This window comes from Sturnira hondurensis, unplaced genomic scaffold (genome assembly GCF_014824575.4).
Source record: "Sturnira hondurensis isolate 20B ecotype Veracruz unplaced genomic scaffold, ASM1482457v3 Scaffold0021765, whole genome shotgun sequence".
NCBI lineage: Eukaryota > Metazoa > Chordata > Mammalia > Chiroptera > Phyllostomidae > Sturnira > Sturnira hondurensis.
Window position 1 is genome coordinate 2,080,148 of NW_028094396.1, and position 120,722 is coordinate 2,200,869.

The 120,722-nt window shown below is 39.7% G+C and overlaps 2 protein-coding genes, 1 non-coding gene and 1 pseudogene across 10 annotated transcripts; 2 read left to right on the forward strand and 2 right to left on the reverse strand.

Annotated features, from left to right (window-relative positions):
• Positions 1-501: 501 nt before the first annotated feature.
• Positions 502-28,690, reverse strand: FYTTD1 (forty-two-three domain containing 1). Its single transcript, XM_037033672.1, has 9 exons — positions 28,464-28,690; positions 23,640-23,768; positions 13,825-13,973; positions 9,651-9,763; positions 7,799-7,895; positions 7,332-7,393; positions 5,730-5,804; positions 4,557-4,683; positions 502-2,882 (listed from the first exon to the last, which is right to left on the reverse strand). Exons 1-9 carry the CDS (start codon positions 28,567-28,569, stop codon positions 2,784-2,786), a joined length of 957 nt encoding a protein of 318 aa, XP_036889567.1. The 5' UTR covers positions 28,570-28,690; the 3' UTR covers positions 502-2,783.
• A 183-nt stretch (positions 28,691-28,873) lies between these two features.
• Positions 28,874-100,536, forward strand: RUBCN (rubicon autophagy regulator). Of its 8 annotated transcripts, none has more exons than XM_037033659.1 (22): positions 28,874-29,145; positions 57,778-57,931; positions 70,673-70,759; positions 72,490-72,649; positions 73,508-73,614; positions 74,476-74,632; positions 75,249-75,782; positions 77,342-77,386; positions 79,453-79,548; positions 80,482-80,597; positions 82,440-82,650; positions 83,134-83,235; positions 85,740-85,814; positions 91,699-91,759; positions 92,911-93,043; positions 93,672-93,817; positions 94,407-94,471; positions 94,936-95,174; positions 95,687-95,748; positions 96,209-96,362; positions 97,450-97,543; positions 97,786-100,536. In XM_037033659.1, the coding sequence occupies exons 2-22, from the start codon at positions 57,893-57,895 to the stop codon at positions 97,962-97,964; spliced, it is 2,862 nt and encodes a 953-aa protein (XP_036889554.1). In that variant the 5' UTR covers positions 28,874-29,145; positions 57,778-57,892; the 3' UTR covers positions 97,965-100,536. The 8 variants fall into 8 exon arrangements, with proteins under 8 accessions (XP_036889554.1, XP_036889555.1, XP_036889547.1 ...); XM_037033660.1 differs by lacking the exon at positions 28,874-29,145 and adding an exon at positions 29,180-29,281; XM_037033652.1 differs by lacking the exon at positions 28,874-29,145 and adding an exon at positions 39,892-40,143.
• Positions 63,411-64,198, reverse strand: LOC118978287 (pre-mRNA-splicing factor SPF27-like; annotated as a pseudogene).
• LOC118978322 (U6 spliceosomal RNA) lies at positions 87,890-87,996 on the forward strand. The gene has a single exon (XR_005064690.1). It is a non-coding gene; the product is annotated as a U6 spliceosomal RNA (small nuclear RNA).
• Positions 100,537-120,722: the final 20,186 nt, after the last annotated feature.

Consider the following 120,722-nt stretch of genomic DNA (forward strand, 5'->3'; position numbering starts at 1 on the left):
GTAAAAAAGGGTCGAACTGGGTGATCTCTAAACACTCATCTATGCTAACATTCTGCGTTTTAAATAAATCTGATTTTCTATTTTATTTTACATAAAAACGTATTGATTTTAGAGAAAGTGTGTGTGCAGGAGAAAAAAAGAACATCTATTTGTTGTTCCACTTATTTACACATTCACTGGTTCCTTCTGATATATGCCCTGACCCGGATTGAACCCTGAACCCTGGCAACTCAGAACAATGCTCTCTACCCAAGTGAGCTACCCAGCCAGTGCCTTAAATTTTCTATTTTCACTTATCCTGGCTACTTCCTGTTGGGGCTATGAATGAAATGTTAAAATGCAGTTATCAGGATTCAATATCAGTTTTGATTTACCAATTTAATTGGTAGGTAGCTTTTCAATCTAAAGATTATAAAAAATATAATCACTACAACGTTTGTTATATAGAACAATCTAAAAACCACAACATAATCTTTACAGCTAAGAATAAATCAGTTAAGACCTGTAACATTTTATTTGTTAAAAATTAACAGCTTCAGAATATATCTAAATGTAACTTTTCCAAAAAACACCAGAAAGTACAGTGTAAAGCTTCTCCTCATTAAATATAAACTTTCATTTTGTGATGCACTGCATCAATGTTTTACATACACCTTGATGCAAAGGAAATTTTTAGTTACATCTTGTTTTCGAAAAAAAATTTTAAGAACTGAAAAAGGATGACTACAACCACATTCCTAGAAAGAAAATTTTCCTCCAACAAAGCATATTCTTATGTTTATATATAACACATTAGGACTGGAAATTTTTAATTTTGTTGTAACAAAAGCAAAATTTTGTATTAAAAAGAAATGAAATTACAGATGAAGAGCAAAAGTTTAATATACCAAAAACACTGTGTTGTTGCTTGATGCAATTAATGTTAATATTTGGGGCAATTTTAATGTTTTCAAAAATACATTAATAATAGTTCTGTATAATATTTAAAATAATAAGAAAATGAAAGCATCTTTATACCATATTTTCACAAACTGTTCTAAAGACAGCAAACTCATGCTCAGTTGTTTTTCCTCTGCTTTAAATAAACTACCAGTAATTCTAAACCAGTCTAAAATGTATTGGTCATGGATCGTATCTAAGCATTTGTACTTGCAAAAATGTTTTACAGTGAGGCCTTGGCCTAAGGAGAGATGAGTTTATTTTCAAATTGTATGACCAGCTTCCAATAATCCAACACCCATAGATTTACTGACAAAATACCAGATATTAAGGATCAGATTTAGTTCTTTGGTAGAAGCATGAAACTGTTTTTGATAGCTTTCTGTGGCTAGCATAAACCAAGTAACCATGGCAGAGAATAATGAAGTCTAGTATACAATGCAAGGCAGACAGGAGCCTTTTTTTTCTTTTTCTTAACAGAGAAATCAATGCTAATTATACTGCAGGGAAGCTAGCACCTACTTAGAGGACTTAACATTATAGCAAACCAAAAGGTTAAGCTTCAACATGGGTATTTTGCTGCATTTTGGCATTATACTGTAACTTATAGTATATAACCATCTGAGGACTCTTAGCACTAGCTTGGCACAACTGACAACTAACTCTTCCCATCCCTCCTGACTGTGGCAGGAAATAATCTTTTTCTCACCATAAACGCCTCAATTTTATACAAGTAGTCAGAGTGAAAGGTATAAAAAAGGTTACAACATAACCCTATTTTCGTTTCACATTTTTTTCTTTTTGACATATTCAAGTATATTTTTGTTTTTGGAGCTGTATACTGTTTAATTTAACAAGATTAAATGTCTATAAAGTTTAACTTTTCAAATAAGAAGAGTATAGGACTTTATGGCTATTAATTTTACTATCAAAATATCTAAGGGACTCAAACCATTTTAATAATTACAATTTTTCTAAATACACTTGAAGAATTCTTTGAGAACACTAGACTCAAGACCACACTAAATCCAAACAGTATTCCTATGACCAGGGTTTTAAAGTTTATCACCTCAGTAACCTGTCTTCGACCTGCTACTTCCCCTCATGCTTTCTTCATTTACTTACACAAATTGTCAGATTTTCATATTGGACTTTCTCCTCCAAGGTTCTATAAGATATTTTTGTAAACATGCATTTATGGCCTTCAAACAGCAACATTTTTAAACTGAGACTAATGCCTAGAGTCACATATCTTTTTAAAATTTCAACTTTAAAGATTTATAACTCTGGAGCATTAACCTAACACTATCTGAAAAATGAACCAAGTTTCAGATATTCCCATACATCTTAAAACCCAAAAGTGCAATTCTAATTTTTTAAACATCACTAGTGAAGAAAAGTCAACTGCACTTCTTACGTCAATACTATTAAAGGATGGCAACCAAGGGGCCACCTCATATTTCCGAAGACCAAGATTTACCGTGGCAAAATATAAAAATGGACAAAGGAGACGAGATCCTAAGTACCACCACCACAAAAATAATCAATTTCTGTCTTTCTGTCTTCTTTCTGCTGTATGAAGAACCAAAGAAGTAAAATAGCAAATTGTTCTATCTGGGTCAACCTAGAAATCTTTGAGAACAGAAAGGCATTTTTCCCTGTTATTTTTTTCAGGGCATTATTTATACATGTTAAAAAAAATCCAAAAATAAAAATAAGAGTATTTAGCCTTGTGAATATTTTGAAATAAGGTTTCTTGAATTTCTGTGATGAACCCTTCAAGCAATTCCACTTTTTTAACTTCACTTTGAGAGTCATCACTCAAAGTCCCTTTAACATGGGTTCTATCCCACAGTTACAAAGCGGCTTCCACCTTTGCTGAATGTGAGAGTGGCTCTTTGTTCCTTCAGGATCCCAAATCGCTCATTCAAAGTCATTCCTGTCTAAAGAAAGTAAAACAAAACAAAAATTAACAACTTGACTGTAAGCCTTATTTACTTTGGAACAATGGGATCATAACGGTAATTCATAGTAACAATAACTAGCATTTCCTGAAATTTATGTGTATGAACTCTAATTCTAACAAAAATCATTCAAAACAGGTAAAATTAGTGACACTTAGAGAAGTTAGTTCATTTGCCTACTTGTACAGCTCCAGAATTTAAACCAGGAAGTGTGACTCAGAATCTCCCCTCAGTACTATAATGCCTACATTATTCACTATATAAAGCACACATACTATAATGCCTACAAGTCATACACCCAAAGATTTCTCTATCTGAATTATTTTTGGTCTCTGCGAACATTGCCACCAACTCTAGTGATACCTCTGATACAAGTACAATTGGTTAGTACTGTGAATATTTTCAAATAACTTTTCCTGAATTTCTGAGTTCTTGAATTTCTGTGATGAATTCAAAATCAAATCAAATCAAAATCTAATTTTTGATGAACAGAAAGCACAACCAAATTATATTCATCATTTCTGAAAGGGAAGTAACAAGGACAAAATAAAGTAAAAGCAAAATTAATTTGGTCAAATTTCTGTCTATACTTTATATCTTCAATTCTGCAGATTTTTATGTCAATATATACAAACAAAGCATTTGACAAAATCTAATACCCACTCATGATAAAAATTCTCAAATTATGAATAGAAAGGAATTCCCTAAATCTGATAAAGAGAATCTACTACAAACCTACTGCTAACACCACACTCAATGATGAAACATTTAATACTTTCTCCTCAAGCCTGGGGACAAGGCAGGAATACATGCTCTCACCACTTCTATTCAGTATTGTACTGAAGGTCCTAGCCATTATAATACGGAAGAAAAAGAAAAGGTTTAAAGACTGGAAATGAATTTGGATGATGACATGATTGTCTACATAGAAAACCCTAAAGGAACCTACAAAATTATAAATAGTAAGTGAATTTTAGCAAGATCACAAAATCCTATGTTATCACAAAAATTATCAAAACCACAGTAAACTACACCACTTCATATGCATTTGGGTGGCTATAATCAAATGATATAAAATAACAAGTGTTGGTGAGGGTGTGGAGAAATTTAGAACCCTCATATATGCTTGTAACAAGATAAAATAGTGTAGTCACTTCTTTGGAAAACAGTCTGGCAGTTCCTCAAAAGGTTAAACATTGAGTTAAAGGCAATCTAGCAATTCCATTCTTATGTATTTACCAAGGAGAAATGAAAACATAAATTCATATAAAAACCTGTAAATGTTCTGAGGTGTATTATTCATAATAGCCAAAGAATGGAAACACAAATGTCTATCAACTGATAAATGAAATATGGCAAACCATATGATGGAACATTATTCAGTAATAGAAAAATGAAATATTGATACACTTTGGGGGGTGAACCTTGAAAATACTATTCTAAGTAAAAGAAGTCAGTCACAAAAGAGCACATATTATATGATCCCATTCATATGAAATGTCCAAAATAGGCAAATTTGTAGAGACAGAAAATAAATCGATCAGTAGATTCCTAGAGTTGAGGAGACTTAGGACACCCTATTCAATCATTTTGTTTTGTTAAGTAAAATATTCTTAGGGAATGGCCCAAAGAAATACAAGGGAAAAAATTTACCTGTTTCCCAACACTATTTATGTCAAATTGTAGAGGAACACCTTTAGGAACTTTCTTTACATCTGATTGCTCCCGTTTTGTCAAGAATGAAGGTACAGCAGTACGAGTTAATCGTGGTTTCTGAGTTCTATTAGAAAAAAATTAAAATGAATTTAGACCAGCTTAATAATCAAAAGAAGAAAAATAAATAATGTAGTACATAATGACATCCTGACTTATACACATATTCAAATGTGTTAGGGCAACTATTTTATTTGTGTTCTCAGAAAAAGGTACATGGTTCTTAATTGACTAATTTAGAGACTAAAATGTAATACCTCTTTAAGTAGATCTATAAACTTTTCAACAATTTTGAATGATTGCTCATTTCCAAGTCCTGATCATCTACTAAAATAAAACAACCTCTGAAGTCTCATTAAAGACCTGCTTACATTCTTTCCATTTCAATCATATTTTAATGGCTAGATAGAGCAAAAACTCCATAAACTTAGAAAGTTTACAATGCAATAAATATAATGGAATGGTTAACAAAATTAAGATTATCTAGATAAAAGAACACCCTATAAAGAGTTTTAAAGGAAGATAATTTTTTTTAAATGTTCAAAATATACTGGAAGAGGAGAAGGGAGCAAGTAGGTATAGTTTTCCCTTATTTATTATTACATAAAAATAGATTATGTATTATTTGTTATACATGCACCAAACTTTAAAATAAAAATATAAAATTGTTGCTGTGGCCACTTGGCTCAGTTGGTTGGAGCATTGTCCCATGCACCAAAAGGCTGTGGATTCAATCCCCAGGCAGAGCATGTACATAGGCTGCAGGTTTGATCCCTGGTGGGGACGTGTAGGAGAGGCAACCAATCGATGTTTCTTTCTCACAATGATTTTTTTTCTCTCTCTCTCAAATAATAAACATATCCTCAGGAGAGAATTAAAAGAGGTGAAATTGTTAAAAGTGGTAACTTTGGGGCTACAGAACCAGGAATCAAGGGAGCTTTTGCTTTTAACTTTATGCTGTATTATTTTCTATTTTGTACCTCAAGTATCACCTTTATCCTTGTCTCAGTTTATCCTAATTTGGACATCATACTCCAAGCAGAAGTCCAATACTTTTCTATTATCTTACATACTGAGAGATTGTAGTTTCTGTAAAGTAAAGAAAAGACTTACATTGGACACTGCACTGCTCCAGGGTTATCGATGGATACAGTCAAAATTCCTCCATTTGTGGTGGAAGTCCGCCATCTAGTTTCAGAAAACCAGAAACTGCTTTAGAATAAAGTTTATATATCCTATAGTGTATTAAACATAAAAAACATACATTTCAAAGCAGATACTACTTTTTCTTAGCTTTCCAGAAATACAGCATTTTGGGTGTAAGAAATCAATGCTTTAATGTATTAAATATTTTTCAGTATAACAAACATACACATTTAAAAAATCAAATATAAAAAGGCCTTTAAGGAAAGCATCAGTCCTTCACCCCACTATTTTCCCCTTCTTGGTCCCTAGAGGTAGTACTTTAACCTCTTCTATTTTTTTTTTTAAGATTTTATTTTATTTATTTATCTTTAGAGGGGAAGGAGAGAGGGAGAGAAACATTAATGTATGGTTGCCTTTCACAACCTCTTCTATTTTTATTGCTCACTGGTTACCTCCAGTTCACTAAACAAGATGCTTCTATAATATCTTACTATGATTATGACTTAGCTCCGCACACTATTCTTTAGTTTCCCTTCCTAACTCTAAATGTTTTGATGGCAGTATCACTATTTTTCTCTCATTAGAACTTCAAACATACTTATCTTTCAGTAGTATCGCTTGACACCATCCCCTCCCCATTTAGTATAAAAGAATAGTAGTATAGCTCTATTTCTTCCTTCCACCTTTTCTCTCACTTTTTATCAATTCTTTTATATTTATGTCAGTTAGAATTTGGTATTTATACTATATTATTACCAAATTAAGGATTTTGTGCTTTGTTCCATAGGTTGATTCTCAAAGTTCAAAACACAGCATTTATATTGCAATTATACAAATATTGTTCATGTAGAAGCAAATAGGCTATGATTATCATTTCTTCCTTATCATTTCCACCGTCATGAACCTGTGCAAAAGAATACTGCCAGCATCAAGTTCAAACAGTTCCCTTTCTGATTGCTTGAAATCATGTCCCAATTTAGTTGGCATCATATCTGGACCATGACCATGTTTTGCATGTTTTGTTTTCTAAAAAGTAGCCATAATTTTAAATAATTTAATCCAAAAACCTGACCATATTGCAGAATTAGAATGTCATAACTCATAGTTGGGAAGTGCAATTCTAACAGACAAAAAAATTCTTTTTTAAACTAAATAGGGGTAAGGGGATAAAATATGTGAAAAGGGAAAATACTCTAATGTTTTTAAGGGATTACAAATTTTCTAAAAGCTCTACTGGATTTTCTTCCATTTATTTGCTGAATAGATTCATTTGTATAGGAGCAATTACAGACAATAAAGGGCTATTTCATTAAAATGGGATAATTAGGCAATAAAAAAATTAAACATAGAGCAAAGTATTTGGTGCTAAAACTTTTACACTCCCACATAAAAATGTAAGTTTTGGGCGAGGGGCAGGGGAGCAAAAAAAGGATTAATTTATTTCAGGCTTAATGGTTAATTTACTTTGTGTCTCATTTAATTTCTTTTACATTAGGGCACAAAGTATTTTGGGTTGCTAATATTCTGGGAGTTTTGAAATGACATCTTGAAAAACAAATTGAAACTTACTGACGAGTTCTCTTTGCTACCACATCGTCTAGCAGTTGTTCTGTGTTCACCTGGGCCTGAACCTGCAGGGGAAAAACAAAAAGCAGTAGATCCCACAAAAAGCAGAGAATCTGAATTCCAAAGAGCAACCCTCCAAACTTTATAACCCAGTGTGACATGTGTATGAACACAGGAGGGGGCATGTGCCTATCCTGGCAACACCTCTTTGTTGGGGGTCTGCATCACAAGTAGTAAAAACAGGATGATTCCTAAATAACGTGTTAACATTTTATAAAATGTTGTTATTGAGGACAAAAAGAGTTTCGGGGGTGGGGGGAAGGAACTAATCTAATGTTATGTTCTCCATAACCAAACCCAACCCCAACCTCAACCATCAGCCATTCCTACCTAATGATTGAGGAACTAAAAATGGATGCTCAGGATGCTTTGTTCGGGTAAAAAGAAAACATTGCCAAGGGTTTTTGTACCTTTAGGCCTCTTCTGAAAAGAAAAGTTGCCTGACGAGTGTCTTTCTGGTGACTTAATTTACTTCCACTCCTGGTATAATTGGTTGGAATGTTATTTCTGGAAAAACAAAAACAAAACCACACATATGCATGAATAGTCTGAGCCATTTAACAACTTTCAAACATTGGAGAAAACAATACACAAGAATAATTAAATTCATAGGTTGATAATGTGAGGTCAGTAAACACAAAGATTCTGAATTATTTCCTTATTTACACAAAGCTATAGAGATTTGATTTACAAATATCTCCCTCTGTAGCATATTACACATAACAGTTGAGTTAATTTTGAACTAATTTATCTTGTAAATATTCAACTCTCTGATATTCAAACATAAAAGATCTCTTCTGAAGACCTTATAAAGCAGCATTTTTAAAGCAATATTTTTAATGCTATTTATTAAATTTGGTGGAAGATGTAAGTGAAGATTTGCAGGATTAGTACAAAGAAAATCATACCCAGGCACATCATAATCAAACTGGCTGGAAACCAAAAACAGAAAATCCTGAAAAATAATGTCTTTTCCAGTTTTCCTTTTCATCTGGGAACTTTCATATAGTAACATAAATCACAGAAAAACTTACATCTTCCAGAGCTTGCTCTTTCACACACAGAACAATGTACTACTCTCAATTACGTTTGAGTCGACCATTAGCAATTCCTTTCTAATTTCTACAGAAAGTTGGTAATATAGAAAATAAACTCTTATTGACCCGCTTATTTATTTTTATAAATAAATGCTTAAATATCGCCTAACATTACTACCTCTAACCTTACAGTGGTTCAAATGCAAAATCCCCCTAGCTGGCCCAATAAACATGGACTTTTAATGGGTCATATAATTGACAAGTTGTTATTTGAGAAGTTCCCCTTTTCCTCAAAGTACTATCAAATGACCTTCAGCCCTGACTGGTGTAGCTCAGTGGGCTGGGCATCAACCTGCAAACTGAAAGGCTGTGGGTTCAATTCCCAGTCAGGGCACATGCCTAGGTTGTGGGCCGGGTCCCCAGCTGAGGGCGTGCAAGAGGCAACCAACAGATGTTTCTCTCACACATCAATGTTTCTCTCCCTTTCTTCCCCTATCTCTAAAAGATAATAAAATCTTTAAAAAATAATTTTCAAAAGGGAAAGAGATAATATTTAAGTAAAACTGCAATTCCAGCCTTATATTTTTACAAAGACTTTATTTCAGGTTTTTTGTTTTAAATTATCATCTATAAAAGATGAATAAACAGTATTTGAAACTGAAATAAGGAAACTTCATAGCTTGTCAACTTCCTTTGTACCCACTTTATCCTTACAAAGAACAGAATACCATAACAATAAGTCACAATTTTTCAGGTTTTCTTATAAGCTTTCAAATTAATACAAAAATAACCTCAGCTTAAGAAGCATTAATACAGAATTCTTCCTAGTTTGCTTTTTCCACAAATAACCTACAATGTTCTATTAATAGCCCTTAAGACTGAATAACAAATTCAGCTTTCAGAATTCCCAATTTTGAACAATTCCAACTGAGGTTATGAAAACTGTCACCTTTTGCAATTATATTCTATATCTCAAGAGAGAAAAGCAGCAGAGTGATTTTTTACAGTTTGTAATTAGTTAAATTCATCAATAACAGTGGGTCTAAGAAATACGAAAAAATATAAATACTAATATGTTGGATGATCAGATAGACATCCCTAATACATGTCTTGAAAATGACCAGATAACTATAAGAATCACTGAAAATCCATTCCTTTGAATACTTAGGCAAGAAGTATATCTTTAATTACACAGGGCAACATTATCTTATATTTGAGTACTTACTTTCTATTTAACTGGTTAGGTCTCTTGAGAACTGCAACTGGTTTTCTCTGCATTTCATTTTGTCTCAGAAGGTTTGCCTTCCTTTTTAATGCTGGAAAATATCGTTCTATATTCTTTCAGAAGGCAAGAAATTATATTAATCAGATTGTTTTTTGCTATATACTTTATTACAATAAGCATTTCTGAGGTAAAATGGACTAGGACTGACCACTGCTTTAGATGTGCAGATTTCAGAAACAGAGAGGCTAAAATGACTTGAATATTTCCAGTCTAAGTGACTGAAAAGACAATCACATTATACTCAAAATACTTGCAATTAAAGGAGAATTTGGACCAAAAAAATGATTTTTTTCTATTTTAGCTCTGTTCAGTTTGAAGTGCTCTGGGACACGCATAGATGATGGATATATATAGGCCTGGAGCTCAAGCGAATGAAAGCCAGAGATGTAAATTAGGGAATCATTTATATAAACATGTTTTTTTACATCAAGTGAAGGGTAAGAGGGGCAAGTTCCAAAACAAATGTGTGAGAGAGAAAAAAGGTTTTAATAGCACAAAAAAACTGAGTACAAATGGTTACAGAGGAAAAAAAATCAAGAATATTTAATGCCACAGAAAATAAGCTCATGAAATGTCCACTTCTTCTCCCTCCACATATGTAAATTCAATCCGTCATTAAAGCCTAATTCAGGTTTCTCTATTTCCCACAAGGTCTTTTTCAAAAGTCCTTAACAACATGAGCCAAATCTTAATCTGAATTCCCTTATATTTTAAGCATATGTAAACTAACTTCATAAATATCACAGACTAAAAACTGCAAAAATTATGAAAGTCTTCATTGTCATGAACATTTGACAAAGAAATAAATATAAAAACAGGGATAAAGAATTATCAAGAGTATGAGAGAAATGCTATGAAATCATACTAATGGCCCATTTCAAGCTTTTCGTTTTGTCTTTAGTAACACCATCAAGAACCTTTTTATAGATAAATGTGAAAGCTCCTTCTATGATGTTGTCATGTTACTTTCCTTCAAAGCACCTGCCATATTATAATCATGTAGTTATTTGTGTGGTAATTTATTTAATGTTTATATGTGTTCTCCAGGAGAACAGGGATTTTCCTATTGAATTACTGCAGAATTCCTTGCATCTAGCACGTAGTGGGTGGGTACTCAGTCAACATCAGTTAAATGATAACTACATGGAAAAGAACTGTGGCAATCCATTAATATATAACAAATTTGTGTTCCATGGATTCGATGTTTATGTATGTGAATAAACATATACCTAGAAATAAGTTTGTGTGTATATGCATGTACACATATATAATTTTTTGAAAGGCAATAAACATTTATTTGTGATCCAAAAAAATAGCTTTTGGGAAGCACGGATTCAGGCCAAATTCACATAGTGTTCTTTCACAATAATTTTGATATACAAATATTATTCCTTGAGGAAAAGAAATTAAGATATTTAGTTTATTTTAATGTTAATTATATTAAGGTATTACTTAACATACAATAAAATTTTAGGTGTACAGTTTAATAAATCTGGATAATTACATATAATCATGTAACTATATCATAATAACCAAGACATGGAACAGGGTTCTCAGGCTAAAATGTTTCCTTGTGTTCCTCTGCTGTCAATTGCCGTCCCTCGCCAGACTCCTATCCAAGGCAATGACTGATCTATAACTATAGTTTATCCTTTTCTACAATTTCAAATACAGCAGGTCCTGGAATAAAGTCACTTTGTTCAATGTCATTTCGTTATAATGTTGATGAGATGCCATCAGAACCTAATCTTGTTTATACCAATTAGCCTACGGCTTAAAACTTAAGCCTTGCGCTTAAAGCTAAAGAATCCATCCTCAACGTTAAGTGAGGACTTACTGTAAATAGAATCATACAATACCTAGTCTCTGTGTCTGGACTTCTTTTGCTTAACACGATGTTGAGATATATCCTTGCTCTTTTGTGTATTAACATTTATTCCTTTTTTACTGCTGAAGAGAATTCGATAGTATGGACACAAGGTGCTTACTTTTAACTGTCTAAACAGACAGATGATTAAAACTACCTGTTAGTAGAAAACATATAAAGTGTGTGTGTATATATACACACACACAGCAACAATGACGTTTTTTTAACTTCACAGAAGTACTAAATGGTTTCGTATTACCACAAGCAAGTTAAAAGTTCTATAAAACATAACATAACTACAGTTTGGGGAAATTCTAAATCTAAAGGAAAAAAGCTTTGAATTGACACTAACAAAATCCCTGAATAACTTAAAACACAATTTTACTTCTTGGTAGATTATTTTAAGTTGACTTTCTCTAACCAAAAAGAAAATTCATTCTTAGAGACAACCATTCCCTTCTTAGCACAGCTATTTGTTCTATTTATATTAGTGGTATTTAATAGTAATGTAAATGAGTACATAATCTTTTCCACTTAGTTATTCACTTCATAGGTAAGAAAAACATACATTTCTATTGAAATAAAATCTATATAGTTTATAAACTATAAGGAAGAGATAAAATAACAAATCTAGTAAGAACTTTTTTAAAGTGTAAAATTTTGAAGTACACATAGCAATTCAAAGCCAATTAAGTTATTTAGGTGACTTATGTAAAGAATGAAAAGGGATGGACTGAGTTATTCATATGTAAATAGATATTTTTAAATTGCTAAAAAATAACCCGCTTCACAATTGCATTATTGCACCCTAATCAGGCTATTAATCTATATATATTCAAGTTGAGGAAAGGGTTTTTAAAGAAACAGCAAATTTCAAACCATATCTTTGCCAAAAAAATCATTCAAACTTTGAATATATGGATTTTGTAATCCAGAACACTGTTATTAGCATTCTATAATTTAACACTTTCAAATTTCACACAACTCAAAAGACTACCACATATAGTAACTTAAAAAGTTTTACTAGAGTAAGTAATTAATTAGCAGTTAAACCCAAACTCCCTTCCAGCACCCATATATCATGGTGGTTTTTTTTTCAATTTCAAGATCTGTGATAAAGTTTTAGAGGAAAGAGCATCTGCTGTTGGTGGCAGAACTGAAGTTAAGAGATCTAAGACAGTTGTGGTTCTTAACCAGAATACACACACTTAGATAATTTAAGTAATAAATGTTCTGAAATTTTTTACAAGTATGTATTATTTTTATAATCAGAGAAACCACAAAGATTAAAAATAGAAGAACAGAACATTAAATTTCTTGGTGGCTCAGACCTACTAAACAAGAAATAGAAGAAAAACCATATCTGAAACTATTTTAAGGAATGCTTTAGCTAACTCAAAAATGACTCACTGAGATGTAAGTAAAACCAGTTAAAATTTGAGAAGTGGCTAACTTATGGTAGGTAAATCGTTAAAAATATTAATGAGGGGAGTTTTCTACCCAAGAGAAATGAAATGTTCACAGAAACATTATTTATAATACCTAAAAAGTGAAAACAACTAAATTATCAACTAGTGAATGGATAAAAAGAACACAGTATATCCATATAATGGAAAATTATTCAGTAATAAAAAGGAATGAAATATCGTTACATGCTTCAACATGATGAACCTCAAAGAGAATTATGGCAAAATACCTGACCAAAAATTATTGTATGATTCCATTTATGTAAAACATGCAGAAAAGACAAATTTATAAAAAATGTACAAAAAGTAACTTAGTGATTTCCCAAGGTAGATGGTAAGATGTAACTGTGAATGAACATGAGATTTCTTTCTAGAGTGATAGAAATGTTCTAAAATTAGATTGTTGTGATGACTGTATAATGGTAAATTACTCAAAATTCACTGAATATATGCTTAAAACAAATAAATCTTGTAGTATAAAATTACACCTCAATAACCTGTTAAAAATCTCTCTCACACACACAACACACACACGTGTGCACGTGCACACAGAAAATCAGAAACCTGTAAAAAATTTTGTATTATTGAAGAATGTGGAAATTTAGGCACTACTCATGAATAACAATGCTTTTTTTAATCTCAATTAATTACATAATTATGTAAAAAAATGAAAGTACCATGTAAAAAATGAAAATAAATAAAATGCTCTCTCAAGGTCATTCACGAATTAGTACAAATACAGAAAAAGAGTATCTCACCCAAAATTAAGTCATCATCCTACCTTGTCACTTAGAGGTGGACGATTCATAGGACTCATCCCTTTTCGAATTCCAGTAGTTTTCCTAGCTGCAAGGCCTGTGATAACTCCATAAGGACGTCTCTTGCCAGGCATTATTCTTCCTCTACGACTCAGACTATTCTTACCAAAACCTGTAGGGGAAAAAAAAGAAGAAAAAATATCAGTCTAAGAATGCAACCGAGAGGCACACATGTCACAGGTATTTTATAGTATTATCTACATATATTTCTTATGAATTATATAAAATATCTCACTTTTAATGAGGCAGTAAGTTGCACTGGAAAGGGTTCTTTTGAAGTAATAAACTACAAAGGACTAGAGGATTCTCACATTGCACCTCTAGCTATCCCTCTCTCTCTGGCGTTACTTTCTTAACAGGACAGTCTCAACTTCCCCTGTGCAATGTTTTGGCCAATAACCACATGTGGCTATTGAGTACTTGAAAAACGACTAGTCTAAAATGAGATGTAACAAAAGAATGTACAATATTTCAAAAATAATTTTATATTATATGTTACAATGATATTTTGGACACATTGGATTAAACAAAATATATTATTAGTATACAGCTCACACTTTAATTTCTATTGATGGTGCTGATCTAGAGTGGAATCACTGTCTTTATCTCCCATTTACTTACTACACTGCAATCCAGCTTCTTTATTTTCAGTCCTACTACATTCAAACTGTTTTTGCTAAATCCCCCAATGAGTTCCAGTGGACATATTTTCTTTATTTGTAAATTAGGTTATATTAATTATGCTATTAGTTGCCCCAATTTCTCTCCTTTTCCCCCACCTCCACCCAGCACCTCTTACTCCCTCAGGCAATCCCCACAATGAAGATATTTTAATCTCTGTGGTGTGTGATATTACAACTTTGCTTTTCCATTATGTATCTTCTTTACTTTTTTCTAATTATGAAAAAATAAATAGGCTCACTACAGAACACTTAGAAACATAAACTTACGTTACCCATTATTCCACCACCTAGAGATAATCACTACTAACATTCTACGTCTTTCTAGTCTTTACTTGTATATTTTAGGGTTTTTTTTTAAAGATTTTATTTATTTATTTTATCTTTAGAGGGGAAGGAGAGAGGGAGAGAAACATCAATGTATGGTTGCCTTTCATGTGTCCCCTGCTGGGAGTTGGCCTGCAGGGAACTGGCCTGCAACCCAGGCATGTGCCCTGACTGGGAATTGAACCACAATCCTCTGGTTCGCAGGCCCGCGCTCAATCCACTGAGCTACGCCAGCCAGGGCCTAGGGTTAATGTTTTTAGTTTCAACTATTTTTAAGCAACTCCAAAGATTATCACATGAGGTAAATCATAATTTTGCAGTACTAAGTGCCTAGAAGGTAGACTGAATCAATCTTCCAGCACGACCACTTTGTGGTCTATGAGGAGGGAACCAAAAACTTGGTATTTATAAAAAACTGTGTAATTACTCTTGCATTTTTAAACTTCAGTCACCTTCAAAGTACTCTCCATTTGATGCAATACACCTATCAAGACTTTTTCCTCTGCTCAAACCTGCTTGAACTCATGGTTTTGATGCCCTTTAATGCTTCTGCCTTTTGTTTCACTTCTTCCATATCTGCAAAAACATTTCCCTTTGAGGACTTTTTTCATCTGGGTAATAAAACAAAATTACTTGGGGCACGATCGGGTGAACATGGAGGAGGGTGGGGTATTGGGGATCATTGCCCTCTTTGTTCAAAAACTAGTCAATACTGAGCAGGGTCTGGGCAGGTTGGCTGGTAAATTGCCCATCATGGGCAAAGGCAATGAAAGAGTCTTGACAGGGGGAAGGTAAGAATAGTATGGGAAATGGAGGGAAGTTGAGAAGCCAAAGAACTTATAAGTATGGTCCATGGACATGAACTAAGGTGGGGGAATGCTAGTGGAGGGGGGTTGCAGGGTGGAGGGGGATAAAGGGGAGAAAAAATGGGACAACTGTAACAGCATAATCAATTAAATATATATATATTTAAGAAGTCTTAAAAAAATTCACTGAAGCTGAATGCAGCTTCTTATAACACCAGCTGGTGTACACTGATACAAATGGGTTCTTAGAACACTCACCTAGCAGGGATAGCACGTATTACAAGGGGCCACCTTCCAAAAGGTAATTCCAGTATTTTTTGTGTTTCCCCCTGTATGTTAACACTATATTGTGACTATTATCTCAGGTATTTAATATTCTTTTATTACATCATTTTTTAATGTACATATACTTAATCCAACCAATTTCATACTAATCATTTCAGTTACTTCTAATGTTATACTATTAACATTGTAGTAACACTATAGATATTTTTATACACCTTCATGATTTCCTGAATATATACATTTCCAGAAGCTGAAATGCTATATCAAAGAGTGAAGTAATTCTTAAGGATTCTGATTTACATTATAAAACTCCCCTCCAGAATGACTATATTTATTTATATTCCAGGAACATAAAGGTACTACTTTTTCCATATCAGTGACTACTCAGAATATTATTCTTTTTAATCTTTATCATTTGGTATTTAAAATTTTATCTTATTTGGTAGTTTACTAGTGAGAATAAACATTTTCCATGTGTTTTTGGCTATCTGTATTCTTCTATTCACAAACTACCATGTTCATACATCAGTTTTCTAGGGTCAAGTTCTAATTTCCTTTGAGGCTTTGATAAAAGAATTCCATTAAATTTACAATTAATTTTTTAGGAATTTACTTCTTTACACTATTCAGGAACAAGGTATGTCTCTCCCTTTATTCAAGTCTTCTTTTGTCACTCAATTGGCTTGGTAAAGTTGTAAGCTTTCCTTTCCATAGGTCCTGCTCATTTCTTAAGATTATTATTAAGTATTTTTTTGTTGTCAATCACAAAAGATCACTTTTCTTATCATAATTTTCATACTGTCATGCCTGGGATTACAGAAAGCTATTGCAGTTTTAATTATTACCAGCCATCCCACTGAACTCACTTATTATATTACCCACAAGTAATACTGTCTTCTTCCTTCTAGTAATTATATTTCAAATTCTTATATTTCTTAATGCAACAGTCAGAAATTCCAGAGAGCCATGCTAAATAATCTTTTTGATACTGGGCATTTATAATTCTAATTTTGAGGAGAATATCTTTAGAATAGTATCCTGTATAATACTACAAAACCTCCAAGATAGTTAACAGGCCTTCCAACAGAAAAGTTTCATGATTGAACTATATTAAAAGTTTTCTTTACCACAGAATTTCTCAGGGCTAATGTGTATGAAGATTCTCTAAGATGGGCATAATAGAGGATGAGATCTGCCCAAAGTCCAGCCATTGTTAATACAATGAGAAAAGTTTGTATGACATTGATGTAACTTGGCAGCCAAGGTGAGTGGGCTGGAATGTGCATGCATGAACAATGATGACTTCATGGTGCTAGTCAGTGGGGGCAGTAGATGCTGTTGAGTGAGCATGTGTACTGTGTGGCTGTCCCGTTCAAAATGGCTTAGTGAGAAGAGCAAAAAACCTATACCAAATTTTGCATTAAGCTTGAACATTCCTCCATGGAAACTATTCAGATGATTCCGAAGGCTGCAGCTATGGGAAACTGGTGATTGGCAGCTTTATCATGATAATGTGCCTACTCATGAATTATGTCCCATGCAGAATTTTTTGGTGAAAAAATCAAATCACCCAGGTGACTCAGTACCCCTACAGGCCAGATTTGACAGCCTGTGACTTCTGGCTTTTCCCAAAACTAGAATCACCTCTGAATGGAAGAGATTTCAGACTGTTGATGAGATTCAGGAAAATATGATGCGGCGACTGGGAGAATTGTGTGAGGTCCCAAGGTGCCTACTTTGAAGGGAACTGAGCCATCATTGTCCTATGTACAGTATTTCTTGTATCTTCTTCAATAACTGTCCCTATTTTCCCTTAGTGTGTGGCTGGGTATTTTCTGGACAGACCTCACATGTCATTCCCAAACTTGCCTATTTTGAAACCAGAGTTCAGCAAGAAAGTTAGGAAAACTTATTATGTTATGATGGTTGAATTAGTTACCAATGTATGGCCTTTTAGCTCCCAATTCACTTTATATTGCCCTGCTTCAGTTATAGGAACACTTCTCTCACCAGCAGGCACCAGGTTAAGCTTCCTCAGTGGAGGGCTCAGGAGGTACATCCACACTTGTTCTTGTGGCATAGGACACCCAGCGGCACCCATTATGCCTCCCTCATAAGCTGAGATTATGGTGAAGCAAAAGAGGTGCCCAGGGCACAAAATTTGAGAGTGAGCGATGCCTTAAATTTTGAGCTCTAGGTATCTCTCTAGGTCTCATCCCAGGCATCCCTATACTCTGACCCTACTCACCTTCCAGTGAATTTAAGTTGTATCACCCCTACAGATGGCTTCCCAGTAAGGTCCATCAGCATGGCAGCTCAGCTGGTGGGGAGATCATTCAGATTTTTCCTTTCTTGGGTGCTCTGCCTCAGAACTAAAGGTACTGAACTTACTACTTTTATAATCAAAGAAAGAAGCAATGAAGTTATAATTTTTTTAAATTTTATTTATTTATTTTTAGAGAGGGGAAGGTGGGGGCGGCAAAGGGAGAGAAACATCAATGTGTTATTGTCTCTTGCGGCCCCCTACCGGGCACCTGCCCTGCAACCCAGTCATGTGCCCTGACTGGGAACTGAACCAGCAACCTTTTGGTTCGCAGGCCAGTGCTCAATCCACTGAGCTACACCAGATGGGGTGAAATTACAATTTAAAAAATCAAATTATTGCTGCTCTATATTTGGTCTTCTTCTGGAATTGCAACCAAAAAAAGGCTGAGCATGTTGGGGGAACATGTCTATTCAAATTAAATATACAATTCCTTGGTATTTTATTTGTATTACATGAAGGAGCATTATGCTGAATACTTTAACCTAAATGAGAACTTGATGAGGTTGATGCTAACAGCTCAATTTTGTAGGTGATCAAAGTAAGGCAAAGAACAGTGACTACCCAGAGGTTATAGTTAGAAAATAAAAGCAGAATTCTAGTTTGTGTGGCTCCAAAAACTGAAGACTTTTCCAAACTGCTATGTAAAAACTAAAGAATAAAAGGAAGAATATACTCAATGGTATAACTCCAAAGAGGAAAAAAAAAACAGAAAAAGTGGCCTCAAAGCTAGCTATTACAAAATTTGAATAGGTATGTAGACACGAAGTGACAAGTACAAAGACACGGGCAACTACCGCATATTGAGGGAAGAGGCAGTCTAGGGAAAAGGATAAGAAGTGAATGAATGTGGTGGGCTCACATAAGAGGGCTTTAGGTAGAGGTAAAAATTACACTTGACTAGGAATAAGGGGTCACAGATTCACGATCAGATTATATCAGTCTAGAAGCAATATCTGAGACTGAATAGAAGAGGGAGAAAGCTGTGAGACCCTTTCAGATGCTATTGCAGAACTCAAACATGACAATGATAAAGGACTGGAAGAAGAACAAAGAAATGCGAAAGTACTGTATTCCAAAAAAAAAAAAAAAGAATGAATTACTGGAGCACAGAGAAAGATTAAAGAGAGGAGGAACCCATTATTATATCAAAGTTTTAAACTCAGATGAGAAAGATTAATGAGAAAGTCTTATTAACAAGAATAAAACTGATTAAAAGGAGAATAGTATGGGACAGAATTCTGTTCCTGGTTACCTTCCATTTCTGACTGTTATGGTCATTGTTTCCACACTCATTAACCTTTCCACTACCTTTTCTTACTCACAGGTGGATTCTTCTCTTCCACCTTCTGGGAAGCCTAGATCATCCTTTGTCCCTTCCTCCCCCTTCTACCTTTGAATAAATTTTACCAGCCTTATCTCAGTTTTAGCAAAGGTACTGTTTTTCACTCTTTCATTTGTCATGTTTCATAAAGACCTATATACATATTGCCCCTATATACATATCTCTCCCTTCTTATACTCTGTAACTGCCTTATATTCTAAAAAGCACAATGAAGATGTACTAAAGACATAATCTAATGCAAGGGTTTTTTTTTTTTTTAGTTTTTATCCATTCAGCTCCTCTAGAAAGTTCTCTCCAGTCTTTCCAGAGTATATTCATTTTCATTACTGCAATTACTACCTCTATGAAGATCCTTTCACACTTTCAGCTCCACTACAGCAGCAGTTTAACACTAGCCATTTACAAGAACCACATATGGAGCTTTAAAAGAATCCCTAGGCCTTACTTCTGCAGATTCTGGTTCAGTAGAAATAGAGTGGAGCTAGAGCATTGGTCTAGTTTATAAAGCTTCACGGGTGCAAATAAGGTTGAAAACAACTAGAACTAGAATTTTTCATCTTTCCTTTGAATCCTTAGCCTAATCTCTTCATGAATTTCTTTCACACACATCCCTTGCCCCAATAATTTCTGGAGTTTCATCACTTACATGAAGATATGAGGGGTTTTCTGGGAAATGTCATTATCACAAAGAGTATGCAATTGTATTACTGACTTTTTTCTGAAGCAACATGAAAATATTCCTGTCTCTTGTAAAAAAAACAGCAATCTCAAACTTTTTGGTCTCAGGACCTCTTTATGTTCTTAAAAATTAGTGAAGACCTCAAAGAGTTTTTGTTTCTGTGGGTTCATATATACGGAGACCTATCATACTAGAAATGAACACTATGACATTTAAAAACTATTGTTTCATTAAAACAGTAACAAATCCATTACATGTGGAGCAAATAATTTATTTTTAATAAAAAATAACAACTGTTTCCCAAAATAATAAAAAATAATAGGGAGAGTGGCACTGTTTGCATTTTTTTAGTGTTTGGCTTAACAGAAGATAGCTAAATTCACAGACTGTTTCTGCACTCAATCTGTTTTAATTACCACACATCATGTAAACTCTGGAAAAGTCCACTGTACATTTATAAGACAGTAAGAGTGAAAACACAACGAATGGCTTAGCATTATTATAAAAATAGTTTTGACCTCTCAAGTCTTGGGGATTCCCTAGGGTCCCTGGATAACACTTTGAGAACTATGGCTACATAGTGTTCCACCACTGAAGGATATTTAGGTCACTGGTATCAGCCAGTACTTATTGAGTGACCGAAATTATATTTTGGGCACAATTAGGAAGCCTTTACTCACTTATTTGATCAGTCATCAAAAATAATTTATTGAGTATATGCCAAGGGCTCCCTGTTCTACTTGTGCTCTTACTTCAAGCTAATATCCTCACTGACATTATGTTGTGGAAATCCAAACTTTTACTAACCAATCAGGGCTTAAGACAATCCTATATCTTTCTATATATTCAGTGACAGCAGCAGCTGTTCTATTTTAGGCCCTGTCTCATACAAGTGGAGAACATACAAGCACAAGTTCAATCTTATAAGATTCTAAGCTGCCCCTAGATATCATTTATCACTAGACTCAGATCATAACCTACTGTTAAAAGGAAAACCTTTTCTGATCCTTTATGGATCAGATCCTATTTCATCTTATCCATTCAATCACCACTGATCTTGTTAGCACAAAAATCTCTACATAAAGTCCTATGTCAGAATTTCTCTTATGACATTTCACAAGTCAATATGTTCTACCTTATCTCAATTAGTAAAAATTCCTTGAAGTAAAAAGTCTGCACCTTTACATATCCTGAACACCTGGTTAGTTTGTATTTATCAGGTACTGTATTTTTCAGACCATAAGATGCACCTAGCTTTTAGAAGAAAATAGGAGAAAAATTTTTGAAGCAAAAAATGTGGTAAAATATTTAATAACATATATAACATTTCACAATGTAAAGCTACATTCAGATTATAAGATGCATCCCCATTTTCCTCCAATTTGGGGGGAAGTGTGTCTTATAGTGTGAAAAATATGGTATTTAACAAATGGTTAGCATAAATGACTGTATTTCTGGCTTCTATGAACTCTAAAATTATTTTAAAACAAGTTATATCTAAAATATGGTATACTATATATAATATTCATTTTAAAGTATTTAAAGTATTTAAACATAAATCACTGGAATTAAATATTCATTTGCTATAGCCAAATACCAGTCATGAAATTTACTCACTTGGGTTAAGCTGTTCAAGAAATTATTAGAGAAAAGTAAGTGTTTTCTTTCAGGTCTAATCTTAGCTATACACACTATTTATAAAAAAAATATATATTTTGAGAATATGTTCGCATGTTAGCTGTTAGTCATAGAACTAATTGTGTTTGACTCACTGGAGATTATTTGTTGTGTTTTTCAATGTATAAGATAAAAATCAATTCAGAAAATAGTTTATCAAACATTTTTCATATATGTAAAAAAGATGTAAAGTTTTAAAATTTTGAACAAGTTTTATTCTAAAATGCTGATATAACTGCTAAAAATGCTAATGAATCATATATAATTAAGTGTTCAGTTACTGCCTTAAATCCATTTTGGAACAAGATGGTTATAAGTAAATAAACTTCCTGATTACCAAAAATAACTGTATATGTAGAGTTCCAAGATCATTAGATTATATCTAAAGCATTCAATTCTGAGTGTCACCTTTGGAGGATTTAACAAATCCTAAAGGTCCCAGATAAAAGGATAAAGAGTCTAGAAGTCATTTTCTATGCAGAACAGTAGTCTGCATATACTTAAAAGATTTTCATATAGAAAAGGGAGTTTTTTCTTGTAACTGTAGGATTAACAGGCAGGCATGATTTAATTCAAGTCAAGAGAATTTTCTGGTAAACAGAGCTATCACCAATAATGAAAGAACTCTTAACAAGATGGTATGCTTTAACACTGAATGTATTTAAGCCGGAGTTACACAGTCATCCACATGAAACACTGTTAAAGGAACATATAAGAAGTCTTCATGATATGTAAAAATCCTTTATATATTATGTTCATAATTCATACAAGGTCTGTCTAGAAGGTATCCAGCCACCTAATATGAAAAATAGACATTTATTAGACAAGATACAAGAAACACTGTACCCAGGACAATGATGCCTCAGTCCCCTTCAAAGTAGATACCCTGGGACCTCACACAGTTCTCCTCACACAATCACCATCAGCTGCCCCATCATATTTTCCTGAATCCCATCAATGGTCTGAAATCACTTTTCTTTCAAAGGTGATTTTAGTTTTTGAAAATGCCAGAAGTCACAGGCTGTCAAATCTGGGCTGCAGAGGAACAGAGTCACCTAAGTGATTTGATGCTTAGCCAAAAAACTGCATGAGATGCATGAGTAAATATGTTGTCATGATGAATCTGCCAATCACCAGCTGCCCATAGCAGCCTTTGGAAGGAATCATCTGAATAGTTTCCATGGAGGAATGTTCATGCTTAATGCAAAATTTGGTGCAGATTTGTTGCTCTACTCACGCATTTTGAATATGACAGCCACACAGTACACACGCTCACTCAACAGTGTCTACTGCCCCCACTGGCTAGTACAGTGAAGTTGTCACTGTTCACGCTTGCACATTCCAGTACCCTCTCCTCAGCTGCCAGGTTATATCGATGTCACACAAACTGTACTCATTATACTAACAATGGCTGGACTTTTTCTGGGCAGACCTCATAATCTGCACATACTTCAGACTATTTCTCTACTGAGGCTTAGAAAAATTTAAGGCAACTTAAATTTTTACCAGATTTTAAGATTAAACAAAAACTTGACAGTAAATACAAATTCCAAATAAAGGTACTGATATATTTCCTCCATATTTTAAGTACATACCAAAAATAGTATACCATGAGCCCCAAAATAATAGCTCTTTAGCCTTACTTGCAAAACTTACCAGAATTTTGTTGGATTCCCCATCGTACTCTCATCCTGAATTGCCGGGTCCCACTTTGCTGGAGTCTTCTATTCAATCGTGGAAAATTCTGTTTCTTTCCTTCCTTTCGATTTAATTTGATGATATCATCTGTGACAAAGGAAATTCAATGATCATTTATTTTCATTTTAGCTTAATGACTCAATTATTTATTCTCATTTTTTAGTTGATAAATTTCCATGTCCCTAACTTTTCTACTTTGAAAGCACTACCATAAGAGGGTAATAATCAACCAATGCACTTGGACCACTAAAGAAAGGTTTTGTAGGAAATGTTATATCAAAAGTCCAAAGAAGAGACCTAAATTTCCGTTACCCATAATACGGTATTTCTTTCCCTGATTAATGTAAATAAGTAAAAGCCTATTCATAAAAAATTACTAATACTTCTTTCCATAATCACAGAAGTCTCCAGTTTTTAAAGATAACCAATTTCAATAAAACCACAATCAGAAAAATATCATCTCATTAAAAAATAAATTTATTTATTTCAATTCAGCATTTATTAAGTATATACCATGTGCAGTAAGTATATGTGGCAGACTATTCTATAATAGAAACGAAAGTAAAATATGATCCTCTCAGTAAGTTTAAAACTACTGATGGAAACAGACATGTAAACAACAAATAAAAATTAAATAAGTACCATTATAAAGATATAGTGCCAAGAGAAAATACATTTAGTTTCTGCTCTTCTAGCAAAGTAATTCAGGGTTAACTTGTTTTTCTTTTACACTGCTCTCTCTAAGCCTCATTAGTTCCCAAAATACTTTCAAAGTACCCCAAAGTAACTTACAAGGCTTACGTTGCTTTAATACCGTAACAGAACAATGTGAAGATTAGAAAACGAAATGATCTTCAGATTCCCATTTACATCTATTAAAAAGAGGTTACTAGGTACTGGGTGGGTAGCACAACTGGTTACAGTCTTGTGCTGGATATGCCAAGGTTGTGGGTTTGATCCCAAGTCAGGGTACACACAAGAAGCAACCAATACATACAAAAATAAGTGGAACAACAAATTGATGTTTCTCTGTCTTGCTTCTTTCCTCTCTCTTTCAAATCAGTAAAAAGAAAAAAAAAAGTAGGTTACCAAACAGGAAATAAAATTAGTAATATTTTAAAAACTATGCAGATGGTTAATAAACTTATCATGGTGATCACAAGGTAGTATATTAATGTTGAATCACCATGTTGAACACCTGAAACTAATACAATATTGTATGCCAACTATAGTTTAATAATTTTTAAAAGGTTACTAGAAGCCAGAAATATTTATAAAGAAATATCCAATTTCTCCATAGTCCCAATGCAAATATTAGTTCTGATGACTGAAAATAACACAAATAAACCAAAGAAATTGAACAACTTAAGAAAATTTCACAAAACTAATAATTAAACTGTGATTTTTCCCCCTAACTCTTCTAAATACAAATAATCTAACAATGATATCAGTAAATCTTACTACTCTACCTAACCCATTTGTAATCTTTAAGACTCTTAATCACATTTAAATAAACATATAGTCATATAAAATAATTAATTTCTCCCCAAAGTACTTTGTTACCTTCTGGAGATCAATCCTTCAACTACAAGAGTCATCAAAGTTAGACACTCAAAAACAGTTTTTAAAGAATAAAAATTAAAAGGTGTATAGAATATCAGATACGTGAACATGTTCAATTCTGAGCAGAAAGAAAGTGGTGAGAAGGACACTTTTTTTTGAACACTACTTTTCTTTAATAAGGTAAGGTGCTATTCTTCATCAGAAGTCTGAAATCTCAGAGCCTTGAGGGTACACACAAAAAAATGAATTTGGTCTGGGGACCATGAAAAAAGTGGAAGGACAGGGGACATAAGGGTATAATTTTGACTAAGCAGCTTAATCTTAAAATACAACATTAGAGAGTACAAACATAACAAAAAATTGAAAGTATAAAGCACATCAAATATAAAATTATATTTAAATATTTTAATATCTAAGTCCTCAAGGTAAATGAGCTACTATGACAGAGAGGACTCTTTCAATCTAAAAGAAGAGAACGGCTTTCTCCTACTCATGAAACAGATAGGGTAAGTATCAGAAGAAAAAAATCCATTATGATGAGCTACTTTTATAAAAAGAAGTTTCTTCCATAACACTAGGGGTATATATGGTACTAATAATAGTAACCGTAACAACTGAGTATTAACAAGCATTGCTCTGCATGTATTCATTTAATTCTTAAATCAACTCTATGAAGTAAGTATAATACTCATTTTCAAATTAAGAAAATAAGCTAAAAGGAGACCAGCTATTGGTAACCTTGGTAGATATTCTGTATGAATATTCATATAATCCTGGTAAAGAAACGATTTAAAAGCAAAAGAAAAATTAGATCCTAAAACTCCTGCAGACCTGATAAAATATTCACAAAACATAACAACTGTTTAAAATAGATATCTCTCCATCCTATCTCTGTAAAATTCTCACTAAAACAAAACAAAATTATACCTGACAAAATGCTCTTGGTAGTATACCTAACAGTATGTTCTTGGGGGAGAGAAAGAGGTCAAGTTCTGTTTTAGCTATCCACAGCACTTCATTTCTATCTTCAAAGATAATTATCCCTCAGTTTTTTCCACTTGAACATCCTAATCAAACAAAATACATACAAAAACCCTAGAAACTTAAGCTAATGTATAGGTCATGATAATACCTGCTTAACATTTCCTAAAATATTTATAGCCAAACCCAACCAAAATCCCTGTTCCACCACTTACTTGTTCTAGGACTCTGGACAAGTTACTTCATTTCTCTACACCTCATGTTTTGTAAAATGGAAATAACAATGGCTTATATAATGTGTGTGCGCGTGCGCGCAAGTATAAAGCTACTGTAGTGTGCTGAGTATAATGGCACTTATTTTTGAGGGAAAAATAAGTATACACATTATATATGGGTAGTACCTGAAATATCTTGTATCTGTTCTTACATTTTCTAATTATTTGCTACATAAAATTTCTTGTACCACAGTATGTTCGAAAATAAATGCTAAAATTGCTTTATAATACAAAAAAACAAGTATCTAAATGCAAATAAATAAATAAATGGATTAAAAAATTGAAACAAAAAATTTTTTCCTGATGTTTTGGCCAAAAACATGAATGTGAGTTACACCTGGGACTACACTATCTACAGCAGAATACAGTATTCTGCGTACCAGGTAATGTTCTAAGTAGTTTATCAAACAAGCCTTTTCGACTTGTTTGAAATTTACATCAACCCTCTAAAGCAGATAAGCCTATTATCATAATCAGCTTTTTACAGATGAAGCACGGAGAAGTAATTTGCCCACAATCACGTGGCTATTAAGTTGACAAAAGCAGGATTTGAACTGAGTTCTGTCCGGATTTCCACGCTTTTTATCATTAGGAGTACATACACCATAGGATCATTATGAGGATAAACTGAGTTTACACATAATGTGTATCCAGTGTCTGGAAGGTAGTAAGCACTCAATATTCATTATTATATTTTTTCTTGGCCTTAGCTCAAAATATTTCTCATTTATTTATGGTTCTGCAAGACAAGACTTGAGACCAAACATAGTATCTCTGATGACTGACTTAACTCATATAGTGAGCCCTGACTTGTGGCGATCATAGAAACCAAGAACTCTTGATTTTGACTAAAAACTCTGCAGATAAATCATAACAAAAGAAAAATACCGTCCTTGGAAAAAGTACACCTCTGTACCCACTAATCAGGTATTTTTCAAATATGCCCCAAAATGTAGTCCACAGAAAGAGCAAACCACACCTAATACTGTAACTCGAATCCCGACAAAAAGGGAATTCCTTTTCAACCAGCTAAGCCAAACAGAGACTCGCACCTCAGTAGTGCTAGGTCTCAATTTTTAATTAAACCCCGGATCCTCCTGCTTTTTACATAATCATCACCAAATCACCCCACCCCTTCTTATCCATGCTAAATCCCCACATTACCCGGCTTCGCATCTATCCATGTAAATCTATCCTTTGTTTTATTTTTTTTCCTTTTCTAATTAGCTAGGCCTGGATAAAGAAATACTCTTTTTTTCTGGTCACTGCCTAGTAGCGCACTATCTGGTGAAGTCCATTTTAACGATACTTTCTGACTAACGCTCCGAGGTCGATGCCCGGCTGCCGCCCCGACGGTGCGAGGTCTGACGCCCGTCAGTATCGCCAACTCTCGGAGGCGTCTCCACACTTCTGGTTCGGCCCCCGGCCTGGGCACAGAAAATGCCCAAAGAGCCCTTTTCTGGAAGGACTGATTTTACCCGAACCAGAGCCAGCCGGTCTCTCCGAGCACTCCTCAGAAAGGAAGCCTTAGTGGGACCATTCCCCTCACTCCCGGGATAACGCCCACAGGGAACACGCTGGAGGGGAAGCCAGAGGAATTTTCCTCACAAAGAGCCGGGGTTCACCCGCAAGTGGTAGCGCCCCTCTGGGGGAACAGAGGTTATGCACCCCTCGACCCTCCAAACCTTCGGGCCCGCAGCGCCACCCGTCCCAAAGGCCACCCCTCATACACAGCCCGGCCGAGGGGGCGCTCGACTCGCTCAGGCTCGACCCTAGCACTCCGCACCAGCTAGCGCTCCCCAAGTCCTCAGAGGCCCTCATTTGGTTCCGCCCACCCTCAAAACAACAACAAAAAACCTTGATTGACAACTGCAGCCAACCGCCCCTTCCCCCCACAAACCGGGTTACTTGGTCCCACCTATACCCTCCTCCCACTCCAACTCTATCCAACTCAGCGCCTCACCGAGAGACATATCAATTTTGTCGAGGTTTTCATTACTGCGGGATTTCGGCGGCGGTGGCGGGGGTGTCGCCGAGGCTCCCGCTAACCGGGTACCAAACCGGTTCATGGTTGGAGACGTCTCGCTGTTTCAGTCAGTAGAGAAGGCCGGAGTCTGAGGCCTGCCACCTCCCACTCACGCTCACAGACTAGCTGCACCGAGGGAGCGCGCACGCGTGCTGGCTCGACCCTCACCCTCCCACCCGCGGCTGCGGGCGGGGGGAGGGGCTACAGAGACCAGCGGCCGACAAGAGTGGCCCCACCCGGCTACTCGCTTCTAGCGGCCCCTGTCGGACAGGAGGAAACATTGCACTCGCTGCTCTGGGCTCATGCAAGGGCCGTTGTTTCAGCAGTTTGCCTTTTCGCCCAAATTTGGGGATGCTGGACCATGAGCACCTCAGAATCACATGTCTTAAATGAGATCATGTTCCTCCGTGTCCTTCGAGTCTCTCCTGTTACAGAAAGGCCCCTAAGCTTTGGCACACACGAATCTTTCATTCCCCACTGCAATGCAGCCTCGGAGGCAGGACAGACCCCAGTGAAAGAAGATTGCAGAACAGCGTCCCATCTCCCTTATCCCTGGCCAACAACTCTACCTGCAGCATGCGGAATCGTCGCGTCTGGACGCAAAGCAAAGGGTGAAATGGTAATTTGTGCGTCACTAGCAATAAAAGTAAATGCTAATGTTTTCTGTATCTGAACCATTTCTCAACCTGCAGTCTCAAAACACTGAGGAGGGTACTCACTACGTTAATAAGACTTCATCTTCACTAGAGAGATGGGTAAGTACCTCTGCTTATTTGGCTACATAATTCTCTAATTCATTTGCGTTAGGAATTAATAAAAGGATTCGTTTGCTTTCCAATCATCCCTACAGGGAAATATTACTATTTGATAAATGCTTGCATAATATCTTTTTTCCTATTTACAAAACGTTATATTCCCTCTCCTCTTACCTTCTCCTCCAGAGAAATTGCAGTTATGTGGAAGTGTTTAGGTCACATCATCCTCATAATAGCTTAAAACTACCTAAGATATTTGCATTTAAGAAAAAAACAGGGGCGGGTATTCTGTCCATTTAGAAATCTCTGCCACCTTCATTCTTTTCACTTCCTAAAATGTATTTTTGCATAGAAACAAACCAGTGACCTAAAACATCTCAAAACCACATAGACTGTACTTAATTTTTCTCTACCTGGGACAAAAATATAATCGCATAAAAAGAGTGAATCAGGCAAGGACAAACCTATGAAGGTGTACAAAAAACTTTAGTGGGGGAAAAAACGTTTGGACTCAAGAAGACCTAAGAAAAACATTCCACATGTCAAGGAGAATAGCTGGTATGCTCTTAGCACAACGTACTTGATTTTACTTCTGTTCCATGCTGCAGCTGCCACCCCTCTCCCAACTGGTAAGAACTAGGGAAACTGGATTATAAAGATAAAAATAGGAGAGAGACCTAGGTTTTATTGAGTTGTATTTCTTTTTACTCACTTTAGTCATGTGACCATTGTGTGAGCTTGGAAGAGTGGCTGGGCCTCCACTCATCTTCAGTACAAGGAAGTAGTTATACTAAATATATGTTACACTTAGTTATTTCTAAGATTCCTTACAGTTCTAAAACCTTCGAAGCACAAGATGTTTTTCTCCCCTATCCTTTTACTAGAAATAGCTTCCACAATCTCTGTTTGTGGTTATAGGAAGGAATGTTAGATTAAGTTCTTAATTTTGTGGAAGAAAATTAATGCATTTAGAGTTTGGATGCATTTTTGTACGTCAGGTACTTACAGCACAGATAATAAAAAACTCAAATGTATACAAAATTCTTCCCAACACTATTCTGGTTGCCTCCACAGCATTGAGCCTCATCCCAAATCTCCTTAGCTCTAAACGGACCATGCCCCAATATTTCACAAGCAAACCTAGCTGTTGCATTTCAGACTTTTGGATTTTTCAAGGGCTGAGGGTTTCAGAGTCTTAGAACAATCACCCAAATTCCAAAGGGAACAACAAGGAAATAACAGATATTATAGGTAAAGATAGGTCAGTTACACATAAAACAATACAAAATAAAACAGCAACCCGTGACACGCACAGCAATAGTGAAGAGGGAGATAAGTCAAGAAATGAGAACTCAGGCTTGTCCAGGAAGTAGATCAGCTAGCTTCAAGTGCAACCTTAAAATTGTCTGGGGCATGAGAGGCAACTACTCATTTAATCATATATCCATTGAGCACCAGGCATTGTAATAGGCCCTCAGATAAAATGATGAGCAAGGTGGATGCAGATTCCATCTTCACACAGCTTCCAGAAGAAAAATATTTTCTGAGCACCCATTATGAATGAGGCACTGTGCTGGACACCAAGCATGCAACCTTTTTCTGGAGTATGGTAGTTGGGCAGCTTCACAAAAGTCAAAGAAAACATAGAATTCAAGTAGCTGCCCTTTTTAGAGGCTTCAGTTCATGCACTGTAGGTAAAACAATAACTAGGATTGCCAGATAAAATATCAGACTAGTTAAATTTGAATTTCAGATAAACAATGAACAATTATTTAGTAGCATAAGTTTGTTACAGGTTTCATATAAACAGCAATTTTTTTTACTATGTTGCCTGCAATATTTAGGATAATTTACACCAAGCAATTATTCATTCTTTATCTGAAATTCAAATTTAACTGGAGTCTTACATTTTTATTGGCTTAATCTGGCAACCTTAACAACATTATACTTTTTGATTAATATGTTCAGGATCTCTTTTCACAAAAGATTTACATTCTCTTCAAAGGTAAGCACGAGTCTCACATATATAACCCTTAACTATTTTGATTACCTTGATATGTCTTTTAAGCCTCCCTTTTTCAGCTTTATTGAGGTATAGTTAATGGACAATAAAAGACATATTTAAAGTGTGCAATTTATACAGATGTGTAGTATACCTATCTTTGAAAATACTACCATGATCAGGATAATAAATATAAACATCACCCCCCAAAGTTTTCCAGTGCTCTTTTGTAATCCTTTCCCCCAATCACTACCTAAGCAACCACTGATATGTTTTCTGTCGCTGTAGATTAATTTGAATTTTCTAGAATTTTATAGAAGTGGAATTATACAGTATATACTTTTTTAACCTGGATTATTTCACTCAGCATAATTGTTTCAATCTGTATGCCTTGCATTCTTTTTCTTGCCTTATGCACTTACTGGGCATTCTAGTACCATGTTTAACAGGAGTGGAGAAAGTGGACATCATTTAACTGGGATTCATAAGTTTTTATTTGCTAAATTTTTGTCTCATTCCCAGTCCCAGGGGAAAACCATTCAGTCTTTCACCATTAAGCATGATGTAAGATTTTTTTTGTAGATGCCCTTTATCAGGTTGAGGAAATTCCCTTCTACTCATAGTTTGCTTGAATTTTAATCATGGGTGAATGTTGAATTTTATCTAATGCTCTTTATGCATCTATTGAGATGCCCACATGGTTTTCCTTTTTTAAGTGAATAAATGTGGTCAATTACACTGACTGATTTTCAAATGTTGAACCAGCATGCATTTCTATGGTAAAGCTACTTGCACATGGTGTATTATCCATTTTATATGTTGCTGGACTTGGTTTGGTAATGTTTTGTGAAGTATATGGTCTCTCTTTTCATGAGTGATATTGGTGTATAATTTCCTCTTGTAATGTCTTTGTCTGATTTTGGTATCAACTCCTTTGCATTTCAGATGAGGATTTTAGAATTCATATATTGATGTAATCTGTATTATACTAGTATAATAAGGGAGTTGGATACAACTGCATTGTATGTATAATATATATTAGGTATAGCTGTTATTATTATACTTAACTCCCTTAAGCTATGTGCATGTAGGTTTTTCTTCTGTGCTTGATTCTTCTCATTCTACCCCCTTTTTCATTGTTTTCTGATGCCAGTTTTCTTTTTCTTTGCCAGTTTTATAACTTCCTGTTCCTCTTTTGTGTTGCCCTTTCCTTTGCTCTTACCTTTTTTCGCTGTTCTGGTCTTTGCCTTTTTATTTCAGTATTCATTCATTCATTTACTGAAACAAAGTTTGATTTCCTAGTATTTGCAAGACATTGCTACAGTTCTGTGATATAGCACAGAACACGACAGGCAGGGTTACAGGCACAGCTGGAGTCATTACTGGTCTCCCAAATTCCTGACCATCATCAGTTTTTCTCTGAGTAAGCATGGGAACCTAAAGGGGAATTTTCCCTGGAATCAGAGGTTGAACCTTTAGCTCACTCCTTATTAGGCTTCGTCTTCTCTGGTCAGGGTAGGAGTCCTGTCTACTAAGGGTTCTAGGCCAATTCACTGAAGGACTGATTGTGGAATTTTCTGAAGCTATGCAAATTTACATAAATCACAATTTCTCCTTATTTATGTAATTTTTTTCTTTTTAAAAATATATTCTCAATTTGTGCTAATAAATTGGTAATCTAGGAAGGTCTGGAGAGCCAGAGTCTAGAGTCATGGTGCCTTTAGGCATTTATCCTTCTCCTATGCTTCTCTCTTTGCCGCTCTGCCTCCCTGCTCTGGGATGAAGAGCCCAGGCTGGATGGACTAAATCTTCTCTCTTCCTTTCCCTCAGTAAAGGATCCCTTCTAGAGTTGCAGGGAGCTGGGACAGAGACATGGTGAATGTTCTTCAAATGTGTTAAGGATTTGATCTGTCCAGAAATAAGATTTTTAAGATTTTCATTGCAACTTTCTAAATTGTGGAGTTGTATGTATTGCCTGTGGCTGGCAATGAGCTTTACTGTATAATTGAATAAATGAACCCAATACTAAGTGCTTCAAGGGGGTAGACATGTAACTGTTAAGACAAAATAGAAACCAGTCAATTAAAACTTGGCAAAATGCTTCAAAAGCTTTCAAAAATCAACTCATCCTTTATGAACTGCTATAAACTTTATTAAACGAAAGAAAAAAGGAATTTCAGTAAATCAGTAAATCTGGTAAAGTCAGTGAGTTGGTCATGGCAAAATTGTCTAATGATTTTTAAAGATGCTAAACTGTGGAAAAACCTAACATTAACTTAAAATATGTTCAAAATTAATCATTATAAACTAAGAAAGTTCTATCTGAAACACTAAAATTTTGGTTTTATTGATTAGGATGCAGTAACAAGAAAACAAGTCATGTTAAGATACATATTAAGATAATACTATTTTTAAAAAGAATTTTAAAAATCTTTTGCTATTTTCAAATCTAAAGAAACATGATAACAATAGTGCAGTACTCACATACCCTTCACCAAGATTCACTAATAATTAGTTTTGGCCCTGGCTGGTGTAGCTCAGTGGATTGAGCACGGGCCTGCAAACCACACCATCGAGGTTCGATCCCCAGTCAGGGCACATGCCTGGGTTGCAGGCCAGTTCCCAGCAGGGGACGCACGAGAGGCAACCATACATTGATATTTCTCTCCCTCTCTCCTTCCCTTCCCCTCTAAAGATAAATAAAATCTTTAAAAAAATAATAATTAGTTTTGCCACATTTGCTTTCTCGATGTATAGATGTATATCTATAATTAATACTATTTGTTGTTGGACAATTTCAGAGTAAGGTGCAGACATGATGATTCTACAGAATATTTCTCTAAGGATATTCTTTTACACAACCATGCTAAAATGATCAAGTTTAGGGAATTTAACATGCAACTCTATCCTCTAATGTATATAGTCTATATGAAAATTTTGCCAATTATCCTAATTATTACCATTTTTAAAATATATTTTACTGATTATGCCATTAGAGTTGTCCTATTCCCCCCTTCAACCCTTCCACCCTGCACACCCCTCCCCCACCATTCTCCCCCTTTAGTTTATGTCCATGTGTCACAAGTTCTTTAGATTCTGTATTTCCCATAGTATTCTTGCCCTCCTCTTGTCTATTTTCTACCCACCATCTATGGTACTTACTCTCTGTACCTTCTCCCCCCTTCTCCTCCCACTCCCCTGTTGCTAACCCTCCATGTGATCTCCTTTTCTATGGTTCTGCTCCTGATCTAGCTGTCCTCTGAGTTTGCTTTTGTTTTAGGTGTGGTTATTAGTAACTATGAGCTTGCTGTCCTTTCATTGTTCATATTTTTTATCTTCTTTTTCTTAGATAAGTCCCTTTAGCATTTCATATAATAAGGGCTTGGTGATGATGAACTCCTTGAACTTGACCTTATCTGAGAAGCACTTTATCTGCCCTTCCATTCTAAATGAAAGCTTTGCTGGATAGAGCAATCTTGGATGTAGGTCTTTGGATTTCATGACTTGGAATACTTTCCAGCCCCTTTCTGCTTGTAAGGTCTCTTTTGAGAAATCAGCTGAGAGTCTGATGGGAACTTCTTTGTAGATGCCTGTCCCCTTATCTCTTGATGCTTCTAGGATTCTCTCCTTCATTTTCATCTTGGCTAATGTAATTATGATGTGCCTTGGTGTATTCCTTCTTGGGTCTAACTTATTTGGGACTCTTTGAGCTTCCTGGATTTCCTGGAAATCTATTTCCCTTGCTAGATTGGGGAAGTTCTCCTTTATTATTTGTTCAAATAAGTTTTCTACTTGTGGCTGTTCCTCTTCCCATTCTGGTACCCCTATAGTTCGGATGTTGGAACGTTTAAAGATGTCCTGGAGGTTCCTAAGCCTCTCCTAATTTTTTTTGAATTCTTGTTTCTTCATTCTTTTCTGTTTGGTCATTTCTCTTCCTTCTAGTCTACTCCCTTGATTTGAGTCCCAGTTTTCTTTCCACCACTATTGATTTCCTGTGCATTTCCCTTCATTTCACTTAGTTTAGCCTTCATTTGTTCCTCTAATTTGTGACTAAAATCAACCAATTCTGTGAGCATCCTGATCACCAGTGTTTTGAACTGTGCATCTGAAAGGTTGGCTATTTCTTGGTTGCTTAAAATTATAGGCTCTGGGGCTTTGAGTTATTCTTGAGCCATAATGTTTCAGTCTGTTCGTACCTGTTATGTATGAGGAGCGGAGCCTTAGGTGTTCACCAGAGTGGGGTGACCCAGTCGTTGGGTTGTGACGAGGTCTGGCTGAATGGTTTGTTGTTGTTGGACTTCCGTACAGTTCAATTTTCTGTGTTTTGGCTGCGTTTTTGTTACTAAAACTTCGTTGTGTTTAAACTTAGTCGTGCGAGGGGGCACAGTGTTTCCACCTACGCTTCCATCTTGACCACAAGTTCTCCTAATTATTATCATTTTTAACAATATATTTTCCCAGTCTAACATCCAATTCAGGTTTACATGTTGCTTTTCTTTGTCTTGCCTCTTTTGTCTACTTTAAACTGAAAAAGTTTGTTTTCGTTTCTTAATCTTTTATGATATTTACATATTTGAAGATTGAAGGCATTTTTTGCATAGATTGTCCTTCAGTTTGGTTTTGTCTTATTGCTGCCCTGTGATTTGATTTAGGTTATCCACTTTATCAAGGATAAGTGATGTAGTGTCCTTGTGAGCACTCAACCTTGGGAAGTACATGGTATCTTTTTGTCTTCTTAGCAGTCTTAAATCACAATATTAAGGTGACATTCAGCAGATTTCTCTATTGTAAAGGTATCCATTTATATTGTGGAAAGACAGTTTGAGACTATATGAATATCCTATTTCAGATTTCACTAATAGCTTTAGCATCTATTGATGACTCTTGCCTGAATCAATTATTATTATGGTGCCTATAAACTAATGGTTTTCTAACAATCATTCTACTTTCATTACCTGACTTTTATTGTAAAAAAAAAAAAAAGATTTTCCTCCCCCCATTTCTTCCTTCCTTCTTCTATTTATTTATTTATTTATATACTTATTAATATATACATATAAGTTTACATAGAAATTCAGATTCATTTTGGGTTCAGAAATTCTCTTCTGAAAAGCAAAGGGGTGAAGAGTGTAAGGGTTGTACTTGCACTTGAGAATAATGTAGATATGTCTATGTATCATGAATTATCATGGTCAAATTGTTATCATGGTCAAATTGTACTTGGCCAGTGGGAAACATCCCTTAGCTTTCAAAATCTGAATATTTTCCAAAATGCTGCTAAAAATAATTGCAGTGAGTATAATGATAAAAAGAACATATTCATGACTATAATTGATATTTGCTGATATATTCAAGAAGACTTTCTTAAAACCAAGTTTTTGACAAATAAGTAAAAAAAATGAGCTTTTAAAATTTTGTTATTTGAGTAAGTGATTCTTGAGTGAAATTGGTTTTCTGCCAGTGGTTTTTTAGGACCTACTGTGTTTTTTAAAAATATTTTATTTATTTATCTTTAGAGGGGAAGGGAAGGAGAGAAGGAGAGAAATATCAATGTATGGTTGCCTCTTGTGTGTCCCCTGCTGGGAACTGGCCTGCAACCCAGGCATGTGCCCTGACTGGGAATCGAACCGTGGTTGTTTGGTTCCCACACTCAATCCACTGAGCCACACCAGCCAGGGCAAGACCTACTGTTATTTATATAAAAATAGCATCCTGGTGATCATGGAACAAATAGGTTGTCCTGAGGAGTGTGGCTCAGTTGGTTGGGTGTTGTCCGTGGTTGCTGGTTTAATGCCTGAGCTGCAGGCCCAGTTTCCCATTTGGGTATGGGTGAGAGGCAGCCCACTAATTTTCTCTCTCACATCCATGTTTCTTTCTCTCCTTCACCCTCCCTTCCCCACTCTGTAAAAAGTAGACATGTAACTTTTTAAAATCTTTAAAAACAAAACAAGTAAGTTGATCAAGATCAAATAAACTTCTTCAGGTTTCTTGACTTTTAAAATATTAATTCATTGTCCCTGGCTCAGTGGATTGAGCGCGAGCCTGCAAACCAAAGGGTCATGGTTCAATTCCCAGTCAGGGCACATGCTTGGCTTGTAGGTCAGTTCCCAGCAGGGGACTCATGAGACGCAACCACACATTGATGATGTTTCTCTCCCTCTGTCTTTTCTTCCATTCCCCTAAAAAAATAAATAAAATCTTTTAAAAAATAAATTAAATGTATGTGTTTTAACTTTATATAAAGGGTAGAAAACTGTATTTATTCTTTGGGGCCTACTTTTTCCCCTTAATACAACATTGACAAGATTTAGTCATATTGTTGTATGTCACTACAGTTCATTAATTGTGACTGCTCTATAATAGTCCATTGTGTGACTACACCAGTTTATTCATGTTGTCTTTAACTGATAGGCATTTGGGTTGTTTCCACATTTTTGCTATCATAAACAGTGCTGCTATGAATATTGTTTTACATGTCTCCTCTTGTATGTAAGCAAGGGTTTCTCTTGGGTACATACCTAAAAGTGGAATTGTGAGGTCATAGGGTTATTGTCTGTTCTAGCTTTTTTTTGGAATAGTGGGTTTGTAGGTACACAGTTTTTTAAATAACTAATTAGAAAAATAAATATCAAATTAGTTATAAAATCATAACTAATTGTAGTGTTATTTAAAATAATCAACTAAGTGAAAATTGGCCATGCATAGAAAATGATGAAAATATGTAAAGAATCAAGGATTATGATTAATTCAATTTTGTGCATCTGGGGTCCAAATGAAAAAAAAGTCAAATATGCAAAAATATATAGTATCAGGATTCAATAAATGAAATAGCCTTAGCAACTGCTTGATGAATTAATATTTTATTTCTTTTTTAAAGGTTTTATTTATTTGTCTTTAGAGGGGAAGGGAACGAGAGAGGGAGAGAAATATCAATGTGTGGTTGCATCTCATGAGTCCCCTGCTGGGAACTGACCTACAAGCCAAGCATGTGCCCTGACTGGGAATCGAACCGTGACCCTTTGGTTTGCAGGCTCGCGCTCAATCCACTGAGCTACACCAGCCAGGGCTAAAACACATAAATTTTTAAAACAGTATTTCTTAGGAGTTTAGTTATATGCAAAAAAACTATATAAAGATGGAAGCAGTAGAATCATAAGAGACTCAAAATATGGCTATCTGGGGTGAGGGAAAGCAAAGGGATGGGTGGGGGGTGGATACATGGCAGGTGTAGGTTATTGTCATGTTTAATAACTGAGTGCTTTAAAGAAAATACATGTAAACCCAGACTTGGTCATGTGATGAAAGTCCTGTTTTCTAGGGCTATTACAATTTTAGTTCTGCAATTCCCAGATAAAGCTCACTGACTTTCATGTAAATATATGTTAAGATCATTTGGGATTATACTGTATGACAAAAATGAAAGTTCATACACTTGCAGAAACAAGTCGGTGAAATCCCAATGACTAAAATGGCTCCTTTTTATTTTTTAAAAGATTTTATGTATTTACTTGTAGAGAGAGGGGAAGAAATTGAGAAAGAAAGGGAGAGAAACATCCATGTGAGAGAAACATTGATTGGTTGCCTCTTGCCTTCACCTGACAGGTACCAGACCTGCAAGCCAAGCTTCAGCCCTCACAGGGAATCCAACTTCCACCTTTTGCTTTACGGGATGATGCTCAACCAGCCGAGTCAAACGAGTCAGGGCAAAATGGCTCCTTTCTTTAAAAGTATAAGTCTGTTAGGAAAATATGAGAAAGTTTGGACAAAGAATATTTTTTATGTAAATGGAAATTGGAAATCATAATTTGCATTAAGAAACTCTTTGATTATACTTTTACTCACAAAAAAAGGTTATCTCAGGTTTGAAAATTCCTGAGTCATAAATTATTTATAATACAGTAACTATTTTTTCATGGAGTTAACCTAAATCCCTTCCTTATAGACTAGTGCTGTGCTGCTCTCTCCCCTTTCCCTTCCATTCTTCTCCCTAATTATAAGCATCCTGAAAAATTGTTCATCCTCGGTCTTCCAGGAAACCTTTGTCCAAAGCCTTTTCCTCCTGTACTTTGTAATCCCAAAGTAACCGTGCTCTTCCGAGCTTGTGAGCTCTCCATTAAAATGCTTGAGGTCGGCCTTGGCTGTGTAGTTCCGTGGTTAGAGCGTCGATCCCAAGACTCAAAGGTGCCAATTTGAGGCCCAGCCAGGACACGTACTGCAGTCAACCAATGAATACATGAATGGGTGGAAAAACAAATCAATGTTTGTTTTTACATCAAATTTAAACACTTAAAATGCTTGAGGTCCCCAAACACAGCAAGAGTTAAAAACCAGTATAAAGTGAAGAGAGGTTAACCAAAATTGGACTTCCTAGTCCAGACCTCCGACCAAGTTCGGGTCCAAGGGTGAAAAGAGACAGCCGTGCGTAAGCGTATACACCCGTAAAGACTCCACAGGCAAGCGCGAGGGGAATTTCGCCCTAGTGCACGACGCCAGAGCCCGAAATCCGAGGCGAGCGCGGCCTCCAATTGGATAGAACGGTCCTTGCCGGGAACAACCGGGCCTTTGTAGTGCTTTCTGGGAGTTGTAGTTTTTGGAGCCGGAAGTGGGGGTGGCAGGTATAGAAACCGCAGCTGAGGCAGCATTCACCACCGCTGCTGTCTGGCACGGATCGTGTGCATTACCCTGAGCCCTGCTGCCGTGCGTTTCTCCTCTGTTCCTGGGGGCGACCCGAGAACCCTGAGGGGCGAAGCGGCCCGGACGCTTCTCTTTAGAGAGGAGGCATGTCGCAGCCGGGGATGGGGCCAGAGCGCGCGGGAACGGAGCTTGGCGACTGCGGGGAGTGCCCGCCGGAGGAGAGCAGGTAGGCTGGGAAGGGGGCCTGGGAGTCGTGGGCAGATGGGTGAGCTGAAGCGCCGGGAGGCTTGGGAGGGCTCGGAGAGCTTGGGGAGACGTGCCGGGTGCAGCAGACGTGAGGCAACTGCCGTGGCGATTTGTTTGGGAAGAAATTCTGAGAGGAGGGACGGGCAGGGCGTGGATAGGGTGGAGGAGGGAACCGGCTTGGGGTGAGAGAGGGTAGTAGGGTATGTTAAGGCCAGCGGGAGCAAAAGTGGGTGCTGGAGAAGAGGTGGCTGTTGAGGGGTGCTGTAGTGAAATTTTCTAGGCCAGAGTCTATAGATAGGAGTAGGGAACAGGGTTGGAGCCCTGACTGAAACTAGCTGTGACAGCAAGCAAGTCGAGCCAAAATTACAAAGATTGACGTAAAAATTCGAAGCAAAGGTGAAGCATTGTGAGTGGCCCAGAAAGAAGCGTAAGCAGCGATGAGTGTGAGGAAGAAGGCGAGAAGGAGGGCCCTTGAATGAAAGTGGACGATTGTAATGGCAGTGGTGTGGGGTGCTGACTTGCCAGTGAGACTAGAAATTGTGTGCATGCCCTTTGTCAATGCTGGATCCCTGTCAAGAGAGTGACAGGACCTCTCTGCCATGTCCTTTTCCTTTTCAAACCCTTCACTCCTTCCTCACAATGCAGCTAAGCAGTTTCACATTCATTTATCTGGAACTATTGTCACTGATCTCATACTTTCTAGAAATTAGAGGGTTTAAGATTTTAAAAACTACTTTAAATGGTAACTTAAATAGAGGTGCTTCCCATATTTAGGGTTTGCTTCATTAATAACTCTGATCTTAATGGCTTAATCAGCAGTAGTGGCAGGATAGAGCAAGTATGTGGCTTAAGGGGGTCTTGTTTGACTTCTAAAAGTATTCAGATACAGTTATGGGGTCCAAAGACTGGAGGTAGAATACTTAATTTTGAGAAAATTAATGAGATGTGCCTGGGTGAAGACCTGACTGTTTTAAAGGCTGACTCCTCTTTTATGTTCACAGTCAGCTTGTTGCCTGCTGTACAAAACTTGGGGACTGACAGGACATTGGGGTTCCCGCCTGAGATCTATGAATGATGTGTTCAGTGAAACTGAACATCTTACTTCCCTTTTCCATGTTTCAGTTTCTGCTTGTGTATATTTGGCTATCTATTCTTCCTCCAGATGTCTGTGAATGCTTCGTGTAAGAGGTCCCATATAAATTCTGAGCAAGTCTTAGGGTTATTTTCATTTTTCTTTACCAGTTTATGTGGGAGAGATTGGGTTGGAAATTCAATTTCAAATTTCCTCACCATCTAGCTGGACATCTAGCTGGGTTTGTTACTTAATATATTTAACAAACATTTATTTACCTCCTGCCAGAGCTGTTTAAGAGCCTTACAAATATTACCTTATTTAATCCCCATAACAAGAGGGTGAGAGAGATACTCTATTATAACCATTAAACAGATGAGAAAACTGAAACATAGGGTAAATAACTTCCTAAAGTCATACAACGAATCTCTAATGGAACTGGGATTCAAACCCAGGCAATCTGGCTCCAGAGTGTGCTCTTTTCATACCTATGCTATGCTGTCTCTCACTTTGGTAATGTATAGTGAAAAAGAAATTTGTGAGATAGTGAACTTTGTAGCATTCTTTGCCTGTTATTCAGGCCACTAGGATAGTTCCTTTGCAGGTATCTTTTTCTTTCTGTTACTCTGTCCATGCTTGACTATATATTTATTGATTTTTTTATTCCAATTGACATTCAGTATTATATTAGTTTCAGGTGTACAGCATAGTGGTCAGACAGTATATAATTTACGAAGTGATCCCTTTGATAATTCTAGCACCCATCAAGCACCATACATAGTTATTACAATATTATTGACTCTATTCCTTATGCTATGCTTAAATCCCCATGACTATTTTGTAACTACCGATTTGTATTTCTTAATCCCTTCACCTTTTTCACCCAGTCCCCCACACCCCGCCCAATTGGCAACCCTCAGTTTGTTCTCTATATCTATGCATCTGTTTCTGCTTTGTTTGTTCATTCATGCCTGACTCTTAACCAAGGAACTCTAGTCAAAACTTAATTTCAGCAGTGGGATTACTCCCATAAAGCCACTCATGTTGTTGATAGTCTACTCTCTGTTGGTTAACTCAAAATGTGTTATTTAGTGGGGCTTCATGGCATTGATGACCTCCTTAGCTCCAGATAGGCATCTGGTCAATGCATACCTTGTGCCTGAGAATTGAGGAATTGTACCTGGGGTACTGCAAAGCTAACCTGTATGTGGCCAATAAACCACCTACTTCACAGAAACCTTCTTGATGAGATAGCATTCTTTTAATATATGAAGGATACAACTTTTCGGTATGTTTTCTGAATGCAGTTGATATAGTGAAACATGTATAAGCCATATGGCCAGATAGACCTGCATTTGAATCCTAGTTCTACTGCCTAACTTAGCTCATCCTGTCTGCAAAGGAAGAATGATGCTTTCCTGACTTGTAAGTTGTGAGGATTCAATAAAATAATGTGCATAAAGTTCCTTACAGAGTGCCCGGTGTGTACTAAGTGCAAAAAATGCTACCGTCCCCTCCCCACTTTTCTTGAAATAAGGTAGGTGTGTGCTCTTTTTGTTGTTGTTTGCAGTGGTATAGTCTCTTCTTCCCCCTTCCATGGCTTTTCTATCTCAGTTGAGCACACTGAGGACCAGGGTGTTGTCCTAGCTTTTAACTTGGTCCTTGGAGTGTAGCTATGTCATAGTTTCCTCTGTTGTTTTCCACGTAGCCGATTATCACTGTAGCAAAATGCTGTGGTGCTTAGGAACGATACTTCACTTTTCCTAGGGGTTTTTTAAGTGCCAGTTTTTTTGGGGGATTTTTCTGGTGAAAGTACTAAACAATTTTAAAAAATAGGTCTTCTAACATTGCTCTGTTACTCTAGACTACTTCTGTGCTTAGAACCCAGCTACATGTACAGTTTTCCTGGTGTAGTGATCTAAATAGAGTCAGAATTCAAGTATTAAGATACGTTTTAGTGTCTCTAAACTGAGCCCACTCCACTGACAAAAACCTTTTCCTCTTCTCTATCTCATTTAATAGAATTTTCCACTCAATCAACCAACCCAGAAGCCTCAGGGTAAATTTTTTTTTTTTTTAGAAATTTGAGGGGAAGGCATCTTTTTTTTTAAATCTTCACCTGAGGACATTTTTCCCCCATTGTTTTTAAAGAGAGCAGAGGGAGAGAGAGAAACATTAATGCAAGACAGAGAAGTATCTATCAATTGCCTCTTGCATGCTCCCAGACTAGGGATCCATGGCCAGACCTGGGATTGTAACATCCAGACTGGGGGTCACATAGGTCTGGATTGGGGGTTGCATTTGCTGCACCTGGATTGGGGATTAACTGGCAATCTAGGTATGTGCCTGACCAGGAATGGAACATACAACCTTGAATTTATGGGACGACGCTCCAACCAACTGAGCCGCTCCAACCAACTGAGCCGCTCCAGCCAGGGCCAGAGTGAAATTTGATGATATTTCCCTCTTCATTTTCCATAGCCAAGCAGTCACCAGGTCTTCGGAATTCTATTCCTGACTTTTCTCTTGAAGATTTATTTTTTCTCCATTTCCAAATATATTGGTTTATGTTCATGAAAAGTCCAGAGAGTAGTATTTTTTCAGGAATGACTAAATGTAGGTTCATGCTTACACAAGAATTTGTCCCTATCTGTGTGGTGTTTATTCTGGTATGTTGGTTCCATTCTTCATTCTCAGGCAGATTTTTCTATAGCACAACCCTTAGAAAATTCAAGTTTGGCAATACCAACCTTAAAAAAAAAAGAATGCAGTCTCAGTAGGTATAGCAAAAACAAAAATTCTGCGCTCTTTGTAGACTGACTTGAATTATGTTCCTGTTCCAGGGTATGGAATATGCTTCTGAGTCAGGCCTAAATTATGTGCCCAACCCTGGGTCCTTAGTAAGGTGACACTTCCCTAGAACTTTATGGGCCAGAGTAAGTGGCAGAGGTGTGATTTCCCTGTGGAAAATTAGGGTTCTGTTACCAAAAGAAAGGGTCATGAATTCTGGGCAGATATAAACAAAAGATTCATAGAAGAACCTTATTATCTGTCATAGTGGATTATCTTGGTAGCATTTTAACTAACCTCCCAATCTGAACTCAGTCTCTCAGTTCCAAATAGCCCCTACATTGCTGTTAGCTTAATTTTTCAGAAGTAAAGTTACTATAGTATTTTGCTTGGTGGTTTCTCATTAAAAATATGAAATAGTTAAAACTCCTCCCCTGTTATTCAATCCATACTTCAGTCCTGATAAAGTCCCAGTTACAAAACCATGCATTCACTTGCTCTCACACCTTCCTCACCATTCTCATTGTGTTGCCTCTACATTCCCTGTAATACCTCTTCCATTGCCTGGAGAGCTCTTAGTCATCCTTTAAATAATGTTCCTTCGGAAGGCATCCTTTAGCTGTCTTTTTGTCTCTCTTACTGTATAGCATTTCTCACTTCCCAGATTCACTTTTATGTAAGTACCCATTTTCCCCATTGCATTCTGAGTACCCTGAGAGGTAAGGACTCTTTCTCTTTCACCACCATAAGCCTAGCATAATGCCTAACATATAATTGGTGTTCAGTGAATATTTGTTCAAGGAATGAAAATGGTAACAATTTGGCTATGCCTCATAGTTGGGCAGGCGCCAGTGGTACTGTCGCCATTGAAAGGGCCTGTTCTTTCCCTTTCTCCTTATTCATTGACCATGCTAGGAGCTGACAGTTTATACAGCACAAGCAGCATGATCACATGACTTTTGAACAATCCATACGGCTAGTCCAATTAATACAAGAAGACCCTGCAGAAACATACTGTTGAAGTTTTGGGAGACAAATGCTAATGTCAGAACCCAGAAAGGGGAGATGTATCAGCTGACAGGATTCCTAAGCTGAAGTTTTTCTCAGGATCGGCCTTTCCCACAGCTGTTTCTATTTATTTTAATTTTTATTTATTTATCTTTTGAGGGGAAGGGAATGAGAGAAGGAGAGAAATATCAATGTATGGTTGCCTCTTGTGAGTCCTCTCCTGAGAACTGGCCTGCAACCCAGGCATGTGCCCTGACTGGGAATCGAACTGCGATCGTGTGGTTCGAAGGCCCACGCTCAATCCACTGAGCTACACCAGCCAGGGTTTGTTTCTACTTTTTATAACTAGTTTATTACTTCTTTCACTAAGTGGATTTTTCCCTGTTTTTTTTTTTCTGTTTTGTAATTTTTGTTAAGTTTCACAGACCTACCTTGGTGGTCATAGAACAGCTCTGTCCGACATGGTAGCCATTAGCCACATACAGTTATTTAAGTTTAAATTGATTGGAATTAAATACAATTTAAAATTTCAGTTCTTTAGTTATACTACCCAGATTTCAGGTGCTTAATGGCTAGGCTGCCATATAGGACAATGCAGATATAGAACATTTCCAGCATCACAGAAAATTTACTCAACAATGCTGTTACAGATGTAAATCTGAATTTTTCAGGAAACAGCTACAGAATACTTACATGTTTTTAGTTCTTCTGGATTGGGTCCACTTGAAGTTTAACCCACGCTTCATTAGGAGGAGACAAGATTGTTAAAGGAAGTCATAAATTGTAGTGACTAAATAAGGGGGACTTGGCAAACTATCTCTCAGAGTTTGTTGGAGTCATGGCCTTTGCCAATGAAACTTGTAATAACTCTGCTGGATTGTAGGGCTGAAGAGAGCTTTTACTAGGAAATAGTCAGTAAAATCCCATAATTTCTAAAAGATCCTCAGACAGTCTGCCTTTGTATGAGCTCTGTCATTTGGATGCTTTTGAGAAGGAAACAGTAAGAGTCATAATGATTCCTCTTCCACTCCCCGTCAACACCATTCATTATTTTATTTTTTCCTCCTCGATAGTTCTTTGAGAATTTAAAATTTTCCGTGGAATTTTTTTCTATTTGTTCTCCTTTTGTTTTTTGTTCAACTGTCTCACTGCTTTCTGGCCAGAGAATATGTTTGTACTACTTTTACTTTTGAGGATTTATTGACTTTTTGTGTGTGTATGCCTTAGCGCAAGGCCAATTTTTGTGAATGTTACTTGAGTGTTTTAAAAAAGTGTTCTCAGGATGTAGCTTTCTAGATGTAATAGAACAGCTTTATCATTTATATATTTTTCAGCTCTTATCACTTTTTTACTTTGGGTTTTCATGATCTGAGTGTTAATTCCCCCATTACCATTGTTTTCTCGTTTAATTCTCCTTTTTGTTTTTTCTGCAGTTTTTGTTTTGTGTCTGTGTTTTGCTTTATATATTTTGAGGCCATGTTATTAGATACATAAAAATTAATAGAGCTATATTTTTATTATGCCGCTTGTCTTTTTTAGTGTTTGTTGCTTTGAATACAACCTTGATATTAATATCATAGTTTCCTCCTGCCATTTTATTTGATTGGCTTTTTTGCTTTAATTAGTTGAGTTTATTCTATTGGCATTTATTTTTATTTCATATCTGGTCTTAATTCTATCATTTAAAAATGACTTTTATGGAGGAGTGAGAATAAGGGTAGGTGGAAGAGGGTGTAGAGGGGATAAATGGTGATGGACAGAGACTTGACTTTGGTAGTGAACACAATATACAATACACACTACACAATGTACACACTACACAATACTTTGGTAGTGTGTAGGTGGTGTGTTGTAGAATTGTGCACCTGAAGCCTGTATGATTTTGTCTACCAGTGTGACCCCCAATAAATTCGATAAAAATGACTTTAGTAGTGTTGTCTTGCTGTTTCCTTCCCTCAGCAATTTTAAAGGTAGTTTTAGTTATAATGATGGCCACCTTTTACTTTAAAATAGTATCCCTGAAACTGAGGTGACTGAAGCACTGTCTTTCCTCTTGTGCCTTTGCTATTGAGGGGGTGGTGTGTGCCTCTTTTACCTTGCATGTAAAGCACTCTGCCGCCCAGACAACATACGGTGTGACTGTAAAGTAATGAGGTTGACTTTCTTGTATAACCCACGAAATCAACCTTATTGTGTTGCAGTTAAACTTACATGTTTCTTGCATTCTCTCAAGTAAGCAAATTTGAGCCTCTGGTATGTACAAGGTACATCCAATACTGAGGAAGTCTTTCCCAGCTTTTCCTCTTCAGTGAGAGCACCATGAACATAAACCGGGCTTTGGAGTCTGTGCTCACTAAGAAGAAATTTGACCTTAGTTTAAATGCATTTGAGATGGTCTCTAGATATGGAGCACTGTGACCCATCTTAATTATTTTGCAGACTGTCTAATCCCAGATAGTTTTTGGCAGAATTTTCTCTGAAGCAGAATGGGTAAGAAGGCTTTCTACTAGGTACCACTTCTAATTTAGTTGGATTTATTAGATTTATGTCTGGAACTTCAAAGGTAAAGGACAGAAAAGGAGAGGAATATTTCTATAGATTTCTCCACTCTGAAACAGTTGTTAATTTCATTTTACAAATGAGGGAACTGAAGCTGAAAGCATTTAAATGGCTTCCCCACAGATGTACAGCCAGTTTGTAGAGACCTATGATTCAAATTTAGTTTGGCCTGACTGTGAAGCTTGTTCTCTTTCCACTGAATGACATTTTCTCTCTGCTTATTAAAAATACAAACAAGCCCTGGCTGGATGACTCAGTGGATTGAGCACCAGCCTGTGAACCAAGAAGTCGCTGGTTCAATTCCCAGTCAGAGTACATGCCTGGGTTGTGGGCCGGGTCTCCAGTTGGGGGCACATGAGAAGCAACCACACATTGATATTCCTCTCCTTCTCTTTCTTCCTTCTTCTTCTCTTCCCCTCTCTCTAAAAATAAATAAATAAAATCTTTAAAAAATACATATGAAATAGAAAAGACATGGTCCCTGTCCTTAAGGAAGCAAACCACATACTGTTAAGTGACAGTGTTTTTTTTTAAGGATTATTAGGAGGAATAATTTATAGCAAATCAGATTAGTTAGTATTTTTTGAGAAAAGGTTGAATTAGACTTGAGCGTGAACCTCTGAATAGGACAAGAAGAGAAGCCTTCCAAGTGGAAAGGTCTGCATGAATAAAACCATGGTAGTAGCTTGAGGTTGGCATAGTTGTAATAGAGTGTTTTAGGAAGAGAGAGAAACAGAGAGACTGTATTTACATGAAGAGTACTGAGCAGGAAAGTTAGTATTCAGATTGGGCACACAGGATAGAGAATTTTGAACTCCATTCTAGGGAGTTTGTAAACCTTCCATGGTTAGGTTTCTAACAAAGGATTTTACCTCCTTTTGTTAAATCTACTTGTTGAAATTCAGTAAATTTGATATCATTCAAACTTAGTGTAATTGGTGAGACTTTTTTTGAATAGGTATGAAGTTACACAGCATGCCTGCAAATACCGCTGATTCTCTCCTACACATTAAGATTCTGCTGTCAGCCATTCAAGGGATGGTACTTGCCAGTGGTTAGATTCTCCTAGGCACACCAGGGTGGAGAGACAATTATAATAGAGTCAAGTATGGTTTTTCCTGTAATAAACATATTACAGTATTTCTTTTAAAAACATTAGTATTTAATGATAAATTCTACAAATTAAATACTTTCTAATTAGAAACAGAAAATATGGAACCAAATAAGAAGAAAATTGCTACCTCAGTGTTACCAATCATTATTTTATTTAATTATGTTTTTCTGTACTTTAAGAAGGAACCCATTACTTCTTTCCAGGAAGTGCTTTCCAGCATTAAAAGTCCCGGGTACTTGCCTGACCACAGTCTTTCAGTATAAAATGCCCTTGATACTTGAGTATTTAAAAAACCCTCCTCATGATAGTTTACAGCTTCTTGTTTAAGAACTTTGTTTAGATTATTGATCTTTCATTAATTGATAGCCTCAAGGAAGGCCTAAAGAACTCTTTTCTACTTCCCTTCATATAGCCAGAATTAACCACTATTAACATATTATTTCTCAGTATTTATTTTAAAGATTTTATTTATTTGTTTTTAGAGAGAGAGGCAGAGAGGGAGAGAAACATTGATGTGAGTGAGAAACATTGGTTGCCTTCTTTTTAAAAAATTTGATTGGTTATGCTATTTCAGCTGTCCCAATTTTCCCCCCTTTGCTCCCTCCGTCCAGTAGTTCCATTTCCTTGAGAAATCCGCCCCCGCTCCCCCCACCCCATTCTTATCCATGAGTCCTGCATATCAGTTTTTTGGCTTCACATTTCCTATGCTGTTCTTAACATCCCCTTGTCTATTTTATACCTACTAATTTATGCTTCTTAATCCCTGCACCTTTTCTCCCATGCTCCTCCTTTCCACTCCCAGCTGATAACCCTCTAAGTGATCTCCACATCTGTGATTCTGTTTCTGTTCTAGTTGTTTGTTTGGTTTGTTTTTTTAGATTAAGTTGTTGATAGTTGTGAATTTGTTGCCATTTTAATGTACATAGTTTTGATCTTCATCTTTTTTTAAATTTCATATAAAATGGCTTGGTAATGAACTCTTTTAGCTTTACCTTGTCTGGGAAGTACTTTATCTGCCCTTCAATTTCTAAATGACAGCTTTGCTGGGTAGACTAATCTTGCTTGTAGGTCCTTGCATTTGTTGCCAAGTCCCTTCTATTTCTTGCCAGTCCCTTCTTGTCTGCAACGTTTTTTTTAGGAAATCAGCTGACAGTCTCATGGGAAATCCTTTGTAGTTAACTCCCTTCTTTTCTCTTGCTGCTTTTAAGATTCTCTCTTTATCTCTAACCTTTGGCATTTTAATTACGTGTCTTGGTGTTGTCTTCTTTGGGTCCACCTGGACTTGTGTGTATATTTCCTTCACCAAATTAGGGAAGATTTCTTTTATTATTTTTTCAAATAAGTTCTCAGTTTTTTGTTCTTCCTCTTCTCTTTCTGGAAACCCTATGATTTGGATGTTTTCATGTTTGGAGATGTCCCAGAGGCTCCTTATTCTATTTTTGGTTTTTTTATTTGTTTTTCTTCTTGCTCTTCTGATTGAATGCTTTTTTCTTTCTTATGTTCCAAATCATTGATTTGATACTCAATTTCATCCTCTCCACTCTTGGTTCCCTATAGATTTTTCTTTATTTCACTTAATGTAACCTTCATTTCTGCCTTGGTCTTTTTTATGCTGTTGCAGTATCCAGTGAGTTCTTTGAGCATCCTGATAACCAGTGTTTTGATCTCTGCATCTGATAGGTTAGTTATCTCCATTTTGTTTAATTCTTTTTCTGGACTTTTTTCCTGTTCTTTCAATTGGGCCATATTTTTTTGTCTCCTCAATTTGGCAGCCTCCCTGTATTTTTTTCTCTGTATTAGGTACTTGGACTCCCTGTCTTAGTACCATGGCTTGTTTTTAGAAGAGCAGACCTGTAAACTGTGTGGAGTAGAGCCTGAAGTGACTGCCAGGGTGGGGCAACCCCTTTGAGTGTTTTGTAGCTCTGCGTGGGAGAAGGGCTTGGAGAGGGGACAATTCCCTGCTGGGCTTCTAGAGGTTTTCTTGGGAGGAAGCTGCTTCCCACTATTCACCATATTTCCGGTCTCCTTACTTTCTCCCCTGTGCTACTTGTGCCCTTCCAGCTGTTGCCCTGGTGCTGAATCCCAGCAGGAATAGATCTGTGTAAGTCTTAAGTCTGACTGGGCCCTTTAAGAGGAGTCTCTTGATAATCTGGCAATTTCTTCTGCCACCGCACTGGTTTTTACAACCAGACGTTATGGGGATTTATCTTCTTGGCACTGGAATCATGGACTGCTGGGTCGTCTAAGATCCAGTTTGGGGCTGAGATCCCTTGTTCCTGAGGTATCCCTCTTGATTTTTATCCACCACATGTGAATGTGGGACCCCCGTTCCACTGCCTCTCCATCTCTCTGCAAGTCTCTGCCCCCCAACATGTTTGGATGAATGTGGTTTCCGAAATCTTTGGTTTTCAGACTTCCATACAGCTCAATTTTCTGACACTTCTGGGTTATATTTATTTGTAGTCTAGATGTAATTCTTTCTGTAGTGGTAGGAGGAGGCAAAGCATGTTTACCTATGCCTCCATGTTGACCAGAAGTCAACTGGTAACCTTCTGTACATGCCCTAACCAGGGGCCAAACCCACAACCCAGGCATGTGCCCTGACCAGGAATTTAACTGGCAACCCCTCGCTTTATGGGACGACACCCAAGCAACTGGGCTACTGACCTGGGCTATTTCTTGATATTGTTATGTTGAGATCACAAATACAATTTTATGTTCTGCTTTTTATACTTCAACTGACTATTATTAGCTTTGGAAACTTCCTAATCAAAAATTTTAGCCCTGGCTGGTGTAGCTCAGTGGATTGAGCACGGGCCTGCGAACCACATGATCACGGTTCGATTCCCAGTCAGAGCACGTGCCTGGGTTGCAGGCCAGTTCCCAGCAGGGGACCCAGGAGAAGCAACCATACATTGACATTTCTCTCTCCTTCTCTCCTTCCCTTCCCCTCTAAAAATAAATAAATAAAATCTTAAAATTTTTTTAATGTTTTCACAATATTCCATTATATAATGTCATATACCTCTCCTCAAATTCCAGAAATCAAATCATTACCTGACTTGAGACAACCTGATTTTCAACTCTGATCTCAGGTAGAGGCCACTATCCATTTCACATAAATGACACATTGTAGAGGGGATATGCCAATAACTGGAAGCTATTTCATTTTACCACTAAGAAGAACATTGGGGATTGAAAATAGGCCATTATATATTTCTTGGATTGAGTATCACTTTATAGTTGCATAATACTTATTTACTATTTTTTCACATATTCAGTGTAATGCTTTCAAAAGTAACATTTGCCTATAGCTTTTCTGTTTTAATCTTCTAAGAGTAATTTGGCAACCTTGAGACTGAGTTGGTATTTAGGAAAACTCTTTTTCCTTGGATATCCTCATTTGAGGATATTAAGAAATTCCTGTTCCTCTTTAAAGGAGGAATGTAGTCAAAACCCTCCCAAAAGAAGATAGGTAGGACTTTATTCTGAGACTGGCTTTACTGCTTGTTGATGAAGATTAGTTCAGGTAGAGGTAAAGTATGCTGGCCCTTGCCATTCAGGCCTGGTGCTTCCTCGGCACGGGGTGAGCAGCTTAGAAAGACTACTTTTCATTTACGCGATTAAAGGAGAATGCTCTGTGTACCTGCCGAAGTGGCTCTGCAAAGGGGTACTTTAAACCTAATATACTTCAAAGGGCTGGCCTATGGCTGGATAAAGGTTATCTGTGAACACAGAGTGATGCCACCCAAGTAATAATTATTATTAGACAGGTTTAACTTAGGAAAGACTGATCATACTTGCTAAAATGTGGTTAAAGAATGGGAAGGGATATTTGATTTCTGGTGGTGTTCTGTTTAATTGCATGAAAGATTCAGATATGAACAGGTTACTCCAACCACTGTATATGGGCTTCAATTGAATTTGGTATTTGAATTCTCTGAAAATGATAACTATATAATTGGGATAAAGGATTCTAAAACAGGTTAAGACACTAAACAGACTAGTTATGTAAATTAAAAATTTTTTTAAGTTTACTTTTCTTCTACATGGGTATGTACCAAATATAGATGGTTTGGTGTATCTTAGAGTAAGAGCACATTCTTTTGTACCTTTGATATCTCAAGGACACTGTAATGTGGGGAAAGAAAACTCTTTAATTTTGTCCAGAGAAGTTGTCGAAAAGCTGAATGTTCAAGGTTTCTAGGATTTCAGTGCTCTTTGTACAGTTTTGGTATCAAAGCCCTAGGACGATAGGGTACTGGGTGTCTGCGTTCAGGATTTATCATGATGCTCTTTGACAATTAAGCTTGTAAGATCAGTAGAGAATGAATCAGAACACAGATATGCATAGTAACTTGGGAACCAGACTGGCTGTCAGGCCTGCAAGACTTAATTGAAACTCATTTGAATGTAAAAACTGTGTCAGTCTGAATAGGCAGGGTTAGCTCTGAGGAAGCATAGGAGATGGAGAGTCACTTAAGCAAAAGTTGGCAATCAGCTGGTCGCTGTAATGGCAGTTTCTCACAGTACAACAATAAATGGCATTTTAATGACCACCTCAGTCCTGTGTACATCTTAGTGATTTTAAGATATCTCTCAGGCCTGGTATAGAAAGAGAACAGGGAAGTTGCCAACAGGTACATGAAAAAGTGTTCCATGTCACAAATTATCATGGAAATGGAAATGAAAACCACAATTAGATGTCACCTCACACCTGTTAGAAGGGCTATCATAAAAAAGACAAGAGATAATGAGTATTGATGAGGATGTAGAGAAAGGGGGACCCTTCTGCACTGTTGGGATTATAAATTGGTGTAGCTCCAATGGAAAACAGTGTGGAAATACTTCAAAATATTTAAAATAGAACTGTTATATGATCCAGCAGTTCTCTTTCTTGGTATATGTTCAAAGGTAATAAAATCACTATCTCAGAAAGACACCTGCAATAATTTTAAAAAAGATATCTGCACCACTGTGTTTACCGAAGTGTTGTTTATAATAGCCAAGACATGGAAACAATCTACATGACCACTGAAAGCCTAATGGATACAGTAAATATGATATCGATACACACATGATGGAACATTATTCAGAAGAAAATCTCACATTTGCAACAATATGGATGGGCTTTGAAGACGTTATTCTAAGTGAAATAAGTCAGACAGCAAAAGACAAATACTGTATGATCTTTCTTACACGTGAATCTGAAAAGCCCCAAATCATTGCAACAGAGAACAGATTGTTGGTTGCCAGAGGGGAATGGTAAGTGGGGGAAGTGGGTGAAGGTGGTCCAAAGGTACAAACTTTCATTTATTTATTTTTTCCCTTTTTCTTTTTTTCTTTTTAATATATTTTGTTGATTATGCCATTACAGTTGTCCCATTTCCCCCTCTTCATTCCCCTCCACCCTGCACACCCCCTTCCACCCACATTTCCCCCCTTTAGTTCATGTCCATGTGTCATAAGTTCTTTAGATTCTATATCTCCCATACTATTCTTGTCCCCCCGCCCCGTCTATTTTCTACCTACTGTCTATGCTACTTATTCTCTGTACCTTCTCCCCCCTTCTTCTCCCACTCCCCTGTTGCTAACCCTCCATGTGATCTTCATTTCTATTGTTCCACTCCTGATCTAGCTGTCCTCTGGGTTTGCTTTTGTTTTAGGTGTGGTTGTTAGTAACTGTGAGTTTGCTGTCCTTTCACTGTTCATATTTTTTATCTTCTTTTTCTCAGATAAGTCCCTTTAGCATTTCCTATAATAAGGGTTTGGTGATGATGAACTCCTTGAACTTGACCTTATCTGAGAAGCACTTTATCTGTCCTTCCATTCTAAATGAAAGCTTTGCTGGATAGAGCAATCTTGGATGTAGGTCTTTGGATTTCATGACTTGGAATACTTCTTTCCAGCCCCTTCTTGCCTGTAAGGTCTCTTTTGAGAAATCAGCTGACAGTCTGATGGGCACTCCTTTGTAGGTGACTGTCCCCTTATCTCTTGCTGCTTCTAGAATTCTCTCCTTCATTATAATCTTGGCTAATGTAATTATGCCGTGCCTTGGTGTATTCCTTCTTGGGTCCAACTTCTTTGGGATTCTCTGAGCTTCCTGGACTTCCTGGAAGTCTATTGCCTTTGCCAGATTGGGGAAGTTCTCCTTTATTATTTGTTCAAATAAAATTTCAATTTCTTGATATTTCTCTTCTCCTTCTGGCATCCCTATGATTCAGATGTTGGGATGTTTAAAGATGTCCTGGAGGTTCCTAAGCCTCTCTTCATTTTTTTGAATTCTTGTTTCTTCATTCTTTTCTGGTTGGATGTTTCGTTCTTCCTTCTGGTCCACTTCATTGATTTGAGTCCCAGTTTCCTTTCCATTACTATTGGTTTCCTGTACACTTCCCTTCATTTCACTTAGTTTAGCCTTCATTTGTTCCTCTAATTTGTGACTAAAATCAACCAGTTCTGTGAGCATCCTGACCACCAGTGTTTTGATCCAACTATGCATGTGATAGGTTGGCTCTTAGTAGCTTAGAAGTATTGGCTCTGAGGCTTTGAGCTGTTCTTGGGTCATAATGTTTTGGTCTGTTTGCACCTGTTATGTATGAGGGGCAGAGCCTTAGGTGTTCACCAGGGTGGGGCGACCCAGTTGCTGGGTTGTGACGCCGTATGTGGGGGCAGGGTCAGAGGGGGGCAATGGTGTTTGTTCTACTCTCTCTCGGACTTCGGTCTCCTCTGCCGCTTGCCACAAGCAAACCGGCGCCCCCGTGGGGGCTCCTGGGTGTGTGGGCCTGTGCACCCTCCAGGACCCTGTGGGTCTCTCCAACAAACTTTCTGTGAGCCTGGGAGCTTCTCTCAGCACCTCGACCCTGAAAGTTTTTCCAACTGGTGCTTTTAGGTTTTAACTCCTGGCGCTGGGGCTCTAGCCCGCACGGTCTATCTCACTGCTCACACCTTTGCCTGGTTTATCTGAGTGTGCATGTGTGACCGTGGTCAGCCAGCCACCTTGTGCCCTCACTGGGTCTGCCCATTGCCACCCCAAGCCTGAGTCGGTCAGGCCGCTTTTTCCTTCGTGACCCCACTCTGCCAGCCGCTGACTCTGCCCCTCTTACCAGTCTGGCTGAATGGTTTGTTGTTATCAGACTTCCATACAGTTCAATTTTCTGGGTTTTGGGTGCGTTTTTGTTACTAAAACTTTGTTGTCTTTAAACTTGGTTGTGTGAGGAGGCACAGTGTTTCCACCTATGCCTCCATCTTGGCCAGAAGTCCCGCAGGTACAAACTTAGTCATAAGATAAATAAGTTCTGAAGATGTAATATACAGCATTGTGACTATAGTTAACAATACTGTATTGTTTATTTGAAAGTTGCTGAGAGAGCAGATCTTAAAAGTTCTCATCATGAGAAAAAAAATTGTAACTGTGAGGTGATGGATGTTTACTAAACATATTGTAGTAATCAGTTTGCAATATATCCATAAATTATTATGTTGTATACCTGGAACTAATATAATGTTATATGTCAGTTATATCTCAGTAAAATTGGGAGTGGGCAGGAAGAAAATAGAACAGGACTTTCTCTAGTGGCTGAAATTTTGTTTTCTTTTTAAAGATACCATATTACTTTTCATTTATTATATTTTAATTATAATTAATTAATTTATTTTTGGACAGAGGAGAAGGGAAGAAAAAATGGAGAGAAACATCAGTGTGTGGTTGCCTCTTACACGCCCCCAACTGGGGACCTGGCCTGTAACGCAGGCATGTGCCCTGACTGGGAATCGAACCGGTAACTGGTTCACAGTCTGATGCTCAATCCACTGAGCCACACCAGCCAGGGCTGGTGGATGAAATGTTTAATGGCGTCAGATTTAGAAAGCCCGATGTCTCCCAGTTTGAATAAATTTTTGGTCTCAAGGCTTTCAGAGCAGAAGACCAGAGTGAGATCCATCTAGATTTTTCTTTTTAGATGGTATTCCTATACCAGACTCAGCTCAATTAATTTTATTTTATTTGTTTGCCTTTACTGTACTCATCCATTTTTTAAAAATGGCTCAGAAAATTTACAAAAGTGTGTAAGAGAGGTTAATTTTGAGTACAGATAGAAAGGATTCCAACTCAGGACCCTTCCAAACCTGTAGGAATTTAAATGATCTAAATAAAATATTTATGGTAAAAGTTCTTTGAAGAAATGACTACCATTCTTGTTACTGTTCTTGAAAAGAGGAAAGAGTAGTATTCTGAAGAGAAAGTAAGGGACAAGGTAAAGTGTCCAGAATAATAGTTGGGGGCCCAAAAGGGGGAATTTGACATTGCATCTCCTCCTTATCCAGTTTGATTCAGTGCGTCCAGTTGTTTTTCATTCGGTTGAAGTTGGTTTTGAGTTTTTATTGGGTTGGAAGCTGTGGTGAGAAAATGCTGGAGACTTAGAGAAAGTTTAAAGATCATCTAGGGCAGCAATTTGTAAACTTTTCCACTAGGAGAATAAGTGAATGGTTGACTCATTTGGTGGCTCAGTGTCCCAAAGTGGCTCAGTGCAAACTTAAGACATTTTTATCTCAATTTTAGCTTAAAAACCATGGGGGGAAAATCATGGACAGTTTATATTCTTATTCATAATATTTGTGTATAGGTATGTGTACTTAGTGCTAGAAATATAGTGAATAAAAAGTTGTTTTGGGGCTTTTTTGTTTGGCAAAGATTTCTGGTTTTGAGCAAATGTCCTCATTTCTTTGTGTGTTGTCCATGTAAAGTCATGGTCCATAAAAGGATCTTGCTGGGACAGACTCCTAGAAACACAGGGTTATTCACTACTTATGTTAGGATTGAATAATAGTAGACCAAGATTATCTGGCAAAGCATAATATGCCGTGTAAATATGAGGTGTTTTTTTTTTTAAATCTTGGTGTTCTTTACAGCTTCAATCCTCTCAGGATTGGGTCTTATGACCAAGTAAAAAATTCATAGGGGAGAGAATGTTAGGATGTGGGGCAGAAGGATTCTTGCCTTAATCTTTCTCTGACATCATGAGGATTATGTACAACAAGTTAACTGACCATTGGTATAACTGATGCTCTTGCAGGAGGGAGCACTGGCAGTTGCTGGGTAATTTGAAGACTACTGTCGAGGGTTTAGTGTCAGCCAACAACCCCAATGTCTGGTCCAAGTATGGTGGCCTGGAGCGGCTTTGCAGGGACATGCAGAGCATCCTCTATCATGGGCTCATCCATGACCAGGTATGTAGAACTTCTTTTTTTGCCAGACTGGGTGAAACAGTTGTTGGAAAGAAACAGCTGCATTAAGTTCCTGGGAGGGAGAAGATGATGGCCACTAGTCTGTGAGCCCTTGAAGGAAGTACTGTACAATGGGATGATGATGACCAGGTGGAGGATAAGGACAGTAATGATCAGTCATTGGAGTTTTCCTCTTACGCTCATCCTAGAACACATCTGAGAAACATCGACAGAACACTGGTATTTTTAGAATATCTTGTGAGCATTATTTCATAGACAACTGGTTCATGCTTATGAATAGTAGTTGTAGTTATAGCTTACTTTTTAAAATATAAACTTTATTAATGTTGAATTTTTTCCCTTAACATCCTCAAACACTAATAAGCTTTGAATACTGACAATGAGTTGAGAGATTTCCAACCAAGATGGAGGCATAGGTGGAAATGTTTCACTCCCTCGCACAACCAAAAAGAAGGATAACAACCAATTTAAAAATAATAAACAACCAGAACTGCCAGAAAGTAGAACTGTGTGGAACTCTGACAACCAAGGAGTTAAAGAAACATTCACCCAGAATGGTGGGAGGGGTGAAGAAGGGCAAGAGAGGACCACGGCAAGGCAGCAGACCACACAGGCGAGGCAGAGGCTGGCTGACCAGGACACTAAAGACTCAAAACATCTGGATGTAGAATCCTGGGGGAGATGCTACGGCAGGAGAAACTCCTAGTCTCACAGGAGAGTTGCTTGGATAGTGCGGCTAGAGCTGAGCGGCATTGTTCCCTCTCAGGCTGCTCCTCCGTGGACAGCGCCACAGCGCAGCAAAGAGAGTAGCCCTGCCCTGGTGAATACCTAGGGCTCCGCCTCTTACAACATAGCAGGTGCACCGAGACGGAGAAATAGGGCCCAAATGAGAGAACAGTCAAAGCTCCAGAAAAAGAACTAAGTGACCAGGAGATAGACAACCTATCTGGTGCAGAGTTCAAAACGCTGGTAATCAGGATGCTCACAGAAGTGATTGAGCTTGGTCACAAAATGAAGGAAGAAATGAAGACTATAAAAAGTGAAATAAAACAAAATGTACAGGGCGCCAATAGTGAAGGGAAGGAAACTGGGACTCAAATCAACCCTTTGGAACAAAAGGAAGAAATAAGCATCCAGCCGGAACAGAATGAAGAAATAAGAGTGCGAATAAATGAGGAGAGGCTTAGGAACCTCTGGGACAACTTTAAACATTCCCACATCCAAATCATGGGGATGCCGGAAGGTGAAGAGGAAGAGCAAGAAATTGAAAATTTTTTGAACAGGTAATGAAGGGAAATTTTCCCAATCTGGCAAAGGAAATAGACTTCCAGGAAGTGCAGGAACCTCAGAGTCCCAATAAAATTGGACCCAAGGAGGAACACACCAAGGCATATAATAATTAAGTTACCCAAGGTTTAAAATAAGGAGAGAATCTTAAAAACAGCAAGAGCAAAAGAGATAGTTACCTACAAAGGAGTTCCCATTAGACTGTCAGCTGTTTTCTCAAAAGAAACCTTATAGGCAAGAAGGGGCTGGAAAGAAATATTCCATGAAAGGCAAGGACCTACATCCAAGATTACTCTATCCAGCAAAACTTTCATTTAGATTGGAAGGCAGATAAAATGCTTCCCAGATAATGTCAAGTTAAGAGTTCATCATTACCAAGCCCTTATTATATGAAATGTTAAAGGAACTTATCTAAGAAATAGAAGATCAAAAAGTATGAACAGTAAAATAACAACAAACTCACAACTATCAACAGCTGAACCTAAGAAACAAAAACAAAAACTAAGCAAACAACTGGAACAGGAACAGACTCACAGAAATGAGATCTTGTGTAGGGTTATCAGGGGGGAGCGAGCGGGGGAGAATAGAGGGGAAAGGTATAGGGCGTAAGAAGCATAATTGGTAGGCATAAAACAAACAGGGAGATTAAGAATAGTATAGGAAATAGAGCCCTGGCTGGTATAGCTCAGTGTATTGAGCTTGGGCCTGCGACCCACACAATCGCGGTTCGATTCCCAGTCAGGGCACATGCCTGGGTTGCAGGCCAGTTCCCAGCAAGGGAGGCATGAGAGGCAACCATACATTGATATTTCTCTCCCTCTCTCCTTCCCTTCCCCTCTAAAGAATTTTAAAAAAAAGGATAGTATAGGAGATAGAGAAGCCAAAGAACTTATATGTACAACATATGGATATGAACTAAGGGGAGTGGAGGGAATGCTGGAGGGTAAGAGGTGCATGATGGAGGGGGAATAAAGGGGAGAAAAGAATTGGAACAACTGTAATAGCATAATCAATACAATATACTTAAAAAAAGAAAATAAGAAAATGAGTTGAAGTTGATAATATTTAATGGTTTTTGCTTTACCTTTGGCAGTTAACTCCATTTGCAGTGTTTTAAATAAGGTTAGGTCTGAATAAAATCATTAAGTGAGTCATTGGGTCTGGTATCCAATGTTAAAAATCAGACCTCACAGATATGCTCATAATTGTGTGTTCCTAAACACTCATGTTCTTTCCATGTCAGAGCCTAGTATTTTTTCCTGAAACTCTTTTCCCTGAGCCAGGCTTGTCTTTCTTTTTTTATCAAAATGTATTCTTAATTAGCAGTCGCATTGGAAAAGATATAATCAATAAATTTATATTGAAGTATTTGCAGTTGATAGTATTTACTGTGCTACCTTCCCTTCTAAAAATGTGTGTATTACCTTTAAGCAGTATCTTTAAACCAGTGTTCCTATTGGGTATTTTTAGAATTTAGTAAGACACTTGGCCTAGGTTAGATTTTCTTTATTCGGATTAAATTCTAGAGGTAAGGCCTTCTCTTTTAATGAGTTTTGAAAATAGGGGAAATTTTTTATCCTTTAAAGAATTGTTCTTAATGGTCATCGTTATTAAAACACTGTTCTAGGAATTTGGAGGCAACATTGTATAGCACACTAACACAGGTGTTTAGAATCAGACGTAACCTGGATTTAGATCCAGACTCATTGCTCATATCCTTGGGGGGTGGGGGGAAATCACACAATAGTTATAATTACAGACTTTCAAGTCAGACTGCTCATGTTTTAATCTCAGCTTCACGACTCTGTGGTATTAGGTAAGTTATTTAACTCTTTGTGTCTCTGCTTCCTCATTTGTTAAATGAGGAAATAACACTGGTACCTATCTCATAGGATTGTTGTAAGAATTAAATGAGATAATACGTATAAAGCTTTAGAAAACAAATGATCAGTTTTAACTGCCAGGTTATACTACTTTTTGAGCCTTGCTTTTGTCATCTGTAAAACTGAGAATAATGTTATTTATATCAGTGTTTGATGGAAAGATTAAATGAAAAAGCGAACAAATTTGCCCATTGAAATTCATGGCATGTAGGAAGTAATTCATAAATGTTCCTTTCTCTTTAGAGTTTCAAGTGACATGTACTCTTATAAAAAGTAATTATGAACATTGGAATTTTGAAATAGTTTAAGTTAATCCTCTGTAATCTGGTTTCTTCCCTTACAACTGGAGCTAAAGTTTAAGTAATAATGACATGTTACCAAATCCAATTATCATTTCTCCTTTGAACACTGCCTTATATTCTTCACTGTTGATCACCAGCAGACCTTGACTTTTATGGCATTATTATTGTACGGCATGGAGTCCTTTCTTACCTCTGTGACCACTTCTTAGTTTCTTTCCCTGAAATCTCTTCCTCTTGGATTTTAGTTTTTAATGGGGTTCTGTCCTGTGTCCTTATCTCTTCTAACTTTGTTCATTTTCCTGAAATAATGTTATCCACCTGCATTGTTTCACTTATCATCTACACAGTAATAACCCCAGGCTCAGACATCTCTGCCGAACTCCAGATCCACAAGACTAGCTGTCTGCTGTACATTAGCTGGCTATTTATTCTACAGACCAAACACATGACCCAAAACAAAATTATTTTCTCCCATGAGATGACCCTTTCTCCAGATATTTTTAATACTAATCTGTGGCATTGCCAGCTACTCAGTCTTCCAAGTTGGAAAGTAGGGAATCAAGCCTACATGTTTTACAAAAACTCAATACAGGTTTCCCAGACTGATGACCAACACAGCTACCAGATTAGCAGCCCTGCCTTCTAGTTCTATTACTAATCCTACAGTGTCATCTAGAGTAACCATTTAACCATATTACAAGACAGTTTTACCATCTGTGCCAGAAAGAGAAAATGTGTCGTGATGAAATAGTAAAGTCAATGAAATTCTCGAAAGACGCTCAGTAAATGCAAAACAATATTAACATATCTCGTTATAGTTGTTAAAAGTGTTGAGATCATGAAGGCACCTAGTTATCACAATAAAAAATGTTAAAGTATGTGACTACCTGCCATATAGCAGTTGTATTAATAGTGAAAGCAGAGCACACCAGGCCCATCTGTCATACAAACACACACAGCAACACACACAGCAACTATAGGCCTTAGTGTGAAGAATCAAGGGCTTGAAAAACAAGCTAAGGGCTTGTTTTTCCCTATCATTTCCTCCCGAAAGATTAAGGCTTTCAAAAGTCTGCCTGCTGTGTCATCCAGAAACTATTCTGGGTGTTGTGCCCTACTAGAGGGGAAGGGGTATAATGATTTGTGCAGGTCATTTCTTCTGTGCTTTTGTAAGGACATGTTATGGAATGTGTATCATATTTTTTTAAAAAATCAGGGTCTTAGAAAAGCTATAATGTCATGAGTGTATTCTTAGAGGGATCGCATCTTTCCCTGACAGCCTGCAGCTGGGCTATCTTTTAGTCTTTCCATAGCAATAACAATCACTCTTCAATATTTTGGTAGATTTTCTTATTTTTTTCCGTGTCCTTATGTGCTTTTTAAAATATTAAGAGTGTACTATACTTCATAACTTGCCTTAAAATATTTAATTTTTTTAATGGACAGTATATTTATATGGTTTAAAAAACAAAGTGTAAAAACATATGCAGTGAAATATCTCATTTCCTTCTGACCCCACTACTGTTTACCAGTTAATATCCAGAGAGTTTTTATGCTTATAAAAACAAATATGAATAATTTTCTTGGCTACACCTTCTGATTTTTAACGCAAATAAGAATACACTATAATCTATTCTGTACCTTGCTTTTTTCACTTGATATATTCTGTAACTCATTTAAAATAATTACCAAAAGAGCTTCATGCTTTTTTACAGCTGTCATTTTGTAATGTTCCATTGTATGTATATATCATGCATCATATAACCAGTCTCCTGGTAGTGGACATTTAGATTGCTTTCAGTCATTTGCTGCTGGTGAAAGTGCTACAGTGAATAGCCTTGTATGTAGGTCATTTTGCCTAGAAGTAGAACCCTTGGACTAAAGGGTATATCTTTTTTGCTTTTCTTTCTTACCATCAAGTTGAATTTTTTTATTTTGCTAATGTACAACTAGAAATAACAGTCCACTTTCTATGGTTTCTAAACACTTAGCACTGATGATTTTCATAGGATGCTGTTGTCTTTCATAAGTCTAGGTGCCTGATCATCTGTGAGAACCCAACTTGCCTTCCATTCTAGCCACTAAATTAATTTATCTTTTCAGGAGTCTTGTTGGATGTTTTCTTTGTTGGCCTCTCTGTATTGCTACTTTATTTGAAAGACTTCATTTTCTCATTGCACAGTAGTTCTTTCAGTCTCACAAATTCTTACCAACCAGGGCTATGCAATTTGACTTCCTTTCTCTTAATTTAGATCCACCATGAGTTGCATGTTTTGTCACTGCCATTTTAAATCTTGAATATGTTTCCCTAACTTCTGGAATTCTTTTTGTGCATGTTCAGTTATGTGAACTAGATTTTCATTATATGCTTTCCGGGCATTGCATCCATGCCGTGACATTAGTTCCAGATTCTCAGTTGGAACCGTCCGATGCTATAGCTAGGCCATGGACATGTTTACACATTCTTGTCATGCAGTAATGTCATTTTTCTGACCTGAGGAAGGGGCTGGAAGTTCATATTGTTTTATACTGAGCAATTCAATTGGTTGTCGACAGGCTAGTCTTTCAAATTCATTTCTTACTATGTCTGTTTCAAAAGCAGAATAATTTGGGGCTGTCAGATGGCTCAGGTAGTTCTTAGAAGGTTGGCATCTGCAGAGCTTCCTTCTCCACCAGTGCTACAGCCACTTTCTGCACACCAGGTGCTTCATAACTTTGGTCAAAATACAACCACCACCCACTATAACCTTGCCAGCCTCCAAATTCGTGCCCACCATTCTTAGGTTCACCTCAGTTTTCTCAAGGGTATCTGCTTTTGTAGTATTTTTACAAAATATTTTTAATTTAGGTTTAGTTAGAGGGGTAGGGAGGGAGAAAGAGAGTGAGAGAAACATTGACCTGTGCATCCATCAGTGGCCTCTTTTACATGCGCCTGGCCAGCAACTCAAGCCTGTGCCCTGACTAGGATTGAACTGGCAACCCTTTGCTTTGTGGGAGGATGCCCAACCCACTGAGCCATGCTGATCAGGGCTGTGCTTTTGAATTTTGATAGCTGTTGCTAAATTGCCCTCTAGGAAGTTATGCCTGTTTACACCCTTACTAACGTGCAAGAGTGTTTAATTGTTTATACCATTGCCAGTATAGGATGTTATTAAACTTCAAACTATTGTCAATGATAATAGGTGAAAAGTTACATTTCTCTTACCATTAAAGGTGTTTACAAGAGTCATTAAATTATTTTTCTGTGAACGTTTACTGTTTTTTCCCATTTTCCTCAGATTTTTAGTCTTATCCTGTGGATTTGTAGGAACTCTGTATTTATTAAGAAAACTCACAGCAAACACAGAGTGTAATACACAGATGATGTGTGATAGAACTATACACTTGAAACTTATATGATGTATCAACCAATGTTACCCCCAATAAATTTAATAAAAAAAGAAAATTAGTCCTTTGTCTGTAATGTGTGTTAAAATATTTTTTCATAGTTTGTCTTTTGACTTCTTTTTAAAGATTTTATTTACGTATTTTTAGAGAAGGGAAAGGAGAGAGAAAGAGAGGGAAGGAAACATCAATGTGTGGTTGCCTCTCGAGCACCCCCTACAGGGGATCTGGTCAGGGCACAACCCAGGCCTGTGCCCTAACCAGTGACCCTTTTGTTTCCAGGCTAGCGCTCAGTCCACTGAGCCACAGCAGTGAGGGCTCTCTTTCTACTTCTTTTCCTCCTCCCCCTTCTCTCTGGCCTCCTCCTCACTCCTCCTTCTTCCCTTCTTTCTTCTGACTCATATTTAGGTTTTCAATCAGCTGGAATTTATTTTGGAATATAGTTTGTGGAGAATGCTTAAATTTGTCTACTTGTAACTAACTAATTTTCACAACAATATTTGTTAATAATTTCTTTCTTTTTTAAAAAATATATTTATTGATTATGCCATTACCGTTGTCCCATTCCTCCCTCTTCATTCCCCCCTCCCCCATGATTCCCCCCCCTTTAGGTTATGTCCATGTGTCACAAGTTCTTTAGATTCTATATTTCCCATACTATTCTTGCCCTCCCCCCTTTCTATTTTCTACCTACTGTCTATGCTACTTATTCTCTGTACCTTCTCCCTCCTTCTCCTCCTCCCACTCCCCTGTTGCTAACCCTCCATGTGATCTCCATTTCTATGGTTCCACTCCTGATCTAGCTGTCCTCTTAGTTTGCTTTTGTTTTAGGTGTGGTTGTTAATAACTGTGATTTTGCTGTTCTTTTACTGTTCATATTTTTTATCTCCTTTNTGTGCCCTAACTGGGAATCGAACCAGTGACCCTTTTGTTTCCAGGCTAGCGCTTAGTCCACTGAGCCACAGCAGTGAGGGCTCTCTTTCTACTTCTTTTCCTCCTCCCCCTCCTCTCTGGCCTCCTCCTCCTCACTCCTCCTTCTTCCCTTCTTTCTTCTGACTCATATTTAGGTTTTCAATCCAGCTGGAAATTATTTTGGAATATAGTTTGTGGAGAATGCTTAAATTTGTCTACTTGTAACTAACGAATTTTCACAACAATATTTGTTAATAATTTCTTTCTCTTTAAAAAAATATATTTTATTGATTATGCCATTACCGTTTTCCCATTCCTCCCTCTTCATTCCCCCCCACAACGATTTCCCCCCCTTTAGTTTATGTTCATGTGTCACAAGTTCTTTAGATTCTATATTTCCCATATTATTCTTGACCTCCCCCTTTCTATTTTCTACCTACTGTCTATGCTACTTATTCTCTGTACCTTCTCCCCCCTTCTCCTCCTCCCACTCCTCTGTTGCTAACCCTCCATGTGATCTTCATTTCTATGGTTCCGCTCCTGATCTAGCTGTCCTCTTAGTTTGCTTTTGTCTTAGGTGTGGTTGTTAATAACTGTGTGTTTGCTGTTCTTTCACTGTTCATATTTTTTATCTCCTTTTTCTTAGATAAGTCCCTTTAACATTTCATATAATAAGGGCTTGGTGATGATGAACTCCTTGAACTTGACCTTATCTGAGAAGCACTTTATCTGCCCTTCCATTCTAAATGAAAGCTTTGCTGGATAGAGCAATCATGGCTGTAGGTCTTTGGATTTCATGACTTGGAATACTTCTTTCCAGCCCCTTCTTGCCTGTAAGGTCTCTTTTGAGAAATCAGCTGACAGTCTGATGGGCACTCCTTTGTAGGTGACTGTCCCCTTATCTCTTGCTGCTTCTAGGATTCTCTCCTTCATTTTCATCTTGACTAATGTAGTTATGATGTGCCTTGGTGTGTTCCTTCTTGGGTCCAACTTCTTTGGGACTCTTTGAGCTTCCTGGATTTCCTAGAAGTCTATTTCCTTTGCCAGACTGAGAAAGTTCTCCTTTATTATTTGTTCAAATAAGTTTTCCACTCATGGCTGTTCCTCTTCCCCTTCTGGTACCCCTATAATTTGGATGTTTGAATGTTTAAAGATGTCCTGGAGGTTCCTGAGCCTCTCCTCATTTTTTTTAATTCTTGTTTCTTCCTTCTTTTCTGTTTGGTCATTTTTTTCTTCCTTCTGGTCTACTCGATTGATTTGAGCCCCAGTTTCCTTTCCATCACTATTGGTTTCCTGTGCATTTCCCTTCATTTCAATTAGTTTAGCCTTCATTTGTTCCTCTAAATTGTGACTAAAATCAACCAGTTCTGTGAGCATCCTGATCACCAGTGTTTTGAACTGTGCATCTGATAGGTTGGCTATCTCTTGGTTGCTTTAAAGTATTGGCTCTGGGGCTTTGAGCTCTTTTTCTACTTGAGCCATAATGTTTTGGTCAGGTCGCACCTATTACATATGAGTGACGGATCCTTAGGTGTTCACCAGGGTGGGGCGACCAAGTCGCTGAGTTGTGACACTGTATGTGGGGGTGGGGTCAGAGAGGAGCAATGGCGTTTTTTCTGCTCTCTCTTGGATTTTGGTTCCCTCTGGTACTTCCTGCAAGTAAACCAGGCCCTCCTGGTTCTGATTCCTGGGTGTGTGGGTTTGTGCAACTTCCAGGACCCTGTGGGTCTCTCTGACAAACTCTCTGTGAGCCTGGGAGCTTCTCCTGGCACCTTGACCCTGAAAGTTTCCCCAGTTGGTGCTTTCAGGCTTTAATTCCTGGCGCTGGGGCCCTAGCCCGTGTGGTCTGTCTCACTGTTCGCTCCTTCACCTGTTTTATCTCCGTCTGAATGTGTGACCCTGGTCAGCCAGCCACCTTGTGCCCCCACTGAGTCAGGCCGCTTTTGCCAGCCTAACCCCACTCCACCAGCCACTGACTCCGCCCCTCTTACCTGTCTGGCTGAATGGCTCATTGTGGTCAGACTTTCGTACAGTTCAATTTTCTGTGTTTTGGTTGCATTTTTGTTGCTAAAACTTTGTTGTCTTTAAACTTGGTTGTGCGAGGAGGCACAGTGTTTCCACCAACACCTCCATCTTGGCCGGAAGTCCAATTTATTTCTTTTCCATTGCTTTTTTTCCAAAAGTGGTTTATTAAGTGAGCCTAAAGTTTTTTTAAATAGACTATTTTTTAGAGCAGTTTTAGGTTCTCAGTCAAATTGAGCGGAAGTTACAGAGATTTTCCATTAACTCCCGCCTTCACTTACACATAACCTCTCTCATTATCACCATTCCCCACCAGAGTGGCACATTTGTTACAGCTGGTGAACATACACTGATACATCATTATCACCCCAAAGCCCATAGTTTACATTAGGGTTCACTTTTGGTCTTATATAGCCTTTGGTTTGGACAAACTTTTAATGACATGTAACTACCATTATAGTAGCACACAGAGTAGTTTCATTGCCCTAAAAATCCTCTTGTGCTTGAACTACTGTTACCAAACAGACCCATGGGGGTGGGGGACAAGATACTATTACCGAATGGACCCTCCTCTTCTCCCAGGGTCCCCCTGTACTAGGTTCACCTTGTCCATTGCCAGGAAATTACAGCTTTCAATGTCAGATATTGGTGAAAAGGTAAGGAATTATTCAAAAGTTATACAGACTTAGAGTAATGACTTAATGTCTTCATAAAGATCCCAAAGTCCCTTAAAACACTCACAGACATGCACAGTCCTTCCTTCCCCCCTTTGCCCGGTCTGGGGTACCATATCTCAGGGAAAGAAATAGAAGTCTGTGGCTCAGGTGGACCCCGGTTCCTCCCAGTAATCCGTGCTCAGCCAGCAGGCGGCCCTCAGTTCCCAGCACCATCAGCTGTGTTGCTGCAGAGATATCCTGTTAATCCAAACCTGCGTGGCACCTTCTCCCTGCCCATCAGCAAGAGTCCTTTCACCCTTTCCTTCCCGCAGCATCTCCGCTGGATTCTTCTCAACTGCTAAGAGAGAGCTCTGCACGGCTGCTACATCATGCTTTCCGGCTTCCTAAGCTGCATGGCAAAGGGAGCCCCAGCGCCACGTGGTTCTCCCTTTCTCACCGAAAGCCATATGGTCCTAACCTTTCTTGACAAAGCCATGTGGCCCCAACCTAGCATGGCTGCGAACCTGTGCCATGTTAAATCCCAGTGCCAATTTCCCTCTGTAGCCCCATTTTTTACTCCTCCCACAATCAGTTGCGCTTGCCAGCATTCCCATATTTGTCTAGCTTTTCTGGGCTGCCATAGTAAGTCCAGACAGGCGTGGCCCCGTGGTGTGGAGCCAATAATCTCTTAACTCTTAGGCAGGCTCTGTAACCCCCCCGGGGAGTTGCCTCCCAGTTACATCATGGAATGAAGTCATTCCTATCTCCGTGGCTCAAAGCATGGCTATAGCTATTTAATCTATGACACCAGTTAAAAGTTATAACTATGAGCCCTGGCTGGTGTAGCTCAGTGGATTGAGTAGCCCGGGCCTGCAAATCAAAGGGTTGCTGGTTTGATTCCCAGTCAGGGCACATGCCTGGGTTGCGGGCCAGGTCCCCAGTGTGGGGGCATGTGAGAAGCAACCACACATTGATGTTTCTATCCCTCTCTCCTTCCCCTCTCTCTAAAAATAAAAAAATCTTAAAAAAATTTATAGATATGTTCAAAGACCATTCCTGAAGTTAGTTGCAAAACTTGCTATGCAGAATAACTCTCAATGGCCCTTCCCCATGTGTCTCATCCCCCAGTTCAGACTCATGGGGGTAAGGACATCCTATATATATATTTAAAAATTTCCTGGACATCCTGAGTTCTGGACCTCATTACAAATCTATATTTGGGGGTCCCCTAGCTGCACCCTGTTACACTACTCATTTGTTCTAGCCTTCCATTGCTCCAAACCCTCACAACCACTGTCTTTTTACTGTCTCCATAGTTTTGCCTTTTTCACAATGTCATGTAGTGGGTTGGAATCATAAGGTATGTAGCCTTTTCATATTGAATTCTTCATTTAGTGATATGAATTTAAATTTCCTTCATGTCTTCTTATGGCATGATAACTCATTTCTTTGTAGTGCTGAGTAATACTCCGTCATCTGGATGTACCACAGTTTATCCATTTACCTACTCCTGGACATCTCTGTTGCTTCCAGGTTTTGGTAATTATGAGTAATTCTGCTGTAAACATCCATGTGTAGGTTTTTATGTGGGCATAAGTTTTCAGCTCCTTGGTAAATAATAAGGAGTGTGATTGCTGGACCACATGGTAAGAGTATGTTTACTTTGTGTATGTTTGGTATGTTTTGTTAGAAACTACCAAACTTTTCCAGAGTGGCTGTAACATTTTGCATTGCTACCAGCAGTGCATAAGAGTTCCTTTTGCTCTGAGTCCTTGCCAGCCTTGGATGTTGGCAGTGTTCTGGATTTTGGCCATTCTCCTAGGCGTATGGTGGTATTGTTTTAATTTGTATTTCCCTGATGACATATGATATGGTGTATGTTTTCATGAATTTATTTGCCATGTGTAAGTCTTTGGTGAGGTGCCCGTTAGGGTGTTTGGCCATTTTTTAAATCAGATTTTTTTCCTTATTGTTGAATGGTGGAGAGATGAGGGTAGAAAACAGATGATTTTCACTCTGTGACCTTCTATATCATGTGTTTGAACTCCTTTTTCAAAAGAACAATTAAAATAGTCTTAAACACTTATTCTTTAAAAAGGTAAATATATGTATACACACACACGCTCACACATATGTACTCTTTCTCTTTGATTACTGCTGAGAACTTTTGTTTTAGGCAAAGGAAGGTTATGCTTGTTTTCTCTCTTTGAATGCCAACACTGGAACTAGGTTTGGTCCCAAATGGTAGTGATTTGTTTACTATGTGTATTCCCACAGCAGATGTGTTGCCGCCAGACCGATTACTGGCAGTTTGTGAAAGATATCCGCTGGCTTAGTCCCCACTCTGCCCTTCATGTGGAAAAGGTAAGACATGGAAGTAACCACCAGGCTTTGTTGTTTAATGTTCTGTTTGGAGAGTCTCCTAGGGTAGAAGGAGGGTGTGTGTCAAATTTCTTATTACCTGAGGAGAGGAAATTATGCCCATAGGACTGATTTGGAGCGGAGGATTATTTGCTTTAAAAAATAAACCTTGCAAACCCATTTCTCTAGGTCACTTTCTGTCCTCTGAAGAAGAGGTGAAAAAATTTTGTTGTTTTCAAAAGGTCTGCATGTATGGGACCAGAGTGAAGCTTTTCAAAAATGCAGGGCATACGGCAAGAGGTTCCCTGAAGTGGTTGGAGGAAATAGGTCTGAAATGTTAATAACTGTTTAAGAAGAAAAGAGTGTACCAATTAGAAAGAAATGTGAGGTTTCTGGAGGCCAGTATCAGATAGAGCTAATAAGCACGTTCCTGCCATCATACCGCCCTGCTCTTCTGTCCTCTCAGCTGTCATAGTGCTCCTGGTTTCCGGTCACGGAAACAGAGCTTAAGATGGTTAGGTGCCTTTTGCCAGAGTTTCTCAGCTAGTTCCAGATCAGCAACTGCTAAATTTATGTATCTGTTGAACTCTTTATTATGGAAAAATTCAGTATATTCAAAATTAGAGAGAATAGTGTAATGAACTCTAAAATAGCCATCACCCATCTTTAATACTTATTAATTCATGGTTGGTCTTATTTCATGTATTACTCCACCCACTGCCAGATTCATTGTTGAGATGGTGTTCAGAAAAGTAATTTCTTTTTAAATGGTCAGGGAACCAAATAACAGGGTCTCCCACTATTTTTTTTTTCATGAAGAAGAACCCAGAGCCCATCGATTTTCTTATCTGGATTTTTTGTCTCCATTTTATTTTTCTCACCAAAGCTCCCACTGATTTTTTTATAAAGTATATTGTTGCAGTCATTTACTCTTAGAAGCAGTTTGAAATTGTCACCCATACATGTTTTTGATCATGGGCTATTGTACCTTGCTTTCAGAAACAGCCCAGTAGAAGGAGGTTCCAAATAGAGAATACTGTGGCTAGAGGCAAAAACAGGTGTTTAGATGGTCTCTCCTTGGGATTATTTTTCCTAGATTTCCAACCCCCCTCCCCCTGACAGCCCTCCACCCCACCCGCCACCAGGTTATTTGTTGCATTCTTTTGTGAAGGCCATCTTAAGTAGAGGACTCTGTAGAGCAGGCAAGAGGTCAAGTTTATTCTTCCTCCGACCACCCGGAATAGATGCCTCTTTGGAGATAGAACACTAAGAGACAGGTGTAGCAGCTTTGTTTTCTCTAGGACACAGGTGGCAAACACAAGGCCCACAGGCTGAGTCCAGCCCTCCACCTTGTTTTATCCACCCAGCACCCTGTTTCTGCACTGTTAAGGAGTAGTTAAATTTTTAGTCCTAAAACTGCATTCGGCCCTTTGAAGGCAACCGCAAGGCTGATGTGGCCCCTGCTGAAAATGAGTTTGACACCCCTGCTCTAGGCGCAGCATATTAGGTCTTAACTGCTTAGTCTCCCTCTCCAGTGGCCCAATCTAGCAGCGGAACCATTAATTCCTTCCTTCCCTCTCCCTCCTCAGTAACCTCTAAAGCTAGCTGGAGGAAAAATAACCTCTGATTGCCTCCTCTTAACCTGTCTCAATTTTGCTCTCAGGTCATTAGGCTTCAGTCTTGCTGTGTTTTACCAGTGTACATGTTTTGACTCGTACCTTTTTACCTCCTAGTTCATCAGCTTGCATGAGAATGGCCAGAGCAGCACTGATGGTGTGAGTGAGCGTGTCATTGCAGAGCTGTGGCTACAACATAGCCTGCAGTGCCACTGTCTCTCGGCTCAGCTCCGACCTCTGCTTGGGGATAGACAGTATATCAGGAAATTCTACACAGGTAGGTAGAGGTCACTTAGCCAGGATTGTGGCATATTCTTCCTCATTGTTTTCCTCTTTACTCTTCCTTTATAGACCCATTCTTACCCAAGGTCTCATGCTTTTACTTGATACCGTAGAGATGCTAATAAGAAACACGTAGTCTTGTCTCTCATTTTCTATGTAATGCACACACTTATTCCCCTACTCCCATACATACAAACCAGTAAGAAAAACTGCTGTTTTACTGAGAGTTTCTATGTTCCAACACTGTTATATACTTTTTGTTCATATTCTTTTTTAAAAAAAATTATTTATTTACTTTTAGAGGGAGGGAGAGAGAGAGAGAGGGAGAGAGAGACATCAGTGTGTGAGAGATATGTGGATCAGTTGCTTCTCACATGCCCCCTGCTGGGGACCTGGCCCGCAACCCAGGCAGGTGCCCTGACTGGCAATCAAACCAGTGACTTTTCAGTTTGCAGGTGGGCACTCAATCCACTGAGCCATACCAGCCGGGGCTATACATGTACTTTTAACATAGCCCTGAGAGCTGGGTATCGATATGCTTGTTTTCCAGTCAGGGAAGTAGAGCTCAAGGAAGTCAGGTTACTTGGCCAAAACCACCCAGAACCAGGGTGGTTCAAATCTGGGTCATTCTGACTTTGAAGCCTTTTGTCCTGGCCCCTCTCCTATGCTATATATCACTTAGCCTCTCTCGTACTTTGTTACTGGCTCCCCTTCTTTCCACAGTGGCGTGATTCTCCTCAAGTCATGTTAACCTTTCCCCCTTCTTCTTTCCTGAGCTTCTCCCAGGGTCATACAGGGAAGCCAAAGATCCCCCTGTTGGGCTCCATCACTGTGACAGCTTTTCTCTCCCCAGATACTGCTTTCCTGCTAAGTGATGCCCACGTCACGGCCATGCTCCAGTGCCTAGAAGCAGTGGAACAGAACAATCCCCGCCTCCTGGCCCAGATTGATGCATCTATGGTAAAAGGGGCAAAGAATTGTCTCGGTTTGTGCTGGCCTCCTAGACCTCACCAGAATGTAACCCTCTGTAGCTAACTGCTTCTTCATTTAGGCAGTTGTGAACTGAAAGGCTTTCATTAACAAAAAAAACAGCAACAAAACTTGGAAAAGGAGGGGACGTACTGTTAAGTACCTATTGAAGGCAAAAGTCTAAGCTTAGGTCTGTTTGAAAAGGGAGGTGTCTATTTTTTTAATTCTTTTAAAAATCCTTAATTTGAGTAGGCACCTCCTTAAGGGCTGGTTTGACAAAGGGCTGGGGAGAAAAGGAATGATTTTGAATCAGGAGTAGGATTTATAGCGTCAGACCTAGTATGGCCTAGTGTTATACTGAATCATTTTCGTCCTTGAAGAATAAAGAAAATTTTGTCACTTGATATTGATTAGTATTAACTCCCTGATTCACTTACCCTGTCACTAATACCAGTACCGCAGCTAGAATGGAATTACATTCCCTATCTCTCCTGGTTTTAACATTTTTATTCTTGGTTACTACCTATTGAATACTATGGATGTGTCAGGCATGATGCTATGCACAATTAATGTATCATTGCATTTAATCCTCACAACTGTAGAAGGTTGCCATTAACCTCATTTTATAAAGGAGGCCACTGAGGGACAGAATAGGTAAGTCACTTGCCCCAAGTTTGGACCAAATAGCTTATAAGTGATGGGGCCTGGATTTGAATGCTAGTCTGACTTCTGACTCCATCTGCATAGCAGTCCAAGCCTGCTGCCAAAGGTCAGCTTCTACTAGTGTTTCTGTGGTGCTTAGTACCCCTCTGAGGACCTCTATCCTCGACTCTGACACATGTTTTTTTGTAGTTTGCCAGAAAGCATGAGAGCCCACTGCTGGTGACAAAGAGCCAGAGCCTGACAGCTCTGCCTGGTTCCACATGCACCCCTCCAGTCGGCTTTGCTCAGCATTCCTACTTTGGGTCCTTCTCTAACCTCCACCAATCCGTACCCAACCATGGCCCAGGTATGGGGGCAGCAAGGGGTTGTCATGACATGTATCCCCAACTTGGAAAGAAGACTTGGTGGGTGCTCACAGGCTAGGTATAGATAGAGCCTTGGGTTGGTGCAGTTTGTCAAGCTTTGTGTCTTAATAATGGACTTCTTAAAAAGTTATACAGCAACTAGACTAAGATAATTCAGTAGAATCATTAATGTAACAGAGGAAAGAGGTGTTTTTAGATTCCCCTGGGTTTCTAATCTGCATTGCCAAGAAGGCATTTCAATAATAATAGCTAACGCATATTGAAAGCCTACCATATGCCAGCCTCTGTTGTAAGCAGTTGATCCTCAAAACAGTCCTATGAGGTGGGTATTATTTTTGCTCATTTTACAGATGAGGAATGCCTACTAATAAGCTATGAAGCCACTGTTCTAAGAGCTTATTCTTGGCTCAGCTGCTTCTAAATAATTTTTTACTCACCTTAAATAACTTAGCTTTTCTGAGGTGACACCTTGGAACATTACTGTGTTCCGATCACCCAGTAATGATAGAGAGTTTGATCCTTAGTTGTGGAGAAGCTCTTCATATATACCAAAGGCTTCCAGCTCACCTTTTCCTTCCTTTTCTTTTTACATCCTAGAAAGAAGATCTACTTCCTATTCTCTCTCTGGCTCTTCCTGGAAATCTCAGGAAAACAGAGGACATGTCTCCCCAGCAGAAGATCAAACCATCCAAGCCCCTGTGCTTCCAGTCTCTGCATTAGCCAGGGATTCCCCCTCAACACCAAATGAGATGACCTCCAGCACTCTGACCAGCCCCATAGAATCATCCTGGGTCAGCAGCCAGAATGGCTCCCCAAGTGATGTCAGTGAGGGGCCGGAGTACTTGGCCATTGGCAACCTGGACTCTCGAGGCCGGACCGCCAGTTGTCAGAGTCACAGCAGCCATACAGAGAGCAGCAGCTCCAATTTGTTCTCCTCTAGTAGTTCCCAGAAGCCAGATTCTGCTGCTTCTTCCCTAGTGGACCAAAAGGGAGATGGGCAGAGCCAGCTGTCCAGTGTCCTTCGCAGGTCCAGCTTCTCAGAGGGCCAGACACTCACTGTCACCAGCGGAACAAAGAAGAGCCATATTCGCTCCCATTCGGATACCAACATCGTCTCCAGAGGAGCCCCAGGTAATGGTAACCACCAGGCCCCGAGTTAATAGTGGCCTCCTGAATTTTTCTTAGGCTAGAAAGCAGAGTTTGCTTTTAAGGGTCTACAAATGGCAGAAAGAGAAGTTATGTTTTGGATGACATGATGGTATGCTGCTTCTAACAAAAGAGAGAAGTTTGTAATGTAACACAGATAACCAAGAACTCTCTGAGAATATTTGTGTTTGTTCCTTTATACACTGCTAAGTAGTAAATGCTTTTCTGGATTCTTTCACTAGTTCTTTGGCATCAGAGCATCCATAGTGTGACTTGTGACAGTTCGAGTTTTATTTTATTTTATTTTATTTATTTATCTTTAGGGGGGAAAGGAAGGAGAGAAGAAGAGAGATATCAATGTATGGTTGCTTCTCGTGAGTCCCCTGCTGGGAACTGGCCTGCAACCCAGGCATGTGCCCTGACTGGGAATCAAACTCAATCCACTGAGCTACACCGGCCAGGGCGAGTTTTAAATGTATCTTTGAGACAGAGGGGAAGTACTAATGAGCTTTAAAAATAATTCCATTTAATTCCTCCCCCTCCTGTGGCTTCTGAGAAGTTCGGTCAGCATGTACTGTGAATATGCGAGAGGCAAAGGGATGTTAAGGTCTTCTTATCAAAACTCGGGATATAGTGAATGTAGGGTGATGTAAGCTAGTAAACAAGTAGGCAGGACATACTGCATCGCTAATTCAGGCTGAAAGACAGTCAGGTGAGGACGCTTTGGCCACAGAGAGCTCCCTCACACAAACGCCGGCTGCAGCAGCAGAGCACTGTATGCACAAGGGGGTGGGTCTCATTGCTTTTGCCATCTTCTTGCCCTCATCTTCCCTGGAATATTGGTGCCTGGCAGGCTTTGGTTGGGTTTCATTTGTAAGAGAATCTCCATAACAGCAAATATAACACGGGCCTTTGTGCTTAACGTCCGTTCTGTGTGGGAAAGCCTGAGAAATAAAACATACAAAGTTAAGAACAAAAGAGGATTTCCTTTAACAAGTAGAGCTGCCATGGATTTCTCTTCATAATGTATTGAAAGGTGAGAGCTAAGGCCCTCCTCCGAAACTTCTCAATGGCAAATTTTGTCCCTGTTTTCCTGTTAAGAGTGTGGTTTGGCTTGTTGGAACTCTTAGGAAAACAAAACTCAAAGTCAAAGCCTGTCTGCCCAAGAGCTTTTTCAGATGTGAAGAGTGCTTACGTGAGAGCCTCAGTTCACATTGCCTGCTGCGGGCCTGGTGTCTACTGTGTGCCAGGCCACTGGTCATTGAACACGTACTATTTCCCTGTCCTTGTCCTTGAATCCTCCTGGATTCCAGAAACCGTGATAACCTGCCTTGGAAAAGGGAGCCAGAGAAAACCTAAGCAGAAAGGTCTGGGGGCGTGTGGGTCACATACAGCTTCTAGAACGAGTCATTCTTCCTTCTGCACAAGGGTTCCCTCTGGGGAGTTAAATCCCCACCTCCTCTAAAAAAAAGGATTCTTTTTCACTTTCTCTATTCTCCCTTTCTCTCTCTGATTCTCCTCTGCACCTGTCTGTCTACATGCAGGAGGCCCCAGGAATATCACCATTATAGTTGAAGATCCTATTGCAGGTTTGGGAGCCGTCCCCCTCCTTTCCGTGTGCCACCTCCTCCTGCTGCTCCTCTGTGACCAATGTGCTTAGTTCAGAACCTCCCTTTCCATTCTGGTGTCAAATCAAGTCTGGCTAGTCTGGTCCTGCTGTGATGCTAGTACCTGTCTGGAAAACGGCACCAATATGTCGCACGATATGTTTTCTGCCCACGACTTCCAAATGCTTCATTCACCCTCCCAACTGCTCTGGGTAGCAACGTCAAGACTTGTCAGTCCTGTTTGTCCAAAGATGGAACTGAGGCTTCCCATTCGTCTAAGGCCTTATGATGAACCAATGGCAGAATTTTTCTTAAAACTGAGAACTTAGAACACATTACTTTATTTTCCTTGAATTAACACCAGAATGTCTTTTTTTTTTTGCTCTCTATGGTCTTAGATGTGGATGCATGTTTTTTTGCTTCTCCTAGAGTCTCCTATTTCCTTTCTCTGTTATCCATCTTCCTTCCCCCATCAGGTTCTCCCCACCCCTCATTCCAGCCATTGCATAGGATTTTCTTAGTGGCTTGGTTTGTTTCTTTGGTTTTCGCAGTGGTGTTCAACTGAATGTTGTGTACCATAGCACATAGAGATATTAACCCTAGAATGTGTCTGCAAGACGGTGGTGAGGGAGGACTGAAAACCGTGTTCTCCTGGTAATGGGTGAAGTCACTGGGTACGTTAACTTGGAAAAGGGAAGGTTAAAGAGGAATAAGTCTGTGAGACCATTGTTGAGGGGAGCATTGTTCTTAAGGAGATGAGAAATTTTCAGAAGACAGATTTCAAGTGAGTATGAGAAAAGTCTACGAATTGGAGATGTCCAGTTGAATGGGCAGCGTCAGGAGGTAGTGAGCTCAGTAAGCAGGACTGAGTGGGCTTTCCATACTGTCAAGGACTAGGGTGCTGCGGTTGGGGTTTGTGTGGTGCTCTGAGTTTGGCTGGGGGCCTCAAAGATCCCTCCCAAGTCACGGTTTCTTAACAAGGCATCATGGTGACTGCTGGTTTGCCTTCAGGTCAGTACTGAGGAGCAGAGGCAAGACTAACAGAAATCTTTGAGGCCCAAGGGAAACACGAAGTTATCTGTCACCATGTGGTAGCGTGTTTTGTGAGAGGAGCAACTGACACAGTGGCACCATCGACCAGGGAAATGGGTGGGATGCAGCTCAGTCATTTATTCTCCCTGAGCATACAGCTCATTTCTCAGGCACCCCCCTGCTTTCCTGCCTGCTCTTCCTTCTGTGATGCTGGAATTTTATTTTCCCTTGGAGAATTTCAGTTTCTCAGTTCCCGTGAGCTCTGCTTGCTGCTGTTCCTCACTCCCAACATCCATTGTTCCTCGACCACTTCTGCACGTGCACTCGCTACTTTGTCACCTTCTTCTGAAACTTCTCTCTCCTCTCCAGTAAGGCTGGGCCTCCGGCCCTTTGGTTACAAGGCACCGTCCTCGGCTTCTCCCGCACAGTCTTGATGCTTCTTTTAAGGACACAGCTGGATTTTGTGTTGCTGTTCTGCCATTTCAGAAATGGGTTATATTTGTAGGTGTGACAAATTTACATTTCAGATTGAAGGGAAGCCATATTCTGGTGTTTCCTTAGTGAGTTTAACCCTTCTGATACTGTTTTAAAACCTAGTGTCAGGGTATCAGAAAAACTTCAACGTGCTTATCTTTGTTTTACCACATGAAGATGGTTTTGTACATTGGTTTGTCAAGGGGGTAGAAGTTGGCTGATATTTCTTGAACGTCTGGTAAGAAAATGGAAGAACAGAGAACTAAATTCATGAATCCACTTTCATTTGATTCTTTTCACCTCTGTGTTGTTTCATCCTGGGTCATGGTTTTCTCTTCTCCCCTTAGAATAGACTGATGTCCTCCTCCTTCCCACCATGTGTTCCTGCATTCCTCGACTGCCCCCTATTGGTGTGCCTCCTCTCTCCTGTTTGGGAGGGCATTGGGAACGGGAGCAGTTAAATGATAAAAAGCCAAAGTTGGGAATGCATCTGTGTTCACTTTGTACGTGTGTTTTTATTCCCTGCTGGTCACTGACACTAGAATCCTGCAGTGATAAGTCGAAGCTGAGAGGCCACTTGCCCTACTCTGGCCAAAGCAGTGAAGTCAGCACACCCAGCTCCCTGTACATGGAGTATGGTAAGTGAGGACTGGGAAGGCCGGGGCTGCGATTGTGTCTTTGCTCTCCCCTTGTGCCTGCTGAGCTCTGAGCCATGGGGCTCATCTCGGCTCTTTGGAGGGTACACCTGGTACGATCTCACCCTCCCTTTCATCATTTTCAACCCCAGTGTGATTTAGAAATCACACTGCCCCTCCATTTCTCTTGCTTCTCTCTGACTTAGAGGTCTCACCCTCTTGTGCTGTGGGTGTTGTCACTGTGAATGTCTGTTGAGCCCGATGGAGTGGCTTTCTGAGAGGGTGAAAAGAGGCCTCGGAGTGTCTGGGCTTCATGACTGGAAGATAAGCTCTCCATGGAAATCATCCATGTGAGGGAACCATTTGTTTCCTTCTCTGCCTCTCAGCAAGGTTTTTTGTTTTCTTTTTGTGGGGTAGGAGGCTGAGGATGTCATCTCAAATTTGGCTGGCAAAAGAATTTTCTCCAGGTCCTCTCCATTTATTTTGTCCTTCTTTAACCAAGAGGCTTAGTGCCCTGGCATCCTAAAATTCTGAGAAATTTCTTTAGAAGGTAGATATCTTTTTTCCAACCTGTTACCTGGGAAAAATGTTGGGACCATCACTAGTGGCAAAAACACTTCTTTTTTTAAAATTTTTATTTATTCATTTATTTAAGATTTTATTTATTTATCTTAGAGGGGAAGGGAAAGAGAGAGAGAGAAATATCAATGTATGGTTGCCTCTCGTGCATCCCCTGCCGGGAACCAGGAACTGGCCTGCAACCCAGGCATGTGCCCTGACTGGGAATCGAACCGTGATCGTGTGGTTCACAGGCCCGTGCTCAATCCACTGAGCTACACCAGCCAGGGCAACATTTGACTTCTTGAAGAAGCATGACTGTTACAGATTTGCTTTTCGAAGGAGAGTTTTTCATATCCATATTCCACTTTCCCATAGAGGGCGGTCAGTACCTGTGCTCAGGGGAAGGCATGTTCCGAAGACCATCAGAAGGACAGTCCCTTATCAGCTACCTGTCTGAGCAAGACTTCGGCAGCTGTGCAGACCTGGAAAAGGTGAGGAATCTAAGGGGCTACTGAGGAGCCCATGTTAGGACATCTAAGGACCTGCAGTGCCGCGGTCCAGCCGCAGCCCATCTAAGGGTCCTCAGGTGAGAGTAGGCGTCGGCGCTGGGTAACAGGCAACTACACAGCTCAAAGGCAGGTGAAGCACTGTTCCGTTTATTGCAAGTACAAGCTGATTTTTTATATTCTCATTTTTGGCATAGATTAACATTTACAGGTGTACAGCATGATCAGTTAAGCAGAAAAAATCAATACAAAGGTAACCAGGAAAATACGAAAGTTCCCATAGTTTCAGTTACGTTAAACAAAAGTTATTTTGACCAGGAAAACCATTAATCAGACAATTTGAAATAGTTCTATGTGTACAGTTTAAATGTCTTATTGTTTATTAAAGTTCTCAGAAATAGTCATTGGCAACAGGTACGCTTAGACCGAGCAGAGGTTAGGAAATACACTATAAGCCTTTGTAATATCTAACTTAGCTATCTATCTTGCTGTCTAAAATGTTTTTTGTATACTGAGGACTCTGACTCCTTGGTAGTTGTTTCTAAGTGCTTAGTTTGTAATAGCTAACCAGCTTCTTCTGTTTTTATGCATGTCTAATTCTAATTGATATATATTCCTATTCAAGGTAAAGGAGAGGCTGTTACTCTAACAACTCTTTAACAATCAGGGGCTATTTTCTAAAGGGGTTTTTGCTATTCTATGAGGCAGTTCTGTGAGAATACATATTTTTCCCTGAACTGTTCTTTCTTGGGTGGCTTTCACAGGAACAAATAAGTAAAGTACGATGCCTTAATTCAGCCAGGGTGATATTGCTTAGGACTTGAGCCAACTGTTGTTTTTTCTCTGAGAGTGGTCATTAATTCTAGGAGATTCCAAATTATCAGAAGTATAAAGATTAGAATACTAAGAAATAGTAAGAATAAAAGCAACACCATATATCCATTAATGCCACGTCCGTCCTGCTGGAAAACGCTTCTGTGAAGCCGTCATCTCCAAGTCGTGACTGTGTCAACCGACATGGCTAGAAAATGCTTCTGTGAAGCCTTTGTCCCCAAGCCGTGACTGTGTCAGCCGACCGGATTAGCATTGGATGTGGCATCCCCAGGCCGTGACTGTGTCAGCCGACCTGGTTAGCATCGGACATGGCACTGCAGTGCCATTTGTCCTACAGAGGTTGTGGGGTACACAGTAGTAACATGAGTAAAGACTACAGTAAAGTTAAGTTCACAGTAAAGATGAGCTCAACAAATTCTATCTCTGGAGAATTCTTCAAGGAGTTGTGCTTCTTGAGTCCAAAAATATTATTGATTATGCTTTAGAAGCTGCCTTAGACAGAGAAGCATCGAATTTTAGCCTTATGATTGTTTCCTTGAGCCTGGAACCTTAGGGGAACACTCTTTCCAGAATCAACTTCTGTATTTTGTTCTGAGATTCAGATTTGTTTGTAATAAATAACATCCCTGTAGAACTTTATAGCTTACAAAGCATTTTATCTTGAGACATTGCTTTTACCCTAATAATCTGTGTACAGGTGTATGGCTTTAGGAAGGACCCTGCTATGAAATTCTGGATCTCTTGTCTGGCATATTTTTATGTAGAAAGTAGGACAGGAAGGCTAGACATGAACAGGTATGAGAGCAGAGAGAATGCAGAGCACCTTTTCTGACCCTGAGCTTTTCTTGTAGTAAAAGTGTGCATTTCCCCTGGGTGACTTGAATGAAAGCATTACATTCTTTGGAAGCTTTATCTCCAGCACTGTGATCAGTGAGACATTCAATACTTCTAACCCTTTGCTGAACAACTTCGTTGATGCTTTCCTTCCCCTAGGAGAATGCCCACTTCAGCATCTCTGAGTCCTTGATAGCTGCCATTGAGTTAATGAAGTGCAACATGATGAGCCAGTGCCTAGAAGAGGAGGCAGAGGAGGGGGAAGACAGTGACCGGGAGATCCAGGAACTGAAGCAGAAGATCCGCCTTCGCCGCCAGCAGATCCGCACCAAGAATCTGCTCCCCGGATACCAGGAGACTGAGAATGGAAGTGAGTGACGTGGGAACACCTCTGTTCCTGCTTCTTCAGGACTTCAGGAGAAGACTCGGTGTTTCTTGGGTTTTCTTTTCTGTCTTAATTTGAGATGTTATAACGAAGCCAAAGGTTCCTCTTTCTGTCAGAGTTCTGTCCTATTTTTTTTTCTAGCAGACCAGAGTCCCAGCGTTTATCTGTGTCCTTCCTCAGAAATACCTTCCAAAAAATGGGTTTCTATTATGAAGAGAACTAAGACCATTGGCCCTAGATTCACTTCCCAGATAGTAGTGCCTTCTATTTACATGAAGTTTTCTAAATTTCATGAATAAAATGGGATCAACCAGCAAGAACTAGTTCTACTTCCCCAAGGCATCACTCCCAAGGTTCTATTAACTTCTTTGTTGAAGTTGTACCAGGTCCCTTTTGTTGTTAACCTAGAAGAAGTAGATGTTTTTCTGTCCTGTTTATTCCCTCCCTGACTTTTCTTATTATTAACAGGCTTTCGAGTCACGTCCAGCAGCTCCCAGTTCAGTTCCCGTGATTCCGCGCAGTTCTCTGACTCTGGCTCTGCGGATGAGGTTGATGAGTTTGAAATCCAAGGTAGGAAGTGACACTTCGTTTCAAGGGAGCTTTCATTACTCTTTGAAGTTCAAGTCCTAGGCTGAGAAACTTTCCCTAAGTAGAGATCTTCAATATAGTCCATTAGAGAATGTTGTTGGCTATTGTAAGGGACAGCCTCTCTTATAAAAAACAAAACCCCTTTAAAATGTAAGCAGAAAGAACACAGAAAGGCAGTGTTCCGGGGTGACGGTTGAAGTCACCCTGCTGCTTCTTCCTCATTTGCACTTTTCTCTTGGCTTCTCACATTCCTCCTGCTAAGAGCCTAGGACTGGCCCATACCTATGTGAAATTAGGATTGTATTCTCTTGTATACCATAACACAACTGCAATTGTTTCAATATGTTTAAAAGGAGCTTTATTATCATCTTAAGAGAAAAGGACAGAAAGAGTCACTGGGTGGGGGAAGGAAGAAAAATAAAGTTTACAAAGTAGAGCTTTATTTTTCTCTCCTACTAGTGCTAAGTTGCTTGATAGAACTGCAGACTCTTGTATTTGTTCTTGCTGTTTTAAGCATCTGTTCAGAGAAGGGCAAGTGTTCTAATCGGGAAGGCAATTGTGTTCAATTAGGTGAACCCATAACTAATGGGTTGATTAATTCCTGCAAATTATAGATTTCTTCAAGTTCCTATCAGTGTAACAAACCAACAAACAGACAGACAAACCGACCAAAAAATTATTCATGGACATAGCTTTTCTTATAGAGGCTGGATTGTACCTGTAATTCTCCATTGTAACATGATGGTGAATAGATAGATTTTTTATTGCATGAGGCTCTGGCTTCCTGTCTCCACCGATGTAGAGTGCCCATTCACCTGCATAGACTTCCAGGTGTGGCAGCTGGGCTTTTTCCTCATTCAGAAATAAGATTTTTATGCCTAGTTTTCCAGGTGTCCAGGAAGTCCTTCTGTATTCCCCTTAGTGTATCTGATTTCTATCCATTACAATAGTAGCCACTTAAAACTCATTATTATTGTGTATTGGCTTGTGTATGGTTTTCCAACAATTCTCTAATTCTTTGACACCAACTGAGCATCCTGTGGTTCAATTCTAACACTGACTTCTGGAACACAGACCTGACCCCACAGCTTAAGGCCTTAATCCCATGAGACTATCCCCACTTAAATGCCAGCCGAGAATGTGATTACCAGGCTACCCACAGGTCTCCCCAGCCAACTACAAAGTCAGGGGTCTCTATGACTCCCTACTCAGGTTCAATGATTAGCTAGAATGACTCACAGAACACAGTAAACACTGTGCATACAATTACAGTTTATTATAAAGGGTAAAGACGAACAGTTACATGTTCACTTTCACGTACATAGGTACATAGAGCAAGGTCCCGAAGAGTCCACAGGAAGCTCTGTCCCAGTGGAGTCAGGGCTTGCTACTCTCCTAGTACATTAGTATGTTTGGTCACCAATGGGGAAGCTTCCCCAGACCTCACCATTGTGAGTTTTTATCAGGGTTTCATCGTGTGCACATGAGTGATGAAATCGTTGACCATTGATGATCAGGCCTCCTCTCGGGACCTCTCCCCTCCTGGGGAATTGGGATTGGGACTAAACGTTCTTCTGGTAACCTGGCCTATCCAAGGTATCTGGATGCCCTCTGAGGGTCCCCCTAATAAGTAGCATAAACTCAGATATAATAGAAATGGGCTTATTATGGATAACAAAAGACATTCCTGTCACTGAGAAAAGAACAAGGATTTTAGGAGTTCTGTGCCAGGAACTGGTCCAAAAACCAAATATATGTATTTTTATTATACTATAGTCTGTGACTGACTTGATCTCCAAATTAGGAAAAAAATAAAAAGGTTGGCCTCTCTCGGGATCAAAGTCAGAATTTAATGAGGATACTATTAAAGTAAATTTAAAACATGCTACTTCACTGGGTGTGGATAAGTCTGTTCCTTGCAGCAAAGTAAAGAGCGAGGGGAAGCTGTGTACATTGGAAGGAGCCAAACTTGGAATAACCTGCCTGAGGGTGGCATGAAATTCACCAGTGGGCCTAGAAAAGGTGTTTAATCAACTAACTGTCTAGTCAGTTGAAAACAGAAATCCTTAAAGGAAAAGACCTTAAGGCAGGTTTTCTCAGACTCTAGGCCCCATAATTCTTTGTTGGGATAGACTGTCCTGTGCATTGTGGCATGTTAGCGTCATCCTGGCCTCCGTCCACTAGATGCCAGTAGCACATCACCCTCTCCCACAGCTATGACCATCAAAAATGGCTCCAGACATTGCTAGTTACAAAATCCGGCAAAATCTGCCTCCAGTTGAGAACCAACTATAGTGAATAGTATACCTATAGAGTGTCTGTAAAGTATGCCTATAGATTTAAGTTCCTAAAAGTACTGTAGTTCCATCTTTTGGAACAAAGTCAAGTCCTGATTCCAGGAATGTGTGGTATAGAACTGTCATTTTCCCTGATTTACTTCCTGTCTGAATACTAAAGGGCCCCCTTTTATAATCATTATTACACAGATGGTAGCGAAGGATCTAACCTGACTCACATGTCAAAGAATGGACTCTCAGTGTCAATGGCCTCCATGTTTTCAGGTAGTCTGTGTTGCAAGAGTGGGTGTGCTTATGCATGCATGCGTGTGAATGTCTGCACTAGTCTTTGTATGTTGTTTGTGTGACATCTATGAAAGTTAGGAAACCTGCTGGGTCTAGAGAACTAGCTGGGCGAAACTGGACTTAAGCCAGCTAACACTGTAGCTGTTCATTTTCGTCTTCCTCGTACGACCCCAACTATCCTCCTCACCGAGATTGTCCTTTCTTACCGTTCCCTGCAGTGATACTTATAGATGAAGTGGTCGTTATGGCTGATGGAGGTGGTAGACAGTTGGGAAGGGAATGGTCAGGCGAAGAAATTTTAGTTCAGATCTATAGCTGAGCTACTGCCACACACCCAGATTGCAGAAGTCAGATGGAATGGTGTGAAACGTAGTGCCTCTTTAGAGTTTTGAATTTGCAGAACCAAAAGCTATCTCTTTTAGGTACTTTGCATACAGTTGGGATTTACTGCTACAGATGTTTGACTTTGGTAATTGCTTTGTGATCCAAACAGACAGGCCTTCTGTGGGTGGGGCTAACTGTAAGAAAGCAGTTTTCTACTCAAAGTGGCTGTGTAACACACAAACAACAAAACTCAAGACTTTTATTAAACAGTTCATTTTATCTGAGTATTGTCAGCAACTAGAATTTGAAATCATTGTATAAGATTACATCAAGATTTAGAGAAATAAAAGTAATTAGGTACCTTTTTCTCTATTTCTGAACTGTTACAGTTTATTCTGACATAGTCTTCTGTTGCTCGAGATGTAATTATCCTGCCACTTTTTAAGTGGTTTCTCCTGTGCTTACAACCACAGTCCTTTACGAGTGCATTCATTCACCGTAGCCACTCCTCCATCAGTCTACCCGAACCATAAAGCTTACATTTATTTAACCTTCCTAGCGTCCTTCACCTATTTTGGGAGTGTTAAAGCATTTTTTATACACCAAGAATATGAAACATTTTTCAATTAAAAACTACTTTTTCTTGTGACCCACATCCCAACATATTTTGGGGCTTAGGGGGAAGCAATCAGAACAAGCCTCTCATAAAGGCTTTACTTTCTTTGCATACATAGATTCTCAATTATGAAAGTATAATATACAATTCATCTTTCTCTACTCTGGATTTCTTCATTGCTTTCTGTTTCTTTTTGTCTGTTTCTGGCCTTTAATCAAGTTTATTACTGGTATCAAATTCTTTCTAATAAAAAGTATAACACCTATAGGTGTTATACTTTTTATTAGCAATCTTTTTAAATCTAGTTTAGAGGGTTTAGAGGTTTACAGATCATGTCTAGAGGGTTTTCTCTCTCTCTCTCTCTCTCTTTTTTTAAATTACCTTCAGTGATCTCTTCTATTCAAGAATCTCTTGGGCCCTGGCTGGTGTGGCTCAGTGGACTGAGTGCAGGCCTGAGAACCAAAAGGTCACCAGTTCAATTCCCAGTGAGGGCACATGCCCGAGTTTCAGGCCAAGTCCCCAGTAGGGGTTATGCAAGAGGCAACCACACATTGATGTTTCTCTCCTTTCTCTAGACATAAATAAATTTAATTTAATTTAAAGAATGTATAACAACTTTCAGTAAATTTACAAAGTCATGCAGCCATCACCAAAATCTAGTTTTAGAACATTTTCAACATCCCGTAAGTGCCCATTTACAGTATTCTTGTTCCTCCCTCAAGCCACAGTCCATTGCTTATAATCTATTGTCTATCTCTGTGGATTTGCCTTTTTTTAGACATTCCATATTAATGGAATCATACAATACATGATCTTTTGTGTCTAGCTTCTTTCACCTGTTTCTTCTGATGGTCTCTGCCAAGCTGGTATGATATCATTCCCGATTCCAGATAGTCTTTTCAGCTTCTTTAGTTTTAGTGTTTTGTTCTTTTTTACCTCCACACCCGCTCTTTGACCTCTTCCATGACAGCGGCATCAGTCTTCCTTTGTATAGTAGATTCTTCTAGCATTTCAGTCTTCTGCACATATGGATCTAGTTAGGGTCCAACCAAGGGACAGAAATCACATAATAATTTGAATAAAGGAAGTTTACTATAAAAAATTATTAACTATAGTGCTCGCTTCGGCAGCACATACACTAAAATTGGAATGATACAGAGAAGATTAGCAGGGCCCCAGGGCAAGGATGACACGCAAATTCGTGAAGCGTGGCATATTTTTAGGACACATGGAGAACAACTAAGGGGAGTGGAAATGGGAGGGAGGTGGGGAGCACGGGGGGGTGGGCTGGGATGGGAGTGGGGGAGGGAAAACTGTACTTGAACAAGAATTAAGTAAAAAAAATTATTAACTCTAATAAGGGATCAAAGTGATGGGAAACTGGCTCAGAAGGAGTAAAGAGACCAGTGAGGCCCACAGAAGTAGCAGGTGCAGGCAGCAGTCACTGTCCCTAGGGCTGAGATAGAGCACCGCGGCTAGGGAGAAATGCAGAAGAGGGCCACATCTCCAAGGCTGAGGTTCAGACCTTCTGGCTCACTGGATGGTAGAGAAGTTCTCTGAAGTCGCAGAGCTGCCAGGGAGGGGATGCTGTCCACAGGAGGTGCCATGTCAATGGCCCTCTCCAGGAAAGCATTCTCTGGGTGCAGGAGGAGGCTTCCCCCAGAGAGGTGTCATGCCTCAAATCTCAAGGGGAGCTGGAAGTGGCACTTGCTGTGAAACTTCTCCAGGAGATGCCAAGGGAAGCTGTTTATGAGAAGTCCCAGTACCACTGGTAAGCATTCTTCAGCAAAGCTGCTTAAAGGCATGCTTACCTTGGGGAAAGTCACTTGCACTACTGCAGTCAGCCTAGAAGAGCATGCAAGAACCAGCAAGAGAAACCCTTTCCTCCTCCAGTGTCTCTCCACTGCCCTCTACTGACAAAACCTACCATTGCACCAGCTAGCAGAAGATTCATGTTTACAAGTCCAGGTCCACTATCACAGAACAGACGATGAAAAAGACAGGTTTGGGCTGAAAGGCAATAAATTGATAACTGGCACAGTATAAAAAGAGGGAGTTTATGAACTGTATTTTCTGACAAGTTTTAAAATTATATCTTACTCAAAGCAACCAGTTACTTCTCTCTACCCTGCCATTTTAAATAATTTTTTCTCCTTTTATAAAAAGAATAATTGTGGTTCTTCATTTTGAAGTGTTTCCTCTTGAGTCAGCAGTTACATAAAATTCACTGGAGTTGAATTCTAGATGTGTTAGGTATTATCTTAACTGCTAGAAGCAAAGCAGGATGGAAACCAACATTAAACTGGCCAGTAAATTTTGAAGTTGACTCTACTCCTCTGCCTTTGTCATTTTTGCTAGGGTAACAAGATTTAACCACTTCTTCACTGATCATTGCTATACCAGTGTCAGGGCATATAAAAGTTCTTCTTATAGCATGTCATTATTTTTGTTGTTTGTTTTTATATTTTTGACCTTTTTGTCCTACTAAAACGTCAGAAGTATTTGAAATCATCCTTGTCAATGAATTGATAAAAAGTTTCATAATTATGTTAACTTCCATTTGGAAGGCAAGCTTCTTAAACTTCTTTCTAAAGTGTTTTCATTTGGGGTACACTTAGTCCATCCAGGTGAATAACTTCCTCCTCTTTCTTTACTCCCAAATTATCTTATACCCTCGTCTACTTTTATCCAAATACTTGAGTAGCATTCCAACCACATTAGCTTAATCATCTTCTTGAACGGACTTGAGAGTCAATGGGGTGCAGCAGAAGCCCAGTATCCACAAGGGCTTCATGATACTTGACCAGTGTCAGGTGTCATGTCCCTTTTCATATGAGGCATTGCCTTCTCCTCTTCATTCCTGGGGTGACATCCTCACATCCAAACCCGTGTGGTCTTCTGCACTCTTGGAAGTGTTCACGATTAGCCAGAAAGTCATTGCACCTGTGGTAAAAAAAAGACATGTGATTAAGTATGACTTGACTATATTGAATATTTTCCAAAGAGGAGAGATTGATGTTTTTCTCTCAAAGAAAATAAGGCTTTCTCTCTCTGAGGATGAATAAATGCTGAATAGTTTTTATGAAGATGATGATTTCCTTAGAAATCATGAACTATCATTCACCTCTCCTCTCTGTTGTGCAGGAGTTTTTTAACAGTCAGACCCTAAAGTAACAACATTAGTTAGCACTTTATTCAAGGATATCTGTCTAAGATTTTATCTTACTTTTCCTTTTTAAATCACACTCAAACAAGCTAAAGTTGCTGTTTGCCTTTAGCTGAATAATCATTTATTTGGGAAATGGTTTCTAAAAACCTATTATGTACAAACCACTCTGAGGATTATAAGGACGACACAAGACTTAAGTACAATCCAAGACAGTGTAAGTGTTATTTGAATAAATGTCACAAACCAAATGGTCTATGAAGGTTTATAATTGCCTAGAACTTTTTTTCCTTCTCTTTAGAATAGAATAGACCACTAGCAGTATATTGGGGTCTGGGTTTTGGTGGTGCAAATGCAGGTGGATAATTATGATATGTATGAACTTCTTTGTTAAATAAAATTTGTCATTAACTAGTCAAAATGTTGCTGTCTTAAGTTTTTCTATGGTTAGAGAGCGTATGAAAGTTGACAGATTTCAATTTCATTCTCTTGAGTATATAGCTTTGAAGACATTGATTTGTTAGGAATATTATTTGAATATATACTTGTATACAGAGCCCAATGTTAAGTATTTTAGGACCAAACAGAGGAATTAGACAACGATGGCAGTTCCTCACAAGGAGATTTTTGTCATCTAATTATACATTTAAAAAAATAGAGAGAGGAAATGTGAAGAACAATTCAGCTACTCATGGGCAAGTGCAAAGTGACGTCATGCAAGCTCTTTGAGGGTCTTGAATGCAGTAGATTGATCATTGTGTAGGTTTAATTAGGAAAAGAAGGTCTTTTCACTGGCATCAAAGGAAATGAGGGACTAGATTTGTCTGAACAGTCTTGTTTTCATGACTTGAATAGGTTCTGTTTGCCTTTCTTAAATATGGCTACTCTATTTCACATTCCCCCATCAAAGATTTTGGGTAGATGAGGTCTCTGGAGGTTCGGGCATATCATTATTAGAAATTGTCTTCAAAATCCTCTATCAGAAATATGTGTCGAAAGGCCCGAGAGTGCTGTAGTAAAGACCATGTTGAATAAATAGCTCTGTGAAAATATGTTGGTTATCAAGCATCTCCAGGGAGTTGCCCAGCCACAGAGAAGGTCCTTTCTCTCCCGCACCACCAGACGGGGAGCAAATCTTTCCATGAAGCTTTTTTGTGGATATGGAAGACTTCTCACATTCAGGGGTAATGGTGATAGTGCTTAAATGTTAGAAGCAACTTTGCTTCTAACATATATTCCAATTCCACATATATTTAATGAGTAACTTCTGTGACCCAAGTTTTGTGTTGGGTACTGATTCTATTATAAAAAAAAGAGCTAGCCAGAGTTCTTGCTTCTAAGAGTTTATTATTTAAGAGGGTTTGAGATTTAGAGAATGATGGAGAGAGTGGAATCATTTACTTTGTGTTTCTGCTTGGTAGAGGATGTGTCCCCGTGTGCCTCAGGATGCTTCCTTTTCTTGTTCACTGTTTGGCACCGAGTCTGAGTTTGTTATTCCACCTGGATTTGCAGCCACGTAGGCCGTCTCAGTGCTGTGCTTACCGTCACTAATTCAGCCTTGTGGTGGTGTGAGCAGAGCCAAACTGTAAATTGTGTGTAGAGCTTCACCTAGACTTTGCTCCTTGCCCTGCATAGAATGTAGCACCCAGCCGCTACCCTGAGTGCTTAGCTGGCTATATCTTGGAAAGGTTTCCATTATTATCCCCTACCGCCTCTCTTCCCATTTCCTACTCCACTCACGTCTGGTTTCCATTTAGATGCAGACATCAGAAGGAGCACGGCCTCAAACAACAAATCCTTGATTTCCTCCCAGACCTTGTAAGTAAAGATGGTAAGATTATGTTGTTTTTAAAGGCTGAGTAATATTCCATTGCTTATGTGTACCATAACTTTTCTATCCGCTTGTCTGTGGATGGGTACTTGAATTATTTCCATATCATGGCTGTGGTACATAATGCGGCAGTGAACACAGGGTGTATATGTCCTTTTGAATGAGTGTTTTGGGTTCTTCGGCTATAAACCCAGAAGAGGAATTGCAGGTCTAACAAGCACAAGTTGGCAGTTACAAAATAGGGATGTAAAGTGCAGCACAGGGAATATAGTCAACAATTTTGTAATAATTATGTATGGTGCCAGGTGGGTAATTGAAATATTGGTGGGATCACTTTGTAAAGTATATGACTGTCTAATCATATACTGTGATAAGCACCTGAAACTAATAGAATGTTGAGTGTAAACTGTAATTGAAAAATAAAATTAAAAAATAAAAACTCTGGGGTATGTGAAGAAGCAAACCCAGTTCTTGGCATATGGATGGGGAAGACCACGGGTGAATCCATCCACATTCACCAAGAGGCCAGAGGAAAGCAGTGCCTGCCTGATGGTGTCCAGCCCAGAGGACGAGCACAGAAGACCATTGGTGCAAAACAGTTAGGGCTGTTGTGGAGGCAAAGCTCGTGGTGTGGATTGTTCCTCCTTTCCTAACAGATTGTACCAGAGGTGCCCAGGAGATTAGATCTCAAAATTGAAAAGAGTGATCATGATTTCTGACTGAGAAATCAAATTGAACAGGTTCCACGTTGTAGTCGCTCATTTGGGAGTAACAATACCCCTTCATAGTCCACAAAGCAGTTTTCACACTTTAGTTTGTAAACAAGTGTTAGGATCCCCATTTGGCAGTAAAGAAACTGGAGTTTAGAGAAAAAAAGTGGTACAGAATTCTTAACTAGCAATGCCACACAATGCTAGTAAGTGGGGCATGAGCCTAAGTCTTACGACTATAAGACCAGTATATTTTCTACTGTGTATGTGTCTAAAGATGATGAGAAAAGAAACCGAGCAGACCGGGGGTACTGCAGGTGTTTCCTCTGCCAAGAAGTCACTGCATAGGGTATCGGGCTCTGCAGGGAAGGCTCCCATCTTCCTGTCTTTTCTCTGTGTTCAGCCTCCCTTGAATCTCTTTCTTCCAGCTCCCATTGCTTCCTGCACTCTACATCTGCTGAGGCAGTGGCCATGGGGCTCCTGAAGCAATTTGAAGGGATGCAGCTCCCAGCCGCCTCGGAGCTGGAGTGGCTGGTTCCAGAGCATGATGCCCCTCAGAAGGTAGATTCCTCCGCTCTTTTTCTCCACCCTCTGTCCAGCCCCAGAAGGTTGTGAGCCTTTTGGATACTGCTCTCTTTTGTCACATGTCCCCAGTCTAGAATGAGCCTATGTGTCTCCTTCCTGACTCACATAAGACATTCATTACAATTTGTTGAATGAATGAACGAATGCTTGCCTGGGTTTTCCCTAGCAAAACAGGAGATGAGGGCTCCTTCACTGTCCTTATGCCACGTAACTGCTCGCTAGACCCAGAGGTGGAACTCCTGTGTGGGACCACCTTTGAGGCACTGTGAGAAAGTGAATTGTTCAAATTCTTCTTTCCTCTGCAGTTGAGTAAGGCATGAAGCACCCTGGAATACCAGGGGTGGGTTCTGGGACAGCATCAGCAATGGGTGCTACCACCCTGGGATGCTATTTCTGATCCTTTTGCTTCTTGGAACCAAGGGCCTCCCTTCTAGTAGGCAGGTGCCCTGTGGTTTCAAGGGCCAAGCTTCCCTGAATCCCTTGCCTAACCTATGATGTTCCTGAAATGTCTTTCATTGACTGCTTCTTTCATGACCAGAAGGTTCAAGCATGTGTGTTCCCCCTAGACTGTTCATGTTAGATCACCCTGTGCTTTCTCCTGCAGCTCCTGCCCATCCCCGACTCACTGCCCATCTCACCAGATGATGGGCAGCACGCTGACATCTACAAACTGCGTATTCGTGTTCGTGGCAACCTAGAGTGGGCCCCACCCCGGCCTCAGATAATTTTTAATGTTCATCCAGCCCCGACGTGAGTAGCCAGTAGCTGTGCCCTCTGAAAAACAAGTACATTCTCTTTGGATGGTTAGAGCTGTCTCATCCTCTTTTCTCTGTCTCAGCTGTACATCCCACCCAATTCTGAGAGGCAGGAGAGGATTATCCATTTTGTCTGAAAGTCTTATTCTTAATCCTCCCACTCCTTCCCAGAGCTACATGGAAATGAGGTCTTTTGTCATTGGCCTTTCTAAACCTGTCACCTTCCTTCCAGTGGTTCTGTGAACTTACTGTTTTTTTCTTCTCTTTTTAAGATAGATGGATGGATAGATGGATGATTTCTGTTGTTTTCTTTCCTTTACTATTATGCATCTCTCACATTTGTACAGAAAGTGCGTAGTTCATTATTGGGGAGAGTCACTGCCTAGACCTAAATTCTATTCTTGTAGTCCTTGGTTTGAATTGGTTCTCCCACTAGGTTCAGTTTGTCCAAATCTAAAAAATAGGTGAATGCCCCTCTCTTCCCATCCTTAACAAAAGCCCTATGTTTGTGTCCTCGTCCTTCACATCTCAGAGGCCTCATAGTGCTGTTGTCTGCCAATCCCCTCTCCCTGCCCTTTCCTCAGGAGGAAAGTTGCTGTGGCCAAGCAGAATTACCGCTGTGCAGGGTGTGGCATCCGGACTGACCCTGGTGCGTATCTTCTCCGACCCCAATACTGACTCCAAGGGCTTTACCCTTTCACATCCTTGGGCAGGGGCTGGTCAAAGAAGGTAGTAAGAGGAGGTGGCGGACAGAATTGGAGAAAAGAATGGAAGGGGTCTGGAGGGGAAGGGATAAGAGTAGGCAAGAACACTGTCAATCTGAGAGAATATTTCTGGGAGTACATGATCAGGATTGGGTGCTTTCAACTAGGTTCTTGGAGGCTGGATCTTACCAGTCCTGGCAGGGTTTGTTTCCAGAGTTGCCTCTAGGTGGTGCACAGAAATTACAGACCCCACTGGGTGGGTTTCTGCCAGCTTTGGAAGCTCAGAAAGAGCTGGCTAGAGCCCATGGGCCATCCCTTCCTGCTTTCAAGAGGAGCAGCACAGCCCCCTCACCAGTTTATAGAAGAGAAAGCCACATCTGTCTGACCTTTGACTTCCTGGTTTTTCCAGATTATATCAAGCGTCTGCGGTACTGTGAGTACTTGGGAAAGTACTTCTGTCAGTGCTGCCACGAGAATGCCCAGATGGTTATCCCCAGCCGGGTTCTGCGCAAGTGGGACTTCAGCAAGTATTATGTCAGCAATTTCTCCAAGGACCTGCTCATTAAGATCTGGAATGATCCTCTCTTCAATGTGCAGGACATCAACAGCGCCCTCTATAGGAAGGTCAAGCTACTCAATCAAGTTCGAGTAAGACCCTTGAAATGGTCCCATCATAGATTATCCTTCTCGTCCTCTCCCTGTGTTCATTCGCATAGGCTTTCCCAAGATTACCATGCTTCTCTTTGTCACCGTGCCACAGCTGTAACCATCTCATCATTCATACCTTGTGTACTTTCTCTCGCCATTTCCAGGGTATCGGTCCAGTTAGCATCCAAAACCTGCCAAAGCAGCTCTGAAGCTATAGGTAGCACAGTGTCAAAAGCAGGATTTCTCCCATTTCTGAAAATATTATGGCGAAGAGGGTATCAGGTGGGAAATTCAACTCCTGGATTTCTTAGCTGCCCCTAGCTGTGTATGTGATTTGGGCAGACTGGCCCAGTAGAGGGGCCAACTGGAGTGCACTTTGAAGTGAGTTGTTGAGTTACAGGTACAGAGAACAGTGTGGCTTCCAGGGTGTAAAGGTACTGGTCTGATGGTTGTTTCTCTCCTTTTCATACCCCTTCTTACCTGCCCCCTGCCACCACAATGTCTCTCCTCAGCTGCTACGGATCCAGCTGTATCACATGAAGAACATGTTCAAGACATGCCGATTGGCCAAAGAGTAAGTCCTATGTGGAGGTCAGAGGCCTCTGGCTGAGTTAATGTCTCTGAAAGAAACATGTCCCAGCAGTTGGCCCTTGTTATGTGAAGGAAGTGGGCGGATGCTGCAGAAAATTCTAGAAATGGTCAATGAGAAGCCGTAACTGTCTATATCCTCCTCTCTGGAAGGGGAGATCTGTGGTGGTTCTGTCCTCGCAGACCCACCACTCCTTGCAAGCTGGCATGGGTCACTCTGCAAACGGGTGTAACAGTCACTTCTGCCATCCAGACACCTGGTAGTGTGGGAGGGTTGGGGTGGCCCGGAACTCCTGGCTTGGCTGAGTGCTTCCAGCTTTATTACCTCTGCCTGGGACCCTTCTCTTTCCTTATCCTGCTCCTAAATAGAAATCCTTGTACCCTGATGTGTCTGTCACACAAGGGTTTATTCTCTGTTCCCACCCACTGCCCCTCTTCCCCTGTAGCCTTCTGGATTCCTTTGACATAGTTCCAGGCCACCTGACAGAAGATCTCCACCTGTACTCATTGAATGACCTGACGGCAACCAGGAAGGGGGAGCTGGGGCCCCGGCTTGCTGAGCTCACCAGGGCAGGGGCTGCCCACGTAGAGCGATGCATGGTAAGAAAGCCTTGCTTTCATGAGGCAGCTGGACCCTTGCTTAGGGATGTAGGTTGTGGAGTGGACCTACAGGGTTCTTGCCATTTAGTCTAGGAAGTTGAAATGGCCTCTCAACACTGTGAGAGGAACTGGACAGGATTGCTGTACCCTGGGTTAGTTGAGAACTCAGTCATCCAGATCGAAAAAATCTAGAATTAGAAGAGGATTTGGTGCTGGTACCACCCCTGGGTAACTGGGCAGTTCTAAGCAGACTTTCAGTAAAGAGCTGTCATGATGTGGGGGGCGAACCCGTGTTCACACCTGGAGAGGGCCTGGGGCTCAACTTCATCATTTTCAGTCTCTGGGACCAAAGGAAATACTTTGCCTTCTCTGAGGTGAGCCTCAATTTTTTTGTCTCTAAAAATGACGTACATAATTGCTATGTACTGTCCTTTCCTCTCAGTGTTTTGAGAATTGATGAAATAATTTATGTGAAAGCATTGTGTAAACTTCAATTGTTCTATGGATTCAAATTACTGTTCTTGATATACCTCATATGCCAGAAATTTAGAAATTTTATTTTTAGAATTTCCCATTTTAGAATATGCCCAGTTTGTGTTCCTGTTATAGTTCCAGAATTAGATCTTAAAATGAAACAGAGGCAATTTGAAAGACAGAACTATACTGTGATTCAAGACTAGGTGTTATTTTGGAGAAATATTCTTGCCTTCACATTTTGCCTTAATTGGCTGTGGTTCCTATTTCAAAACAAAATCATTACCCAGACTGGAATTTTGACTTTAGGAAGCCTTTTGGGCACTGTTCTTTTCTTCTTTCATCTCTTCATTGGGAGCCACTCTCACGGTCAGGGTTTCTCAAACTCATGCCTCTCATCTGCACCTTAAAGCTATGCCTGACACCGTGCAGCCCGGTCCTGGTTTTGGCTGTCATACTTCTAAGAGTAGCCTGGGTCTCTTTTCAGGAGAACACCTTGGAGTCCACTTAAGTCTCATTTGTATTTTGCCCCTCCCTTCACTTTCCTTCCCCCTCATGTGCCGGTTCCTGGTGCGCTGTCCCTCATTTTGTGGCCTGTCCCTTTCTTCCCCAGCTCTGCCAAGCCAAGGGCTTCATCTGTGAGTTCTGTCAGAATGAGGATGACATCATCTTCCCTTTTGAGCTCCATAAGTGCCGGACCTGTGAAGGTGAGGGCTGGTGCCGGGTGTGCAGTGGGGCAAATAAGACCGAACACAAAGCTAATTTACTCCCCTTCAATCACTTAATAAGTGAACTCTTAACAAGAGTTTGGCTTGATTCAATAACTCCCCGTATTTCATCACAGGCACCCTGGCTTGGGCCACCCTGGTGAAAGGGGGCTGTAGCAGCAACTTCCTGCCTGAGATAATGCAAACTGTGCCCTTCTCTCTCACCTTCCCATCCTGAACAGAATGTAAAGCGTGTTACCATAAAGCTTGTTTCAAGTCCGGAAGCTGTCCCCGGTGTGAGCGGCTCCAGGCCCGGCGGGAGTTGCTGGCCAAGCAGAGCCTGGAGTCCTACATGTCGGACTGTGAGGAGGAGCCCACTGAAGCTTTGGCCCTAGAGGCTGCCGTCCTGGAGACCACCTGAGGAAAGCACGTTATGCCCTTTCCCTAGGGGTCAGGGTCACAAAATGCAGAGCTGAGCCGCCCGTATAAGGACTTTCCCCACTTGGTTTTTATTATTATTGTCATTATTATTTGTTTATGATTTGTCTAATGCCCATATGTAGCCAACCTTTGTTCGGTTGGTGGGGTCCAGTCTTCTGTGACAATATGCAGGTAGGTATTTCCATTAGAACTGACACATGGGTCCTTAAGTGAAGCTTCTGGTGCTTCTGTTAAGGGAATGGACAGTGAGGCCCAATTCTTCGGACATCCTTGGCCTACTTCACTTACACCAGATCTGGTTTCTGCTGCATCTCAAGTATCATTTCCAGTTTTATTTTGTTTTAGTTCTGGAGCTTCTGAGCCAAGCCTGTTTCAAACAACCAACTCACTTCTCCTTTGCTGCTGAAACAGAAGGATGGAGTTTTCTCTCTCCCAGTCCTGAAATTGGGTCAGACTGTGCCCTAAGGAGAAGCAGCAGAGAATGAGACGACATTGTAGACATTCTGTCCAGCTTAGGCATTTTTGAGACCATAAAGACAGCATTATGACTACCCTGGAATCCACAGAGACCTCAAAGAGGCCGCCACAACTTTCTTGTTTGAAATATTCTAGGCATAGATGACGTGACACCTGACTTTCTTTACCCCGGTGCGCTTGAAGCAAAGAATGGAAGCAATACTCAGGCCAGGCCCATTTATGGCCTCACACCAAGCATCAGCGAGGCTACAGCTCTGTTGCATAAGGAGGAGAATGTATTCCATCAGAGGGGCTGTTGGTCTGCTCTTAGGTGATAAGGCCCCCAACTCTGTTGTAGGTCTGATACCATCCGAAACTGAGGGCAGGAACTCCATCAACCATTGTGTTTGTGGGTCTCTTGCCACTGTGTCCTCTGTTAGATGGTCGTTGCGACTCTGGGTAAAAGTATGGCCTGACTCCATTCTCTTTCCCCTTCCTGTAACCGAGCTGGGACTTCCCTGGTGGCTGATCTCTTGCCTTAGTTTTTTCTTTTTGTCAAAGTTAGAGAAAAAGCTTCCTGCTGTTAGTGGTGTTAGAGGACTTGACGATTTGTAGGCGTGAGTGTGAATGTTCCTGTGTTCTTGGGATAACAAGAGCCTTTATGCCAATTATGCACTGAACTCTTTAGCCTGGTGATAGTCAAAAGTTCATTCATTCTTTTCACAGTACTAATTTTAATACACATTTTAAATGTGTGGTGTATGGGAAATGTATTTGATGGGACCATGTATATGCTTGTGGTGTTCAGTAGCTCCTGACAGGTATATAAAACACTACCTGTATGTAAAATACAGCAACTTAAAGAACCCTGCTCTGAGGACTGGCAGCTCTGTGAACTAAACCCCACATTTCTGTTCTGGCACTGTGTCCTGCGTACCTCTCTTTCTGTACTTGCTTACTAGTAGAAAAAACTTGGCATGTGTGCTGCCGCAGGAAGCTAAACAGAAAGTTGCACATGGTTGGTGGAAGCTGATTAAGTGCCTGAGCTGGAGGCAACCAGGAGTCACACAGGAAGTAGAAGGGGCAGTAAGGTCATAGTCAGGTGTGGCTCCCCCAGGACAGAAGGGAGCAGGGAGGAACTGACCAGTGGCATTGGTCCTTCTGCCTCAAACTTAAGATTTGAAGGCTGCATCAGGCTGGAAAACCTTGAAGCTGTTCTTTCAGTTCTTGAAAGCCAAGACCTCCAGCCCAGCCCTGTTTTGAAGGCCTGACCAGCAGCTTCCTTGTCCTTCAAGGACCTTTGGGAGTGATCCCATGCAGCTCAAGGCTCACGGAGCCTGAGATTCAGATTCAGGGATTTGTAAAAATGGCGAGCTCTACTTCCAGTTTCGGTTGAAATGACAAATCCAGTACCTTGCTTCAAGTCACTACACTGGAGGAAAGACATCTTCTCATTATTGTCCCTCCTGTTTCATATTAGCTTAGGATCAAAGGATGAAAAATGCTGACACAGTTTCTAAAGCTGAGCTCTACACTCTTACACTCTCCTGGTTTTTCACTTACGTTTCTTCACCTCCCCCACCCCATCCCTTTGGGTTGCAGATCTGTTTTAGTGACCCTGACACTCTGCTGTCATCACTGTCCAAATACCCATTTATTTATTTATTTGAGAGTGGGGGAGAGAGGATCGGGGGTGGGATATTTTGAAAGCACTTTGCAACATAACAGTACCTGAAAACCCCTGCTGTCTGGGGGAGAAGCGTTGAATGCACTGAAGAGAGTTCCTTCTGAATGAAAGTGGAAGGGCATGTTCTTTTCTATAAACAAAGGGGAAATTTTTTGCTTATAAGGTGGGGACAAGATTCAAGACATAGTCGAAGAGGGGAAGGCAAATATTTTCTACTTGAATGAGGCTGTAATTGACTTTCTCTGCTAAGGCTTTAGAGCTTTACGTTAAATTAACATAAAAGGAACAAGAGTCTAAATCAAGATGGTCTGTGTGTGTACAACTCATGTTCTAAACTGGGTTCCTACTTACTGTAATTCATACACACCTAACAGCTCATCATAATCTTTAATAAACTAAGGAAATGAAATTCTGCCTTTTAATTGCCTGCCTTGACTTATCAGAAAATGGTATTGAGCATCCACTGTAAAGAAGGCATGTCTGAAAATCCAGGAGTTTTCTGTGTTATGATGTCAAGAAAACTGGATCTTGCAAGTCAGGAGAAGTAGGTTGGAATACTTTGTCACTGACTCGCCGTGTGACTTTGAGCAGGTCACTTCACCTCTCTGGATTTCTATTTCCCCTTGTGTAAAAGGCTTTGTGGCACAGAGCCCTTTTCCAGGGCACGAGGGTGCCCCCATCTGGCCCCTTGCTGTAACTATCACTGGAGGTAAGGTCCATCTTCCTCTCCACAACATCCAAATTGTCTTAGGTGCTTTAGTCCCCTCTTCTGTGAACGATGGGCTCCGAGTTTCTCTCCTGTGGCCCACTGGAGCTCCAGCTCCACCCTGCAACTCTCTGCACATGTCCCCTTCTAAGACTTTATTCATCTCCAACCGATATATCTAATATCCCGTTTCCCCAGATCTACCTATTAGGGTCCCCAGTTTGAAAATGTAGTTGTCTTTGACTCCTTCTCTGAGTCAGGTGGCATGTTCAGCTAGTAAAGTAGTATCTTATTCCCACTACCTGTCAGGCTGTTGACTTTTCTCTCTGAATTAACCCCATTCCTTTTGTGCTGCTAACACACAAATCAGGTTCTTCTCTTAATCTCAACCAACTCTATTCACGCCAGTCTTTTCCCATTTAATCATCCACCAAATAGTTGGGAATCTGTTGTATTCTGGTTTCTGTGTTAGGCTCTGGGGCTACAGGATGGGACAGAATGGAGACAGTTCTTACCCTTAAGATGCTAAGAGTCTTTCGGGGGAGACAGACTCTGCCCAAAGGTCGCCAAAATGAGTATGTGATTACAAGCCATAATAAGAGCTATGAAGGAAAAGTGTAAATACTATTTAAAAAGAGTCACAGGGGAACTAATTTAGATTGGGAAAAAGTAAGCTTCCTGAGAAAGTGATGCTGCAGCCAAGGCCCAAAGAATAAGGCTCAGGGTAGGGAGAAAAGGGCTCTCGATCTGGACTAGCACGTGCCACAGTCCTAAAACAGGAAGAGCTCGGGCAAGGAACTGCAAGGACTCACTAAATGTTTCCGATTTTATCCTAAACATTGGAAAGCCGTGCAAAAGTTTTAACCAGAGGAGTAGCTGCTCTGGTTAAAATGTCAGTGTCCGCTTTGCAGAGAATAAGTAGAGTAAAGCAAGAGTAGAAGCAGTGGGAAACTCTAGGGGGAGGGCTGTCATTGTTCAGGAAAGACATCAGACTAGGGTGTGACTCACTGTCACCGTTCACTGACACCGCATTACCCAAAAACCTCTAAAAACAAGGTAAATTCCCAACCTTCTGCTCTGACATTTTAAAGCAAGGAACAAAAGACTAGAGGGAAGATATTGGAAAAATACTGGTATAAATTATAGAATCCAAGGAAAATGAACAACTAAGTCTCAAACCATACATACAAAGGTATACAGTGAGACCAGGTTTGGTTCTGGGAACTTCAACTGCGGGACTTGCAGATCTTCTCTTGAGTCAACTGCCAGCAAAGTATGCCAGAGAATAGAGTTATGGGGGAGACTCTGTTGGGGACTTGCCTCCAAGCACAAGAGTCACACCCCAAAGAAAGGGGAACTCTGAGCTGGCCACATAATGCATCAATCCTTTGTGGCATTGATGTTATTCACCATTCTCTGTGCCTCAAGTGTGAGTGGGTTTACTATGCCCTCTAGTGGTGAAGAGTAGGCATGATCTTTACAGCATGCTGGTTTAAGTGAGGCCCATCCCTGCTTCATGTTTCCTTTGAACTTTTGGCTTAGAGTATGGGAGAAAGGGGTCACTGTGCCCACCATATCCTGGCTTTTCTGCCCTCATCAACTACAGTGCTCTCCCATATCCAGTCTCTAGGGCAGGGGTATCAAACTCATTTTCACCAGGGGGCCCATCAGCCTCGAGGTTGCCTTCAAAGGGCCAAATGTTATTTTAGGACAGTACAAATGTAACTACTCCTTGACAGTTAAACGAGAGCTCAGTGCTGCTGCCGGATAGAAACAAGGTGCCAGGCTGCATGAAACAAGGTAGAGGGCCACACGCGGCCCTTGTGTTTGCCACCCGTGCTCTAGGGTATCAAACTGCTTGTTTTTAAAATTTTAATGATAGTGGTTGTGAGATGGCTCAAACTTTCCTGTTGTGAGCCTTGTGTTCTTGGGATCAAAGAGGAATGTGATTAAAAAGGAAGGAGAATCTGCCTAGTACTACTCTCCTAAAAGCATGGGGAACATGGTGTGCTTTGCATACACACTTGCCTCCCTCAGTTCCGTGGACTGTTTCTGGGGGAGGAACTGAAAGCCCAAAGAGCTCTGCTCTGGCTTTGGAGCTACACTCATCGGGCAGGTGATGGTTAGTCGTTTAAAGTAAACCTTGAACTTCCACCAAGATGGAGGCGTAGGTGGAAACACTGTGCCTTCTCCCACAACCAAGTTTGAATACAACAAAGGTTTGGAGAACAAAGACACAGCCAAAAAACAGAAAATTGAACTATACGGAAGTCCGACAACAACCAACCATTCAACCGGGACGGTAAGAGGGGCGGAGCCAGCAGTGAAGCTGGGTTAGGCAGGAAGATCCCCTGACCCCAGGCACCCTGGTGGACCCAGTGAGGGCGTGGAGCGGCGGCCTGGCTTCGGTCTCACATTTGCGCGCGCAGATAAACCAGCAGAGGAGTGAGCAGTGAGATGGACCGCGCAGCCCCCATCTCACAGCAGCTCGAACCCAGCGGCAGCGGGCTGACCGGGGTCGCACATTCCCTTGCAGCAGGACAGACTGCGCAGGCGGCAGTGGGAGGCAGCAGAGGGGCCACCATTGCTTTCCTTTGACCCCGCCCCCACATACAGCGTCACAACCCAGCGACTGAGTTGCCCCGCCCTGGTGAACACCTAGGGCTCTGCTCCTCATACGTAACAGGCACAAACAGCCCAAAATATGGCTCAAGAAAAACTCAAAGCCCCAGAGCCTATAACTCTAAGCAACCAGGAAATAGTGAACCTCTCAGATGCACAATTCAAGACACTGGTGATCAGGATGCTCACAGAACTGGTTGATTTAAGCCACAAATTAGAGGAACATGTGAAGGCTAAACTAATTGAAATGAAGGGAAATGCACAGGAAACCAATAGTGATGGAAAGGAAACTGGGACTCAAATCAAGGGGGTGGACCAGAAGGAAGGAAGAAATGACCAAAGAGAAAAAAGTGAAGTTACAGGAATTCAAAAAAATGAGAGGCTTAGGAACCTGCAGGACATCTTTAAACATTCCAACATCCGAATTATAGGGGTACCAGAAGGGGAAAAGAAACAGCCACGAGTGGAAAACTTACTTGAACAAATAATAAAGGAGAACTTCCCCAGTCTGGCAAAAGAAATAGACTTCCAGGAAATCCAAGAAGCTCAGAGTCCCAAGGAAGTTGGACCCGCCAAGGCACATCATAATTACATTAGCCAAGATTAAAATGAAGGAGAGAATCCTAGAAGCAACAAGAGATAAAGGGACAGTCACCTACAAAGGACTTCCCATCAGACTGTCAGCTGATTTCTCAAAAGAGACTTTTCAGGCAAGAAGGGGCTGGAAAGAAGTATTCCAAGTCATGAAATCCAAACACCTACAACCAAGATTGCTCTATCCAGCAAAGCTTTCATTTAGAATGGAAGGACAGATAAAGTGCTTCTCAGATAAGGTCAAGTTCAAGGAGTTCATCATCACCAAGCTCTTATTATATGAAATGCTAAAGAGACTTATATAAGAAAAAGAAGATGAAAAATATGAACAGTGAAAGGACAGCAAACTCACAGTTATTAACAACCACACCTAAAACAAAGGCAAACCAAGAGGACAGCTAGATCAGGAGCGAAACCATAGAAATGAAGAACACATGGAGGGTTAGAAACAGGGGAGTGGGTGGAGGAGAAGCAGGGAGAAGATGCAGAAAATAAGTAGCATAGACGGTAGGTAGAAAATAGGTAGGGGTAGGGCAAGGATAGTATGGGAAATATAGAATCTAAACTTGAGACACGTGGTCATAAACTAAAGGGGGGAGTGGTGGGGGAGGGGGTGTGCAGGGTGGAGTGGAATGAAGGGGGGGAATAGAACAACTGTAATGGTATAATCAAGAAAATATATTTTAAAAATAAAATAAACCTTGAGTTGTGGAAGGTTCTTAGGACATAGGTGGGAGTTTTGGTGTCCAGCCACAGCAGACCAGGTAGACACAAGTCTGCAACAGCAGCACAGCTCACATGACCTATATAACCTTTAGGCAAGGAGCCCTAGGTACGGTATGTCCTTTTTTCTCTCAAAGCCCTGGAATTTCTCACCTGTTTTCCTTTCAAACAGTGACCTCTGTAGTTCCCAAATGGTTTTGTCTCCTCACTGGCCCACTGCCCACTGCCAGCCTCTCATCTTCCCCCGACCCCCGAAGCTTCCACAGCAGCACAGCTACTTTGGCACCAGCAATAGTGAAGGGAAACGAAGTACAGAGCACCTTTCTCTCCTCTACCCCTTACCTCCGCATTTTTTTTTTTACTTAGAATTGAAAGAAATCAACCTAGATGCCAACACTGTGTCTCTACACAAAGGACTAAAATAAGTTTGGAATAAGTTTTGTGTATTTCTGCCCTCACCGCTGGAAGCTGCCAAGCACAAATTAAAAGACAGTCCTGACAAAGGGAGGAGAGGGAAATGAGGTCTACAGAGGGAAAGGGAACGAAAGAGCTTTCTCTTTCTCTCTCTGACTCTGTCCCTCATTTATTTAATAATATTTAAACTTAATATTCTAATGTTGACATGCTTACAATCCATACAAAGACGTACAGTGAAAAGTCTCCTTCGCATTTCTATAGCCATGTGCCCAGTTTCTGTTTCGCCCCCTTTGGTAGCCACTCGTTACTTGTCTGCTTATTTTTAGAGTTTCTTTATGCCAATGCAAGCAACTGCATTCTCTCTCTCTCTATATATATAGGGGAAATATATATACTTATATTTACCATTCATTTTTTAAGGGTTTAATTTTTTTTAATTTATTGATTGATTTTAGAGAGAGTGGAAGGCAGGGGAGAAAGAGATAGAGATAGAGCAAAACATTGGTTTGTTGTTTCATCTATCTGTGCCCTGACCAGGGATTGATCGCACAAACTTGGTGTACTGGGACGATGCTCTAACCAACCTGGTTAGGTAGAGCAAGGGTGCTCTGCCTAGCCAGGGCACCCTTCTTTTTTAATTAAATTTATTGGGGAGACATTGGTTCACAAAATCACACAGGTTTCAAATATATACAACCCAGCACAATGTCATCTGCACACTTCATGGTGTAACCATCACCCCAAGTACAGTCTCTGTCCCTCCCATTTCCCTGCTTTGCTCACCTTTACCTACTACCTCCCACCCCTTTCGCTCTGGCTGTCACCACATCGTTGTCTGTGTCTGCGTGTTAGATATAAATGCTTTTGGCTTCATACCTTCACCTTTCATCCAGTTCCCCAGCCCCTCTCCCCTCTAACAGGTGTCAGTCTATTCCATGTATCCATGCTTCTGTTTGTATTTTGTTCATCAGTTTATTTTGTTCATTCGATTCCACATATAAGTTAGATCATATGGGATTTATCTTTCTCTGACTGGCTTATTTCACTTTTTAAAAATTGGCATACTATTTACACATTTCTGAATGTTGCTTTTTCTTTCATTCTTTTTTTAAAAGATTTTATTTATTTATCTTTAGAGGAGAAGGAGAGAGGGAGAGAAACATCAATGTATGGTTGCCTTTCATGTGTCCCCTGCTGGGAGTTGGCCTGCAGGGAATCGGCCTGCAACCCAGGAATGTGCCCTGACTGGGAATCGAACCACGATCCTCTGGCTCGCAGGCCCGCGCTCAATCCACTGAGCTACACCAGCCAGGGCCCATTCTTTTCATTCTTTCATTCTTTTCTCTAAGACTACTGCTAACAGTAGTCTTAGAGAAATTTCTATATTATCCATGTAACCTTATTCTTTTTTATAGCTGCACATTTTCCATTGAATGGATGGATTATAATTTGTTCAACCAGTTACATATTGATGGATATTTATGTTGTTTCCAGTCTTTTATTATTATAAACAGTGCCGCAGTGAGGCCAGCTGTTGCTGGTTTGAAAGGATTTAGAAAGTTGTGGAGCATGAGCCAAGACCAGCCATTCATATGGAAAAGTCTCTGTTAACAGCTTGTGTGGGCCTGTAAGTTGGATGGGACAGAGTCTCAGGGGATCTCCAGGATGGGGCAAACAGTGTTAGTCAGGTTGATTGAGTCTCAGATATGGCACCCTCCCCTGGTTCTGTAGCTCTGTGGGGGCATGGTCCCAGAAAAGGGACAATGACCCCTGCCCACCTTCCTGTCTGGGAGAAAGCTGTCCCCAAGCTCTCACCTTGATGCCAGACACTTCAGTTCCCCGAGAATGCCACTGGTGCCTCTCAAGCTGTTTGTGCTGGAGCTCAGAGGGAGTGAGTCTGAGTGTGTGTTAGTTCTTTAAGAGGAACTGCATGGGACTCCAGAAGTTTCTTCCACTGACAGTCCCTGCTGGTTTTTGCAGCCAAAAGTTATGAGGACTTATCTTCCTGGAAGGCGCTGGAACACTGGGCTGGGTGGCCTGGTGTCAGGCTGGAACTCCTTGCTCCTGAGACATCAATCCTGAATTTTTATCCTCATATATGGATATGGGACCAGCCTGTTTCACATCTCCCTGCTTCCTACCAGCCTGGATGGATGTGGTTTTCTTAATTCCATAGTTGTCAGACTCCAACTTGATTTTTGATGGTTCTGAGTGATGATTGTTCTAAAATTTAGCTGTAATTTTGATGTGCTTGTGCAATGAGGCAAGCTGTGTTTACCTCTGCTGCCGTCTTGACCAGAAGTCTCTGAAGATTCCTTATGTACCAGGGGAAGGGACCAAATGTTATCATATGGGGGAGAAAAACATTGGTTTTAGTCAAGGAAGTGTGATCCCATGTGATATTTTTTCTTTTTTCCACATTTAACCTAGATTTGAGATCTTCATAGGCCAAGAGTAAAAGGACTATTTGGAATTTCCTGAAAAAATTAAAAATGGAACTGCCTTTTGACACAGAGATTCCACTGCTGAGACTATACTCTAAAGAATCCTGAAACACCAATTCAAAAGAACTTGTGCACCCCTATGTTCATAGAAGTGCTATTTACAATAGCCAAGTGCTGGAAATAGCCTGAGTGCCCATCAGTAGATGAGTGGATCAAAAAACTGTGGTACATTTACACAATGGAATTCTGTGCAGCAAAAAGAAAGAACTCCTACCTTTTGCAACAGCATGATGGAACTGGAGAATATTACGCTAAGTGAAATAAGTCAATCAGTGAAAGACAAATACTATATGATCTCACTTATAAGAGGAATCTAATGAACAAAATAAACTAACAAAAAATAGAACCAGAGACATGAAAACATGGAGGAGACTGACAGCAGCCAGAGGAGAGTGGGGCAAATAATGGTGGGAATGGGGAGGGGACTACTCAAAGAAGGTGTATGATTGACCCACAGACATGGACATTAGTGTGTGGTGACTGACTATGGGAGTGGGAGGTGGGCTGGGCAGAGGAGGGCAAAGGGGAAGGAACTGGGATAACTATAATAGAATAACAATGACAACAATAACAACAAAAACACTTTCAAAAGATGTTTACTGCGGCATAATTTATAAGAATGCAAAGTTAATAATGGAAAGTATCCAAACATAGATGCAACCATTGAAATGATTGTGATAAAGACCATGATACGAACATGGAAAAAAATCTTGTAATTCATTGTTATTGTGAAAAAAAAGGAAAAAGTATGTGTCAAATGTACATGAGTCCATGCTGATATAAATAATGGAATAAATAAATAAATGGGGAAGAAGAGACAAATCTTCCTCACAGAAGAATTCCAGACTCCCTCTAATCCCTTCTCCCCTTTTGGGTAGCCTGGAATTAGTGAATCACTTAAAAAGATTATGGAAAGAGAAAAATAGCAACTTGACCCAGAAGAAATCTGACCAACACTATCTTAACCAAGTGATCAAGGTTAACATCATTTAGGGGTGTCATGTGGACATTATATACCCTGACTTGGGGACATCATCTCTGCAGTATTCTTTCCAAAAGCCCATAATACTAGTCTAGTAATGACAAAACATAAGACAAACCCAATTTGAAGGACTTTCTACAAAATACCTGACCAGTAATCAAAACTCTCAAGGTCATGGAAAACAAGGAAAGACAGTTACTCTCATTGACCAGAAGAGCCTAAGGAACATGCCAATTCAATGAAATATGTTGCCCTGGATTGGATCCTCAAACAGAAAAAGGGCATTAGGCCCTGGCTGGTGTAGCTCAGTGGATTGAGTGTGGGCCTACGAACCACATGATCGAGGTTCGATTCCCAGTCAGGGCACATGCCTGGGTTGCAGACCAATTCCGAGTGGGGGATGCATCAGAGGCTACCATACATTGATATTTCTCTCCTTCCCTTCCTCTCTAAACATAAATAAATAAAATAAAATAAAATAAAATAAAATAAAGAAAAGGGGCATTAGAGGAAAAACTGTCAAAATATGAATAAAGTCTGCAGTTTACTTAAAAGTAATGTATCAATGCTGGTTTCTTAGTTTTGATTAAAGTGAAACATGGTAACATTAAGGAAAACTTCAATTGGGTAAAGAATATACAAGAACTCTGCAACTATTTTTTACAACTTTTCTGTAAATCCAAAATTATTTAAAAATGAGAAGTTTATATATAAAAATATACATACCATTATTGTAATTTTGGAAAAATATCCATGGAAAGAAAAAATACATAAAAGAAGGAGGGAAATACATAAAAATAACTGTAGTTCTGTTGAAATGATGGGATTGTGGAGTGATTTTTTCCCACTTATCTGCTTTTTGAAATATCTGTAAAGCAGTCATATTTTTCCTATACTTTCAAGAGTTAATTTTGGTTAGGTTTTATTTTAGGAAAAATTCATTTCCCTTGAAATTCAGAGGGAATGTACAAAAGTATATATAGATATTGAAGGGCAGTCAAGACAGCTATTGCTTTAAAATACCCTCAAACTTTCTTCTGCACAAGATAAACCAGTCCAAGTTGACCCAGAAAACATCCAGGGCTTCTCCCTTGGTGATCTTCCCAGCCTCATGCCCAGTCCCTCTGAGAAATGATGCCTCTGTCCAGCCATTTTGTCTTGAGAGCGTATAGGAGAGGACACCTTGGACTTTCCATAAACTACCTGCATATCCAGACTTAGAAAACTTGGATCCATCCTTGATAGTTTTTAGGGTGCCCATCATTACCTTAGTCCTGGGGGAACTTAGGCTTCTGGGTTGGCTTCCCTGAGAATGTTGGGGAAGGGTGGGTTGAGAGCAGAGACAAGGCTAGTGGGACTGGGGAAAACCCCTCTTACCTTCCAGGTTTTAGAGTAGAAGGTCCAGACAGTTACTGTCTAAGTCAGGGGCATCAAACTCATTTTCACTGGGGGCCACATCAGCCTTGCAGTTGCTTTCAAAGGGCCAAATGTAATTTTAAAACTACAAATGTAACTACTCCTTAACAGTTAAGGGAGAGCTCAGCGCTGTTGCCAGGTAGAAACAAGGTGCTGAATGAGATAAAACAAGGAAGGTGGAGGGCTGGATTCAGCCCATGGGGCTTGTGTCCACCATCTGTGGTCTAAACAGTTTAACAGTTTTCCTGAAGCTTCTCAGACTCCAACTATTCCATAGACAACAAACAGCACTCTTTGACTCTGGCATGCAACTTACCTCGTATACACCTGTGAACGACAATATCCTTCATCCGTGCTTACTTGCCTTTACCATTTTGGACCCAAGTACAGGGTTTGGCAGAAGGAAGGCTTGCTTCAGTGTGGTTGGTAAAGTATGTGAATGGCTTGCATGAGATGGACAGTAATTTGAATATTTCAACTAATATGTCACATGGTGTGCTTGAGTGTGATATTGCTGTTACACAATTACATGCTTGTGATTTTGTAAGAAAAAGGAGTATTACTTGAGCTGCACCCTGTAGAAGTAAAGTCTTAAAACTAAAGGCAAAATGTTTACTAGTCAAACAGAAATATTTAGTCTGCATTCTTTCCACAATGTGTCAATCAACTCAAGAGTCCCAGAGAAAAGAGATAGAGCAAGCCTTCTCTTTAGTCCTTAGTTAACTTCTTTCCCCACAAAAACTTTACCAGAAATAAGTTTTTTTTTCAAACACCTGACCAATGGGTAGACACAGGGGCCAAGTTGGACTTTGAACCTTGAACAAATAAGGAAATGACCGAAAGAGAGGGCTGCTGCTTACTCATTCCAGAGTGGTAATGAGACTGTCGTTCTTGTCATGGACTCTAGGGTTGACCATTTCCTATCATGTTCTGAGTCTAGTTCTTTAGCCTTCTCTGGAAATCTTTTCAGTTCTTTCCTTTTTCTCCTTAAGTTAATGGGAGTCAGTTTCTGTTGCTAGCAAATAAAGAGCTATGGCACAAGCAGTGAATGGGTAACAAGGAGGCAATGACTGGAGTAATGTCATCATTCTTCAGATGAATATTCAGCATTAGGTGGCTGGGTCCTTCTTTATCTCTGGGTATAGCTTTTGTTTCAAAGTGTATTTTGTCTGGTATTTATCACTACCCCACTTTTTTTCATTTCTATTTTAACAAAATATCATTTTCCACTTTAAGTGTGTGTGTCTTTTGATCCAAAGTAAGTCTCTTGCAGACAGCATACGTAAGGGTCTATTTTTTTTATCTGTTATGCTACCCTATGTCTTTTTTAAATCCTCACTTGAAGATATATTTATTGATTTGAGAGAGTGAGAGAGAGAGAAAAATATTAGTGTGAGAGAGAAACCTTGATCAATTGCCTCCTGTACATGCCCTGACCAAAGACTGAACCCGCAGCCATTTGGTGTACAGTATGGTATTCCAACCAACTGAGCTACAAGAACAGGGTGAACTACCCTATGAATTTTTTAAAATTATATTTTATTGATTACACTATTACAGTTGTCCTGATCCCCCCTCCCCCTTTGCTCACCTCCACCCTATACCTGCCACTCTCTCAGGCAATCCCCCAACCCTTATTCATGTCCATGGGTAAGTTCTTTGGCTACTCCCTTTCCCCACTGTACTTTACATCCCCGTGGTTATTCTGTAACTACCTATTTATCATCTTAATCTCCTCACCTCTCACCCATTCTCCCACACACACCTTCCCATCTCTTTATCTTTAACCTTTGAGATTTTAATATGATGTGTCTCAGGGTGGGCTTCTGTGCTTCCATCTTGTTTGGGACTCAGTGCTTCCTGGACTTGAATTTCTATTTCCTTCACCAAATTAGGGAAGTTTTCTTTCACTATTTTTTCAAATAGATTTCAAATTTCCTGCTCCTTTTCTTCTCCTTCTGGCACTCCTGTGAAGCAGATGTTAGATTGCTTAAGTTGTCCTGAAGGCTGCTTACACTACCTTCATTTTTTTTGGATCCTCTTTTCTTCTTCTTGTTCTGATTAGTTGTTTTTTGCTTCCTTATGTTCCAAATCATTGATTTGATTCTCAGCTTCATCTACTCTACTGTTGTTTTGCTGTAACTTGCTCTTTATTTCAATTAGTGTATCCTTCATTTCTGACTGGATCTTTTTTTTATGCTGTTAAGGTTCTCACAAAGTTCCCTGAACATCCTTATAACAAGTGTTTTGAACTCTGCATCTGACAGAGTGCTTATCTCCATTGTGTTGGGCTCTTTTTCTGGAGTTTTGATCCGTTCTTTCATTTGGGCCATGTTTCTTTGTTTCTTTGTTTTGGCAGCCTCCGTGTGTTTGTTTCTATGTATTAGATAGAGCTGCTTTGACTCTGTATCCTGGTAGTAGCCTAATGTAGCCTATTGTAGTAGTTGCCTAATGTCATAGTTGTCCTGTAGGGTGGCACTACCTTCCCTATCACCAAAATTGGGTACTCAAGGTGCACCCTTCGTGTGGGCTGCATACACCGTCCTCTTGTAGTAGAGCCTTGGCTTCTGTTGGCAGATCAATGGGAGGGACTTACACAGGCTAGTCAGCTGCAAGGAATGTCTATGACTACTTACCATCATCTCCATCCTCTTGGAGGATCAGCTGTGCAGGGGCAGGGTGGTGGGGCTCCAACATGGTCTGTAGCAGTCCACTGGGCGTGCTAGCCTGGGGTTTCCTGGGTGGTATGGGCCAAGATCAGCCCCCATCTACGTTTTGCCTGGGGCCAACCTGCCTGAGCTATAAAACAATCTGAGATGGCTGCTACCTGTGCTGGGTTTGCAGAGTCCCAGATGAAGCCAAGCTGTGAAACTAGGCTGGTTGCCGCTAGTTCTGGGACTAGGGCTCACAGAGTCCAGGTGCTGCTTGTTTGAGAGGATTGAGGAAGTTGTGGAGCAGGAGCCAAGACCAGCCATTCATATGGAAATACATCTTGAGTTGGCACTTAAGTTGGGTAGAATGGTGTGTTGTGACCGTTCAAGGCTAGGCAGGTTCTTGGTATTCATGCAGATGCAAAAATACTCATGGAGCTGTTGGGATGTCTTGCATGCCTTTATTCATGGTGGGCAAGCCATGCATGCTGCAAGCTGCATGTCTATCTGCATGTCTATCTGCATGTGTCATGTCATGGCCCTTGCTCCCCAGCACGGAACCCGTCGTGGCACCTGTCCCCTTGCATGTCTCTCATCACTGTACCCAGCAGGGAGTCCCTTCCCATTTTAAGTGCTACAGGGGAACAAGGCTGGAAAACTGCCAAACCATTACATAACCTAACATAATTCTGTGCATGTGAGCTCACTTCATGTTACGGAAACACTTTATCGGACCCAGTCTCAAGTCTATGAGAACACTGGTTATCAGGCCCCTCCAAGGCTATGGGAACACTGCTTCCCTTAGTTACCCAGAACCTGGGTGAGGAAGCCAGACTGCCTCCACTTATTCTACACGTGGAGTTTCTAGGGAACTCCAGCATGGGTCAAACAGTGTTAGCAAGGTTGATGAAATCTTAGATATGGCACCAGTCTGTCAGCTCTGTGGGTGGAGGGCCCAGAAAAGGGACAATGGCTTCTGCTTGCCTTGACACCAGACACCCAAGCCTCCCCTGCACACCACTGGTGCCCCTTAAGCCACCTCCTCAGTGCCAGAGCCCAGAGAGAGTGAGTCTGAGTAGGTGAATCTGTGTGTGGGTTCTTTAAGACAAACTGCTTGGAGTTCTAGAAGTTTCTTCCACCAATCCAATCCTTGCTGGTTTTTGCAGCCAGAAGTTGTAGGGGACTTACCTTCCTAGCTCTGGAACCCTGGGCTGGGGTGCCTGGTGTGGGGCTGGGACTCCTTGCTCCCAACATATCCCTCCCAAACTTTTATCCACCACCTGTGGTTGTGGGACCAGCCCATTCCACATCTGTGCCCCTCCTACCACTTTGGATGGATGTGGTTTCTTTAATTCTGTAGTTGTCAGGTTTCCATTCAACTCCATTTCTGTTGGTTCTAAGTGATGGTTGTTCTATATTGTAGTTGTAATTTTGTTGTGGTTGTGTGAAGAAGCAAGCCATGTCTGCCTATGCCACCATCTTGACCAGAAGTCCTACCTTATGTCTTTTGACTGGGCCATTTAATCACTTGCATTTAAAGTAATTATTGATAGACATGTATTTATTACCATTTTATTATTCATATTTTTTATCTTTTTTCTGTCTTCTTAAGAGAAGACCCTCTAACATTTCTTGTAATATTAGATTGGTGGTGATGAACACCTCTAACTTTTTCTTTTCTGGGAAGCACTTAATCTGTCCTTTGATTCTAAATTACAGCTTTGTTGGGTAGAGTAATTTTGGTTGTAGATCCTTGTTTGTTATCACTTTGAAGATTTCATGCCAATCCCTTCTGGCCTGGAAAGTTTCTTTTGCGAAATCAGCTGACAGTCTGTTTTGTGGTAGCTCCCTTGTAGGTAACTGCTTTTCTCTTGCTACTTTTAAGGTTCTCTCTTTGTCTTTAATCTTTGCCATTTTAATTATGATGTGTCTTGGTTTGGGTCTCTTTGGGTTTATCTTGATATTGGCTCTCTTTGCCTTCTGAACTTTTGTCACTTTTTTCATCAGGTTAGGGACATTTTCTGCCATTATTTCTTCACATATGTTCTTTAAAAAAATTATTGTATATTTTCCATTGCCATTTATCCCCTTTATACCCTCTCCTCCCTGAAAACACCACACTGTTTTCCATGTCCATAGTCCTTTTTCCTTTTAGCTCAAATCCTTTACCCCTTAATGTCACCCTCTCTTCATAGCTGTCATTGCTACTCATAGCTCTCTATGAGTCTGTCTCTATTTTGCTTGTTAGTTCATTTTGTTCATTAGATTCCACATATGAGTGGAATCATATGGTATTTGCCTTTCTCTGACTGGCTTATTTTACTTACCATAATGTTCTTCAGGTCCATACATGCAGTCACAAAGAGTAAAATTTTCTTCATTTTTATGGCCACGTAGTGTTCCATTTGTAAATGTCCCACAGTGGTTTCATCCATTAATCTACAAATAGGCACTTGAACTGCTTCCATGTCTTGGTGCTTGTAAATAATGCAACAATGAACATAGGGGTGCTTATGTTCTTGTAATTCGTGTTTCAGGTTTCTTACAACAAATTCCCAGGAGGGGAATTGCTGGGTAATAAAAAAGTTCCATTTTTAATTTTGGAGGTATCTCCATACTATTTTCCACAGTGGCTGCACATTCTGCTTTCTCAGCAAGAGTGCAAAGTGTTCCCTTTTCTCTACATCCTCACCAGCACTTATTGTTTGTTAATTTATTAATGATAGCCATTCTGAACAAAGTGAGATAATATCTCATTATGATTTTAATTTGCATTTCTTGGATGATTAGTGACATCGAGGATCTTTTCATATAACTATTGGCTCTCCATATGTCCTCTTTGGAGAAGTGTCTATTCAGGTCCTTTGCCCATTTTTTAAAAATTAGATTGTTCTTTATTTTTTGGTGTTGAGTTTTATAAGTTCTTTGTAAATTTTGGATATTAAACCCTTATTGGATATACTGGTGAATATTTTCTCCCAATAAGTGGTTTGTTTTTTTATTTTGTTGATGTTTTCCTTTGCTGGGCAAAACCTTTTTATTTTGATGTAGTTCCATTTGTTTATTGTTTCTTTTGTCTCTCTTGCCTGAGGATATATATGAAAAAAAACATTACTCTATAACAATGTCTGAGATTTTACTGCCTATGTTTTCTTCTAGGATTTTTATGGTTGTGGGTCTAAGATTTAAGTCATTAGTCCATTTTGAACTTATTCTTGTGTGTGATGTAAGAAGATGGTCTAGTTTAATTTTTTTGCAACTATCTGTTCAATTTTCCCAACATCATTTATTGAATAAACTATCTTTAGTCCCTTGTATGTGCTTGCTTCCTCTGTCGAATATCATTTGACTATAAAAGTGTGGGTTGATACTTGGGCTGTCTACTCTGTTCCATTGACCTATGCGTCTGTTCTTCTTTTCTTTTTCTTTATTTTAAATTTTATTTTATTACTCTTTAAAATATATTTATTTATTTATTTTTAGAGAGAAGGGAAGGGAAGGAGAAAGAGAAGGAAAGAAACATCAATGTGTGATTGCCTCTTGAGCATCCACTACTGGGGACCTGGCCCACAACCCAGGCATATGCCCTAGACTGGGACTCAAACCAGCAACCCATGGGTTTACAGGCTAGTGCTCAATCCACTGAGCCACACCAGCCCGGGCTACATGCCTGTTTTTATGCCAGTACCAGGATGTTTTGATTACTGTGGCCTTATAGTATAGTTTAATATTAGGCAGTGTGATTCCTCCAATTTTATCCTTTTTCAAGATCACTGTTGCTATTCTGGTCCTTTTGTGACTCCATATAAATTTTAAAATATATTTGGTTTAGTTTTATGAAATATGTCATTGGTATCTTGATAGAAATTGCACTGGATATATAGATTGCTTTGGGTAATATGGACATTTTAATTATGTTAATTCTCCTATCCATTAACATGTTATCTGCTTCCACTTATTTGTATTCTCTTCAGCTTTTTTCTTCAGTGTCTTATAATTTTCTGAATATAGGTCTTTTACATCCTTGGTTAGGTTTATTTCTGGATATTTTATCCAGGAGTTGGTAAAATAATGAGTGGGATTGTTTTCTTAATTACCCTGATAGTTAATTTTTGGCATTTAAAAATGCAACTGATTTCTGGATATTAATTTTGTCTTCTACTTTACTGAATCCATTTATCAGTTCTAGTAATTTCCTGGTGGAATATTTATGGTTCTCCACATACAGTATCATGATATCTGCAAATACAGACTGTTTTACTTCTTCCTTTCCAATTTGTATACCTTTTATTTCTTCTTCCTGTCTGATGGCTATGTCTAGTACTTTCACTACTACATTGAATAAAAAGATGTCCCTGTCTTTTTCCTGATCTTAAAGGACACACTTGTAGTTTTTGTCCATTGAATATGATGCTGGCAGTGGGTTTGTCATATATAGTCTTTATTATATTTAGGTATGTTCCCTCTCTCCCACTTTGCTGAGAGTTTTTAGCATAAGTGAGTGCTGGATTTTATCAAATGCTTTTTAAAAAGATTTTATTTATTTATCTTTAGAGAGGAAGGGAAGGAGAGAAGGAGAGAAATATCAATGTATGGCTGCTTCCCATGAGTCCTCTGCTGGGAACTGGCCTGCAACCCAGGCATGTGCCCTGACTGGGAATCAAACCGCGATCGTGTGGTTCGCAGGCCTGCGCTCAATCCACTGAGCTACGCCAGCCAGGGCAAATGCTTTTTTTCTGAATCTCCTGATATGTTTATGTAGTTTTTATCCTTCATTTTGTTTATATGATATATCACATTTATTGACTTGTGAATGTTTTACCAATTGTGCATTCCCAGAATAAATCCCACTTGATCATGTTGTATGATCTTTCTGATGTATTGCTGTATTCAGATTGCTAATATTTTGTTGAGGATTTTAGCATCTATGTTCATCAGTGATATTGGCCTATACTTTTCTTTTTTAATATATTTTATTGATTATGATATTACAGTTGTCCTATTCCCCCCTTCATTCCCCTCCACCCTGCACACCCCCTTCCCCACCACTCCCCCCTTTAGTTTATGTCCACATGTCTGAAGTTCTTTAGATTCTATATTTCCCATACTATCCTTGCCCTCCCCTGTCTATTTTCTACCTGTTGTCTATGCTACTTATTCTCTGTACCTTCTCCCCCCTTCTCCTCCTCCTACTCCTCTGTTGCTAACCCTCCATGTGATCTTCATTTCTATTGTTCCACTCCTGATCTAGCTGGTCTCTTCAATTGCTTTTGTTTTAGATGTGGTTGTTAATAACTGTGAATTTGCTGTCCTTTCACTGTTCATCTTTTTTATCTTCTTTTTCTCAGATAAGTCCCCTTAATATTTCATATAATAAGGGCTTGGTGATGATGAACTCCTTGAACTTGACCTTATCTGAGAAGCACTTTATCTGCCCTTCCATTCTAAATGAAAGCCTTGCTGGATAGAGCAATCTTGGCTGTAGGTCTTTGGATTTCATGACTTGGAATACTTCTTTCCAGCCCCTTCTTGCCTGTAAGATCTCTTTTGAGAACTCAGCTGACAGTCTGATGGGAAGTCCTTTGTAGGTGACTGTCCGCTTATCTCTTGCTGCTTCTAGGATTCTCTCCTTCATTTTCATCTTGGCTAATGTAATGATGATGTGCCTTGGTGTGTTCCTTCTTGGGTCCAACTTCCTTGGGACTCTCTGAGCTTCCTGGATTTCCTGGAAGTCTATTTTCTTCGCCAGACTGGGGAAGTTCTCCTTTATTATTCGTTCAAGTAAGTTTTCCACTTGTGGCTGTTCCTCTTCCCCTTCTGGTACCTCTATAATTTGGATGTTGGAACGTTTAAAGATGTCCTGGAGGTTCCTAAGCCTCTCCTCATTTTTTTGAATTCTTGTTTCTTCTTTTCTGTTTGGTTGTTTCTTTCTTCCTTCTGGTCCACTCCCTTGATTTGAGTCTCAGTTTCCTTTCCATCACTATTGGTTTCCTGGGCATTTCCCTTCATTTCAATCAGTTTAGCCTCTATATGTTCCTCTAATTTGTGACTAAAATCAACCAATTCTATGAGCACCTTGATCACCAGTTTTTTGAACTGTGCATCTGAAAGGTTTGCTATTTCTTGGTCACTTAGAATTATAGGCTCTGGGGCTTTGAGCTGTTCTTGAGTCATAATTTTTGGTCTGCTTGCACCTGTTATGTATGAGGAGCCTTAGGTGTTCATCAGGGCCGGGCGACCCAGTCACTGGGTTGTGACGTGGTCTGGCTGAGTGGTTCGTTGTTGTTGGACTTCCGTACAGTTCAATTTTCACTGTTTTGGCTGTGTTTTTTTTCTAAAACTTCACTGTCTTTAAATTTAATTGTGGGAGGGGGCACAGTATTTCCACATCACCTGAATATTTTATGTCAATCCCTTCTGGCCTGAAGTGTTTCTGGTTAGAAAGCAGATGACAGTTTAATTGGTGCTCCCTTGTAGGTAACTAACTGCTTTTCTCTTTTGAGATTCTCTCTGTCTTTAAGCTTTGCCATTTTAATTATGATGTGTCTTGGTGTGGGCCTCTTTGGGTCCATATTGTTTGGGACTCTCTGTGCCTCCTGGACTTGTGTGTCTTTTTCCTAAACAGGTTAGAGAAGTTTTTGGTCATTATTTCTTCAAATAGATTCTTAATCCCTTGCTCACTTTATTCTCCTTCTAGAATTCCCATGATGCGAATGCTGTTATGCTTCATGTACTAAAGGTTTCTTAAACTCTTCCCATTTTTAAAAATTCTTTTTTCTTTTTTTTTCTTTCTGTACTGGGTGTCTTTTTTACCTTGTCTTCCAAATCACTGATTTGATCCTCTGCTTCATTTAACCTACTGTTTATTCCTTCAGTGTATTATTTATTTCAGATACTGCATTATCTATCTGTACCTGATCCTTTTTAATGATTTCTATATCTTTGTTCATGCTGTTGAGTAGTCTTATAATCATTACTCTAAACTCTATCTCTGATAAATAGCATACCTCCATTTTATCTAGCTCTTTTTCTGGGGAATTTTCTTTTTTTTTTTATGAGTCTTTTTTTTTTAATGTTTTTTTAAATTTTATTTATTTATTTATTTATTTATCTATCTTTAGAGGGGAAGGAGAGGGAGAGAAACATCAATGTATGGTTGCCTTTCGTGCATCCCCTGCTGGGAGTTGGCCTGCAGGGAACCAGTCTGCAACCCAGGCATGCGCCCTGACTGGGAATCGAACCGCGATCCTCTGGTTCGTCTGGAGAATTTTCTTGTTCTTTCATTTGGGATCTGTTTCTTTATCTTCCTATTTTGACTGCCTCTTTCTGTTTGTTTCTATGTATTAGGTAGATCTGCAAAGACTCTGTAGACCTATGTCAGATACTACCTGTGACTGGCCCTTGGCAACCTGTTTGGAGCTATCAGCAATCCACAGCTTGTTGCTCCCTCTCCTGGGCCTGGGTGTGTATAGACCAAACCCTGCAGCACACCAAGGCCAACTTTTACCAGCACTGGGTCTGGGAGTGGGTCAGCTAATGTTTCAGGGCTCCCAGCAATCTTCCTTGGCCTGCAGGCTTTGCTAGGCTTAGTCTCTGAAATAACCTCTAGCTGTACTCTACAGCAGCCAGGCTTAAGCTCCACAAGGTGGAATGAGAGTGATTCCTGCAGGTGGTGCTATTGTTTCTCCCCTGGCTGATGCTGCATGGAGTGATGTTCTCTGTCTGAGAAAGATGGCTTCTTCAGTATGAAGAATGACTGAGCTTAGGGATCCTGGTGCCTGACCATTCAGCTTCCTCTAGAGAGCCACCAACCATAGACTCTCCTCACACAGCTCTATTCTGCTCTGCCCTCCATCTTCTAGAGCTCAGGGTAAGGGGACACAAATGAAATTTTGTGTGTTGACCCTTGAAGAGGCTGTCTGTGTCACTAGCCACTAGTGGCTAGAAACGTCACTGCTTTTCACAGCTGTATGCTATTTG

What these genes read in the sequence shown, in the direction of transcription:
- FYTTD1 (XM_037033672.1), bottom strand. Translation starts at nt 28,569, where the DNA reads ATGAACCGGTTTGGTACCCGGTTAGCGGGAGCCTCGGCGACACCCCCG. An exon ending in GTCCACCTCTAAGTGACAAG is followed by an intron (nt 9,764 to 13,824) that starts GTAGGATGATGA and finishes GCCTTCTGAAAG; the next exon opens with AATATAGAACGATATTTTCC. An exon ending in CCTAACCAGTTAAATAGAAA is followed by an intron (nt 7,896 to 9,650) that starts GTAAGTACTCAA and finishes TTGTTTTTCCAG; the next exon opens with AAATAACATTCCAACCAATT.
- RUBCN (XM_037033652.1), top strand. Translation starts at nt 40,064, where the DNA reads ATGTCGCAGCCGGGGATGGGGCCAGAGCGCGCGGGAACGGAGCTTGGC. An exon ending in TATCAGGAAATTCTACACAG is followed by an intron (nt 72,650 to 73,507) that starts GTAGGTAGAGGT and finishes TTCTCTCCCCAG; the next exon opens with ATACTGCTTTCCTGCTAAGT. An exon ending in TAAGTGCCGGACCTGTGAAG is followed by an intron (nt 97,544 to 97,785) that starts GTGAGGGCTGGT and finishes CATCCTGAACAG; the next exon opens with AATGTAAAGCGTGTTACCAT.